This window comes from Dipteris shenzhenensis, chromosome 29 (genome assembly GCF_047967505.1).
Source record: "Dipteris shenzhenensis isolate YYH24624 ecotype China chromosome 29, Dip_SZ_1.0, whole genome shotgun sequence".
Classification (NCBI taxonomy): Eukaryota; Viridiplantae; Streptophyta; class Polypodiopsida; order Gleicheniales; family Dipteridaceae; genus Dipteris; species Dipteris shenzhenensis.
The window spans coordinates 37,753,845-37,898,023 of NC_141624.1; the positions used below are offsets into that span (position 1 = coordinate 37,753,845).

The window sequence follows — 144,179 nt, forward strand, 5'->3', positions numbered from 1 at the left end:
CAGATTTATCTTTACAGCATTTTCTCTATTTTGGATAGTGATACTATCGGTGCCCCAATCATGGAGTACCGATGATTCTCGAAGCCATGGTCTTCCCAATAATATCTGGTATGTTGTGGAGCCCTTGGGAAGATCCAAGATAGTAAACTAGAGTGTGAATCTTACTCCAGCAATTTTTTTTGACACATTGTCAATGATACCTAATGGCTTCATTTTCATGTGGTCAGCTAGGCGGATGTTAAATGTGGCCTTCTGCATTGGAGGTAGACCCCATTCTTCATATAGCTCTCTTGCTAGAATGTTTACTCCGGATACGCCATCCACTATTACTGGGTATTTACCAAAGGCTTTATGCTCCAGCGGGATGGTTACATTTTTTATGTCATCTCAAGCACCGAATTTTACTGAAATTGTCTTTTCCTCTTCTTCAAGTGGGGGGAAGTATTGTGAAGATTCGATCCATCCCTTGAAACTTTCCCACATTGTAGGGCAATTTCTTAGTAAGGTCCCAATTGGCATCGTGAATGGGCATCTTATCAAGCTTGCTAGTGCGGTGCCATCCAATTGGGGATGTTTTGCATGTTGTTCTATTACCTCTTGGAAGTTGTTGGGATCAATCACTATGTCAATGCTAGGTGCTCTGTCCTCTGCTGCTGCCATCCTGTCTACCTCAAATTTTTCTTGTTCTTGTTGAAACCATTGCTTCAAGGCTTGGTAGCGCGTCTTTTCAGTTTCAACATTGGAGTATGCTTCCTTGGCTCCTTGGGTGGCACTTTCCGTGGATGTTCTAGGCACGGTCTCACTGTGTTGTGGGATTGGCATGGCTTGTTTTGCCAGAGGGCTCTTTGCCTTTTGAGCAGAAAGGAGTTTTTGCCATGCCGCTTCTTTCTATTGTCTTGTTATGATCAAGATCGGCTGTGATGCCACACTATGATTTTCCACACTTATCATCCCCAAGGGTACTTTAGGTTTTATTTCCGTGGTTGGCTGAGGCTTTGTTCTTAGTGAGCAATCCATGCAAGCATGCCCAACTCTGCATTCCCTGCACACAGGTTGGAATGAAGTTGGGTTACCCTTGTGTGGGCATTCTGCTATGCGGTGGTTTTCTCCACAACCAAAACCCTTAATGGGTGTTCGATATGTGGTGGGTCTTACTTGATTTGCATACACCGAGATGAGTCCTTCAGTACCATCCATGTAGTACATAGGGTATTCTGTTTCATGCTCATAGTGAGGTTCCTGCTCTTCAATTTGGAGTTGTTGCACCGGAACTACTAGAGCAAGATTGGGAGCCCGTGGATATTGCGGGAAATTGGGATTCCTCATTAGTTGAGGCACTTGTGTGCTCACCGGGAGTGGGTTGAGACGTGGCACTTGTGCATTAGGTACCAGTCTCGGTTGTCTGTACACTGGGATTTGTGATGGCTGTTGGTATTGTTGGGGCTGGGGTTGTGCTACCCTCATATTGCAGAAGCAAGTATTTACATCATGCCCTGCAGCATTGCAAATGGGGCACCATAAGCATGGGGGTTGAGCCACTTCTGGTGGGTTGAGTCTGTTCCTCAAGATCGGGCATTCATTGGCTGTATGGTTTGCCATACAATGTGGGCACCAAATATTTTCTCTCCGTGGGTACTGTGGTGGTTGAGAGACATGCAACTTTTGCTCGATGGCCTGCATCATTTCTTCTTTTACTCTTAGGGCCATGGCTTCCACTCTGTCTTTGGTGGTGCGATCTTTGTGGGAAGTGCTTCCCTTCTTTGAAGATTTCTTGTCGTGATGACTTGATTTATAGCCATCACTGTCGCTGTCAGAATCGGTCATGCCATCCTCAATGTCAATTGCAGCTTCATGAGCATTGCTAAAATGTGCATGGCTGCTAACTTTTTTCATATCCTTGTGAATGTATTTTTTCAAGCAAGATATGAACCATGCTATGAGGAACTTGTCGTCCGGACAAGGTTCACATTTTTTGTTATTAATCTTTTCATTCTTCCCAGGTATGTTCTGACCTTTTCTTTCTTGCACATGTCTATATTGCCGAGTTGCAATTGCACGGGGTCATCTTGCAGTCTTTCTGTTTGGAATCTTCTTCTGAGCTGGTTAGATAGCAGTGCCCATGTGGCTCTCTCCTCTACAAGAAGGTCGAGGTACCATTTCGAAGCCTCATCGGTTAGGGCCATTGGGAACCAAGCGGCTTTGGTTTCATTTGACTAGTTGCCTCCAACACAACATGCTGCATCGAAGAGTTGAAGGAACCTGGTGGGGTCCCCTCGTCCATTGTACTTTGGCATTTCCAATTTACCAAAGTGTCGTCTGCCATTGTTATTGTTGTTGCGGTTGTGTCGTTTGTTAAGGTGTTCTGAAGGACTTTGATCATTGCCGCTACTTATTGCTTCTTCAATTGTAATTTCCTCCATGCTACTTGTCGATGGTGAGAGGTTGAATTCTTGAAGAGCGGCGAGGGTCGAAGAAAGCTCCTAGAAGTAGACAGGTTCTAGTCTTTTTCTTGATCTTAGGTGCATAAACAAGTCCTATTTGTGATTTTTAGGTGGGTGTATATGACTGCAGAGTTCAATCATGATTTTGACCTTCATGGACCCAAAAATGGTAAAAAATAAGCAAGCGGCAGGTCAAAATCAGTGCCTACAAGAGGCGACTACCGAAGCCCAAAATTGATGGTTGAACACATTGAAACACTTTATTTACAATTGATCTTTACATGCATGAAATCTGGGTCCAATCCGAGTGCAATTTGTTCTTTTAAGTGGCCGTGATACAAGTTCCCAAAAAAAGGAGTCAAAATTATTAGTGGTTAGATATGCATTAGTGTCGTAGGGACCGTCTTGTTAAAAGCATGCCTAGGATTATTCCACATGAGTGGGAAAATGTGCTGGTACAGACAGATTGTCAATCGGAGGTCTCGGCAAAATTTTATGAGTGAATTAGTGCGAAAAAGTCACCCACACGGGGGTGCAAATTAACGTGTTTTATGGATGTCTAAATGGTGTGGGATGGGCTGGAAAAATGCCCGTAGCATGGTGTTTTTATGTGTGAAATTCTGGTTCAAACGGGGTCCAGTTTGGATCCCAAACGGGCAAGATATGGACCTTCAAAGTTAGGGGATTTTAGGGACCCTTGTGTTTTTTGGGCCAAGTCTGAATGGTCCTAGACCTTTGTCCTAACTAGGGTTGTACACTAACTACTAGTTAGTTTGGACTCAGTTACTATAAGTGGTCCTTAGCCTAACCTAATTTATGTAACTATATCAGTTAGTCCGACTGTAGTTAGTTCAACTAATTAAAGTTAATTTCTAATTTATCCATAGTTAAGTTAATCTAATCCTCTAACCTAACCAAAGGTCAACTAACCTAACCTAATGTCTACTAACCTAACTACGATTAGTCTGTTTAAAGTTAGTTTAACCCTCTTCTTTTTTTTTCTTTTTTTTTTGAGAGGGGTTGGGCGGTGGCTTCGGTGGTGGTTTTCTTTTTTTTTTTTAAGGGGGGAGGGGGAGGGAGACCTAAAGCCTTAGCCTTAAGGGGCTAGGGCTTGGTGATGCTGCGCCACCACTACGTGGCACACGGGCAGGTGCCGTCGCATGGTGCAACCACAATCGACACGGGCGGGCTCTGCCACATGGCACATGGGCGGGCTCCGCCGCCTTAGGCGGGTGCTGCTGCCGCTAGCGCAAGTGAGCTTCGCCTCTGTGCGGGCACCGCCTTTGCGCGGGCACCGTCGCCGCTGTTACGAGCGGGCTCCGCCTCTGTGCGGGCACCGCCTTGGCTAGCAGGGGGGAGTGAGAGAGGGGGGAGGGCTAGGGAGGGGGGGAGGGAAAAGAAAGGGGGAGAGAGAGAGAGAGAGAGAGAGAGAGAGAGAGAAAGGGGGGGGAAGAAAGAGAGAAAAGAAAGGGGGTGGAGGAAAGAGAGAGGGGGGTGAGGGGGATGGAGGGAGGGGTGGAGAGGGTGAAGGGGGGGGTGGAGGGGGTAAAAAGGGGGGGTGGAGGTGGAGATGGGGGGGGAAGATGGAAAGGGGGGGGGTGGAGGTGGGGGGTGGAGATGGAGATGGAGATGGAGATGGATGGGAAAGAGGGAAGGGGGGGTGGAGGTGGAGATGGAGATGGAGATGGGGGGAAAGAGGGAAGGGGAGATGGAGATGGAGATGGGGGGAAAAGAGGGAAGGGGAGGTGGAGGGGGGGTGGAGGTGGAGGTGGAGGTGGAGATGGAGATGGGGGGGAGAGAGGGAAGAAGGGGGGGGGGGGTGGGAGGTGGAGAGGGAGATTGGGGGGGCAAGAGGGAAGAAGGGGGGAAGGAGGTGGGGGTGGAGGGGGGTGGAAGTGGAGGTGGAGGGGGAGGGGGATAGAGAGAGGTAGAGAGATAATGGAGTGTAGGAGTGGGGAATAGAGAGAGGTAGAGAGATGGTGGAGTGGAGGGAGTTGGAGATGGGGTAAGGAGGAGGAGATGGGAGATGGAGGGGGAGGGAAAAAACGGGAGATGGGATGTAGAGAGAGATAGAGAGTGGAGGGAGTTGGAGATGGGGGGTGGAGGAGGAGATGGGAGATGGAGGGGGAGGGGAAAAACGGGAGATGGGATGTAGAGAGAGGTAGAGTGATAGTGGAGTGGAGGGTGGTGGAGGAGATGGGAGATAGATGGGGAGGGGAAAAAGGGGAGATGGGATGTAGAGAGAGGTAGAGAGATGGTGGAGGAGAAAAGGATGGTTACCTTGGGTGGGGGAGATGGGGGATGGACGGAAAAAGTGGAGGTGGTGGGGAGGAAGATGATGGGAGGTTGAGATGGAGATGGAAGGGGGGGTGACAGAAAAAGTGGTGGTGGAGGGGGGGTTGACGAAAAAGGTGGTGGTGGTGGTGGTGGTGGTGGACAAAAAATAGAGAAAGATGGAAATTATGGCGGCTCAACAGAATTTGGAGAAGGAAGTGGCTAGCAAAAGGGTGGGGAAAGAAATGAGGGGGGTTGGTGTTGCTTTTATAGGATATGGGGGGGATTAAGGGTTAATTTTGGGTGTTTAGTGTATTAATGTGATTAAGTCAATATTATCCTTTTGCATTATTTGGAAGCATTTTTTCACTCCTTTGCCTTGAGGGATGTATCTTGTATGGTTTTTCGTAGGGGGTTCTTTTTTTCATACACGCAAGCACGTGCTTTGCTTTCACTTCAGGCGCTAACCTCCTCGGCAGTGATGCCAAATTTCTTCACACTGTAGATCATTGCCAAGGCTTCTCTTTCTATTGTGGTGTAATTCACCTCTGCATCATTTAGCTATCTACTTGCAAAGTATGCTGGGTAGTCTTTGTTGTGTTTGCCAGGTTGACATAACACACTCCCTACTGCATAATTGGAACCGTCAATATGTACATGAAAGTCTATGTCCCAATTTGGTGCCATTAGAACAGGGGCTGCGATCAATCTCCACTTGAGGGTTTCGAATGCTTGTTTGCATTCATCTGTCCAAATGAATTTGACTAGGAGCTTGTATAGAGGCCTTGCAATCATGGCATACCTCACTATGAATCATAGTATCCAGCATGTCCCATGAAGACTTGAATTCCCTTGGCATTTAGTGAGGGGTGAAGTTCCATGATGATCTTTATTTTGTCCATGTCAGTTGCAATCCCATGTCGAGAGATTCAATGTTGTCTCTTTTTTACCCAATTGCAGGTTTCGAGGGTGTTGACCAGTCACCTACAGTCATGTCGTTGCTCTTTGTAGCATAAGTGTTCACAAGTGTAGCATAGGTCCTCGGGTCGTGTTTCGTTGAGAGGTGTACGTTGAAGCATGGAAAGCAGATCTTATGCATACATGAATGAGAAAGAGGACTTGATTATAACGATTAATGGAGGCTCTCGCCTCCACAGGAGTTCTAGGGTTTAGAGTGGCTTGCAAGGTTTAGGAGTCGTCCAAGGTTGAGGAGTGGAGAGCTAGTCTCCTTCGCGGATTCGAGGGGTAAGGGTTGAGGAGAAGGGAGGGAGGAGGGAGGAGGAGGAGAAGGGAGGGAGGAGGGAGGAGGAGGATAAGGGAGGAGGAGGAGGAAGGAGAAGAAGGAGGAGACGGGAGGAGGAGGAGGGAGTTCAAAGGAGGGAGGGAGGAGGAGGAGGAGGGAGTTCAAGGGAGGGAGGAAGGAGGAGAAGGAGAAAGTTCAAGGAAAGGAGGAAGGAGGAGGAGAAGGGAGTTCAAGGTAGGGAGGGAGGAGGGAGGCAGGAGGAGAAGGGAGGGAGGAGGAGGAGGAGGAGAAGGGAGGAAGGAGGAGAAGGGAGGAGGAGGAGGGAGTTCAAGGGAGGGAGAAAGGAGGAGAAGGGAGAAGGAGGAGGAGGGAGTTCAAGGGAGGGAGGAAGAAGGAGAAGGAGGGAGTTCAAGAGAGTGCAAGGGTAAGGGCATGCTAGAACAATATAGTGTAAAAGAGCATAGATGCAATGGAAATCAATCGCATGAACACAATAGTAAGCTTGAACACTGAATCCCAAAGAGTCGAAGCTTCATTCCATTTAAGAGATATTTATACATGTTGGTCTCTCCACCTTTGGGGGGGACCTTTTGGGTCTCTACACAAAGTGGAGGGACCTTTTGGGTCTCTACCAAGTGGGGGGACCTCCAAAAGTATAGGCTTTTAGTCTTTCTCTCTCTAGATCCTGATTTTGCAAGTATGATTGGATCTTTTCTAGAGAGGATGTTGGCTATCCTCATCCTTTAAGATTTATCATACTATCTTTCAGGATCAAGATATTACAAGCGGAGCTTCGCCGCTACTCTACACACACAATGCTCTCATAGTTGTTGTCCTAGACTACACTTTTGGCCCTTGTTGCCACAGGGTTAACACAGCAAGAAACCATAGAAGGTAGCAAATTGGCTATACAATAAATCTTCTGCTAGCTAAGAAAATCATACATTCTTATTACACACATTGAGGCTTTCAAGACTTGATCCATTGTTATGAAGAAGTCTGCATACCTAGTTTTATTTGGTTTTGACATAGCAAACTATGCAACTATCAACATGCCTTTTGGACGAAAGATCATGTTGGGTGGTGAGAATCTGACATGTTTGTTTATGATTTTCTTTCAATGGTAGAAATTTTGAATGCACCGAGAATACGTGTTTGTCGTTGATGCTGCTTGAAAGCTTGTTCAGGTAGTCAGTTTGGTGAATGCTTGGCTGTGGCTTGAGTTTTGTATGTTACTAAAACAAGATGACTAATTTACAAATGATCACTCGTACACTATCGCCCAACTTGTTACAACAACAACTAATGCAAACAATAGGGGCCAATCTCAACAATCAGTCATGCGGTCACGGATAGGAATTTTCTTCCATTCGATTGTCAACAATTTCATGCAGCATCAATCCATCCATGGAAAATTTTGTTGGACTGAGAATGTAGATGGGAAGGAAGTGGAGTGTTCAGAAATATTCTCTACGAACATGGAGACTCTTCTTATTGCTGCACCTCCTCACAAAAATTCTTGTTATTCTTCTTTGCTTATGCATCTTAGGATCAAAGTTGAAACATTTATATAATAGAATCAAAGCTCAAACATTTATATAGGTTTTTGATGTAAAGAGTATATATGATTTTTGGGTTTCAAAATCCAGGATATGCTTTTATCCAATAGTTTTTACGCTTTTTGGATAAAACCTTGAGAATATATCCAATCTTACAAATTATAGTAGAACAAGCAAAATAACAAAATATTCCAAAAGGCTAGTAGAATATTATAGAGAGTTCGAATTTTTTAGACATAGACACGTGTGCATGCAGACACACATTAAATCTTGTTTGGAAACATTGATACAAAAGTTCACCATTGTTTTATAATATTATACATGATGTCCATGACATTGTGAAATTTATACATCAAAGTGATATTTAGAGATAAAGGTCACCTCAAGAGATGAGTCCACCATTTTGTAGCTAGCTGCTGCAAGCAACCACATCTGCAACATAATTCTAGACGTTGCACTCATTGATAAAGAACATGAGCTTCCTTATTGATGTGATGCAAAAATAGGTACTTGAATTGACACACAAGGTGAAAGGATGAATTCATGCTATAAAAGAAAACATAGCATAACCTATATTATGGAACTTATAGTATGGTGATGTAAACATAGTGAAATCCATCTTGAGTGTACCCAAAGCTCTTGATTCAGCTTAGTCCAAATACTAATCATGCTTGGATGCATTTCTAGATCATTAAACACAACCTCATTGAAAGAGAATAAGAGAAGGCCATCAAAATGCTACATTTGTCCAAGGCAAGAGAATAACAGAAAGCCATCAAAATTTGCTACATTTGTCCAAGGCAAGAGAATAAGAGGACATAAAATGCTACATTTAAGGCCACAAAAACCTACATGAGGCAAGGCAAGAGAATAAGGAGGTCATTAAATGCTACATGATGCAAGGAGTTTGACATATTTTTAGAGATGATGAAAGAAAGCTGACAATTCTTTTATGGTGACACTGTTGGCTATCTCCTTAACTCTAAATGGTGAAATCAATTAGTTAAATGTGTATGTAAGGAGGAATTACTAACATCTAGCCATATTTAAGCTTTAACAAAAAACACCTTAAAAATGGTCCCATGGCCATGAGGGTTCTACAACTACGCTCAAACTTGGGCTTTAAAAGAAAATGGAATCACTACAAGTACATCCATAGTACTTTACAAAATGGACTGCCATAAGATTTAGCTGAGAAGATTGTGTACATTTATGCAACTATAGGGAATGAGGATTATGAGAAGCAAGCTCTAATTTAGTGGGCGTATGATGTTCTATCTAATTCCACCAAATCTATTAAATTGCCTCCACTTCAAATCGCAAATGCCCAAGAGAGAGGACAAAGATAAGACATTTAGTGAGGATCATGATGAAAGAGAAGATGGTCTTTTAGTCAAAATTTATATTCAATTCTTGAACCTCAATGATTTAAAAATGCTAAGGATTACAATGACTGCATTGGTGATGCTAAAACTTTATGTGATGATAGTGATAGTGATGATCTTGATGATGACAATCATTGCAAGAAATGGACTCCTAGAAGATTTAGCTAGGAAGCTTGTATACATTTATACTATGCACACAATGGTAGCAACTATAGGGAATGAGGATGAAGAGGAACAAGCTCTAATTTAGTGGATGTATGATGTCTTACCTAATTCCTTCCAATGTAGTGAAGTGCGTCTAATTTAGTGGATGTATGATGTCCTGCCTAATTCTTTCCAATGTAATGAAGTGTCCACATTATGAAAAAGAAGATGGTCTTTTACACAAGATTCATTTAAATTTTAACCTCAATGAGGAAAAAGCACTAATGAGAATGATTGCATTGGTGATGCTTGATCTTCATGTGATGATCATGATAATGATGGTATGGATGATGACATTGATGGCAATTATAATTTCCTTTTACAAAATATAGATTGTGCTTGTTTGAGCACTATGTTGAGAATATGCTTGCATGGAAGTACCTTGTTGAACACAAGTAGCTATTATTCCATGATGTTGCTTGCATTCCTTGGTTCTTTTGTTGAAATATTGACATTGATTATTTGATGCATTGATTCTTGTAATTACTTGACTTTCATTGACTCCATTCTATAGAGGGGGCCTATAGGCACTCTCTATCTTGTCTTCATATTTGATGGAGTTGGAAGCAAGTCAAGGCCATAGAGCCTAGTGTTGATTCAAATTATGTGCCCTTCCTTCAGGGAGAGTCAAGGTTTGGAATAAAAATGGCGGTGTTATTGTTGTTGAGCTATCTTGATCCTTCTCATGCATGACGACCTCAATCTAGGAGAAAGAACATCGTTTAACCACTCCCCATTGCTTTCTTCCTAGAATATTTGTGCAAATTTCTTCAAGAAATACCATAGCACAAATTGAAATTTCCTCTACACATTGATTCCTATCGCGATTGTCTATGAGTCTATAAAAAAACATAGCATAATGAGGAAAACATTTCAACATCATTATAAATCCATGTCAATATCGATTGTAATAGATTCATTATGCCCGCATTGAGTGGTGGTGGCATGATTAGTGGAACTATCAAACAAGCACCTAAAAAATCTTACACAAACAATTGCCTAGGCTCTTTGAGATAAGAGACTCAATAGCATAAGGATGTATTGAAGGGTGGCCACACATTTCTACGAAACATCTTGACTGAAGCTCCCAACTACATTAAGGTACTCCTATTGTAGTCGTATCTTTGTTGGTGTGCTCCTCATGTGTGATGATCATACTCATGGCATCAACATCAATGACCCTATACCTTGCAAGCACATATGTCCGCATAATGTAGGCACCAAGGGCAGGCCCCTCTATATTGTGGGGTCCAGCCCCCTTAGTCCAACCTTGTAGCCAACCTGGTAGGCTGGCTATGACCAGCCCTACCTGCCCTCCACCTGGCTGACTTTATTGCATAGCTTTCCCGCCATCTGTTGCGCCAGCTTGCAGGTCCTGTTGCAGACCATGAACCTGCCCATACTCTCTGCCACGTGTGTCGCTATCACGGCGCCTATGCTCCTGGATTACCACGCCATGCTGCTGCTCCAGATCTGCCTCCTGCCAAGCCAGATCTAGGGTTTGTTGTCCCTGCCGTCTGATCCTTCTACAAGCGCTTTCTGTTGCAGTCGTGCTGATCCCTCTAGGTACTTTTCTCTCCTCTCTTTGATTCCTGCCCACATGGCAGTCAATACCCTGCCTATGTGTCAGTCTCTCAAGACCCAGGTCCACCTCCCCATGCTCTCCTCATATGAGGGCTTACAGATGGGGAGGTGACCTTTGCAATACCCCCTCTCACCGGCACATCTCAGCCCTATGCCAACACGTCGATGATGTTGCTCCAGTAACTACCTAATCGTAGTCCTCTGAAACAATTCGATGTGGAGATCTTTTCCTAGCTTTTCATCCAGTGGCTCCTGCTCCGCCAAGTCCAGTTGCGCTTCCGCACACCATCCTAGTACACAGGTCCATCTCTGGTAGCACTGCTGGCAACACCACCTTCAGTCATGTTCCCGCCTTCGAGCTCGAGCAATCCAAACACCACAGTCTTCCAGTTGTCCCCCTCATAATGAGTAAACAACTTGGAGTCTTCCAGGCACCATGCTCAGAGGGTCTGTCTCAACACGTCCTTCCTTTGGCAAGGTCCACAACAAAAGAACCATCTCGAAAAATGAAATCCCAAGAATCTCTCCGGATAACCTGGACCACGAACTCTCACTGAGCTCTCAAGCAGGTGCTCTTTTGGCTTCAGTATACCTTCTCCATCACCTTCCAACAATCTGTGTCCGAGATTTGAAGAAGCACCCTCACTTCCCCTTTTGCCTTTAAAGAAGGCCCATTCTTTCCAATCTCGAATTACCTGAGACATATGAAGAGCATATTCTCTCCACACAATGCTATGAAGGCTCAAATTAAGAACATCAAGTACATAAAAGATCGTCGTATTGCCTGTGCGCTTGGCACATACCAATAACATGCACAATCCTATACTGTCCCCTTTTGAATTGCAGCAACCATCTGAACATGAAACCCTAGGGCACTCCATGGAATCCACCCTCGTGTTAGTATCAACAGCCACGCACTTGGCAGATTCCAAGCACTCCATGTTGTCCTTCACCATCACAAAGGTTTCTGACTCCCCGTCGGCCCACATCTCAATGGCAGACATCTTCACTATGGCTTCTAGGTCAGCATATCTTATCTCAGTAACCCATGGAGATGTCACCCAGAACAGTTCTTCGATTACCACAGTAGCTTTGGCGGTTGTGTTACCCTCTCAATCTGAGTCGGACTCCTTGTTTTTTTGATCCGCCACCTTCTTTCTGCAATCCTTCGCAAAATGGCATGACGTGTCACAATAGAAGCACTTCTTTTGCTGCTACTTCTTGGAAGTGTCCTCGTCATCGAGTCAACCTTCTTGGACTTGCCACCATTAGGCTTGCCCTTTCCTTCGCCAGCAATGCCTTGTCATCTTTGTCATTGTTGTAGAGCTTCTCCCTAGCTTCTTCTTGTAGCAATAATGGACCCAACTCCTCAAAAGTCAGAGGTTTGGTTCTTTGTCCTGTTGCCACATACGTAGCGAAGCTTTTGAAACTCTAAGATAGCCTCCTCAGTACCATCAAGGTCAAGTGGCACAAGTCCACCATTTGAACAATCGATTCTAGTTGATCCCTTACCACCTTGACCTTCGTCAAGTGGCCAGGTTCTGAATCTCCTTCAACCATATCCAAATTGTAGAGCTGATGCTGAAGAAGCAAGATCCAAGGTGTTACAGATCCTTTAGAATGGCCCACGTCTCTACTGACGTGTCGGTCATCTGGATGTGAGGAAGCACAGAGTCCGCATAGTCCCTATGATCAATGCCAGGGCGTGGGCATCTCTATCTTCCCAAGCTTCGAGCTCCTCTCCATCTACTAGTATGAGTATCCCCCCCTTCTTGTCCACCATATCCTCCGGCTTCACCTCCATTCCCGTTGTCAGTTCCACAATTTCTAAGCCACTAAATGACCCTCGATCTTCACCTTCCAAATAGGATAATTTGTCCCATCCAAATTTCCTAGACTCTCCAAAGTTAGTGATGGTGAAAGAAAGAAATATGGGGGAGGAGGAAGGGAGAGAAGGGCTAAAGAGGCTTTTGAAATCGACATCTCTCCTGCTAAACCACACAGGAAAGTTGAACAACCTTCTGTAGACCAACTCCTTACGCACCTGACTGAACCTGAGTCACCCTCCTTCACGCAAGGGCATTGTTCTCCAGTCGTGGAAGTCAATTCCCAAGAGCTTCTGAATCAGGGTCGTCCTTCAGCAAGGTCCCTACCTTTAGGCTCCCACACTTATGAGCCTCCTACTTGGCTTTGATACCATGTTAGAAATCGACCAAAAGAGGGTACGCACAGCAGAAGACTGATAGACTAGCCTAGAAGCTCACACAATGTGTGTGGGGAGTGGAATCACAAACTTCATGTTAGAAATCGACCAAAAGAGGGTACGCACAGCAGAAGACTGATAGACTAGCCTAGAAGCTCACACAATGTGTGTGGGGAGTGGAATCACAAACTTATGTGCATCATATAGATGTGCACACTCATCAATAGACAATAATCCAGCCAGATATAGAAGCTACCAAAACAATATATTTCCGTCCAAAACTATCGACACAACAAAAGAAAGATAGATCCAAAGTCCCACTAGAGCGCGGTCCTTTGATCTTACCACCACAAGGTACTTCTGCTATCTACCCGATATGTCTAGACTAGAGCCCACGTGCTCCACCTCGAGCATATGTAGACTCTTCATGCCGATCCTTCCACCTTGCTGTCCAGAAGCCAGCCTAGGTGGGCAGCACCTTGCTGAGAGCTGGGTCTGCAGCTCTACAGCCCACTTGTCTTCTCCTTGATAGAGGCCCACAGGTGGCTGGTCTGCTGCTCCTGCTCCCTGAAGTGCTGCTCCAAGTGAATGATTTGTGAGGGCTGAATGGCCCCCTTATATAGGCACCAAGGGCAGGCAAAGCTACCGACCCAGCAGGCCTGCTGGTTGGTAATCCTGCCCCCCTTTGCACCATTAAATGGGCCCCTTTGGGCCACAAAACTAGGGCAGTTGCCCTCTGTATATTGCAGGGTTCAGCCTCCTTAGTCCAGCCTTGTAGACTACTTGGTAGGCTGTCTATGACCAGCCCTACCTGCCCTCCACCTGGCCGACTTTGCTGCAGGGCTTTCCCGCCCTCTGTTGTGCCACCTTGCAGGTCCTGTTGCAGGCCATGAACCTACCCATACTCTCTGCCAAGTGTGTCGCCATCAAGGCACCTATGCTCCTGGATTACCACGCCATGCTGCTGCTCCAGATCTGCCTCCTGCCAAGCCAGATCTAGGGTTTTCTGTCCCTGCCATCTGATCCTTCTACAGGTGGTTTCTATTGCAGCCATGCTGATCCCTCTAGGTACCCTTCTCTCCTCTCTTTGATTCCTGCCCACATGGCAGTCAATACCCTGCCCATGTGTCAGTCTCTCAAGACCCAGGTCCACCCCCCCATGCTCTCCTCATATGGGGGCTTACAGATTGGGAAGTGACCTTTCCAACAACCACTGGCTGCAATAATACGAGTAAATCTTCCTGACTACTTCCTTATGTTCCCAAAGAATCATAGGGCATTGTTCTGTTTGGTTAAGTTTGAGGATGAGGTGACACCCACATCTTAAATTTTTTTTGTATATAATTTGCCAAGGCTAGTGGCTAGATGAAAAAACCAAAGGTGACAGATGAAAGAGAGAGAGAGAGAGAGAGAGTCTGTGTGTGTGCGCGCGCACCTGTGTGTGTAATGAGTAATACCTACAATACTGCCTCTTGGTACAAAATATCAAAGAAAGTCATTAAGGACACATATTCACCCACTTACGTGCACAGACCCACACATGCACACGTGAGCATGCATGCACGTCCGCCTCGATAGTAAAGAATCACTAAAAATACAATTTTATGCTGAAAGCAATGAAAGCAATGGATCTGACAAACTTTTGTGGAGGCTACCGTATGCCTTGTCAAACAAGAATTTATCTCTTGGAAAGGACCCAGAAAATACGCTTTGACATTAGCATCTGAGTTAGAGCCTTGCTTGTTGGGGTAGCGTCAGCACTGGCTCTGCAAATAATAAAGATGCTCTGTGATGTATCTTGTCAACTTGCCAAAATGTGTTTAGCCTGCAACTTGTAAGCTTGGTCATACAGTCCAAAACTCTTATCCTGCATATTATGGGAGCCTCAGTTGGCAGCCTCTGCACTTGAACCTACATGCCATATCAAGGTTCTGCAAAATACCTGTGTCCCAAACAAGGAGATGCAGAGGACCTAGCTTAAAACAGTTTCCGAAGCTCTGTTGCCTCAGCGATCATCTCCTCTCTACTCCTATCTTTCCTCTCCTCATCAAGATGCAGCTTCTTTGCCAATTCTTTCTCTTTTGCATCCATCTGCAGACAAACATTTTGCAGAATTTGATTTGATGAAAACACTGTACTTAGAACATGAAGATGCAACAAAATGGATTAATGCACGTCTTCTGTCACTGTTAGTATCAACTGCGAGGCACAAACAATGCATGATCTTGAGTCTTGCCCAAAGGGGATGATACCTCATCATATACATCATCCATCTTTTCAAAGTCACCAGCCTTTCGCGGCAGAATATGTATATGAACATGTGGTACAGTTTGGCCTGCATAAGGACCATCCTGCAAAACAGAGTTTAAAGATTATGAAGGAAAAGGTGGCGGGGGTTGAAGAGAGGAAGGGGAAGGGGGGGGGGACTGTTTGACTTTCAAGACTCGTCTGTTACCAAGCCCACCAAACACTACAAGTACGAAAGCATCAATATTAAGATTTCCTTTTCTGTTCTTGGTTTTCACCAGTCAGAGGAGAAAGGGGGGAAATAAAAATGGATGAAAAATGGTTGATCCAGCTTATGAAGCACTAGTTGCCCTGACACATGTTTCGAGAGTATGAAGACAATTTGTGTCCACTAAAAATTACCCTCCTTGCAAATTGGAGCTTTATGAAAACTTAGATCCTGACCCCCAACACTCTATGTCTCCTGATAGCCCAGCTCAAAGAAACCTCATGGTTGGAGAGGATGCTTGTTGGTTGACTTGGTAGTAAAATCAGAGATTCTTCCAATTTTCCTCTTCATCTGCTCTTTGTGTTATAATACAATTATATCCTGCAGTATTATCCCAGTGGAGTCTTTGAAATTTGTTGTAATCTGGCATACCACTTATAACTGATCAATGTGTTTTCTTTTATAAATTTCTGACCACTGGTCTTGAAATTTTCATAAGTTTTACGTCTGTAAAAAATTAAATATGATACTGCCACAAAAGGTCTGCACACCCACATAACTCCAATAAGTTTTCAAACACCTTGAAATGTATTTGGGACTCGAAATGTTCACAGACTGTCATTCTAAACATCTATAAAGCCTGGGATGCCACCCAGATTGGATTCTCTGCTTCCGTCAACTGCTATTTGGGGCCTCCGCCGTTTAACCCCTAATGACCTGGAGAGCTGGTTGATGACAGGCATCAAAGGCCTTGACATTTTGCAGCTCAGTCACAAGCTTTATCCCTGGCACCCAGCCTGAGGGATGGCCAGGACACTCTTCCTCCTAAACCCAGCCACACAAAATTCCTAGGTCATTAAGGCTCGGAAACAACTCATTGAGCAATTCAACGGCAACAGACATGCCAGTAGCAATAACCAATATTTTTTCCTTTTACTTCACAGATCATAACATGTCGTATTGATCCTCCATAGACGTTGATATGATGATCATCTCTCTCTCTCTCTCTCTCTCTCTCTCTCTCTCTCTGCTCGCCTTCCCCGCTTGCTGCTCCTCATCTGCACCTCACCCTCCCCACCTATTGCTGCACCACCCCGGCCTCTGACGGCCCCGCCTGCAGCTGTCCATTGCGCCAGCCTGCACGCTAGTCCATTGTGGGTCAGCTCAGGTTCTACCTCTCTCTTCGAGAAACCTCAAAGTAGTCTTCACTTGGATGCTTAGTGTACACAAATGGCACGTTTGTTTCCCAAGGAATTTTGAGGGCTTTTTCCACGCTCTAGGCGACCTTTATGGGCTTTAGATGGTTGATGAAAACATCCTAGGTGAAATCAGTGTGAGAAGAGGACAGTTTTCATGATTATTTGACCCCCTGTTTGTATAATTCTCATACTTCCTGCTTGGTGGGCCAATTTCAGTGAACTTTATATTATTGTGAAACTGTTTTTTGTAGGATCGTTAGAGGATAGAGAGAGAGCAAGGTGCAAAGAGTCGATAGAGTCTTAGCCGTCACGTCAACTAGAGTGTTGTTAAAAAATGAAAGAGTACAAAGTACTTGTACCTAGACCTAGGACTAAGTGTCCTAGGTGTCACATAGGACTAAGTGTCCTATGTGGCCTAAAAGGCACTAACACTATAAGTGCCTATATTTATGCCTACAAGGCACATACGATGGCCTATAGGGCATCACTAGAACCACTAGAAGATGGCCTACAAACCCTCCTCCATGGGATGGGCTTAACGTCTCAGAATACCTGGTATTTTCTGGTCATGGTGGCACATGTTCATCCAAAAGGATATAGCCACCTATGAATGTACAAGGGATGTCAGATCATGTAACAAAGGGAACCAAGTGTAAAGCATGTCGGAAGACTTCGAACTTGGGACGAGGAAGTGCCTTTGTAAACAAATCTGCTATGTTGTCCTCTGTGGGAAGTTAGGACAACTCTGTCTCCTACTGACAACCGCTCCCGAACATAATGATAGTGAACTTCAATATGCTTGGTACGCGCATGAAACACTGGGTTACGGCAATAGTCAAAGCACTCTGGTTGTTAGTGTAGACCATAGTGGAGGATGTCTGGCGAATATCAAGATCTATAAGTAACTGTCGAAGCCAAACACACTCTACTGTAGCGGTGAAAGCTGCCCTGTACTCAGCCTCACAGCTAGATGTGGCAACTGTTGGTTGCTTCTTGCTGAGCCAAGAGATACATGAATTGCCAAGCAAAAAATAATTGCCAGTATGTGACACTCTGGTGTCAGAACAACCTGCCCAGTTACTATCCGTGGAGCCAAGAGATACATGAATTGCCAAGCAAAAAATAATTGCCAGTATGTGACACTCTGGTGTCAGAACAACCTGCCCAGTTACTATCCGTGTAAGCATGCATGGTAAGTGAACCCTGATCACCATAGAAGAGGGCTAAATTCTAAGTGCCTTTGAGATATCTAAAAACTCTCTTCACTGCCTGCCAATGTTGTGAACTGGGCATGTGCATGAATGTGCTGAGCTGAGATACTGCATACTGTAAGTCAGGTCTGGTGTGACATAAATAAATAAGGCATCCAACAACTTGCTGATAAAGAGTGATATCACATGGTGGGCTCCCATCATGAGCTGAGAATTTAAAGCCAGGGTCCACTGGAGTAGAAATTGGCTTGCAATCCTCGAATTGAAAACGATCAAGGAGCTGTCCAATATACTTGGACTGTGACATCATGATACCCCCCTCAACATGAGCAAACTGAATGCCCAAATAATAGTGGAGCTGTCCCATGTCTCACATTTTAAAAATCTGCTCCAAATCAGCCTTCAAAGCTGCAATATGCTCAGTATATGGACCCGTGATGAGCATATCATCCACATATAAAATCAGCACTAAAAAATCAGATCCACTCCCACGGACATAAAGAGTGGGTTCTGTGGGACTATTCTGAAAACCAAGGGATAGTAAGTGTGCACGAATTTTGGCATACCATGCCCTAGGTGCCTACTTCAGACCATAAAGGGCTTTTCTAAGCCGGCATACCTTGTTTTCAGAATTAACAACCTTAAAGCCAAGAGGTTATGTGACAGACTTCTTCCTGCAGATCCCCATGAAGAAAAGCAGTCTTGATGTCAAGTTGGTGCACTTGCCAATGATGATGGGCTGCAATGGCAATGACACATCTAATGGTAGTAATCCTTGATGTGGAAGCAAAGGTCTCCTCAAAGTCAATGCCTTGTTGTTGGGCATACCCTTTTGCAACAAGATGGGCTTTGTATCGATCTATACTACCATCAGATTTCCTTTTTAATTTGTAGACCCACCGAGTACCAATGGCATGCTTGCCGCAAGGGAGATCTACTAATTCCCATGTGTCATTTTTGGCAATGGATTGTAACTCAGCTCTCATTGCATCCATCCACTCTTTGCTGTCAAAAGCATCTTTATGGCACAAAGGCTCTTCATTGCAAGCTGTAGCAAGGAGTGCAGACTCAAGAAAGTGACCGTGCATCTATCTATTCCCTGATCTTGTCCGGGCAGCCAAAGGCTGATCTTGTTTGATGTCCCTTAATGTATCAAGAAGCCATCTGGGAACTTGCCTTTGCTGTCTATTGACAGCTCTTTCTTCAATCACTGCATCATGAATAGTGGGATCATTTTGTGCTGGAAGAGAAACCTGCAAATCAGCATGGGGTAGTGGCTGATCATTGTTTGTTGGAGGGCCTGCAGGAGGCTCATGTTGCTGGTCAAAGTCTTCCTCTGATGAAGGCAGAGGTAACCAAGAGTCGAAGGCATCAAACATGTCAACATCTGGCTTAGCTTGGCAGTCCACAAGAGGAGAAGCGGAATGTTCAGCAAAGATTACAACTCTACTGACAATAATCTTCCCAATATTTGGTTGATATAACCGATACCCTCTGCTCTCCTGGCTGTAACCAATAAATATGCATTTGATTGCCTTGTCATCAAGCTTATGTCTCAGCTGAGATGGTACATGAACATATGCAAGAGACCCAAAAACTCTCATGTGTGAAAGTGAAGGCTTTCTGCCTTTCCATCCTTCATAAGGTGTAACAGTCCTCAATGCCCTTGTAGGTGATCTATTCAGCACATAGTTGGCACACATCGCTACATCAAGCCAAAATTTATTGGGCAAAGACTTGGCCTTAAGCATGCATCTGGCCATCTCCATTGTGGACCTGTTTTTCCTTTCAGAAACAGTATTCTGTTGAGGAGTGCAAGTGCATGAGTGAACAATGCCCCGTGAAGACAGGGATGCATCAAACTCCTTTGACATATACTCTCCCCCCCTATTTGTGTTGAGGGTGACAAGCTTGCATCCTGATTCATTCTCAATCATATTCAGCCACCTCTAAAAGCATGAGAAAACTTCAGATTTGGCTTTTAAAGGATATGCCCAGCAATATCTTGTGAAATCATCAATGAGAGTCATAAAATATTTGTATCCTCCAATGGCATTTGTCCTCATTGGGCCACAGACATCACTGTGTACTAGCTGCAATTTCCTTTGTGAGAGTTTTGGACAATTCTTTTGAAAAGGAAACCGATGCATCTTACCCAAAAGACAACCCTCACATGTTTGGAAACTGTGTGAGTTTGAGGTACATCATTTGCCATCTGCTGTGAATGTAGCTTTGCAAGACCTCTATGATTGAGATGACCCATGCTCTCATGCCAAAGATAAGTTTCAGCAAGCTATGAATCTGAAATAGCAAATGCTTCGATAGAAAGTGCAGCTGAGTGATGATCAAGGTGATAAAGCCCCTTTTGCAAAGTGCCAGTGAGAACTATGGCATTGTCATCCGGAAGATCATAAACTAGGCATCTGTAGCCATCAAAAGTCACTCTGAAACCTGAAGTGGCAATTGCTGAAATTCAAATCAAGTTGACTTCAATTCCAGGCACAAAGAGAACATTTGTTAAAGTGAAAGGATGGCCTGAAATGGATGTGAGCTGCACATCTCCAATTCCTTTTACAGCATAGGAAGCATTATTAGCACATGTGACAGTCCCCCCTCGAGGTGCATCTGCTAAAGAATGAAACAACTGTCTGCAAGATGTGACGTGCTTGGAGACACCACTATCAAAATACCAAGACTGAGCGTCATTAGCAGTAAAGAGTGCATCAGCTTTGGAGGGATCAAATGAGCAATGGACAGCCCATGCCCAATCATCCTGAAGAGCTTGTGCATGTGAAGCATCTGCTGGCTCATGGGATTCAATAGCATGTGAGGTATTAACTGTCAATCCTGCTTTCTTTTTCTCCGAAGCAATGCGCTTCCTGCATTCTGAAATGTCATGTCTAGGCTTGCGACAACAGTTGCATCTTTTCTTCTTTAACTTATCTGCTGTATTTTTAGATGCATGGGAGGAATTACAGCTGCTATGCGCAGATTTAGGCTTGCCCATAGGCTTGGAAGCCTTGCCTTTTCCTGTCTGCTGTGAAGCAAATGCATGATCAGGAATAATGGCTTGTCTATTAGCTCGACTTTGCTCTTCCTGCAAAAGCAAAGTAAGTAGCTGATCAAAAGAATAGTGGTCTAGATTACCCATGGCCACTAATCGAAGGGTTGTAGCAAACCCTTAATATGTATCTGGCAGTCCATTCAGTTGGTACTGACAAGCTGTGAATTTGGCACCACCTCATCAATGTTGGCAAGTTGTTCCATGAGGTCCTTGACCTTTGTCAGGTATGCATCCATAGAGTCACCTTCATTCATACTGACTTCCTGTAATTGCCTTCTCAAATATGCAACACGTGCCTCATTGCGAATTTGATAGAGAGAAGCCAATTTTTCCCAAGCATCCTTTGCAGTTCTGCAAGATCGGATGTGTGGAATAATGATTCTCTTGCATTATAAAGCAATACATGAATGTGCATTTGCATCTCTTGCATCCCATCTTGATTGTTCCTGAGTTGGAAGAGCAACAGCAGGAGTGCTAGAAGATGAGGCATCAGGAGGAGTACCCCCTGCAGAGGGACCAGCAGTAGAGGCAACCATCGTAGCATTGGCTGGCCTCAGATCAACCCCAAAAACAATATTCCACAAATGCTTTGCAACAAGAATATGTTAATTTAAGACCACATCTGATAGTTGGTGCAATCCAACTTATCATATTCACGAAGAACGCCAAATAGATCTTGATTGTTCCCAGCCATAGCAAATGTGAAATGGTCAATTTCTCAATTTATGTGATGTGCTATGAGTCATATAATATGTAATATATCATCTCTTAATTGTATTTAGATTTGTAAGTTGTAATCTGTAGTGAGTGTTAAACTTCTTTGGCCATCGCTCAAGGCAATTCAAATTTCCATAATACAGGCTGATCAATGACGTCCATGTTTCCTAAGAGTATATATACATGTGTTGTGGATCTATGGTAGCTTTGAAGGCTCCCCCCCCCCCCCCCCTTGTTGGAAAATAAATAAAATATAATATAACTAATGCTTCTTATGCCTCTAAAGTCTAAGAGTCTTTAGAGTGTAATACCTTATGTGCCTCTTACAGCACACTTGTTATGCCTCTTAGCATATGAGTCTACGTTCAATTGTCTTTCAAGCTCACGTACCTGAGCTGAACGGGTCACCTTCAAGCATGTGCCCTTACCGCCCTTCCTTTCTTTGAGCCTGATATGCAAACTTGAGACAAAATATCATTTGCGGGAAAAATGCCATCAAATTCGTTGAGTCTTTGATAGGCCTAAGAATCAATTCAGACTTGAGGTTAGGTTCAGTATTATATTAATTTCTATGAACTTTCGACATCTCATGAACTAACTAACAGAGAATGCAAGATTTGCAAAAACCAACTTGAGGTTGTCATTTTTGTGTGCCATTTGACATTTGATGTTGTTCGAGGAACCAACTAAATCTGCTTTAGCATAAGGCTTTCCATATGAAGACGAAATCTCGTCTATTGAAAACTCCAGGATATAAGATACGATGGTATCTTGATAACCTTTGAAACTGCAAGTGGTTGGCTCTGGTGTGCAGAGCGCAATTGCCTCAGAGCATTTTAGACGTTCTACAGACATGGCCTTCACAAGGTATGTTGTTTATTGGAAGAATTTGAGAAGAGTTCACCTATTTTAGCGATGCAAAAGAGGCTTCCATTCCTTTCTTAGCATGGAGGACGATGGTACAACATAGGTACTAGGGAAAGATGTGACCTTGGGGGGATTTGTAAGAGAGAGAGGATGTGGTGGTGCTATCCGCCTGATTCCCACTGCTGGGAATGAACCTTTTATTGAATTGATCCTTGGTAATATCCAAACCTGCACCTTTTCCCTTGTCCGTGTCCTCGTCCTTCTTGTCTTTAGGTTTCCCCGAGCTTCTAGGCATTGATATCACCATATCGATATACACAGAGAGCAGAGAGAAACTGTGTAGGAGAATGCAGCTGTATGGGACAAAGTTCCCAGGTAGTGTAGAGGCACAGCCAGAAGCAGCAATCACAGCAGTGGAAAAACAGAGGCAAGGGCAACGTGAGAGGCAACAGCAGACAATGCTGATGCATAGGTGCAGGCAGCAGGCAACGTGAGGCCATGTGGAGGGACATCAGCAGGCAATGCGGAAGGGACAGCAGCAGGTAATGTGGAGGGGCAACGTGAGGCTGGGGCAGTGGATGGATGCACAGCACAGCAGAAAGTGGTGGGGATTGGAGCAGTAGCAGCAGCTGCTGCAATGGAGGAGACAGGGCCAGCAAGGCCCTCGAAGGAGAGGAGGGAAGAAGCCTGAAGAGGCAAGGAAGGCACGATGGACAGGCTGATGAAGGGGCAGGGAGTGGTGCAATGGAGAGGCGCAGGAGAGGGGAAAGAGATGGGAGACTCAAGAGACAATATGAAGTAGCCTCTATTGACAAATAAGATGAGACTCCACTCAAATACAACTCAATATGCTGAAAATACAATGCTAGAGAAGAGTTTTCACATGCTAAAGGAAAAGAGAGAGAGAAAGAGAAAGAAAGAAAGTTTAAGAAAGTCTTTGAAAGACCTGAGTGTCAATGAGACTGAAGAAAACCCAGATACAATGAGCTGAACTGGTCGAGCCAATAAGCGGGCGTACGCACCCAAGACAGATACAAATACAAATACTATCTATCTGAACTCATGGGGGAAAGGATAGATCTACAAGTGGTATCACTTTGACTGCCCCTTGTATGTTGTATGAGGAACCAAGTCCATTGGTGGCTTAAGAAAGGATAGGAGCGTCTCAACAGGTTAAGATTCCAACCAGGGGGGGATAAATCCCGTGATAGAACAATGATGTTGATCAACCTGCGTGGTCCGCTTTGGTCTGTTGCAGTAACGCTTCGTGGTTTCTTTCGACACAAAATCCATGAAATGCATTTAGGAGAAATCATTAACAGAAGTACAAATTGCATTTTTTTTCTTTTATCCCTCGAATTGATTAGATCAGGAGAAGTGACAGTTGACCACCCAGAAAGGTTCAAACCATTAACTCCATCATGCATACAAAATGCATCTTCTAGCATCATGTACTAGTACAGAAGCAGACATGCCATTGCAAGGTAGTAATATGTGTTTATGGTAATCATGAAGGCATTGACCTCTTTTATGTTTTGTGGTTTCCCAAACTTCATGTCACAAAGCTTGTACAAAAATGCCTCGTTTCACATTGTGGTATACTTACTTATCTTACATGCACAAATGGATTTCATGTATGTAAGATTGAACATGGCATGCACATGCATGTGTGCATGCACACACACACGTTTTAACACATTAAAAATAGACAAAAACACTGTTTAAACGTTTTTCTACCATCTACATGGTAAGCCAGCATTAGTTCACTTACAATTTATCATGCAGACTTTCTTCCAACAACTCATCAACACCATCAACAATTGATTGCCAGCAAAGACAGTATAACTGACCTCTTCATCCATCCTGTCAATCTTTGCATTCATCAATCACAATAGCCACAATAGAGCACACATTCTATGGCCATGTAAGAAGGATTACGGACAAGCCTCAAGGCCAAGTGATGGCCTTCCAGTCGATTCACTTGCACAACTATACAACTGCCCATATTTCGTCTATCTAGATTTGAAACACGCATTCCAGCTTATCTCAGTAAACAATAAAATGAATGTGCATGTGCACAGTGCACATTGATGTATAACCGCAATAAGCCCCACTGGTTCTTTTGAAGACTCCTACATCTGCTTTATGTTTTATCATACCTGGATGCCAAAGGTCAATGAGTTGGCACCATAATGAGGCTCCAACTTAGCTCCAATGCGCTTTGCAGTAAGCCATAAATCTGTCGCCTCCTCATCAGACAATTCTGTGAATCGTGGCACCACTCTTTTGGAGCTCACAAGCACATGTACTTCTGGTCAAGGATATGTAAAAGATAAATTCTGATAAAGACAATAACTAAACATATCAGATAGTGGAGTCGAAGAAGTTAAGGACAGATGGACTTCGAATTGGACAGCAAAAATCAATCCACAGTTGACTAATTGGATGAACAATCTGATATAAATCACAAATCACCTAGCAACCTATGGGAAAATTAAAAATGTCATTTTTACTACCACCTTGAGTAGTGAGATCTCTCATCCCTAAGCTTGCACATTTCTCCCTACAAAGGGTTCTGGTGAAAATATCCGCCACATTTTCCATAGATGACAATAGATAAGGTTTACGAATCATCTAGCCTTGACCATAGGCTAGATTATTTTTGTTTCTATAACTTAGACCTAGTTAATCTAGGTTACGCATGTTAGCAGATGCACAATTTGCTTTAGACTAGCTATTTTTTATGCTCGCAAGTTTCTGCTTTCTGATTTTTGCTAATTCTAACCCCACTCTGTGTTCAACCACTATTACACATCCTTGCATGCCAGCACGCTCCTTCAAGATGTTCTTGCAGTTCTGCTTCCTTGAAGTGGAATTTCAAATTCGCCAAGAGCATATCCTTCAATGTATGTACCCATGCGCTTATCTCAATCCACTAATATCAAAGTCAGCCATATAGGCACCTACAAAATTGCCTATTCCTCCACCACTAGTCCTTATATGATAGATATAATTCCATGCTACTTCACACCTACCTCCAGTAGGAGAGCACATGTATATCAGCATAGGGGAAGCTTTCACATGTGGTTTTAGTGCACATTCAGCCAGGTTCTTGCTCGTGTATGGAGCCTTTAAAAATCTGCCTTGATGCTCCAGCATATGCTTGCACTTGTATCTTCATGGTTTCTCACATAGGAAATATAAGAATGTGTACACTGTACATCATACCTCCCCCTTGCAAAGCTTGACTATGAATTTCCTAGTTTCACCATTAGATATTGCTTTGGGGTAGGGAATAAAGCACAAGTATGTGGCATTGTTAGATAGAAAACCTTGTGACTTTATGATGGTTTATAACCCACTTTCTTTATGATGACTTATAGCCCACTTTCTTTTCAAATTTTCCACCTCCCATCTCCTTATTATTTTGCAGGCCTAGATTCCATACGAAGCTGTGAACATGCTGCTCTCTTAGTTACACTCCATTCAACATGATGGACCAGTAACATGCTGAATTTAACTGCTTCATCCTGCCTGTTAAACCATGTCCCATATATTCCCTTAGTTCCTTTTACCAAACACGAACAACTTATCCCTTTGTCATACATTTCAACAATGTAGAAACCATCCATCACAGAAGATTCTACATGCTTTTTGGAATGATAAATAAAGCCAGAAGATCCATAGATAAGCAACGCTTGTTAGAGAACAACATCACCAATATTGACCAAGATACAAAGGAACCACAGGTGGCTGGTTGGACAGAAAACACAGTCTTACTGAAATAATAAGCAAGATGCGTTCGTTGCTTTGGTAGCATTTTGGATGAACTTTGGGAGCATACGTTATTCTAGAAAAGTCTGCCCAAGACTAAGAAACTTATCCTCAAACTTTCACAAGCAAAGTTGCCTGAATGTAGATGCATTTGTCTTGTGTGACCAGTTTCATCTACTCACACACACACAACCAGATTTATCAAAAGCATTAATTTTATCATTTAAAAAAATTTGTAGCTATCACCTCCCAAAGCTAAAATCACATGGTGCATAAGGATATGACCTGCAACACACACAAAAATCCAAGTGGTCACAAAAAAAGTTAGCATTGTCAAGATTAAAATGCTAAGCATACACTCTGATGTAGAGAATTAAGTAACATCAACACAAGTCCAAATCAAAACAAAACAAATAAAGAGAAAGTCTGGAACTTGCAATTACTACACAGTTATTTCCCCATACATCTAGTTGTAATCTGTTTTTATAAGAATAAAGTCTCCCCCCTCCCTCCCTTCATCCACTTGTCATTTCAGTATAGCCTTGAGGCTTCATCCATTCCACTCACCTACCATGAGGTGACCAGGCCATCAGAGAAAATCCATAGCAGCTCCATGTGTACAGGACTTGGTTAGCACTATTGAGCTTTCGGTTAAACTCAGCTTCGACAAAGATCACTACTTGCGGATCTTAGAGGAGGGGTTTATCAAACCGCTGGGCTACACCCAGATTCATCCCCCACATGCATTGAGGATCTCGATTGGACAATTCCCCATCTTCACACAAGCTACGGGTTGAGACAAGCAGGCATCCCATGTGAGAGACGGGTCTGCAGGTTATGTAATATGCAGGAGACTGAGAAAAAGGTTATGTACTACGAGACGGCATCAACGTCTTTTCAGCAGCGGTTTTTGCCCACTTAGAGAGTTTCTGTTTTCCTCTCTAGGCCCAAAGACATAGTTATCATCCCATACAAGCACAAAGGAGAGCACACAAGGACCCGCAAAGTCTAGTCAGAGGATGATCACAGGTTTTTTCTCCAACTACCCGAGTTAGTGGGCACTGAGAAGGGACTTGATAGACTCGATCTCGGGTGGGCCCTCACATGAAGACCCGGGACATATCCTCTCTACTCTTTGACATGGGAAGGTAGACAATGGAAGTGGCAGCAGCACTTGCAGGCGACGAGTTTCTTTCCGGAGGCTACAAAGGAGGAGTGAGGGACCCAGACAGTCTATGCATGCTGATTAGCACCAGCAATCCATCACTGATTTTCTTTCTCGGCGATGCCAGCCCTCACCAAATTTAGAGCCACAGTCAAATGAGCTCATCTTGTCTATCCTCAACCAATGGTGGAGTTTCTCCCACAAACAGATTACACAGCTGATTTGGTTGGCCCCCCCAATCTCCCACCCCCGTCCCCCTCAGCTCTCTTACCATCCCCCTCTCACCTCCCATCTCCCCCACTTGCCTGCTCTCCCTTATGCCTCTCCCTCCTGCTCTCCCTAGTCAACCCCTCTCTTCTGTCAGCACCTCTACCCCTCCCATCTACCCTCCCCTTCTCTCCACCTTCGCAAAGGAGCACAGCACGCATGTTTCTCTTCTCCTCCCCTTCCTCCATCTCTCAGCCTTCCCCAGGCAGCGTCAGCACAAGCTTTCTGTTAGGTTACGTTACGTTACATTACGTTAGGTTAGATGAGGATAGGATAGGTTAGGTTAGGTTAGGTTACGCTAGTTTAGGTTAGGCTAGGTATGTTGGATTCGGTTAGGCTAGGCTAGATTAGCAAATCTTGCACTAGGCTTGAAAATTCTCTACTAGATTTTATGGGCTTGGAATCATGTTCATAGCCATTATGTAGCATTAGATAAAGATTTTGGAAGAAAGCAAAGCCATTATGTATTTATGTGATTTCTGAAATAATGTAAACCTACGAATATATATTTTCAGTATTGAGACCTGAAAATTTAGACAAAGCTTAGGATGCCCAACTGTGTGAACTCACCCTAAAGCAACCTAGAGACTCACCCTAAAGCAACCTAGAATTCAAAAAACAGAAACCTTTTCTTCCTCTTGCGAAACAATGGCGGTGTGAAGGTGGTGGTCGTGTGGCCTTGATGGTGGTGGAGGTTTGCAATTGCGGTGGCCGCGTCAACTTTGCTCTTTCACTGCAGCAATGGCACCCTCTTTGTCTTGCCTGTATTTGCCTCTTCAACCTTCTGGTTTGCCATGTTACTTAGCTTCTCCATCCTACTTGCTATGAATGAAGGAAAACGTTATCTCAAAATATCGTGCCTTTGCAAGGAGCCATGGACATTCGAATGCACCCTTTTCATGTTTTTGCTACGTCACCTGCATGGCTCTCTTGTTGTACAACTGCCAAGAGACATCTATTGCAAGAAGCTTGGTCTAGACCGTCGACCATTCTCGTTGCCATCGCAGATTCTGTTCTTTATGTTAGACGTGTTGTAATCAATAGTTCTTGGTAGCTCCTACACATACAAGTGTTGCTGCTGTTATATAGCCACACTCAAGCACATCTATGGCCGCTTCTTTGTCTTGGACTTGGGCATGTTCTGACTATACCATATAAGCTTCTTTTCAATACTAATGAGTCCCACTTGAATGTAACTTAATGTAATGTAGGGAGCTTAAAACTAAATCAAAACAATTAAAATTCTATGTAAGCTAGCTATTGTGAATGAAGTAAAATCTAGATGAGTTTGGAAGGGGGTGCACCTTAGGCACCCATAAATTTCCTAAGAGCAAACCTAGTCTCACACCAGTTGAGAGACATGACGAGAGAGATAAAGTATGATAACCCGATTTGATTGATCAAATAGTAGGTACAATTGGTCTATATAGGATTAATTGATAAGGATAGGATAGTGGGTACAATGGTTTATACATGCTTAAGTGATAAGGATGTTGACACAGACGCTTCGATCACAAACATGCATCTCTAGCTAAGAAGTGATTCACATGAAGTTGGGAGCCACAATTCCAGCAAGAGGCGTGCGTGTATGTGAGAGGTGGTCAAGGGGATGTATGTGACAGGAGGAATATGAAAAGTGCTCCCTTCTCACCCCAATATGATCCTCAAATCTCCAACGCTGCAATCTCCTCATGGCTCTTCTCCACTATGGAGGTGGTGAAGAAAGTAGAAGTGGTGGGGCGAGGCTCTGGTGGGTGAGGTAGTGGGGACTGATGTGATACATTATAGAGTGACTCTTCATAAATATGCCAAACATGAGGGCTAGTGATCTGTGCATCTATTTTGGACCTGTTATTTCTTAAATTCTTATTATAGTATTGCAATCGTGTACATACAGTCTTTATTATAGCGTCTAGGTAGTGGGTCACTACTCGCTAGGTAGTCCATTTTCCAATTAAGTTCTTATTATAGTATTGCAATCGTGTACATAATAGCGTCTAGGTAGTGGGTCACTACTCGCTAGGTAGTCCATTTTCCCTTACTACTCTTTTAATTGTATCTATCCGATATGAGCGCGCGCACACGAGAGAGAGAGAGAGAGAGATGTATTACAGTCTTTAGAAGGCCTTGAGGGCCTATGAGAAAAATTACAATCCAAATGTAACTCATACAAGCCATTGTTGGCTGAAGTAGAGGGCTTGTTACAGCCATTTGCTGAGTACTATGCTAAACTAAACTCAAAGCTCAAAACTCAAAACTAGTCTACGAACCACGCTGCCCCCCTCCCTTCCCCTCCTCGCCGCCTAGCCTCTTCTCCTTCCTCCTCACCTCATGGTCTCTCGAGGGGGAGCAACAGTGGGTTGAGCAGGACGTCCCTCAAGAGGTTGTTACCCACTTCTAGCCTTGTCTTTGGACCAGACTAAACCATGGAAGATTTCTTATTTCTTCTGGATGATGGCTCGTAGGAGCTTGCCCATCGGCCCTAGCCAGAGCAGATGAGGGTGGATGGCAGATGTCATTGTTATGCAAAATAAGTGCTAGACGATCCCTCACTATCTATGGGGATGTCCAACAGTCCAGAGGATCTGGATAGCAGCCCTCAGGATTGTGGCTAGCATGCAGGGGATGCAGTGAGACTTCACTTGGGATGGTGGCGTGGCTCACAGAGGGGGGGGGGGGCATACCTACTTTATCGATCTAGTCTCGTCAGCTTATACGATTCATGGCCAAGAGGTCTCTCAGATTAAGATTTATGATGCAACACCTCCATCCTGTGCACGACCGATGTTGCCGCCAGAGGATAGTGTTCGGGAGACGATGTCCAGAATCACTGCTTGGAACATCTGGGTCGCCTCGTGTAGCAACGTGATGGGAGGCCATTAGGTCCCACCAACGACTACCCTAGTTGCCATTTGGTAGGGCATCATCTTCACGATGCGTTGCATCCTGTGTTCTCGAGCAACAGTCAAAAGGTGGGAGCGTTTTTGCAACGCTTGGCCTACAGGCATCTTTTGCGCTCATTCTGCGAGTGATATTCGTTGGATGTACAAATCGCCACCCTGGTTGTTAGCCCCTGTTCCAAAGAGCACCTAGGCAGTGAGTTGGGCTTTCCGGAAACAAGTCTGGTTGATAGCATGTCCTCTTGCTTTCATTGTATTTGCTCCGGCTGGTTGATAGCATGTCCTCTTGCTTTCATTGTATTTGCTCTGACTTGTATGGTGCTTTCAAGCATTAATAGAAGGTTCTTTTCTGTGGAAAAAAAATAATCAAAACTAGTACTCAATCTCAAAATCAAATTATAAACACATAGCCTGGAGCCATGGTGGCTCTCTAGATATCCTGTATATGTGTCTATTGGGTCGTCTCTCACCGTGTCCAGGGGCGCAGCCTCTGTGATCTCTGTATGCAATGGGTCATATTGAGATTGATGCCTCTGCTTGGGTGGTCACCTCTGAGCCTCCATCGTGCATGCTCTGATCCGCCTCTGCATCCTCAACTCCGCTATGTCCAGGGGCAGACTCGAATACGTAGAAATCTATGACACATCGTTGAGCTCAATCCATCTCTGTTGCTCGTGCACTATGCCCTTCTTGTGTCTGATCTAATGCAATAGGGTCTCTTTGTGTCATTGCATCACCATTAGATAGAGGCCAACACAAACCTAGTCATGAAAGTGAATCAGCTCCCGGGAGGGAGGCCCAAAACTATGCTCCTTCTAAAGAGATAGTGTAACCCATAGTTACTAGGGAACGTGAATGGCAACAGAACGTCGACCCCCTGGGGAACGGGAACGCCCAAATCCTAGGGAACGTAAACAAGAAGGGAACGCCACGTCACCATACCCATAAACAAACATACTATTCTATACATTAGAAAGCTTAAACTTAGAATCCAAGACTCAAAAACATTGCACTTGCTTTTGAAGTAAGCCTTAAGGACTCAAGACTCAGGACAGTTCACAAATAATCATTGATAATAGAATCTAGATTAATCATTATAACTTGCCAATGGCATACAAAAGCAAAGTCCATCAGAGACAAGGCACAAACATATGAGATTATCTTGAGTCTTGGAATCTTGAATCTGGATACAAGAAAAGGAGAGTGACACCTCCTACTACTAAGGCTCCTAGAACTTTAAAAACTAGCTACTACATGCATGATCCACTCAACACTATCAACATCAATGATCAATCTAAATCTGCAGCATTGTGGTTGCTGCCCTCTTCCTCCTCTTCATCATCTCCATCTTCTTGGTCATCTCCAACATCATCCATGGATGCACCCACCACAAGAACAATTTGTTGGCATGTTGCCTTACCATTCTTCTCCTGCCATCCAATGAATTCCTCACGGCTGTACCCAGCATTCATCTTCTGAAGCAAGCGTAAGTTTGCATGCACAAACACAAGGTCACTTGCCTTTTGTGTCCCAAGTCTGTTCCTCTTCTTTGATGCAATGTGCCCAAAGCTACTCCACAAGCGCTCACAATGAGAGGAACTTGCTCCTTGACTCAAAATGCGGATAGCCAAGTTCTGCAACAAAGGTGTATCAGCCCCATAATCCTCCCACCATAGAGCAAATCCCACAATATACCTGTCCCTTTGTGCATCCTCAAAGCCACACATTCCATATTTCTTCGTATAAAAATCCAACTCATCCTTTACTTGCCTTCACTCTTGTGCATCTGGTACCATTTGCTTCAGTATCTTCTCCCATCCTCGCATCACCTCCTTATCCGAATCACCTTGAAATTCAGGATCCAAGACATAAGCTGTAGCATGCAAGGGTGAATGATAGGAGTTCCACCGCTCCATTGCCAAGTCTACTAATTCTTGCTTCCTATCAGGAATAGTAGTCACCACCTCCTTCACATTTTCAATCATTTTGTCCATTCCCTCATAAACTTTGCCAATGCATGGCTCGTCACTATCCATAAGCCTCATCAAAAGGATGATGGGCTTCACTATTTTCACCATATGATTGACATCCTCCCAATAGGCATCATATAAGCATAAAGACTTGCATTCCAAGGCATTTGCACTCTTTGATTCCTTCCACGCCTCCCATTCATTACACACAACAAGCTGCCTTAGAGCATTTTTTACCTCTAGAAGACGCTCCAACATGATGAAGTTGTATGCAAAACGTGTCTCTGAATACTTCAAGAGGTCTTTGGAGGCAAGCTTACGATACACTGCAAGAATGTAGTGGTGTCCTGTGATAAAACCAATAATATCCTTTGCAAAATCAATTATTGGATGCACCCAAGCAAGCTTCCCTATGTCCTTCAGCAAGTTCTTCAAGCAATGTGCCATGCAAGCACTAAAAGTGAGCTTAGGAAAACGTGCCTCCAAAATGCGACCTGCTGCCCTGTTGGAATTCTCCCCATCTGCTATGAATTGAATGACATAATCAGCCCCCACCTCATTAATAGATTCGCTCCACAAATCAGCCAACCTCTCTGCTGTCTTTCCGCCCTCTGAGTTATCAATGGACTTCAAGAAGCATGACTTACCCCTGCAATATGCAACTATGCCCTGAATAGATTGACTACGTGTATCACTCCATCCATCACCCATCAAGGTACTAAATGTCTTCCATTCCTCTTTAACAAGCTTCAAAGCCCGCACTATGCTGTGCTTCTCTCCTTCTAAAATCTTGGTTCTCAAGGCTTCATAAAGCCCGCTCTATGCTGTGCTTCTCTCCTTCTAAAATCTTGGTGGTGTGTAAGAGGGACCAAAAGCTGCAATAGCCCTCACCATATCCACAAAATAAGGATTGTGGGCTTGATTCAAGGCAATATCACCACTATTAAAAAAACGCCCCACTGCATCATCTACCTCTGCCTTCCTGCCAGGGTGCCAAGTGGCAGCTAAGGAAGCTTGTTTCTTGCCCTTCCCAAGACTGGAAGTGGCGACTGAAATAGAAGGCATTGCTGAGACTGGAATACTTGTACACACTGCACTTCCAACAGGCATAAAAGCTCGAGCATCATGCTTAAATGCATTTGCCAATGCTTTTAAGAGTAAAAGAACATTTTCTAGCACTGAAGGACATATGCTAATGCCTTTGTTCTGCTCTCCTAACAAGTGAGCTTTCACTCTCACTGAACTGCCAGTCTTTAGCTGGCCACAATAGCGGCATGTCCATTTTCGTGAACCTCCTGCAAGCAACTCCTCAGGATTTAGAAGGTCCACTTCCTTCCACCAAGGGGATTGCATCAGGGCGTGGAGGAGCCATGAGAATTCAAACTTCAAAGTTGATTGTTGTAACTTGTTTGCTGCTCTCACAGTTCACTGTTAAAGAAACAAATTGAAGTCCATCAATATCAACTTGGTACATTGCACAATAGGCAAATATATGATGCATTGATACATTATACATGCAATTAATTATGACCAAACTGTGCTACTTGCACACAGCATTGGCACTGTGCATATGTATATAATTTTTGTAGTAATGTACCTCCAGGCTGCTTCACTGAGGCTTGAGCACCTCCTGAGTCTTAACTCTCACTCCTCTGCTCAGCTTCTGGAATCTGAATGTAGAGTCGACGTAGAGTCTCAACGTAGAGTCCACAGTCAATGCTTCAGCCTTCTGTAGCTCAAGCCTCAACGCCAAGTTCTAATTGGTCATTGAGCGCAACAGCCTATTGCCAACAGTTCGTAGAAGCTAGTGTAGCTGCCAAGGCCCAGCCTCTAGCGTCAAGCTAGAACTCTTCTTTTGTGTAGCCTTCACCTATGTATGCAGTCGGAAGATGGACGTTAGGCGTTAGCATAGCTATCTGTCTTGTGCCGTCACCTGTGTGTATTGGAACGCTTGCATGCAGTAGGCTAGCGTAGGCTAGCTGTAGCGTAGGCTAGCATAGCTTGATAGGCTATAGCGTTAGCAAGCTGCTAGGCATAGGCTAGGCATTGCATGCAGCCTTGCAGGTCAAAGCAAGCTTGCAAGCGGCGAACACGCAGAGCATGGAGGTCGACTGCAAGCGGGGAACACACAAAGCGGCGAATCACACCGATTAGATTAGGATTAGATAATTTGCCCCAAATCATTACCTGCATGAAGGGAACGGCTTAGGGAACGTTCCCTAGACGTTCCACAAGGGATATGGAACATTCCATAGCCGTTCCAAAGGCCATACGTTCTCTTCAAGCTGAGTGAAGAGAACGCCGTTCCAACGTTCCATAGCTATGGAACGGCGTTCCCTGGCAAATATGGTGCAACCGTCCTCAGAACTCATTGTAAACTGGACAGGTACACAAGAAATGCTTCTCTATCTCCACCTCCGCCAACGTGCTTAACCTGTAGATCCGCTGGTCTCTAGGCATATATGTGGCTCTCCTTGCCTCGATCCTTAACTGATGGGTCAAGAATTGTATCTATCCAATGGCAATCCTCAAGGCGTGTGGGACTCGCCTATCCTCAAGATATTGAGGCTTGATAACCACTCCATCCTCAATTACTCTCAAGAAGTGGTCACCATAGAGTTGGATCTTTGTGGGGAACTCTTGATCGCCCCCCCAAGTCCGTGATGTTATTGAAAGGGAGAGAGACGGTCCATCCGTATACCCTAGCTGTCAAAACCATCTGGATATGAGTGCATATGATGCTATGCTAACCACGCTCTCAGCTAGTCATATAGAGGACTCTAGTGCCAACCTCGGTAGTCTCCATCTAGGCAAGCCCAAACCATACGAAGATAAGTGACTATCTAGAAGGTGGCATCAACCTCGAGCGGTGTCATGGCGAACTCTACCTACACGATCTGGTGGGGATTAAGGGATTATTGCGAATCATCTTGGATCCCATAATCACCTGCAGCCTCTCAAATCGCCGCAGCTCGGTCACTAATAGGTGACTCCCCTAGAAGGGTGTTGCGTACATGACTATCGGTCTCACAAGTGTGTCAAATAGCCATCCCTTTGTATGTGTGTGTTGTGGAGGGGGGAAGGGGGGGCTTGGAGGTGTGCCTGAAAGCATTGTCGCTCTAGCTGGGCTAGAGTTCCCTGTCCTCGTGTAAGTCATTCATTGGCTACATGGGTCATCGTGAAGACTGGTCTCGCAAATATTATTCCCAGAGAGGTGTATGACTGCACAATCTCCAGTGGCTTCCCTTGATAAGTGAAGCTATCTCGATGAAGTACTGTCTATGTGATCTTTTACACCGGGCTGTGTTCCTTCGTAGTGATTGCGTGTGCATAAGGAGATGTATCTGGGGAAAAGTAGCACACTGCCATGTAGATTGGTCAGGCATCAGGTATCTGGACACGGACCCACATACGTCGCACGTGCTTCTCTCTCCGAACCACTCAAATGAGGGGTCTCAAATGTGATCTGAAGAGGATGGCCACACCTCCGGAGCCACGCACTCCACTGTCCTCCCTCATTTCCTTCCAATGGGCTGACTGCCATGTATATCCTGCCATAGTGGGCAGTCCTCTCTCTAGACTCTCATGTGTCTTATATGCGACGACACATGATGATCTCATTGAGTTCTCCAGACTAGGAGACAGCCTCCTTCTTGGTGACTTCAATGCATGCACAAGTGACACGCAAGTGGGCCTACTTGACTTTACATTAGACTCTCTCATAGTACCAGAACTAGACACTACAGAGCTTGGGATAGTGAGACACTCAACGGATGCACCACACATGAAGGGATACGGTCGGCACCTACTTGACCTAGGGGCTATCCATGACCTAATCATATATAATGGCCTACAAAGATGGCCATTATCTGGTGGGTTCACTTGTTTCCCGCATGACGGAAGTACTAGTACAGTGGATTACCTACTCGAACCCCTATCCTTCACCTCACGGGTACAAGACTTAGTTGTGCCTCCTCCCCCGCTAGGTGCTGACCACTCATACCTATCCTTCAATATCTCCACCACTACGCCTGTCACATGGAGAGGCCCCCCCACTCCCACTTGTGTACAGGTCCACTTTGACCGGACCCTTGACTTTGTTTACGTGAGCCATTTGGCACAGGAGCTCTAGGTTTACTACTTGGTGATGAGGTAGACCTCACCCATGCATCAGACACCCTTGCCACAGTGGTCACAGACGCAGGTATCAGATCTTTCCCTACCACTCGACCTGGGCGCGTTTCAGTGGGAAAGATGCCTCAGAACCCTTGGTATGATGATGAGTGCAAAGAGATGAGAGCTCACCTCACACGTGAGCAAACCCTTGGCCACTTCACACCACTTGAGGCACAAAGGATCTCACGACGGCTGACACGCTGCAAGCGGCGAGCTTTCCTCACCCATAGAATGGACGAGGTGATTAGTTCGTTCAGAGGAGGGGATCCTACTATCGGATGGGGGCTCCTATTGGAGAGCAAGCCGCCTATCCCCATCACAGACCCAGGTGTTTGGCACATATACACATGCTCTCTCTATGATGTTCCGATGCAGGCACCACCTGATATGTCTGCTATGCCTTGACCCGCCACTTGTCACTTGTTCACTGCACAGAATGTGCGGGCGGCACTCTATCGACTACATAACCGGAGAGCACAGGATCATGAGGGGCTACGGACGGAGCATTTCGCACACGAGCACGAGGTTTTGGCCCCAATCCTAGCACAGATGTTCAACCACGCAATATGCCACATCTTTCCACCCTCGTGGAGGACTACCACCATCGTCCCAATACACAAGGCAGGTGACCCCATGGACACTGGGAACTACCGCACTCTCATGTGATTGACCACACTCTAGCCAAGATCTATGGATCTGTACTACAGAGAGAGATCAACATTCACACAGAGGCACATGGGCAGCGTGCTCTAGGACAGGCAGGATTTCGGAGACAGCATTCCACCCTAGACCACATCTTCACACTGAGGGCTATCATTGAGGAGGCGAGGTCGAGGCATCAGAAAGTCTATGCCTGCTTTGTAGACTTTCGGAAGGGTCATGAGCCTATATGAGTCCGTCAAGTTTGTGCCCAAGGAGGCCTATCGGGCTGGGTGGAGAGCATGATTGGGGTGAAGCAGGGATGCCCCCTCTCACCGACTCTCTTCGGCCTCTACATTGATGAGATCACATCCTTCGTAGACCGCCTGGGAGGCGAGCGGCGGTCACCGCTGGCTGATTTGTTGGTTACCAATACTACTATATGCAGATGACATAGTCCTCATGTTGTCCTTAGCAGAGGGATTACAGAGACATCTGGAGGCCCTCGAGGTGTTCTGCACAGAGAGAGATCTGACAGTTAACCTTGGGAAGACCAAGGTTATGATATATTGAGGTTTGATGATGAGGCCATCCTCCGATACTCTCAAGAAATGCTCATAGTAGAGCTGGGTCTTGGTGGGGAACTCCTAGTTCCCCCCCCCCAAGTCCGAAGTGTGTGAAGCTGGAGGAGGTCTAACCGTATGATGCAATTAATCTCATCTCGCGGAATCAGCTCGGGGGGTGCATCCATGTTGTACTGAAAAGGGGGGAGCTTGTCCATCTGAATGCCATGACTGGTGAACCAAGCAGAGACGTGTGCATACCATGCTGTATCAAACCCACTCTTTGCCAGTCGGATAGAGGATTCCAATGCCAGTCTCGGTAGCCTCTCACGAGGTAGGTCCCAGACTCTATGAAGGAAGGTCATTGTCTGAAAGGTGGCATCGATCTAAAGGGGGGTCATAGCAAACTATGCCTGTACTATCTGATGGGGGACTGAGGGCTTACTACGAATCGTCTTGGATCCCATGATTATCTGTAGCCGCTCAAATCTCTTCCACTTTGCTGCTGAAATATCACACCCCCAGAATGGTGCTTCATACATGGCAGTTGGTCTCACTAGGGTGTCGAAAAGCCAGCACTTCATCAGTGGGTCCTGCAAGTGCGTCTGGATACACTGTCGCTCTAGCCGGGCCAAAGCACCATATCCTCGTGTGAGGTGTGCTCGAGCTACATGGATCATCATGAAAACTGGCCCAGTGAAAACTGCACCCAAGTATGTGTAGGACTGCACAATCTCTACTGGTTGACCTCGATAAGTGAAGCTATGTCGATGGAGCACTGGGTATGAGGACAGAGGAGTCTCACATGCACTGAGGATTGCCATTGGATAGATGCGAGTCTCCTCCCATCAGCTAAGGATTGAGGCATGGAGAGCTACAGGCATACCCAGAGAGCAGTGCACTTGTATGCTATGCACGATGGGTCATGTCGAGACCGAGGAGCACTTTCTTTGTATGTGTTCCGCCTACTATGAGATCCGAGGGCGCTACCATTGCCTTTTTCAGAAGGGGGACGGGTTTGGACCACTCTCACGACTGATCCACTTCCAGGATCAGGTCTGTATTGGGCTCTACCTGATGGAGATGCGGAGACACAGAGAGACACTATTGCGACGGATCAGAGAGCAGCAGGATGCAACCACCACGTCACAGGACACTGAGGTGGATCGAGCACAGAGGTAGGTCATTGACTTCTATGCATTTGAGTCAGCTCCAGGGCACTCGGGAGTAGAGGAGGAGCTAACTGACATGAGAGATAGATGGGTCAGTAGAGGGAGTCGACACGACACCACTACTAGACGAGGGACACGGGGATCTCACATGCGACAGGAGACCAGAGGACACACTATTGAGGTTCGACCTATCTCAGCTCTCCTCAGAGGCGACCGACCGAGACGTGGCATTACACTTGACATAGCCCATCAAATCCAGAGATCGAGGAGACCACACCCCCCACCACAACGCCAGACAGTTCTACAGAGGCATATACGTGAGCTCTTTGCATCACACCAGAGAGCTATCATGGAGCCTGGATACATGGAGCCAGATCATGTTCTTGGAGCATTAGCCCTGAGCGCCTGACATGCCTCACTCATGTTACACACTATTTGGCTTTTCTAGCCTGACTTGATATGATGTACTACATTAGTATTTCAGTTTATGTGTTTTCTAGTACTCAGGGAGGGCCTTAGCGAGCCCTTCGCTCCAGCCCACAGTGGCTTGTATGAGTTTACATTGTTTCCGCACTTTTGTCCCATAGGCCCGCGAGGCCTCCCGCGGACGTTAATCTCTCTCTCTCCACTACCCCTTGCTCTCCCCTGCTCTACCCCTGCGCTACCCCCTCCGCTACCCCTCGCTACCCCCTGCTCTCTCTCTCTCCCGCTACCCCCTGCTCTCCCCCCTACGCTACCCCTGCTCTCTCCCTACGCTACCCCTTGCTCTCTCTCTCCCGCTACCTCCTACTCTCTCTGCTCCCCCCTCGCTACCCCTTTGTACCCCCTCCACTACCCCTCGCTACCCCCTGCTCTCTCTCTCCCACTACCCCCTGCTCTCTCTGCTACCCCCTCGCTACCACTCCGTACCCCCTCGCTACCCCCTCCGCTACCCCTCTCTCTCCCCCGCTACCCCCTCGCTACCCCCCCCCCCCGCTACCCCTCTGCTACCCCCTCCGCTACCCCCACTACCCCCCCCCCCCTGCTACCTCCGCTACCCCTCCGTTACCCCTCGCTCAGCAAACCCCCCCCCCCTCTCCCTTTTTTTTTTTAAAAAAAAAAAATAAAAAGGTCGGAGCTGCGAGCGGGGGTTCTCCAACAGCTCCAACATACTGCAATCCCTTCTTTGCCCGCTGCTGCCTCCCCCATAATGAAGGGAACAGGGGGATGAGGATAGGAGACTAGGCAGGAGACCCTTCGGTCCAAATTTGCATACGCGTGGAGATGGGGAAGGGGAACGGTAACAAGGCGAAAACACAAAAGCAACTCAATCTAGAGGACTTCAACAAACGCAGCAACCGGAGCGGTTTGACAGTAGACAGCACCGCGGCCAAGAAGAAAGGGGCCCACCCAAAGTCCATGCCGCTCACCACATCCTCGACCTCTATGGTTACAACCATCATCCGCCTCATCATCTACGCCACCTCTCTCCTCCCCCTCTCCTGCATCATCATCACAGGTCTCCTCTCCAATAGCCTCACCACTGGGCCCACCGGCCACGGCTCCACAATTCATCACCTCGTCCGGCCTCGCTACTCCTACATACCACTCCCTCGCCCAGATCATGCTGTCCCCACCCTCAGTACAACCTCAACAACCCACCTTCATTCCAACCCCTCTCGAGATCCAGTTCCCACCTGGACCAGGACATCTTAGGCTCCCACCAGATGCTTGGGACTCCCTATTGGCTGAGATACATAGCATCCGGGCCCGTCAGGCAGAGCTGACACATTACACCCATGAGCGGGCCCGATACACCCAGGAGCAAGCCCGCATTATACACGAGCAAGGCACCCTTATCCAAGGACTTAGGCACGACATCACACAGCTTCGAGAGGAGCTCGGGACCCTCAGAGCAGCGCCTGGAGGGACCCAGTCACAGAGATGGAGGCACAGATAGCCGCGATACAGTCGGCTATAGTAGAGACGACTAGATGGGTGGACGTGGCGAAACGGGAGCTCGCAAAGGCAACCGTTTCAGCCGCCATACAGGAGCAGCAGCAGAGGGCTTCGAAGGCCCTCAACATCCGGATACGAGGGATCACGCGAGACAGCACCAGCACCACTACGACGCCCATGGAGGAGGCGATCACCTTTGTGACCACTACCATGGGGGTCCCCAACCATGGCATAGAGGGAGCATGGCATGTTGGGAGAGATCCCAACCGAGAGCAGCCCCTAGTCATTCGCTTCAAAGATTCACTTGCTCGACTAGCGACACTCCGACGCCGAGCCGCTCTACGAGAGAATCCCACCCTATCCATGGATGAGGATTTGACACCACTACAGATTGAGGAGCGACGAGTTCTTCTACAGTAGCGCGATGTTGCCCGCAAGGAGGGGAAATGGGCCGTGGTCCGAGATGGTAGGTTGTTGACCGACACCCATCGGGCTCCCACCCGTACCCCCCAGGGGGACGGGGCCTATGAGACTCAGGTTTCCGAGACCCTAGATTGCACCATTTGGAACTGTAATGGTACCTTATGGTCAAACCCAGGGAACTTCTCGAAGTCTTATACAAGACGAGACATAGTCTTTTACACGGAGACACACCAAAGCCCAGAGCGTCCACTACCGATAGTCAGTGGCTACACATGGGAGTCAGCCTTCAGGGGTGAGACGAGGGATACAAGAGTAGTTCGAGGATCACACAGGGTCGTAGTATTGTACAGGTCTTCCCTCGCTGGAGCCATCTCCATTGAGAGGAAGGACTCACACTCCCGATTCTATGGATCCGGATCCGACGCATAGACACCCATGACCTTTTCATAGCAATATGCTACTTCCCGCCAAACACATCTCACTTCGCCAAAGTGGCACGAGAGGAGGGTGAGACATCGCCATATGCACCCTTACATCAGGATATCCCAGACATTTCAGCCCGCGGGGAAGTTCTCCTTGTTGGGGACTTCAACGCCAGGACGAGCACGTGCCAAGCACCACTCCTGGACTTCCGTGACGACTCTATCATGCTACCAAACATGGACCTAGATGGAGCAGGTATGACTAGGACCTTATCGGACTGACACGGGCCTGTTACACCATATGGACACGCGCTCCTTGATCAGGGTAGGATGCATGATCTCATCATCTACAACGGGCTTGACCTATGGCCCTCCTCAGGTGGCTTTACTTGCTTCCCACACGGGGGGGGCACTAGTGTACTAGATTACATCATGGGATCCCCTACCTTCACTTCATGTATCACCAACTTCACCGTAGCACCACTCCCTTCAGGAGCTGATATTCTTCACTATCGCCACCCCATGCTTAGCAACACCACACACACCACATAGGAAGCACGACACCTACCACGACGTACACTTTGATTACAGCCTCTCACCGGCCTACTCTGGACGCCTAAACAGATTCCTAACCTACATCGATCACATACCACTCATAGAGGACCGTGCTGCCCTAATTAGTCGCACACTCCACAAGGCTGCCCTCCAAATCTTTCCCCACACCACACGGTCCACTAGACCACCACCTCTTGGTTCTGTACCCTACAACAATTGGTACGATGCGGAGTGCAAGGCTTATTGCCAACAGCTCCGACTTGAAACCAAATGTCACCTCCCGAACACACCAGACACGGTACGCAAGTACCGACGTCTCCTACGTCGGAAGAAGCATGCATTTCTTCGTCCAAATGAGGAGGAGCTGCTGCATATCTTGTACAGCAGCAACTCTAAGGATTTTTGGCGAAGATTTCTTGAGTGTAGGTCTCCATCATCCCTCACCGACACGAGAGTCTGGCACACGTATGCACACCATCTTTATGATGTCCCACACCAGCCCACTCCAGATCTCATACACACACGTCGCCCCACCCTAGCAAAGCTATTCAATAACGCTGTTTGCCTTGGCTTCCCCCGCACCTAGGACACTCAACACCATCACCCCCATCCACAAGGCAGGGAATCCCATGGACCCGAGTAACTACAGGACTATCATGATTGGACATGTGATGTCCAAGATCTATGCAACTGTATTGGATGCATCAGTTAGCCTATTCGCGAAGATGAGGGCTCAGAGCAGAGGATCAGGCCGGTTTCAGGCGAGACCATGGGACTATGGATCACATACTCACACTCAGGAGTGTCATTGAGGAGGCCAGATCACGGAAGGGGAGGGTATATTGCTGCTTTGTGGATTTCCGCAAAGCCTTTGACACAGTTGCTTTGTGGATTTCCACAAAGCCTTTGACACAGTACCTCAAGCTCGTCTCATCACACGCCTACAGACACTGGGATTTGATCAGGAGATCATCTGGGCAATCATGGCACTGTATGAGAGAGTTTGGACAGGTGCAAACAGGGTTGTCCCTTATCACCTACCCTGTTTGGCCTCTACATCGATGAGCTTGAGACTTTCATGGGGGCGTTCGGAGGGATCGGTTGCTCACTTGCCGGGATCATCATCAGGATTCTTCTTTATGCAAATGATGTGGCACTCTTGTCGTCCACACCTGAGGGGCTCCAGCAACACCTAGATGCACTGCAGGCTTTTTGTTTATCCCATGATTTGGAGGTCAACCTTGGCAAGACCAAGGTCATGATCTTTAACACCTCTCGAGCAAACATGCAACGGAAGCAATTTACTTTTACTTTCGGTGGCTCACCAGTTGAGATCGTATCCTCATACACTTACTTGGGGGTCATCTTCTCCGGCCCGATCTTCACGATGAGACCAGCGATGCAGGCCAGAATGAGCAGGGGATACGCCTCACTAGCTCGGCTAGAGAGACAATGCTTCCACTCCCACTTCCAGGACCCTCGGACCAAGGCTCTTCTCTTCGACTCCTTGGTCCGACCAGCCAATATGTATGGCAGCCCTTGTTGGGAGCCTAACATGTCAGAGATAGAGTGGACACGGGTGGAGCGCATGCAGATCCTCATGCTCTCACGGATGATCCGAGGGAAACCGTCTATACCACATCACATCATTAAGGCCAAGTTTGGTGCTTCTCCACTCCAGCTAGATGCAACCTTTCAGACCATTATATATCTACACCAGGTTAGATCATATGGGGACTGCACATCAGGGAGACAGAGGTTGCCATGGTTGGCTCTCGATTCCTCCATGAGGTTGACAGCAGAGGGAGACGAGCGATGCTGGTATTATGCACGGACTCACAGATGGTTTGTGAGACTAGGGTTCCACATCGATAGGATACCTCCTTTTCAGTACAGTTTAGATGCCCCTCCGATACTCCCACCCACCATCCCGATCGGGCCACACACCAACTAGGTCATTCGTGAGGATATCCTGCAACTACACACCTTTAGGACCTGGTTGGAGCCGAGGGAGCTTCCAGTGAAGCTGAGTTTCTACAGAGATTACTGTCTACCAAGGCCTCCCAACAGCAGCGCCACCTGCACAACAGGCACCAGGGCTGTCAGGCCCCCCCCCCCCCGCAACTTGCAACAGGGCTCAGGGCCCCTGTGGGCTGCTTCTCTGTCCAAACCCCACCCCAACCCCAACCTCACCCCCACCCCCCCTTCCCCCCGATTGCTCCTTGGACTGCTCAAAGACTGTCATGGACAGCCTTTAAGGTGCAGGCACACCCACAGGGCCACACAGGAGGACCTGCAAACAAGAATAGAATATTCAGCCTCCCTTCATTCAAGGAAAAAGGGACAGATTGAGATGATATCTTTCTTCATTTCAGAACAATAGACAGTGAGAATCTCACGCACTGTTAGATCATCATGACGACACAGAACTATGTAAAAGCTCTTGAAAGTGCAATGACAGTCTACATGGCTGGCTCATAGATTGGACCACCACATGGATAAAAAGTTCCTTCCACTGTGGACCGGTCCATACACAGTCATCAAGGAACGTAGCAATGGGTCTGTACAAGTACAGGAGCTGCATGAGCCATATGGCAAGAAGGTGATCAACAAGCGTTATCTCAAGCCCTTCTTTGTGTGTGATGGTCCTAGGCATGGAAATGCTGTGCATTCCCTGACTGGGAGGGGAACTGTTATGGATAAATTTGACCAAAGTAAAAGGCATAAATATGTGTGTGTGTTTATATGTGTGGCAATAGTATAATAAAATATGGTGTGCATAAGGCCCAGGGTTGAGGTGGCAAGGCATGACCATGTGCCACCCTTCCACGTAAGAGCACCCATGTGGCATTGATGGCAGAAAAAACACACCTTCACAAAACATTGAATGAAATCAAGAAACAGGGAGGGCATATGCAAGAGGAATGAAGGAGAAGAGCAAGAGAGATGAATGGGAGAAGGAAAAAGAAACATGGGAAATTGAAAAAACCAGCCTCACTAACAAAGTACAAGCGATGGGGACAGAATTACAGCAACTGAGGGACATGTAAGGGACGCCATATGGGATGTGCAAGGCAATGGAAGATTTGAAATCTGAAGATGAGAAGCTCAAGAAGGAGATGGCAGCCTTACAGACTACCATACAGGGGAAGCATGCTGAGTTCACAACAGCAAATCACTAAGGGGAATGCAGATATGCTAGAATGGAAGAATGTGGTTAAGAAGGGTACAGCAGCCCCTAAGAAAGAGATCATCTCTGAAGCTCTGGAAGAAGAGAAAAGAAGGAACAGCAAAGCCTTAAATGTCTTGGTCAGAGGCTTAATAGTTGTAGATACCCCTATGTCAGATTCCAAGATTTCGTTTACCAAAATGGGAGTCAACCTCACATGCGAGACAGCATGGAGGGTTGGTAAAGCTGAGACCCCAACAAGAGCCGTTGTAATGAAACTCCGAACAGCTATGGACAAGTCTACCCTCATAAGCATGAGGGCAACCTTGAAGGGGGCCAGAATATACTTGGATGATGACCTCACATTGCTGCAGCAGGAGCATCAGAGAGAGGGAATGGTACGGGTTACGGCAGCAAAGAGATGCAGGTAAATGGGCTGCCTATAGGAATGGCAAAGTGATTATCAGAGAGAGCAGACACAGGAGAAAGGGAAGGAAGAGAAGAGGGAGAAATAGAAGCACATGATGGTGTCAGACCCAGGAGACGAGAGCACCAAGAGGACTGAAAATGGCAGTTTGAAACTGCAATGGCACCCTCTAGTCTGACCCAGGAGGTTTCCTGGAGACATACATTGACAGGGACAGTTTTCTATACCGAGACACACAAGAGCCCAGAGAGAGGACTACCCACCGTGATAGGATACACATGGGAATCTGCCCACAGAAGGAACTGAGAACAGACAGTGGAGTACAAGGCTCTGGGGGTGTGGCTGTCCTCTTCAAGTCATCCCTCAGGCCACTCCTTTCAGTGGCTAGGAAAGAGGAACATACACAGCTCATATGGATTAGAGTCCAGGTACCAGAGGCACGACCGCGGTGTGCTACTTTCCTCCGGATACATCATCCTATGCACGTGAGGTTGCCACAGAAGGGAACAGCCCGTATGAGAGTATACACGATGATATCACAGAGTTCTCTAGACAGGGTGACACCCTCCTCCTTGGTGACTTCAATGCACGCACAAGGGACAACCAGGTGGGACTACTTTACTTTGCATCCGATTCCCTCATAGTACCAGAGTTAGATGCAATTGAGCTCGGGATAGTGAGACACTCAGCAAATGCTCCACACGTGACAGGGTATGGGCGGCACCTACTTGCTATGGGAGCAGTATATGATCTGATCATATACAACAACCTTCATAGATGGCCATCATCTGGTGGACTCACTTGTTTCCCACATGGAGGGGGGACAAGCACAGTGGACTATCTGATGGGATCCCTTGCCTTCGCATCTCAGATTCACGACTTTGTAGTACCTCCTCCCCCACTCGGGGCTGATCACTCATACCTGACATTCTGTATTTCCGCTACCAGGCCAATCACAGAGAGAGTCCTTCATGCGCCCACCAGGACCCATGTTCACTTTGACCGGACCCTCGATCCAGTTTACGTGAGTCACTTAGCTCAAGAGCTTCCGACCCTACACGGAGCGGAGGTAGACCTTGCTCAGGTTTCAGCCACTTTGGCTTCAATGGTGCACAAGGCTGCCATCATATCTTTCCCTACGACTCGACCCACACATGCCCCGGTTGGGAAGATGCCTCGGAACCCTTGGTACGATGATGAGTGTAAGGAAATGAGAGCTCACCTCACACGCAAGCAGGCCCTGGGACACCTAACATCATCTGAGACGCATCACATCTCACATCGGATGACACGACGTAAGAAGCGGACTTTTCTCACTCGTAGGGTTGATGAGGTGGTCGGATATTTTCGAGGGGGAGACCCGACTATTGGCTGGGGACTCCTATCAAAGGGGAAACGGCCCATTCCCATCACGGACCTATAGATTTGGCACAGATATGCATGCTCCTTAAACGACATCCTAGGTCAGATGCCACCAGATATGTCCTCTATGCCTAGACCCACTACTTGTCACTTGTTCACTACACAGAACGTGAGGAATGCCCTCCTTCGTCTGCACAACCGGAGAGAACTAGACCATGAAGGGCTACGTACCGAGCACTTCGCACATGGACAGGAGGTCTTGGCCCCGGCTCTAGTGCAACTGTTCAACCATGCAGCCATCTACTTGGAGCACTACCAGCACCGATACATAAGGTAGGGGACCCTATGGATACTAGGAACTACCGCACTCTCATGATTGGTCACACTTTGGCTAAGATTTATGGATCAATACTAGAGAGGCCGATCAGTGGTTATACAGAGGATCATGGACAACGGGCTCTTGGGCAGGCAAACTTCCGGAGACAACACTCCACACTGGACCATATTTTTACCCTAAGAGCCATCATCAAGGAGGCGAAGTCGAGATGCCAAAAGGTCTACACTTGCTTTGTGGACTTTCGGAAGGCTTTTCACACAATCCCTCGCTCTCGCCTGATCAAGCGACTACAGAAGCTGCATCTCCTAGAGGTCATGATCTGGGGAGTGATGAGTCTATACGAGTCTGTCAGAGGGCGAGTCCGCATTCCTAGGAGGCTATTAGATTGGGTTGAGAACACCATAGGAGTGAAGCAGGGTTGCCCCCTCTCACCGACTCTCTTCGGGCTATACATTGATGAGATCACATCCTTTGTTGATCGCCTAGGAGGAGAGGGCTCCCTATTGCTTGATTTGATGGTGTAGATACTACTATATGCACATGACATAGTCCTCATTTCATCCTCAGCCGAGGGTTTGTAGAAACCCTTGGAGGCCTTGGAGATGTTCTATAGAGAGAGGGACCTGACAATCAACCTTGGGAAAACCAAGGTTATGATCTTCAACACATCCCAAGCAGTGCTTCATCAACATCAGCATCAACATAGTTTCACTTACCGTGGAGAGCCAGTGGAGATAGTGCAATCTTACACGTACCTAGGGGTGGTAGTCACAGGACCAGGCTTCACAATGACCCATGCCGCCAAAGTGCGACTCATACGAGGGAAGGGGGCCCTGGCCCATTTAGAGAGACAATGCTTCCAAGTGCATTTCCAAGATCCACCGTCGAAGGGCTGGCTCTTTGACACTCGTGAGACCAACCACCATGTATGTAGCACTTTTTGGGGGAGTGACCTTTCAACTACTGACTAGAAGGGATTTGAGAGGCTACAGGTGATCATAGGATCCAAGATGATTCGGCGTAAGCCTTCAGTTCCGCATCAGATCATACAGGCAGAGTTCGCCATGACACCGCTCCAGGTGGATGCCCTCTTCCAAACTGTGACGTTTCTCCACAGAGTTTAGGCCCGACCTCAGTGGAGATTACTGAGATTGGCACTCGAGTGTCCACATGGTATGATAGCTTTGATACAACATGGTATGCACGAGTGTCCACATGGTTTGATAGCCACGGTATCCAAATGGATAGGCTCCCCCCCTTTTAGTACAGCATGGATGCACCACCGAAGCTCCTTCCACATGATGAGATTAACCGTATCATACAATTAGACCTTCTCCAGCTTCACACATCTCAAGCTTGGGGGGGGGGATCACGAGTTCCCCACCAAGACCCAGTTCTATCATGACCACTTTCTGAGGATATCAAAGCATGGTCTCATCATTAGGCCCCAGTACCTCGAGGATAGGAGTGTTTCACACACCTTGCGGATTGCTATTGGACAGATATGAGTCTCGTCCCATCAGCCGTGGATTGAGGCTGGGAGAGCGGCCGGCATACCTAGAGAGCAGCGCGTCTGTAGACTGCACGATGGAGGAGGTCGAGGATAAGGAGCATTTTCTATGTGTTTGTTCGGCGTCTATGAGATCTGAGGGCGATACCACTGCCTCTTTCAGGAGGAGCTCGGCTTCGGACCACTCACACGGTTGATACATTTCCCTGACTAGATCTGCATTGGGCTCTACCTGATTGAGATACGGAGGCACAGAGATTCCCTTGTGTAGCAGGACAGAGATCAGCTACAATCGATATGCCTTAGGACACCGAACTACACCGAGCACAAAAACACGTCACTGATTTTTACGCATCCGAGCTAGCACCAGATGAGATCGAGGGGGAGGAGCTCGAGGAGACGAGGGCACTATGGATCAAGAGTGAGACCCGTCATCACCACGATATGGCTGGACGAGAGATGCGGAGACCACACACGACATGTGGGGCGGCTAGAGCATGCACGATTGAGGTTCGACCTATCTCAGCACTCCTCAGAGGGGACCGACAGAGACATGGCATTACTCTCGATGTAGCCCATCAGATACAGAGATCCAGGAGAGAGCGCCCCCTGCCACCACGGGAGCCAGCCTGACAGACACAAATACGGGAGATTGCCCCCTGCCACCACGGGAGACAGCCTGACAGACACAAATATGTGAGCTCTTTACATCACATCAGAGGGCCATCAGGGAGCCAGGCTATATAAAGCCTCCACATGTACTTGGAGCTCTGGTTCTGAGTAGTTGATTGCCCTCTTTTTCCTACTATGTTTTATACTAGTTGTACTAGGGTTTTTTTTTTTGCATTCTTCTCATTTAGCACTCAGCAAGGGCCTTAGTGTGCCCTTTGCTTCAGCCCACAGTGGCTTGTATGGGTTACATATATCTTGTATCTTGTCTCATAGACCCGCAGGGTCTCCTAAAGATGTTTATACAACTCTCTCTCTCTCTCTCTATATATATATATATATAAACATCTCTAGGGCCTCTAGATGTCTATATAAGCCTGCTGCTGACGAGGATAGAAGGACTATGTCATTTGCATATAACAGTATCTATATCATCAAATCAGCCAACAATGATCCCTCACCTCCTAAGCGGTCAATGAAAGTCGTGATCTCATCAATTTAGAGCTCAAATAGTATCAGCGAGAGGGGGCATCCATGCTTCACTCCTATCGTGCTTTCAATAGGCCTCCAGGGGCACATGCTCTCCCTCTGATTGACTTGTACAAACTCATCACCCCCCAATCGTGTCTCCTGGGATCTGCATCTCCTAAAGTTGCCTAATCATGCGGGATCGTGGGACTGTGTCAAAGGCCTTCTGAAAGTCTATGAAGCAAAGATAAACTTTCTAGGATCGCGATCTTGCCTACTCAATGACAGCCCACAAAGTGACGATATGACCAAGAGTGAAATGTTGTCTCGAAACCCAGTCTGTCCCAAATCCCACTATATATATCTAGATGAATCCAGGAACATGCCCAAACTCATCCTCTAGAAACACAACATAGTGTAGTTTCCATCTCATGATAGTCACTCATAAGGATGAAACCATAAACTCCATCACACATAGCAAGGACTAGCTACTATGACATCCCCACTAACATCATCAGCACCCAATAGTGGAATGCTGCCTTCGAAACCCAGCTTGTCCCAAAGCCCACTGCCCATGTATCTCAATGTAGGAGCCGATTTCGCTCTCTAGTATTGACCCATAAATCTTGGCTAGTGTATGACTAATCATGAGAGGACGGTAGTTTTCAATGTCCATGGGATCCCCGGCTTTGTGTATCAGCACAATGGTGGTGGTACTCCAAGTGGGGGGGCAGCCGTACATACCGCATGATTGAATATATGTGCTAGGATCGAGGCCAAGACCTCCTATCCATGTGAAAGTGCTCAATCCGTAGCCCCTCATGGTCCTGGACTCTCCAGTTGTGAAGCCAACGTAGTGCAGCTTGCATATTCTGTGCGGTGAACAAAACGTACATAGTGGACATGGGAAGGGATGACATATCAGGTAGTACCTGAATCGGGACGTTGCACCATAAGTGTGCCGCACACATGGGTCTATGATGGAAATAGGTGGCATCCCCTCAGCTATGAGTCCCCATGCAATGGTGGGGTCACCTCCTTGAAAGGATCAAATCACCTCATCCATCTTGTGTGAGAGGAATGCCCACAAAATACTTAATCAAAGTTCCACCCAAGCAGTTAAGGAAAGGCCTCCGCATGAAGCTTTCTCAAATTCAAAGTATTGTATTAAGCATTTAAAGGTTTTCAATTCCAAGTGCTATATATATACATATACAATGAGAGGTGATCCGAGAGCACAACATTCAAGATAGCGAAGAATTTTCAACTCGCTCGAGCAGAATTTCAAAGAAAAGGAACTCGGGGGGTAGAGCCACAACAATAGCGCAAAGCTCTAGCAAAGCTCTAGCAAAGAAAGATATGAGACGATGAAAACTACAAACACCAACTCCTTTCTCTTGATCAAGGGCGATGGCACTGAGATAAACCTCCCATCCTATCTCCGTGTCAACAAGCTCACAAGAATTCACACACGTTCAGGCTCTTGCATGCTAATCCACAAAGCCCACAAACCCCTCGATGGATCTAGTTTGCCACATGTCATCATTCTAGAGTACCTCTCAAATGCATCATTTACCCCTCTCTTGGGATCACATTTAATTCATTTGTCCCTAGGCACATTTACACATTTAATGCATTTAAGACCCATAGCCTTAGACCCATCTAGTCCGTGCCATGTCACCCTCATCAAGGACCTTGACATTGATTCCTTTGACCATTTGCATGAAACGCTAATGCGACAATTGGTCCTCTAAAGGAAAATGTCCACTGATCCCTCCGAGGTCATGTTATCTCAGCTTGAGCATAGCATTCCTTCCCTCTTCAAGCATCAGCGGCCTCGATGATAAAATCTGGGAATGCTCTCCGCATCTGATACACGGATTCCCAAGTAGCCTCAGATAGAGGTAAACCATGCCATGCAACCAACATCGATGTGTCTTCCGATTGCGTACTTGCATTGTTCCTCGGTCTAGGATTCTTGTTGGTTTGTGCCTTGCATTATCCTCTATCTCCTGAAATAAAACAACACCCTCGATTAGTGAGTCACCTGCGTGCAAAAACTTCTTTAAACGAGAAACATGAAACACTGGGTGCACCTTATAACCCTATGGTAATTCTAATTTATAGGCCACCTTGCCTATACTTTTTAGAATCAACCACGGCCCACAATATCAGGTTTCTTTTTTACTCCTTGGTCCGTCCAACAGGGATGTATGGCAGTCCATGCTGGGGGCCAGACTTGTCGGATACAAAGTGGGCCAGGGTGGAGCGGCTACAGGTTCTCGTGTTATCACGGATGATCCGTGGTAAGCCATCAGTTCCTCACTCGATCATTCAGGCGGAGTTTGGATCACCCCCATTACAGCTAGATGCTGCATTTCAGGTCATCACATATCTGTACCGAGTCAGGGAGTATGGGGATTACACCTCTGGGCGTAGCAGGCTACCTTGGCTAGCATTGTCCTCTTCTATGGCACTTGCAACAAGAGGAGACCAGATGTGCTGGTTCGCACACACAGAGAGATGGTTCGAGGGGCTGGGGCTCCACATGGTCAGACTACCCCCATTCCAGTACAGCATGGATGCTATGTTTTCTCCCCTCCTATCACACGAGGTCAACCAAGTTATCCATGAGGATCTATTACAGCTACACACATTCTGGACCTGGCTAGGCCCAAGTGATCTTCCAGTGAAGCTGGGCTTTGTCATGTGCACGGATTGGTATCTGACGTGTACTAGGTACACAGAACTAGCTCAGGTTAGCCTGGGGAGGCTTAGAGCTAGGCAGGCTTGATTCTCGGGTTGAGTGGCAAGGGTACGAACTATTTATAGGCCTTCGCTATTTTTGGCGCCAGGGCCCGAGTCTATAAAAGAGGCCCAGGGGGTTCAGTTCTCAGTGTGCAGTTGGGAGCAAGTCTCGTTTCCAGGTGCAAGGTCTGATCCTGGATTGAGTCGCGGACGTGCGCCTGCATCTTAGCGTAGCCCAAGGCCCAGTGACAGATCCAGGGCTTCACAGCGCCACCTGGTGGTATGGGACACCAGGCTGGTTTGGATCTGATTGGGAGTTCGTGCCAGTAGCTCAACTCGTGGCTCGGAGGGGACATCTTCTGATTCGGGATCACATCCCGTAGATGTCACGGTTGGGTGGTGAGCAGCCTGCTCAGTTCTGATGTTGTGTGTGGTTGTTTTGCAGATCAGGGGTTTCAGGAGTGCTGGGGCGTGTCAGTTGGTATCAGAGCCAACTCCTGAGGTAGGAACTTCTAATGCGAGAATTTTTGATGGATTTCTCTTCCAGGTATGCCCTAAATTTCGAAATTTCCTGCTGCGTTTTCGCTGGCTACCTGGGATAGAAGGGGTGGAGAGATATCTGGAAAAGAAAGAAGAATAGGAGAGAGAGAAAATCGAGATCTCTGAAGGCCTGTGAGAGAAGTCTAGAGGAAGGAGAAATAGAGCAGAAAAGCAGGAGAGATGGGCGGGAAAAAGGCAGCAAGGGAGGCGGGGATGCAGCGCTTAGGAAGGTACGGAGTAGGCGGGGCAAGTAGAGGCTTGACAGCCTGCGCAACAGGCTGTCAACAGCCTGCGCAATAGGCTGAGTACAGCCTGCGCAACAGGCTGCGAACAGCCTGCGCATAGGGCTGCGTGCAGCCTGCGCAGGGGGGTGCTTTTTCCGAAAAAGCACCCCTCCAAAGCTGGAGGGGCTTGACCTTTTTTGGAAGCCCAGCTTCCAAATAAGGCTGCCCTGCAGCCTATATAGGTAGGGGCAGGGTGCTAGTCTACCCACAAGCAGCCTCAAGCTTCGAGCCTTCACCTCGAATTCTGCGCCAGCCAGTCAGCCTCGTCCGTACCCTGCCTGCGTCAGCATCGCCCTGCCTCGTGCAAACCCCTGCATCCGACCTCTGCTTGCGTCAGCCTGCGCAGCCATCGAAGGCCCTGCATCAGTCCGTACAGCCTGTGCGGACTACTTTCGCCAGCCCCTGCACCTGCTGCTACATCAAATCTCGACTGCGCCCTGTACCTGCAGCACTGTACGGACGCCGTACAGTTACGTCAGCACTGTACGGCCTCCGTCAGCCTTTGTACGGCCTGCGTCAGCAGCCGTACAGCCATGTCAGCGACCGTACGGCCTGCGTCAGCAGACCGTACAGCTACTACAGCAGCACGTGCATCCGGGTTGCGGGTTCGGGGAGGCCTCGGGATTCGTGGGCTTCCGATTCGCCAGATTTCAGCATCTCTTTCCGTCAGCATCTTTCGGGACGGTTTTCTTCTGCTCCATCCTCCTCTGTGCTTCGTTTCAGTCAGTTATTTCTCTCCGTTTGTATTCAAATCAGATTTCAGCCATGTCTGATGCTCAAAATCCCGAGTTCACCATGGGAGAGCAGGACTTGGATTACACTCCTGTGGGAGAGGACGATCAGGGTCTCTATGACGACCTGATAACTAAAAAAGCCTTCAGTGAATTTACGACTGCTCTTGATGGCAAATTCGAGCAGGTCAATGCTAATCAATCGGGGTTGACACAGCAACTCCAGGGGATACAAGCAACTCTCACTCTTCTGGCTAGCAGTGTACAGGCACTCACGCATGTGGATGCCATGGCTTCAGTGCTAGGCCCGAATATAACTCCAGATCCTTTTCCGGGTGACCAAAAGTCAAGAACAAAGGAGGTAGTTGACACTTGGTTGCACAAGTGGCAGGTACACTTCCAATTCCACCCCTATCCAGATGAGAAAAAGATTCAGCTTGCAGCAGGGTTTATGTCAGGTAAAGCCTTGCTATGGTGGAAAGAACTCCAGCCTAAGCCTGATACTTGGACAGATTTTGAGGGCATCTTCAGGAAGGAGGGCATGAAGAAGGAGGATGACTACGATATCGTTGGCAAGCTCAAGGCCCTCGATATGTCAAAATTGAACTTGACCTTTGAAGTTTATCTTCAAAGATTTAGGGATCTGCAAACCAGGGCCACTAAAATGGATCCAGTAACCTTGTTAGGTTTCTTCGTGGATGGTTTGCCAGACTCCTACAAGTTGCAGATAAAGAACAACAAGTGCACAACGTTGCAGGAGGCCATGACATATGCGCGCATATATGATGATACCATGGCCGGTACCAAGGCAACCACAGTTACCGATACGAGTGGAAAGAGCAAACGTAAGTTCTTTCAGCATACGACTGGTATTGCGGAGACGAAGTCTACGGACAACGCCTCCAGGAAAAGCTTAACTCCAGCAAAGAATGGTAAGGCCCGTTTCCTTCGCACTCTCAGGCTCAAGAAAGAAGGCCGATGTTTTTATTGCGAGGAGCGGGGCCACACAAAGAATGAGTGTCCTAAGCGGAAGAACCAAAAGTTGGTGCTAGGACCGAAGCTCCAGGCGGGTCCACGTACCGCAGCCAAGGGAGCAAACCAAGTCACGATGACAGGTATTTCAGTAAATGTCATTACTTGCCCCCTTTCTTGTAATTGTACTTTCAATACTTCGTTGTTTGGTTCCCATGATCTTTTCCGAGTTTATGGAGAAGTTAGGGACCAACAGGTTCACATTCTCTTTGATCCGGGCAGCTCTCACAATTTTGTTAATTACAAATTTGTGCAGAAGATGGGGCTGTCCACAGTACCTAGCGACCACACCTATGAGGTTCAGCTTTCACCTGGGAAGCAGTTTTGGGATCGCAAGGTTGAAGCGCTTCCTATCCGGATTCAGGCCTACACGGGAGCTCTCACATGTTATGTTATGCATCTAGAGCATGTAGACTTGTTGATCGGGATAGAGTGGTTTAAAACCCACAATATTCAAATTGGATGGACGGAGCATACGCTTTCTTTTGTAGATAAGGACACCCAATTTTGTATTCAGTGTGATCAAATCCCCCCTTCTCAGGGACCTATTGTATCTGCGATGCAGCTTCGGAATATATTAAACAATTCTCATTATGATGTCTATCAGTGTGTTTTGATTCCACTTTCTTCATTTGTTGTTTCGGTAATTAACAAGAATGAATTAAGTGTGTTTGAACACCGGGAATTGAGAATGTTGTTAGATAATTTTAAGGACGTATTCCCAGCTCAACTGCCGGAAGGTTTACCTCCAGAACGGGCAGTAGATCATCGCATAGACTTAGTCCCAGGGGCTCAATCTATCAGTGTACCACCTTATAGGATGAGCCAGGTAGAGGAGGATGAGTTAGCTATCCAGCTTCAGGATTACCTTAATATGGGCTATATCCGCCCGAGTAAATCACCTTGGGGTGCACCTGTCCTCTTAAGAAAGAAGAAAGATTCTTCCTGGAGAATGTGTATAGATTATAAACGATTAAATAAAGTCACAATTAAGAACCGCTATCCTTTACCTCGTTCTGATGATTTGATAGACCGTTTGGCCGGAGCGAAGTATTTCACTAAGATTGATTTGCGTACGGGTTATCATCAAATCCGTATCTATGCTAAACACATAGATAGGACCGCATTCCGGACTAGGTATGGTCATTACGAGTTCCTCGTATTGCCTTTTGGTTTGACCAATGCTCCTGCTACTTTTCAGCAGATGATGAACGATTTGTTCAGAGACTATCTGGGCAAATTTGTTGTAGTGTTCTTAGATGATATCTTGGTATATAGTAAAACGCTTGCGGATCATATAGGACACCTCCGGGTTGTCTTAGTTGTTCTAAGACAGCATAAGCTTTATGCCAAGACGAGTAAATGCGACTTCTTTATGAAGGAGATCATTTACTTAGGACACAAGATTTCTTCTGAAGGTATTAGCATTGATCTGGATCGTATCCAGAAGGTTTTAGAATGGCCTATCCCTCAGACTGTGAAACAACTTCGTTCTTTCCTAGGATTTACGGTATTTCTTCGGAAGTCAGTGCGTGATTATTCACATATCACGGCACCCTTGACCAACATATTGAAAGGTCGTGGACGCAGGTCTACCCAGCCGATCTCTGGGAATGATGCAATGAACAAGGCTTTTGAGACCTTGAAGTTTTCTATCAAGGAAGCACCCGTTCTTGCATTACCCGATCCTACCCGGCCTTATGTTTTAGAGGCCGATGCGAGTGATTATGCGATTGGGACAGCTCTATTCCAAGAGGGCAGACCTGTAGCTTTCGAGAGTAAGAAGCTAGACGACACTCAGTATCGTTGGCCCACACTTGAGAAGGAACTTTATGCTATAGTGTATGCTCTCAAGGTTTGGAGACACTACTTGTATGGTTCAAAGTTCCTTGTATTGACTGATCACCAGTCAATTAAGTATGTGTGTGATGGCTCAGAATTGAGAGGAAGGAAAGCTAGATGGGCAGAGCTAATGCAGGATTTTGATTTCGAAATACGTTATCGTAAGGGTTCGTTGAATAGTGTGGCGGATGCCTTAAGTCGAGTTAAGTTTGTAAATGCTTTGTCATTTACGAAAATATCCTCAGACCTATTTCAATCCTTGAGAGGGCTATACGCAACTGATAGTCATTTCAGTTCTTATTGGCAGAGAGTCCAGGATGGGAGCTCCATGGTTGACCAGGACTCAGGGATTGTGCCACCTAGGATACAGGCGGAAAAGATTTGTGTGCCTGATGTTCTGGACCTTAAATCCAAGATTCTCTGGGAGTGTCATGATGCTCCTAGTGCGGGACATCCAGGTATACATAGGACTCTGTCTCTTGTGAAGCATACCTTTTATTGGCCTAAGATGCGTGCATTTATAGAGAACTATGTAGTAGGTTGCCGGGTTTGTCAAGTTACTAAGGCTGAACGCCTTAGAAGCGCGGGCTTATTACAGCCTTTACAGATTCCAGGTAATAAATGGGAAAGTATTTCCATGGATTTTATTACTGGTTTGTCTCGAACGCGCAAGGGTCATGACTCTATTTGGGTCATAGTGGACCGTTTGACAAAAATGGCTAGATTCTTACCTACAAGAACAACTATTTCAGCTGTTCAGTTGGCTCACGAGTTTGTGGACCACTTGTTCAAGCTGTATGGTTTGCCATCTGACATAGTCAGTGACAGGGACTCAAAGTTTACAAGTAACTTTTGGACACTTGTATTTGAGAAGTTGGAAACTACTCTAAGTATGAGTTCCTCGGATCATGCACAATCCGATGGCAGTACAGAAAAGGTCAACCAGTTGGTTGAAGACATGCTTCGGGCATATGTATCTAAGAGACAGTCTTCATGGGAAGATTATCTACCTATGATTGAATTTGCTTACAACAGTGCAAAGCATTCTAGTACAGGTTACAGTCCTTTTATGCTTATGTACGGGTTTCAACCTAAGTCACCAGTTATGGTTGGATTAAAAGGGATTCAAAATGATGCTGCTAAGAACTTCTTGCTAGATATGCAGGAAATGTTGCAGTTTGCCAAGGAGTCTATTAGAAGTGCCCAAGATCGGGACAGATTTTATGCTAATAGACATCGTTCACCCAGAGAGTTCTCTGAAGGAACGATGGTATATTTGAGAATTCCTAAGGAATCCAAGAGCCTAAGTACTGGTTTGGTTCCGAAATTATCCCCCAGATACTGTGGCCCATTCAAGGTCATTAAAAGAATTGAACCAGTTGTATATCGACTAGAATTGCCTCCTGATGTTAAAGTACATCCAGTCTTTCATGTCAAAAGACTGAAAGAAGTATTGGGTGCAGATGATCAACTTGTTTCTCCTCATGAGATTATAGAAGTTACAGATTTGACTTTTATTCCTCACGAACCTGAATCTATTATTGAATTTCGTGAAAGACAGATTCGAAATCGTACTATCACGGAATACAAGATTAAGTGGAAGGATCGTGTTGAGGAGGATGCAACATGGGAGACATTACAAAACCTCCAAAGAACATTTCCATATTTCTTAGCGAACTCAGGAGTGAGTTCTTAGAGGAGGGGGAGTATGTCATGTGCACGGATTGGTATCTGACGTGTACTAGGTACACAGAACTAGCTCAGGTTAGCCTGGGGAGGCTTAGAGCTAGGCAGGCTTGATTCTCGGGTTGAGTGGCAAGGGTACGAACTATTTATAGGTCTTCGCTATTTTTGGCGCCAGGGCCCGATTCTATAAAAGAGGCCCACGGGGTTCAGTTCTCAGTGTGCAGTTGGGAGCAAGTCTCGTTCCCAGGTGCAAGGTCTGATCCTGGATTGAGTCGCGGACGTGCGCCTGCATCTTAGCGTAGCCCAAGGCCCAGTGACAGATCCAGGGCTTCACAACGCCACCTGGTGGTATGGGACACCAGGCTGGTTTGGATCTGATTGGGAGTTCGTGCCAGTAGCTCAGCTCGTGGCTCGGAGGGGACATCTTCTGATTCGGGATCACATCCCGTAGATGTCACGGTTGGGTGGTGAGCAGCCTGCTCAGTTCTGATGTTGTGTGTGGTTGTTTTGCAGATCAGGGGTTTCAGGAGTGCTGGGGCGTGTCAGGCTTCTACAGAGATCACTTCTTACATATCATAGTGAAGAGTTTCATTGACCCACCAAGGTATCTCTCTTGGGAAGTTCCAGGTCTCTTCACATAGACTTCGTATTGAGACCGGCAGAGCAGAGCAACTACCCAGGGAGAGGCGCTTCTACACTTTATGTGACATACAAGACGCACAGACAGAGGAGCACTTCATCCTCAGGTGTCCTCTTTACTATGAGATCCGTGGGCGTTTCTACTGCCTCTTCAGAGACAGTTATGGGGATTTTTCCCGATTCATCTCCTACCCAGACCAGCGATGTTTGGCAGGTTTCGTTCATGAGGCACTCAGACTCCGTGAGAGGGTACTTCGAGCACGGAGACAGGATTCAATAAAATTTGACAAATCGCAAGAATGATCACAAAGCGGTCAAACTCTGAGGGATAGGCCAAGTCAATATCACGGCCGCTTTCTTTGGATCCATTTCCACCCCCTCTCTGGAGTAATAAAGAATCCTAGATATTCAAGTCTCACCATGCACAGCACAATTTTCTTTTAACTTACATACAGACTGGCTTTCCTCAAAGTACTGAACACTATTCTCAAGTGTTCGTGATGCTCAACACTACTTTTGCTAAAAACAAGAATGTCGTCAATAAAATGTACTAAAATGTAGTCAAACTTCTTGTTAGAGGTTTGACTCCACGAGATCAGCCGTGGAAGCAGTTCCTACTGCATGGGATTCACCAGTGCACCCCCAGAGCGGCAGGCCAATGGGCAGGTAGAGTCAGTTGGATCTTCCTGACGGACCAGCATTCTCAGCCTTCCTCACCACTTGTGAAAAGGCTTATTCAGATATGGGATCATTTTCGACAGCACCTCATCAGAGCAGTTCCCTCCTCCAGAGAGGAAATTGCCCGACAGCCACTTTACCATAACCCCCTGGTTCGGTATCAGGGATCTTCCACTGGTACAGAACTTAGGACTCCCTTGGCCATATGGCATGCTCAGGGGGTTGTGGCAGTCGGAAATTGGTTCAGGGGAGGTGTGGAGATGTCAGAGCAGGTGATCAGAAATAGACACTGGCCACTTGGACAGATTGTTGCCACTAGATTACTGATCATGAGAGCTATTCCTCAGGAATGGAGGGATATACTTACAGATCCAGCCTATGTTCATCCAATCTCTACTTGGTCAGGTTGTTTTAGTGAGGCCGGGCTATGCATTGGAGTTCCTTTAGAACCGGCACCGTTTATTTATTTTGAGATGAACTCCTCTCACAGATTGTATCCCACTCAACCCCTGGATCGACAGGAGCTCCTTTGGCAGAGAGTCAGGGTCATTGGTTGCCTGGGTAAGGAATGGGCCACAAATCCTTCCAGGTTGACCATTGCAGAGGATACTAGATGGAGACTTTGGATTTTTCAGGGTCGACCTCTTGCGGAGCTTGACTGTGACCCAGGTGAGTGGGCATGGCTTGCTCCGGTGGCAGGCGATCGTCCTCTTTCCTTTTTCTAGTACTCGACGAGGGCAAGTTACAGGCTTCAGCAGAGAGACTCTCATCACCTACCATCTGCCTCCCAGCATTGGCACGCATAAGGACTTACTGCAGAGCTCTTGCTGATCTACTGGACTCACTTTTGGGGCATCAGTAGAGCCAGGAAAGTCTCCTACTTTCTTTGGCTCACTATACATAGGGGCATACCTGTGGGTACTTGGCTTCAGCAGATGGGTAGACCCTCCTTGTGTATGCGTTGTCAGCTTGCAGAGGAATCTAGCAAGCATTGTTTATGCAGCTGCCCCAGCTCTAGAGTGGTATGGACAGGTATCTTCAGGTTGTTCTCACATGTTACATACGAGTCCTTTCTGATGACATGGGGCGCTACCCTTTGGGGGAGAGGATATGGAGCCTTTACTCTCTTTGAGTCAGAGCCAGGAGACCACGGTTTCTTCATGCAACGTCGCCAAAGACGGGGTCCCACAGAGGCCAGCATCATGGAGCCGCAGGATTTACTTTTGGTACCTGTACCAGCTCAGGATTCCATGCCTACTTCAGCTGCAGGGTCAGCCTGGGAGGTGATTTCCAGCATTACTCTATGGCGGATATGGTGTTCGCGATGTTCTTTTGTCCTTGGGGGCCATTTATGCACGGAGGCTGACACTCTCGCTTCCATTTGGGCGGAGATTATCTTCACTCTCAGGAGTCAGTGGGAGTGGTGTACAGGCACCTCTTTGGCAGCTCGTGGGAGACTTTTATCCTTCATGAGGACATGGGACTGCTCATTATTTTTTCATTTGATCCCTTTTGGGATGTCGTGGCATTTTAGACCACCACCATGGCTTTTTTGCCACATTGTTGAGGCTAGGGATAGAGTACTTTCTCTCCCACCTATTGTATGATTCGTTTTGAATGGAATATATCACTCTTTTATTTTTAAAAAAACTTCCCAATATACGGGCGAGTAAATCGTTCATAAGCATGACGAATGTAGCTGAAACATTGGTAAGTCCAAACGGCATTACCAAAAACTCATAATGTCCAAACCTGCTTCTAAAAGAGGTCTTATGCACATCCTCGGCTCTAATGCGAATCTGATGGTAGCCACAGTTAAGATGTATCTTACTGAAAATTATGGCTCCATGTAATGCATCTAGCAAATCATCGATCCAAGCCATCGGATACCTGTGCTTAACAGTGATATTATTCAGTGCTCTGTAATCTATACAGAGGCAAAAAGTATCGTCTTTATTTTTCTTCAATATCACCGGTGAAGCAAAAGGTGAGAAACTGGGCTGAATCTGCCCCAGCTTGAGGTATTCTTCCAGTTGTCTTCGCATCTCCGCTTCTTTGGTAAAACTTAATCTATAGGGAGGTCTATTTACAGGTTCTGCCCTCGGGATCACTTCAATTTGATGCTGAACATTCCGCTCCGGAGGTAACCCATAAGGCGACTCATCCCTAAAATATTCAGAGAACTCTGTTGCGCTTCTTTGGTAAAACTTAATCTATAGGGAGGTCTATTTACAGGTTCTGCCCTCGGGATCACTTCAATTTTATGCTGAACATTCCGCTCCGGAGGTAACCCATAAGGCGACTCATCCCTAAAATATTCAGAGAACTCTGTTGCTACTTGATTAGCCAACTTGGCCATCTCCCCATCTTGGGTAATATCAGTGCCAGCCGAAGGACCATCGATCGGCTCTACCGATGCTGTACAAAGAAACAAAAACTCTTCTTGAGTTTTTCAAACTTCCATTATGGAAACCAATGGTCCCTGAGGCAAATCCCTTTTACCTCGTAATACATACGGCACATCATTCATCTTGAACTATAAATGTGCTTTTTCCAATCTATGGCTGGATTCTTCCTAGAATGCCAAGCCTTACCCAGGGCTATATCTGCGTGAGCTAGCCTGGTCATTTCGAAATCCAGCTTCTCTGCATGGTCCTAAATTTTGCATAGTCCTGAATTTGAAGTTCTAACTGGGTAACCCTTTGGTCCCATACTTCAGTTGAACTTCCATCTGCCATCCTGACTGTATATGCATAGTCGTATGAACTAGTTTTTTATTTCAGCCTCTTTACGAGCTTTAATTACATTATGTGTTAACGCTGAGTCAAACAACACAATGACATCATGATTGGTCGCTTGCCCCTTCATCTTAATTAAACTCCGTATCGCTAAAGTCTGTATACCCCGTTGCTGGGGGCTTTCATAGAATATTATCAGGTGCACTGTTTACTAGCTTAGCAATAGGCACACATAACAAAATAGGTGAGAAGATCCCGCTAGCTGAATATGCATCTGTTCTGCTCTGGGACTTCTCTCCATCTCCACGTCGCATTCTGAGATCACCATCTCAGCCATCCAACGATCCTTGTTTCGTGGACAATCTTTCCATTGATGAGGCTGAAGGCATCCAAAACACAAGCCTTCTATCCTTGCTTTCTCTTTTTGCTCTATGGTCAAAGAAGATTTTGGCCAAGCCCGGGTTGCTATTGGTGTTACTTTTCTTTTCACTCCAATGGTGGTACTTAGTTTAGAAGGAGTCTCAAGTAGCTTCGCCTGCTTGGCTTGGCTATTAGGCTGTGAGACACTCCCTTTGCTAACCCATTTCTTCTTAAACCCAATTTTCTTCGGGTACTCATACCAAGTCCTAACCTGCACAAACCCACTTGGTATGTTTCCTTTGGCATCTCATAGTTCAAGGCTAAGGCAATTCCTTCATCTAGCATGTTCGCGTACTTAGCCCAAACTTCCATCTTTATCCGATCGTTCAGTCCAAAAATAAAATCTTTTACCTGGTACCGACTAAGGTAGAGGTTCATAAACTTTCCTTACACTTTCTCTAAATTTATCAGTGTATTCAACCACCGATAAATTTCTCTTACAAAGGTTTCTATACTGATCCCAAGCTCAGGATGCTTTGTCAGGAGGCAAGAAGTGTTTTCTAAATTCTTTCTTGAACCCCTCTAAGTAGTGGATGCCACTCCATCCTTCTGCTGTTTTATCCACCATCTATCCACTGCCTCATTATACATGTGGATGGCCTCGCGAATTTTCTTCATATCATTCCTGATTTCCCAAATTGCAAAAGCCTCATCCCATTTGTGTAACCAGGTCTCTCTGATATCGGAACTACGGTCACACATCCGACCAGAATACTTTTCTGGCATATAATTGGCAATATTAAGCACCTTAGCCCTCCTAGGCTCGACCATGTGAACACTTTTCTCCTCAAAAGATGGTCTAGTAGACATACTGTGAACCATTTTCCTAAGCTCGGATTTGCCCTACATTTGCTTGCACTTTTGCTGAGCCAGAATCTGTTGCAAGGCATCCTCCAATAATGCAATTCTACCAGACAGTGCTAGGCGCAACACCTGCGGGGTCGGCCGGACTCCCAATTCTAAGGGATCCACCCTAGAAGCTTCTTCTTCCACTTCCATTTCTATTGCTTTGCCTCTATCCATAAAGTAGGGGGCGGGGGGGGGGGGGGGGGGGTTATACCGCCTTAAAATGTATTTACAATTGGAAATCCCAACCTCCAAATACTCAAAGGAACAACTGTGTAGGCATAACCCAAAAGATTCACAACCAAATCTAATACTCTTTTTCCTATACTAGGGAAGTTCCTGGAACTTTAAGCAGCGGGAAATAACCAAACCCACACCTCAAACGCACAATAAAATTTTAAACTTCAAACGACTCAAAGGTATAAAGAAATAGCAAGCTTCCTGGTCCAAACTTATGTGTTCAGGTCCCTAATCGCCTCAATTGGACACCACGCCACTTCGACATATCAAAATCCACTCAAAAGCGCCTCCAAACTGATTTTCCGTCATGTTCCGTCCAGTTCCATCAATATATGGACGTAAAAAAACGGGATTTCGTCAATGATCAACGGAGATTTCCAAATCAACTTTATTTTTTTTTTAACTCTCTTGGGTAAATCTGTCTTCTCATATATGATGCAGTCATCTGTCAGAGAGCCGGTGACAGAGGTCTCCTCTCCTGTTTCAATGAGCTCTGGCCTTTGCACCATCCATAGAGATACAATACCAAGCTACTTGCGAAGCAATGTGTTTGGGATGGATCTTGGATGGCATGGGTTCATTTCATGATGATAATTTTCCATAATAACAAAGCACAGTGAGGTTAAAGCAACACAGGCAGCAACCCATAGTAGCTCTACCGTCCATAGAGACAGAATGCCAAGCTACTTGCATTGTGACATGCAAAGCAATTTGGCTGATTTGGATTCTGGATGACATTGGTTCTTTTCATGATGATAACAAAGCACGTTGAGGATACAGCACCTGCAGCAATGCAGGCAGGCACATTGTCCCTTTGCATGTCTCGGCCTGCCAAGTGCCACAGGGCAGGTCAGCCAGGGACAGAGATCAGCCAACCAGCTGTCGACCTCATTGCTCTCTACTCGGCCCATATGTGGGCTACATAAGCAGGGGGCACACCCCCCTCTTCATTGTCAAATGCTCATCTCCTTCCTATCTTTTGGAAGGAGCTTTGAAGGCTGCTGAGCTTCAGTAGAAGAGTGTGGCCTCAGAGATCACTTTCTTCTTCAGCCTGATAATTTGAGGCAGCTTCCTGATAAGATCTCCTTTGTTCCCCTTCTTCATCCTCACATTTGTAAATCAGTATTCAGCATTCTTGCTTCCCTTTTATGCATATGTGCAAAGTAAATCCCTAAGAGCTACAACCATTATCTATGACAACCAGAGTTGCATTGCTTAGCAAAGAATCTAGTAACTCGTACAAACCAAACACCATAAGGTGGGGTATCACTTTTGCACGGAAAAGCTCCACAAGGGGGAATTCACATTATCTATTGCCCTGGATATCAAACAATGTGACCGATAACGTCATCAAAGAAAACCTACCACATATAAACTTGTTGGGAAAAAAGGCAAATACAACACTATAGAAATTCCATTACAAATATACCATAGGACATAATTACAGGTCTTTGGTATTGGTACTAAATAATCTTCGACTTCAATTTTCTCTTACTGTTATTTCCAAATTTTAAGGGACTACTAGATGGACCCGTTTCAATTTATTTGTTTTCCCTGATTTTCCCACCCTGTGCTGAGTGCTTACATCTTGGAGTGCCTGTTCTACCATAAAAGCGACATCCCATACACAAATAGAGCTATTCACCAAGAAGTAGCTGTGTAAAACTCACCAGGAACTACTGGCCTCAGGTTTACAAAAGCAAAGGAATGTTCTGTTGTCATGAACACCTCGCCTGTACCAATTTTGTATGGTCCAAACATGAAAAAATCTTTGCCTGCCTGCACAAAAACACAGAACACCTCCAAATCAGTCCTAGAATAGAACAAGAAGCTAAGAACGAGGCTCTTTGTCAAGGGGAAACTCAGCATGTTCCCATTCAAGGATGCAAAACTCAATGTGACGTTGGATATCTTGGCAAACTCAAACCTTTAACAACATAGAACGGGCATTAAGGCCTAGAAACAGATATCACATGCAGAGAATTGTATCATAGCTGGTTTTGACTACTAAATACTTGACAGAAAAGCACAAACAGACAGATGTTGCAAGCAGCACAAAAGACAAACTTGAAAAGCTAGATACAGCCAACCATGGAGATTTTGGTTGGCATAATGGGAGACAAGATTTGGGAAAAGTCTCACACTAACTACACCATACCTAAGCTGGTCAGCCTTATCTAGGCCTCAAGAGACCACAAGATGCCGAGCCTAGTAATGACACTCTTCCCCCTTTTCAATTGAGACAGATTCTATTCACAAAATACTTGAATGGTTGGAGCTGTGGGAGCACCTGAGAGTGCTATGAAAATACCTTCCAGTTTTGTAAAGCATAAACTTGATGGCACAAGGATCAAATTCAAGGATGCTTTATGTTGGAGGTCATTGCCCCATCTGTGAGCTCCCATATGTGGAGGACATGGGGAGGGTGCAATGCAAGAAGCAAGCAAGAAAGAAAGAAAGTTTATTAAAGTCTCCAAAAGACAGAAGAGTCTATGAGACTGAAACAACCAGATACAATGAGCTGAATGAGTGGACCAAGTCAATGTGGCAGCTGAGAACAGATAAGAGGGTCTCGGCAAAGAGAGGCTCTAGTGGGCGGCAGAAAACCGCTGGCATCAGTCATCATGCATGGTCCGCTGTGGTCTCCTAGTCGTGGCACTGCGTTGGACCAAATACTATCACACCTATCAAGTCGTGCCTTTGGTCTAGTGAACATGGAGGGAAGATACCCACGTCTGATCTCTGAGTCGACACGCTGACGGGTCTATCATACCTCTTGCTCCAAGCCGCGGCTATGCCGTCTCCTTAGGGCCTATTGGTCCATGCTATCCAGCTGGAAAAACTCAGTGATCACACTCTGAGTGGGGTGTCTCTCAGTACCTTATCTCTATGTGCTTTGAGTAGATGGTCTCTGTGTCGTGTCCCTCATGAATGAAAGTCGCCAAACACCTCTAATCCAAGCAGGAGCTGGAGAGGGGTCTGAATTCATCCATGACAAGGCAATGGTAAACGACCTCGGATCTCATAGTAGACAAGGCATCTGAAAGCAAAATGCTCCTCTAACTCAATCTCATGTAGATCATATAGAGTGCAAATGCAACCTTCTCCAAGTATGCCCTCAATGCCTCCACTCCTAATGCGTAATCGGTGTGATGAAGCACGAAACTGCAGAATCGACATCCTCAAAGAGTGGGGGAGGTGGATTAGCATGTAGCTTAGCAGATCGATGAGGCCTCCTTTGATATCCATAAGCTGTGATCTCTATGAAAGTTGCATTTCACAAGAATGTCACTAGAGGCTAACCAGGCCCTAAATCTATGTATCTGTTATGAGATCCTCCCGAATAGCTCAATTAGCCTTGTGGTAGGTGCGCAAAACAGAGGGGGCCTCATGGATATACTAAAAGGGGGTAGTCCGTCCATATGAAGTCTCAGGCTCTCAAACATTGCTAATGTCATGGATGCGGACACGACAAGCCATGGTAACATGTGTCAGCCTCAAGTATGGAGTGCATCCAAGTGTTGCTGAAGGCCCTTAATTGAAGAAAAGAGTAAGACCACATCATCTACATAAAGGAAAATCTAGATCACAGATCCGGCAAGAGAGGAGCCTAAATCTTCTATAATCTCAATGAAGGTCTCAAGCTTGTCGATATAGAGGCCAAGTAGAGTCAGTGATAATAGACAACCCTGATTGAACCCAACAGTGCTCGTGATCTTCTCGATCCTTCCTGTCACCATCTGAACCCTAGCTGAGACCTCTCGTAGAGTGCTATAGCTGCCAAAATGAGCTCTTGACTTTACCCCAGATCCTGCAAGCATCTGATGAGGCGAGTTATTAGCATTATGTCAAAATCCTTGCGAAAATCCACAAAGCGGCAATAAACCCTCTGCCTCCGTGCTCTAGCCTCCTCAAAGTGCAAGGATGTGATCTAGAGTCGCATGATCGGCCCGAGTGAAGCCTTCCTCTCCATCAGCTCTGAGTCTCTAGAGCTCTACCAACCAGCTAACATGTGTGTCAAGCATTGATGCCTAGATGTTGAACATGACATGTCCAACCATAATGTTCTTATAGCTTTTTGGGCTCATGGGATTCCATGCCTTGTGAATGGGGGTGATGGTGTTGAGAGTCTAGGTGTGGGAAAAAATGGTACAAACTGATTCTTTTGAAAGCTTGGCCAAGATCAAGGCCATAGTACTTACTCCATATGCAATGTATTCAACATGTAGTCTCTCATGATCTTTGGCTCGACTATTATGTTGCTTCATAGCTGCATGTTTGCGATCACCAATGGTGGGCAGTGCATAAGAGGTTGGGCAAGGTAGTTGTGAGAGGTCATGTTGCGGCTAGTGAGAAATGGTGTATAGTGTCATAAGAGTGCCAAGGTATATTGTCTATGAGAAGAGAGAGTTGGCTCAATGCTCAAGAAAATTTTGCCAGAAGTCTGAACGAATAGTTCTAGTGAACAAAAGCCTACTTCTTTCGCCACAGGAGTCGGTAATAGTCATGTATCATCTTTGCCTCACTCGAAAGGTGATGCTTAGTCCCAAATCTGAGTTAACGATGCAAAGCCGCACACTTAAGATCGTACCAACTATTGCAGAGTACTAAGCCAATGGGCGGCAGGCAAGTGAAACGAGTGGTGTGTATGAAAGTGTGCAGTGTGGCCTCATGACGGGAGCGAGTGATCAAGGCAACTCGATCTTCTAGGAGCTGAATGTCTTTGATATATGTGTGTAGATTGGAAAGACGTGCGAAGTACTCAAGGGAGTGGATGTCATGATATGTAGTGCGTGTGAACAGTATCATGATGTGCATCATGTGGTGAGGGATGGATATACTAAAGAAAAGGTACGTGTGGTCAGCTCGTGGTGGTGGGGAGACAGAGAAGTTAGTGATATGCAAGGCGAAGGAAAGGGATCCCATGAGGTAGTCAACTACACTTGAGGCCCCCCACAAGAGAAACCACCCGAGAATGCCCCATCGGTCTAGAACATTGTAAATGACAAGGTCACGTATCCTATGTATGATTGCTTGGATCGAGCATAAGGTACCATTACAGTTCAACTCTATGGTGTTAGTCAGTCTTACGGGATCAGCCATCGACCTCCATAGATGAGGATCTCACCCCCCCACAGATTGAGGAGGGGTGCAATCTGCTACAGCAACGGGATCAGGCCCGCAAGGAACACATGCATCACAAGTTACAGCAAAGGGTTTTGCAAGATCTGGCAAGATAATAATGGGTCCAAAACACAACTTTTGCTTCAGCTCTTCAAAAGCTGCATTTTCCTTTGGTCCCCACCGAAACGATACAGCTTTCTTCTGTAAAGCATGCAAAGGAGAAGCAAATTCTGCAAAGTACTTTATAAGCCTCCGATAGTATGAACACAACCCAAGGAAGCTTTTGACTTCATGCAGATTTTTCAGAATTGGCCAACTTTTGCAGGATCCACCTTGACTCCATCCTTTGACACTATATGACCGAGAAAATGAATCTCATGCATAAAGAACTCACTTTTCTTGGTGTTTATTAACAGCTTGTGTCTTTTCAACTCTTGAAACACAATAGTGAGGTGTTTCCTGTGCTCCTACTCATCTTTAGAGAACAAAATGATGTCATCAAAGAAAGTGCCCACAAACTTTCTATGTGCTCTAAAAATTCTGTCCATCATTCTATTGAAAGTGGCAGGTGCATTAGTCAAACCAAAAGGCATCACAAGGAACTCATATAAGCCAAATGAAGTGCGGAAGGCAGTCTTGTAGACATCTTCAAGCCGTATTCTTATCTGATGGTATCCACTTTTAAGGTCAATACGACTGAACATTGAGGAACCTTCCAACCGATCCAATATATCATCAATGCGTGGAATTGGAAAACAGTTCTTAACTGTGACTTTATTCAAAGCCCTATAATCAATACGCATTCTCCAACTGCCATCCTTCTTTTGCACAAGCAACACAGGGGAACAGTAAGGAGAATTACTTGGCTGTATTAATTCCTTTTCCAAAAATTCTTTCACTTGTGACATTATCTCTTCCTGTTGTGCCTTACTGACACGATAGGGAGGTATATTAGGCGGTGAGCTTCCTAGAATTATATCAATTTAATGATCCTCGGGCCTCTTGGGAGGTAATTCTTGAGGAAGTGCATCTGAGAAACAATCCTGAAAAATCTGAAATAAAAGCAGCCCTTTCTCTATCTAAAGCAAAAGGAGTAGAGCCTTCATGAACTGGTTGGCTGTCCTCTTTGACAAAAATCAAGTACGCTGAAATATGACGCTTTATTACATTGGAAATACAAGAAGCTGAAACTACAGGGATGGACTCCCCTTTCAACTTTACATCAAGTACATGATTTTTGCCTCTATGAGTTAAAGAAATCTTCTTGTTTCTCATCTACACATCAGCCCCCACCCTGTACATCCAAGGCATCCCAAGCAAAGCATCACACTCTGGCAAAGGCATAATGTAGAAGTCCTCTGCATCCTGATATCCCTGGATATGCATTCTCAACTTGCCAATGATAGGAGTGACAGGTGTGTTGAGTTCAGGGTTGGCCATATCACACATGCCAGATGGCCCCATTTCCTCAGCCTTGATGCCAAGCCTTCCTGCCATATCAAGAGTTATGAAATTCGCCTTTGCCCCAGAATCAAAGAAAAACAAACAATTCTGATTTCTGATTTTTTCCCATGCTCTGCACATCTCAGTCTTTTTCGTTTCCTCTTCATCATGTGCATGTGGCAAACTCCCAATCACATCTAGAAGAAGTCCTGCGAAAGGTTTAGGCCTTTTGCACTTTCGATCAGCCTATTTATCACCATTCTTATCATCATCTGACCTATCTCTTTTCTTGGATGGACATTCATAAGAGCGGTGTCCCTCTTCTTTGCATATAAAACATTTGTTTTGCTCCATGAGTGACTTTTTCTCTTCATCAGATAACTTGGTACGGGGCTTTTTATTAGGCTGTCCATGCCTTTGACCAGCTTTGAATTGGGCTTTTCCTCCCTTTTGAAACGGTCGTTTGCCATAATTTTTATTTTCAGATTTGATGTCCTTATCCTGATGTTTGGTAGCCCGTTTGCTGTCTTCTTTCTTGCTGTCCATAAAGCCCAAATTCTTCTCCTGCATCCATACATATTCTATCCTTGCATTCTCAATTAATTGAGTCATAGAACCCACCTTGGTTTTGATGCAATAATCACGTAGCTCACTAGGCAATCCACAACAGTACCTCTCTATTTGCTCTTTCAAAGAAACATGCCTGTAAGAGCTCAATGGCAGCAGAACATCCCAAAACCTCTAAGTGTGATCATCAAGATTCTTGCAAAGTTTGTATGACAAGTCATGCTAGTGTGAAAGTACTTCAACTTCAAAAGTTGGAGTAAGCTAAGTAGAAGAGAACACTTGCTTAAATTCCAGCCAAGTAGCAGGTGCATCTCCATGAAGCATAAGGTTGATGTACCACTTAAGTGCATTGCCATTCAAAAATGTGGCAACCTTCCTCATCTTGGATGCTTCTGTAAACAAACCCCCAAGAAATGCAGCATCAAACTGTTGAAGGAATGTGAGGGCTTTGTACCTATCTTGTACTCCATTATATGTCTCAAATTTGACGTGAGAACCACCATCCTTAAATTCTTTATATACATTTCATATTGGCTGTCCCAAAGATAGTTGTATTTTTGCAGCAATCCCTTCACTAGGGAGAGCCATGCTTGGCTGAACATTAGGCATGGGAGCATATGCTATGGCTTGCATGCCTGGCTACATTCCCACATTGTCATACATGTTTTGCTTTCTATGCCCAGTTGGCGGTGAAATCAACATAGTATCAAAGATAGACTCTGTATGGGACTTCCATATTGCTTTTTGTAAAGGATCGCAAAGTTTTTCTATGTTATTTGCATACTCGGGTCAATCTTAACCAAAATATTCAGGTTGTTGCCTCAAATATGGCTGAGGTGGCTGAGCCACATTTATGGACTGCACAATATTATTTTGAGTAGTAGAAGTACCCAAACCCAGGCCTTGTGCTGGCTGCTCATACTGTTGCACTGGCTGTACTTTTTGTACCTCTTTCTCAAGTGCTCTTTTGGGGGATTCCTCTCTTTGAAGTCACTTTCTGAGTCATTTTTGATGGCTGTCCCTCATGGGAAATTGATGCATGAGTGTGCGGTCCACCATGAGAAGCTGATGCATGTGTGTACTCACTCTTTCCGTGCTTATGCTTTCTTAATTTCTTCTTCTTCTTGGCATTTGTTTGCACAATCTGAGCCAAATTTTGAGTCAGCTAAGTCAAAGCAGTCACTGCACTTGCAAGCTATGCGTTCAACATAGTAGCATCATATGCCTCATTGCTAGAACTAGTATCACCGTTGAGCTCAGTTGTAGCTTCATGTGTGGCCTGCTCAAAAGGCATTTGTTGTGCTCCCTGCAGCTGTACACTAGCTGGATCATTATGGCTTTCCTGCCTTCTCCTTTGAGAAGTTGTGGAGCTCTCTTGCTCATGGGTACTCACCATGTTTATGGTTGTAATATTCAGCTGTCAAAAAGTGCAGCAAAGATATCCTTCCACCAAACTACCGACGCCCACCTCTTGAGGAAGAGTGTGTGGTATCCCGGCAATGGAACCAATGAAACTGGCCTCTAATCACTCAGAGGGCAGTGGAAATAAACCTTTAATCACTTCAGCACTTATTTACAGCTCACAAAGCATATATCACAACCATTGCATGATCACCATTTGGCATTTACCCATTTGTTCACAAACAAAACCACTAAAAAAGGGATGGAGGCTAGAATGCCCCTGCTCAACAAACATAGACAAATGCACCTGATTGGCCCCAAAAACCGTGGCGCCCCTTTCGGTATTTCTTTATATTTCACAGTGAAATGATTACAAGTTGCATCTAGGAGACCTTCCCTGCAACTGCGCACACAGCCCTAATTCACTAAGCCTTCGCAAGGCTTTCAAGCATAGAACACCATCACATAAGTGCACTCACATAAGTGCACTTAACCCATAGGCTCAATCCAAAGGCGTTCTCTTTTTCGAGTGCAATTCCATTGGCTGTCCAGATGCAATCACACCGCACCCCAGCTGCACTCTCTTTGAGTGGTTTCCAGATGGCATTCACAAATCTTTTCAAAGCTCCAAAATAAAATCAGCAGAGTACCCAACCAAAGAATGACTCATGTAGCACTGCCTGGGCACCTGTGAACCAAGAAAGAGGCAGCACACGAGGCCAACCAATAGCTTATGGCAAAAAGAAATTGCAGCAGCAAAATCATAACTCACCAAGCCCTGAAAACTCGAACCAAGTCCTCAATCGCCAAGAGGACATAGTAGCCAATGCCCAATTGCATTCTCAGCCAAAGAGGAGTGCAAACGCATGAAGAAAGAACATTTACAAGAGCCGACCAGCAAAAATTCCACTGAAAAATGTGAAAAGAAGCACTTCCGTCGCGAAGAAGTGGGAGTTCTTGGACTCAAAAGAAGTGTGCTTCAGAGAGGAATGCATTGAGAAGGTTTTGGAGAAGTTTCATTGCCAGAAAGTCCTCCAAAACTAAGAAAAACCAGTCAACCAGCGTGTGGGACCACTCGAAATTCAACAGAAAGCTGTAGCTTTGCAAGAGGAGAGGCCCAAGAGGCTGTAGAAGCAAAAAGGTCCAGAAAAAGCCACTTTTGCAAATTCAACCAGCAAAAGAAGTGCTCAAATCTGCCTATTCTACCAAACGCACGGAGGAAAAAGCATATCACTGCGAAGGAGAGGCAAAGGGGAAGCCGTCGAGGAATCCAAACGGAAGTCGAGGAGTTATGAAGAAAAACGAAATTCAGCTGAAGGAGGCTGAAAAACCAGTCCAAAATCTCAACAAAGGGAGAACATGAGAAAACCACACATATGAAGTTTAGAAGGCCCAGGAAGGTCCAGGAATGGCAAAGGAGCATGTAGAAGGCACTAGAGCCACTTGGAACTCTAGGGGGGCCACTGAAGGTACATGGCTTTCTAGGGGGCCCATTAAAAATGCCACATCATCATTTCCCAACAACCACTCTTTTAATTCCTTGGAATGCCTTTGGGCCTAGGGATTAATTACGCTTATGTCCTAGGCACCATGCCGTGTTTAATTACACATTATTGAGCCCACGCTTGGACTTTTATAACCAAAGTTGTCACGGTATTGTAGAACATTAAAGTACTTAGAATTTCACGCCCCCGTGACACCTCGACTTCAAGGACGACACCATTCTACTGCCAGACATTGACCTTGAGGGAGCAGGTATGCTGTGTGTTTTGGCTGACAGGCGAGCCCCGGTCACATCTTATGGACAAGCGTTATTACATCTAGGCAAGATGCATGATCTCATTATCTATAATGGTCTTGATAGATGGCCCGCCTCAGGTGGTCTCACATGTTTTCCACATGGGGGGGGGATCTAGCAATGTTGATTGCATCATGGGATCCCCTACCATCACATCTCGTATCACGGATTTTATTGTCGCCCCAGGGGCTGATCATACATACCTCTTCTTTAGTATCTCTACACCCCGCCTCATAGCATCTCCCAGTCCACAGATCATCTACACCACCTATCATGACATACGTTTTAACCGCAATCTTTCATCTATATACTCAGCCCACCCTTACATACTTCACATATATTGACTTCATACCCCTACTAGAGGACCGTGCTTCCCTAATGACCCGCTCACTACACGAGGCTGCCCTTCACGCTTTCCCTCACACCACTCACTCCACCCGTCCACCACAACCTGGGACCGTACCTTGTAATAGCTGGTACGATGATGAGTGCAAGGCTTTACCCCTTAGCTCAGATTCGAAACCAAAAACAACCTTCCGAACGAACCGGAGACGCTACGCGAGTATCATCGATTGGTACGTAGGAAGAAGCTGGATTTCGTTCGCCAAAACGAGGAGGAACTACTAAACATTTTGTTTAGTAACAACTCTAAGGACTTTTGGCGGAGATTTCTAGAGGGGCAGTCCCCCTCACCACTCACAGACACTTAGATATGGTGTAACTATGCACGCACACTCTACGATATCCCAAATCAGCCAGTTCCTGACCTCTCACATACCCCGCCCTACATCCTACACACTCTTCACTAAAGGGGGAGTGAAGGATGCTGTAAATGAAACTTCATAATGGCCGAGCGAAAGATCATGAGGGCCTATGCACTGAATTCATTGCATATGGGATTAATCTCCTAGCCCTGATCTTAGCAAAGCTCTTTGATGAAGCTGTTTGTTTGGGTTTTCCACACAACTCGACTGTTAACACTATCTCACCCATCCACAAGGCAGGGGATCCCATGAGCCCGGAGAACTACAAGACTATTATGATCGGACATGTCATGTCCAAGATTTATGCATCAATGCTTGATTCTACGAGGCTTAGAGCAGCCGGATAGGCTGGATTCCGATACGATCATGAGACCATGGACCACATTCTCACACTCAAGTGTATCATCGAGGAAGCGAGGGCATGGAAGCAGAGGATATATTATTGCTTTGTGGATTTCCGCAAAGCCTTTGATACGGTTCCGAGAGCCCACCTCCTCCGATGCCTACAAGATTTGAGGTATGACCAGGGGATCATCTAGGCCGTGGCACTTTCCGAGACACTCTCAGGCAAAGTCCGGGCAAGGTTGGGATGGACAGAGAAGATTATGAGCACTATTGGGGTCAAACAAGGGTGTCCTTTACCACCCACCCTGTTTGGCCTCTACATTGACGAGCTTGAGACAGTTATGCAGACACTGGGAGGAGATGGAGTGCTCTCTAGCTGGCACGCTAATCCGAATATTGCTATATGCAGATGACGTGGCACTTTTGTCTTCATCAACATTGGGCCTCCAAAGAAACCTTGATGCACTATCGTCCTTTAGTGAGTCCCATGATTTGAAGGTCAACCTTGGTAAAACCAAGGTCATGATTTTCAATACATCTCAAGCCATTATGCACTGGGAGTAGTCCATGTTTAATGGGTCGCCTGTTGAGATTGTTTCGTCATGTACATATCTTGGGGTTATCTTCTCTGGACCTATCTTCACTATGAGACTTGCGATGCAGGCCCGCCTGAGCAGGGGATACACTTCAATGGCTAGATTAGAGAGGCAGTGCTTCCGCTCACACTTTTAGGATCCGCGGACCAAGGAATTGTTGTTTGACTCCTTGTTGAGGCCGGATCTGTCAGATATAGAGTGGACTCGTGTGGAGCGGCTACAGGTTCTCCTGCTATCATGGATGATCCACGGTAAGCCGTCTGTCCCTCACCAGATTATTCACGCTGAGTTTGGGTCATCCCCACTATAGCTGGATGCAGTATTTCAGGTTGTCACCTACCTTTACCAGGTCAAGGGGTACGGGGATTGCACTTCTCGGCGCAACAAATTAGCATGGCTAGCATTGTCCTCTTCTATGGCACTATAAGCAGTAGGTGACCAAAGATGCTAGTATGCACACACACAGAGATGGTTTGAGCGACTGGGGATCCACATGGATAGACTCCCTCCCTTCTAGTAGCATTGGCTGTTCTCTCCTCTCTTGTCACACGAGATCAACCAGGTCATCCGCGAGGATCTTTTACAACTACACACATTCCGAACATGGATGGGACCGAGGAGCTTCCAAAGAAGCTCAGCTTCTACAAAGATCATTGTTTACATATCACAAAGAAGGGTTTCACTGACCCACCAAGATATACACAGATTCACTTACCCCACTCACTGAGGATCTCTATTGGGCAGTTTCGGGTCTCTTCACATAGACTGCGCATTGAGAGTGGCAGGGCAATTCTTTTTTTTTTTTTTTTTTAAAGAGTGGCAGGGCAAAGGGTCTACCCCAGGAGAGGCTTATATGCACATTATGTGACATACAAGAGGTCGAGTCGGAGGAGCATTTCATTTTCAGGTGCCCAATTTACTATGAGATCCGAGGACGCTTCTATTGCCTCTTCAGAGACAGTTCCGAGGTGTTGTCCCGATTTCTCTCCTATCCAAACCAAAGATGCTTGGTGGCTTTCATCCATGAGGCAGTCAAGCACTACGAGCGTCTACTTTGATCACGGAGACAAGAGCAGACCTCCTCCTTGGTAGACCCTTCTTAGCAGCTCGATCACGAAGTTCTTCCAGCCAAAGCATGTGGACCTCCATATTACGAGGCCCAAACATGATCCGGATCCAGAGCCAACGACATGACAGCTCAAACAGAGGGTTGACGCAAAGATTACACTCGGGGATATCCCCTCTCTGTTCAGAGTCGGGGCTCGACCGGCAGGGGTCACTGTAGCCCTTGTTAGGCGCAGAGCTATGACCAGGAAACGACACAAGACCATGCTTGCGAGCAGCCAACAGCACTCTATTGCTGACTTCATGCTTCCACTATCTCATCCACCTGGATGACCTAATGATGATGATGATGATGATGATGATGATACTAATGTGTAGTCGATCACTCTGACATAGCTATGTAGTACTTAGCACTAGCTTTTTGCATTCTGCATTGGTGCGGATGCTCGTTTAGTAGCTCCACCCTCAGAGTTTGTTTGTATTAGGATTCTCATAGTCTCATAGACCCATCGGTCTTCCGAAGACTTTAATAAACTTTCTTTCTTTCTTTCTTTCTTTTTTTCTTTCTCCTTCTCAGTGTGGTGTGTGTGAGGCTTGCTCTCTCTCTCTCTCTCTCTCTCTCTCTCTCTCTCTTATGTTCATTTCCCCTGTACTTTTCACCGCGACACCCTTGTTCAATAATCCCACATACAATTAGGTGCCTCTTCAATTATCCCACATACAATTAGGTGCTGTCCTGCTTCCCTAGGTCTATAAAAGGAGCTTCAGCTGTACTTGCAGGATCATTCAAGTCCAGTACACTTTTTGAATCCATAACCGTTGGTACTTTGAAACATTAACAAAGGGAGCAGCTATAGATGAAAGAAACGTGCCTAAGGATTCAATGCAAAGAAAAATATAAGAAAATATAACTATTGGAAGCAGAGGCTATCGAGCAATGCAAAAAATCCAAACACAAGGCACTCAACGTCGAGCATAGTGCACTCATTGAGGATATCACCCAATACTAGCCAAAGGGGGATGAGTAGGTGAGGGACCTCAACTAGATCTAAGTCTTGGTGTGAGCCCTTAGAGTTCTCGATGAACATTCCTCCAAGATACCAAGGCGATGGGACCAGATGATCTTGATGACTACACATGATCTCGGCCTAATCCTTGATTCATCACATCCAAGTTGGTCACTCCATTTCTCTTTATCCCTCTCCTAAGTGATGATGTAAGACAAAGGGAATCCCACTGATGTAGGGATTGATTCCCACTGATGTAGGGGCTGATTGCCACTATGTAGGGAAGGTATTACCTTCTCCCCCTTTCTATAAAAGAGAGTCTTTTCTCTCACAATCATAATAGAGATTTCATTGTGTTCTCACACCTCTTGCAAGATGCATCTATTCTATCCTACGGGATCTTACATTTGGTATCAGAGCTATAGGTTCTAGATCTAGCCTAGCCTAGCATTAGATGCTATCTCAAGCATAAACTACAAGTTTCTTCATCTTCTCCATTTTCCTCCTCCTTCCCAAAATCTTTGAGAGCTCTGTTCTCTGCCTACAAACAACCATTGCCCAAACCCTCTGAGCTACAAACTCCTCTTGTATGGGCGAACTTCCAGCTGCAAGCTTTTGGTGAAATTTCGACTGTACGTGAGACGCCAACACTTACACTCTCTGACGAAATTTCACGCAATGCCGCCTCTGTGCTTATCCTTCTGTCAATTCCTCTCAGCCCGAGCTGCACGACACTGAAGGGAACCTGCTATTGAAATCTGAGCTCATTTGGACAAGGAACGGAGGCGCAACAGACAAAAAACCAATCAGTCTTCTCAAGCTTGGCTATGGCGACCTGACACAACATTGTGCCTCTCCTTGCTGGTAGCCCTTCTCTGGTATAAGGCCTTTCTTCCTGCATAAAAATCCCCTTGAATAGAGCTATGAGCTGTGAGAATTGCACCCTCCAAGTTCAGGTCTCTGTTTTGGACAGTTTTGACAATGTTGTGAGTTTGATGCTACATTAGATGCTACTTTAGCATTTCTGATGTTTTAAAGTGTTGAATAGCTTCAATACAACTATGGCTACAGCTTTGCTTTAAGTTGCTACAGCTGGATTTGCTTGGAATGCTTTCATTTAGCCACCTCTATGAAGCATGCAAGTGAAAACATCATTTCCATTATGTTTTGTAGTATGGAATTTGGTTGCAAGCCTTTGCTACTCTAAATGCTTGTATTATGAAGCTCTTCAATTTTTTCTAGCCTTGTAAGAGAGTAGACACTGCCCATTCTGGGTTAGACCCTCTCATGGCTACCATCTTGATAAGTTCAATGGTAAAGGCTTTCACACATGGCAGATGAAGGTTAAGGTTGCATTGATGAGGAAAAACCTCTGGGGGCTTGTCAAACCGGCTTCAACTTCTTCTTCAACAGCCTCTAATGCTAGAGAATCCTCAGCTCCGACACACCCGGCAAAAGATCCTGCTAGAGAGGAGAAAGCCTATGGCATCATTGCTCTTGCCTTAGGAGATGACTATATTCATCACATCTCTGACTTAGAGTCTCCTTCAGAAGCTTGGCAGAAGCTTGACATTATTTTTGGTGCTAGCTCTCACATCTCAAAATTGTCACTTAAGACTGCTTTCTTTGAATTGAAGATGGTTAGTGGCACTCCTTTGGCTGCCCATGTCAATCATATGCGGAGTCTCATGACTCAACTTGCTTCTATCAACTCTCCAGTCACTACAAATGATGCAATGGCAGTGTTGCTCAAAAGTATGCCTGAAGATTATAAACATGTTGTTACCACTTTGAAAAATCTTCCTAATCCTAATCTTGAAGGTCTTATTTCTGCTCTTCAAGAAGAAGAGAGGCACATGGAACTCCGGAGAGGCAATGACACAGCCTACCAGTGAGGCAATGACACAGCCTATGCCATAAAAATTCAAAAGGGCAAGTTTTCACCTTGCAAACATTGTCGGAAGACAAATCACCTCTCAAAAGATTGCTTCAAGATCAATCCATGCAAACATTGTGGCAAAAACAATCACCATGAAAAGTATTGTAGAGCCAAAAAGGAAGAAGCTACAAAGTCAAAAACTGCCAATCTACTTTCATTTGATGAGTCTCCACATGATGAAGACTATGCTTTTTAGGCACTTTTGTCTTTTCTGTTTATCATCACTTGGTCAAAATTTTGAGGTTCTCTGCCTGGAGTAGTACTCCAAAAAGAATATGTAAAACACCTCTGGTCACCATATGATATAGACCATGTGATATGTGTTTTGACTATCCCATTTCTGTAAAACTCACACCCTTGGGAACCCTTGCTAGCATGAGATCCTAGCCATAGATTAATCCTTGACCACCATGAGATGGCATGAGAAACTATGAGACTAGATGAATCCTTGACACTGCAAGAGGCAATCCCTTGAGGGGGGTTTGTTGGGGTAAGTATGATCAAGGGCTTGCTCTATGGTGCATGTGTGCATCTAAGGGAGTCACATGTGTGTTTATGTGTGTTGTAAAGGCACATCAAGTGCTATGATGTGTCTAGTGTGTGACCTAAGTGATGATGTAAGACAAAGGGAATCCCACTGATGTAGGGATTGATTCCCACTGATGTAGGGGCTGATTGCCACTATGTAGGGAAGGTATTACCTTCTCCCCCTTTCTATAAAAGAGAGTCTTTTCTCTCACAATCATAATAGAGATTTCATTGTGTTCTCACACCTCTTGCAAGATGCATCTATTCTATCCTACGGATCTTACAGTAGTTTTGGTAGAAATCCTAATACAGATGATGGGAGTAGTGATACAGATAAGAGTACATTGCTTAGAGATGGGAGGAGAAAGGAAGGTCTCTGTTTCAAATGTGCTGAAAAATGGGGTGTGGATCATAATAAAGTATGCAAGGCCAAATCAACTCATGGCAAATTGTATGATTTTGGAGATTTCAATTCTTATGGTGAATCTTTCTTAGTAGAAACTGCAGAGAAGCTCGATGATTTTGGTCAGGATGTCTCAAGGGATGATGAGATGGATGATGAGAATTATGTGTTCCATCCAGGTGGCAATAACCATTGCGAATTGAGAGATATGAGTGTCTCTAGGGCTTGGAATTTATTATCTTGTCTCTTCATAGCTTGTACACAATTTACCTTACAACTTGGAAAACTCTTTTGACTGTTATGACCCCTGAAGAGAGGCTTACGGCAATGGCATTGTTATTGACGAAGAGATAAAATGGGACACTCAATAAGAGTTATATAGGATATGTGCAAACGCTTTTAATGGTGTAAGCAGTTCCACCACCTTCAGGAGCAAGGGGGAGGTCATGGGCAGTTGCCTACATTCTTGTGGACAGTGGTGGAACCCATAGCTTCGTTAAATCTAAGTTGTCTACTCACGAAAGGTGCATGTGGTTGACCTCATAGTTCAAAGGCTGACGTGGCTAATGGAGCTTTCATTACTAGCAAAAAGATTTGCACCAATGCTTTAATCAAGCTTTCTTCAGACTACTTTGGCATTATTGATTTATTTGCTTTGGAGCTTGGTCCCACAGATGTCATACTTGGCTTTGATTGACTCTGAACATTGGGTAACTTCATATGAATTTACAGAACATGACAATGACTTTCAATAACAAGGGTAAGAAAGTGGGTTTATCTGGAATTCACTCTCTAAAGTTGCAGTTAGTAACAGCCAAACAAATGAGAAGAATCCTCAAGAAAGATGCCGATCTTTATGCCTTAAAACTTGAGGCTGGTATAAACAGAAACCAAGTAAGGGCTTCAATGTGGAAGATATTGACATCCTAAGGATTCTACAGTAGTATCAGGATATTTTCTAGGGACTCCCTCATGGTCTCCCACCCAAAAGGGAAGTTGATCGTGCCATAGCATCAAAGCCCATGAACAAGGCTCCTTATAGGTTATCAAAGGTGGAGAAAGATGAAGTTGCCAAGCAGATCAAGAAGCTGTTGGACAAAGGTTTTATCACTCATAGTCAATCTCCATTCGCTTCTTGTGTTTTGTTCCTGAAGAAGACGGATATTACTTTCAGATTATGCACTGATATAGGAAGTTAAATAAGATGACATAAAAAATAAATTCTCCATCCCTAGGGTGGATGATTTGTTGGAGAGACACAGTGTAATAAGTGTTGTAGGGGTGGACACTTGGAAGAATGTAAAACTAAGTCTTGCAATACTTGTACCAAGTTTGGGCATGATAACTCGAACTGTTGGTTCAATGGTTAAAATTGCCTAGTGTTAGAGAATGAGGTTGCTTGGCCACCAAATGGTAAGCTGCCATGTCTCGAGTAGAAGGAAAAGAGTAAGAATGGTAAGGAGAAAATAGACCCATCCAAGATCAAGTGTTTTTGTTGTGGATAAAATCATCTACGTTCTTTGTCCAATTTGAACCGAACATTTGAAAATTTTACAATACTTGATAAACCTGATTCTTGGGCCCTACCTTTTCAAGTTTGTATTGCTTTTTCAAAAATATAACCTTAATATATAGCAAAAGTAAGGAGGAGCATTTACAACATGGTGCCTGGAGATTCTCAAAATAAACCAACTTAATGCCAAGTCTTCTAGGTGTGCATTTATGGGGCAAAAGGTGAAATACCTTGGTCACATTATTACTTCCGAGTGCATGTCAGTGGATCCTTCTAAGGTAGAAGTGATTAAGTTGTGGCCAATCCCCCTAAGACTTACTCAGTTGAGAGGATTCTTGGTTTAACATCATTTTACAGAAGTTTTATCAACCACTATGCCAAACAAACAGTTGCTTTCACTGCTTTGCTTTAGAAAGGGGCTTTTGTATGGGACTCCTGCTCAGTCAGTCTTCGATGATCTCAAGAATGCCCTTATGACAGCTCCAATCTTGGTATGCCCAAAATTTTCAAGGCCATTTCTAATAGAGGCGGATGCAAGTAGTGAAGGCATATGAGCTGTTCTCAAACAGGGTCATGGGGTCATTGCCTCTGTGAGAGCAGGAAATTGAGTGACAAAGAGTATATCTTTCCAACTCATGACAAAGAGATGCTTGCTATCATCCATTCCATCAAGAAATGGCACAATGTTTTATATGGTAGTCATTTCAAGGTAAGTACAGACCATAGATCATTAAGGCATTTCTTATCCCAAAGTACCTTTACTACTAAGCAAAGAAGATGGCTGGAGTTTGTACAAGGGTATGACTTTGATATTGAATCTAAAAGAGGGAAATAAAATTTAGTAGTTAATCTTTGTCTAGATTATAGTCTTGTCAATACTATGTGGTTTCCAACATTTACAAAGACTGGATTCACGACATTCAAGGAGAGTATATGGTGTTGAAAATGGGGAGAGGGTGAGAGACACTCATCACATGATTGGAGACAAGAGCTGAGGCACAATAGCTGATGTTGATAGATTGTTAAATCATAGCAAGTACATGGCCTCATTTATAGGCTGAGCAAGCCTTATCTTCCCACACTGGCACCTCATAGATGAGGTCACACACAAGAGAATCTAGATCCTATAATCTAGGGGAGGAGTCACACCTACCACATGAGGTGGCACAAGTGGCCTCAAGACTCTTCACACTCACACAACTGTAGGACACTCCTAGGACTCTAGGACCACACACACTAGGACTCCGATAGTTCCAACAAACCCCCCTTCGGAGCTAGGGTGAGAAACTATGACATCATCCAGACTGTGCATCCCAGGCAATCTCAGAGGCTAACAGCTCAGCATAATTCAAAGGTCGAACCAAGCACTCTCATGACTTAGGTGTCAACGTGATCAGAGACTCAAATCTGAGCATGGATGCATGACCAACTCATAGGTCTAGGGAGTACGCCAACATCCTAGAACTCGGCCAAGCCTGATAAAGGAAAGACATAACAACCCCCCTGTCTCCTAACTGGATACATGGAAATAAGTGGAGCCTTTTATAGGACAAGGCACACAAAATGACAAATTATTACATCATTTTAGGGGGACTACCCAAGGCAGAGTACCTAACACACACATGACTCTAGAAAGCCCACTCTTCATCTATCACCTCATGGAGGGATAGACCAGAAACAGCAACAGTGCAGGCTTGTTCCTCAGGTCCAGAAGGCGTAGCTTCATCGTCTTCGTCCTTGCTCTGCTCCGCAACCAGATTGGCATGTTCTTTGGCTTGTACCTTTGCCATCTTCTTGAAGCAACGATCCTCTGTATGGCCAAGCTTCTGCAGTAGTTACATTTAAGAGGTTTTCCTTTCTTCTTTGGCTTATTCTTGAGAAAGAATGCTTTGTCAGGTTCAAAGGAAGATTCTGCTTTCTCTATAAGCCTACGGTCCTCATCAATGAGATGAGCTACCATATCCTTAAAGCTCATATTGCGGCTAATTCTTAGGACAGCAAGGATCTCACTGTACTTGGAAATGTCTTCAATACTTGAGAGAAGTACAGCAACTTGATCATCATCTTCAACAATGGCTCGGATGGCAGATAATTATTGGAGAATTGACCCAAGATTGCTCAAGGGTTCATTGAGGGTTTCAATTTCCTTCATCTTGAGCTTGAAGAGTTTTTGTTTGAGAAAGACTTTGGAATTATTGATCTTATTTCCAAACAAATTCTCTAATTTTTCCCAAACGTCATTTGCAGTCTTATCAAAATCCACATGGTGGATAAGGTTGTCAGCTAAAGCTAGGCCAATGATAGCCATTGCTTTATCATTTTGGTTCTCCCACCAACTGATTCTAGCATCATCACTTTGGGGTTTTGGCTCCTTGCCATTGGTGATATTCCATATGCCTTCTCGCATAAGAAGAAGCCCGAGTTTCGTCTGCCAAGTTGGGAAATTGCTCCCTAAGAACTTCTCAATGAACGAGGAGATTTTTATGCTATCCATTGGTGGGAAGGTCTTAGCTGTTATTACAGCCAGTGTCTAAATCCCTTACAATGTTTACTCCAAAAAAAAAAAAGGCACAGAGGAGACCTCAGATTATCAAGAAAGAATGCTGATTTCAGCCTTCAGAAGCATAGCTTCAGGAATGGATTTGAAAGACATGGAGCTATACTATATACATGCTTCGACAGTAGCTTAAAAACAGCACCTTCTTCAGTTCACGGTCAGCACTTCATTGGTCGATCCAGCAAGAGCGGCATTAAGAGGAGAAGATGCCTGTGTAGGTGATGCTATAGCTGGGCTAATCGTGGCTGAAAAAATGCAGACTTGGATAGCGTCTTCAGAAAGCATGGCATGGCGTAGGTATATAGCAACGTGAGAGAGTTGCCCGTCGTAAGAGCTTCAGCGTGGCGCAAACATCATAGTAGAGAATCGGGTCAACAAGTAAATTCAGAGGTGGAACCTTGTGAAAGTCAATACCTCGTGCAGGAAATGAGCAGCAACCAATGAAGCAGGGAGCCACGAACTAAATCCACGGGCAGCCATGAATTGGAGCAAGATAATTCGTGAACTGATCAAGAGACCAGGGGCAGATTGCTGGAGCAAATCGTGGGCATGAAGCTGGAGCAGACATTTGATCACGAACAACAGCAGCAGTAAAACGGCCTGACTTCAGCTCGAGCAGTCAGGGCAGCAAATCGTAGCAAAGAATGGCAGGCTGTTTGCAGGGCATTGGGGCAGAATGCTGCTGCTGGAGATTGCGCAGATCAGGGGCGGAAGGAGGAGATCCCAAGAGACTGCGGGCAGAACTGGAACGGCCTGCTGGACAGCAACGTGGAGATGGTGGGCAGAATTCCTGGCCAAGATGGATGCGTGAGCAGATTGCGAGGGAGGCCGACTGCTTCAATGTGGCTTCATCTCCACAAGACGCAGTTGCAGGATCAGGCGACAAACTGAGCGGGGGAGCGTGTAGAAATGCGCAGGGGCTTTCTCCATGGCAAAAGAAGAAATCGTGACAGCCTGTTGCTCCTCCAGAATCGTGGTGCAGGATACTCTCAAGGGCTGAGCGATGGCGGACAGAAATAGTACGTGGAGCCAACCTGGCTCTGATAGCATTTGTTGAAAATGGGGAGAGGGTGAGAGACACTCATCACATGATTGAAGACAAGAGCTGAGGCACAATAGCTGATGTTGATAGATTGTTAAATCGTAGCAAGTACATGGCCTCATTTATAGGCTGGGCAAGCCTTATCTTCCCACACTGACACCTCATAGATGAGGTCACACACAAGAGAATCTAGATCCTATAATCTAGGGGAGGAATCACACCTACCACATGAGGTGGCACAAGTGGCCTCAAGACTCTTCACACTCACACAACTGTAGGACACTCCTAGGACTCTAGGACCACACACACTAGGACTCCGATAGTTCCAACATATGGAGCATCCTGAGACTATTGTGTAGAAAAGTGCAAGCAATGGAAGCAATGAAAGATGGAAGCAAACATGCTGAAACCGAACTGCCGAATGAATAAAAGAAGGTATGAAGTACACAAAATAAAGGAACCCTAGGACAGGGTGTATATACCTAGATGAATCCAGGAACATTCCCAAACTCATCCTCTAAAAACACAACATAGTGCAGTTTCAATCTCACGAGAGTCACTCATAAGATTGGAAACCAATAAACTCCATCACGCATAGAAGGGACTAGCTACTATGACATCCCCACTGACGTCATCAACGCCCTAGGACAGGGTGTCCTAGAAGTACCTAGTGTACTATGTGGCACATGTCATAAGTGCCTAACTGTCCTAACTGCGTATATCTAGGCCAAAAAGGCTCATACCAAGGAATGAATGGCACCTATGGATAGCCCATAGAGTGGCCTACAAACCCCCCTCCATGGTATGGGGCTGAAGTATCTTGGACACATCTTAGAATACCCGAAACTAATGTCATGGTTGCACATGTTCATCTTGTATGGATATAGCAACCTATGACTGTACAGAGCATAACAGATCAAGTTCCAAAAGGTACTAAGTTCAAAGCTTGCCGGAAAGCTTCAAACTTAGTCGAGGAAGAGCTTTCATAAAGAGATCTGCCAGGTTGTCTTCAGTGGGAACATAAGATAACTGTATATTACCTGCTGACAATCTCTCTTTCACATAGTGATAATGAACCTCAATATGCTTTGTGCGGGCATGGAACACTAGATTCCATGTAGCAGCCAAAGCACTCTAACTGTCAATGAAGATAACGGGTAGGAGCTGTCTAACATACATGAAGATCTGCAAGTAACTTCCGAAGCCAAACACACTCAACTGTAGCTGTAAAAGCTACCAAACACACTCAACTGTAGCTGTTAAAGCTGCTCTATACTCAGCCTCACAGCTGGAAGTAGCAATTGTAGTTTGCTTCTTGCTCAACCAAGCGATGCATGAAGTACCAAGCATGAAACAGTTGCCACTATGTGACACGGGTGTCGGAACAGCCAGCCCAATCACTATCAATGAATCCATGCATGACAAGTGAAGAATTAGCCTTGTAGAGAAGGCCCAAATGCTGAGTGCCTTTGAGGTACCTAAAGACACGCTTCACAGTGTGTAGAGGGGCTGTGCATGTATCTACTCAACTGTCAAACAACATACTAAAGATTAGGCCTAGTATGGCATAAATATATCAAACAACCAACTGCCTACTGATTTAGAGTGATATCACATGCACCATTGTCATCATCAAATGAGAATTGAAAACCAGGCTCTAATGGTGTGCATATTGGCTTGCAATCCTCAAACTGTAAACGTTGCGAAATCTGTCCAATGTACTTGGATTGGGACATCAAAATACCCCCCTCACTGCTAGCAAATTGAATGCACACATAATAATGCAAAGGACCAAGATCTGACATAGCAAATGACTTCTGCAAGTCAAGCTTAAATGCTGCAATTTGCTCAGCATGTGTCCCGATAACAAGCATGTAATCCACATCGAGTATTAAAATCAGCAAATCTGTCCCACTCGTGCGGATGTAAAGTGTAGCCTCTGTAGGGCTGTTCTGAAAGCCAAGACTTAGTATATGAGCATGTAAAGTGTAGCCTCTGTGGGGCTGTTCTGAAAGCCAAGACTTAGTAAATGAGCATGTATCCTTGCACACCGAGCCCGGGGTACCTACTTCAATCCATAAAGGACTTTCTTCAACTGGCATACCTTCCCGTCAAAACCTTCAACCTCAAAGCCAAGAGGTTGGGTAACATAGACTTCCTCTTGCAAGTGCCCGTGAAGAAATGTTGTCTTAATGTCAAGCTAATGTACCTCCCAATGAAAGTAGGCAGCAACGGCAATACCACTCCTTATAGTGGTGATCCTGGAAGTGGGGGGAAAAGTTTCTTCAAAGTCAATGTCCTGTTGCTGCGCATAACCCTTTGCAACAAAATGGGCTATGTAACGGTCCACTGAACCATCAGCTTTCCCTTTGACCTTGTATACCCACTTAGTTCCACTAGCATTCTTGCCAGGAGGCAAGTCACACAACTCCCAAGTGTCATTCTAATGGATTGAATCCAATTCAGCTTGCATGGCCTGCAACCAACAATCATTTTCAAAGGCATCCTTATGGCATAGTGGCTCTTCATTGCATGCTATAGCAACCAATGCAGAAGCAACCAAATGACCATGTTCTTTTTTGACAACTGCTCTAGTATGGCTGGCAGAAGAGCATCTTGTTTGCTATCTTTGAGATTGTCAAACAGCCAACGGGGATGTCTTTTGGGCTCCTGAATTTCAGCTCTCTCTTGTTCAATTGCCCTATGCATAACACCATGATCAATCTGAGGCATATCAAGATGTAAATTTCGCTGATTTTCAGACTGCACAACTGGCTGTAAATGACCATTAGAAGGAGGAAGAGGAACCTCAGATGTAGCATCATCATGTGGGTCTGACTCAGACAAAGGAATCAAGCTGTCAAAAATATTGATGCATCAACTGTGGGCTGTTTTTGGCAGTCCAGCAAAGGCATGGATGATGACTCATCTAACAAAAACTTTGCCCGTGCGGGGCTGGTAGAGCTTGTAGCCCTTGCTTTCTGAGCTGTACCCAATAAAAATGCATTTGACAACTTTGTCATCCGATTGTGTCCGAGTCTATGAGGGCACATGTGCATATGCCAAGCAACCAAAAGTGCTCATGTGAGAAATCCTGGGCTGATGGCCTGTCCAAGCCTCATTAAGGTGTGATGGTTTTCAATGCCTTGGTTGGGCATATTCAAAATATAATTTGCACACATAACTGCATCCAACCACAATTTATTAGGCAAGTGCTTCCCTTTGATCATACACCTGGCCATCTCCATGATTGATCTATTTTTCCTTTCAGCTACGGGATTCTGCTAAGGAGTGTAAGGCACAATACATTGATGATGTATGCCACGTGATGCCAAACAATCAAAAATTCATTTAACATGTATTCACCCCCCTAATACATATTTATGTTGGCAATTTTCAGCCCACTTTCATCCCATCTAGGCAATAAAATGCTTAAAGCATGTGAAGACTTGAGATTTGGATTTTAGAGAAAAAATCCAAGTTTACCTGGTGAAGTCATCAATGAAAGTCACAAAATAGTTAAATCCACTTTTGACTGCGATTCTCATGGGGTCACAAACATCACTGTGAACCAAGTACAATTTCCGGGGTGCACCAACTCTTCATCCTTAAAACGGTGCATCTTTCCAAGTAAACATGCTTCACAGACACGCTTTGAAGGCATATGCATATTAGGAAGATCAACAACCAATGCCTGCTTATGTAACTTCACAAGTGCTCCATAATTGAGGTGTCCAAACCTCTCATGCCATAAATGTGTGTCTGCCACGGTAGAATCATCAACAGCATCCTCCAAACATCTGTCATAAGCATCATGCCTGTAAAGTCCTAAGCAATGTGCCAATCAACGCCATGGTAAAGGCATGTGTAACGTCATAGACTGCACACCTAACTCCATAAAAAAGAACCTAATATCTACAAGTAGCTATAGCTGAAATACATATGAGGTTTTTGCAGATACCTGGTATATATATTGCATTGTCTAGAGTGACTAGACCACCAGATACTAAAGTAATGGCAACTTGCCCAATGCCTTTTACTGAATAAGATGCATTTTTTGCACATGTAACTAATCCCCCCTTTGCTGCATCTGCAAGTGCCTTGAATAACTTCCTTCAGGAAGTGATGTGCTTGCTAGCACCACTATCAAAGAACCATGCATCATAACCATCAGAAACTGTCATGCAGGCATCATGAATAGAAGGATTGTACTGACAAGTAATGAGAAAAGCCCAATGCTGATCATGTGCAAAATTGGCACTCATGCCTGTCATCTACACTAGGAGTACCAGAAACTGCAAGACTTGACTCCTTTTCAAATGCAATTCTCTTCCTGCACTCAATGATATCATGCCCAGGTTTTCCTGCAATAGTTACATCTCTTTTTCTTTTTCTTTTCACTAGAAGAAGAGGCATCAGACGAATCCCAGCATGTACATTAATTGGCTTAGCAGCTGAAACTTTTGCCTTGCCCTTATTTCTATTTGTGAGTGGCAAAAGCTTGGCCACTAGCCATAGAAGCATTTCCATTCACACGGCTTGGTTCTTCCTGTAACAAAAGGGCAACCAGCTGGTCAAAATTGTAGTAGTTGGCATTGCCATGGCAACCAACCGCAAAGTAGTGGCAAAGCTTTGTTATGAGTCCTTTTCTTTCTTTTTTTGCAAAGAAAAGAACCTTCTATTAATGCTTGAAAAACTTCATACAAAACAGCAGCCCCGGAGGTGCTGATTATGGAAAAAACCAAGGGCTGAAAGAAAAAATCAGCCTGTTCCAGAGAAACCCAGCTCAATGCCTAGGGTTGCTTGTTGGAAAGGTCACCCCCCCATCTTTAAGCCCCCATATGAGGAGAGCATGGGGAGGGTGAACCTAGTGTCTGAGAGATGGCCACATGGGCAGCATCATGGCTGCTATGAGGGCAGGGATCAGATGGAGGAAAGAGAGAAGAAGTGGTTGCCACATGGACAGCAGCAAGGCTGTCATGTGGGCAGCACTGTTCAAAGCAAGCCAAAGAAAAGAACCTGGCTGTCAGGAGCAGATCCATGGAGGACTGTCTTGCTGGAGCAGGTCACGGATGACATCAGCAGTAGTACGGAACAGTACAGAGCTGAGGCGCACACGTGTGAGCAAAACAAGGTGTCAGCAAGGGGCGCAATAGGATGGGGCAGACCAGCAGAGGGAGTCGGCTATATGAAGAGGCTGGTTGGGCTGGTTGGAGCCAGCCAAGCAGGCCTTATGTAGGCAGACCAAGGGGGGCTGGGACCCTGCCTTGAAGTGAGGGCTAAAACCTTAGAAATGTGGGCCAAAGGCCCTAGTTAGTTATGAGAGCCCTTTAGGGCGGTTTTGCAGCAGCCTGTTCGGCCTGTTTGGGTCGGCCAGATTGAGGCTGCTGGTCGGTTTTTTGGAGCAGGCCTTGGGCCTATATAAGGAGGCCATTGTGCCTCATTCATTTATCCAACAGGTCAGCTATCAGACGAGCAGCAAGAGCAGCTGTAGTCACACCCTCAGGCCAACATCGAGGAGGCAAAGGAGACTAGGAGTTGCTGCAGACAGTTCATCAAGGGCTGGACCTTGGCTGTCTTCTAGGGCAGCAAAGTGTTGTGATCTGGACAGAGAGTCTACATACGCTTGAGGTGGAGCACGCAAGCTCAAGTCTAGAGATATCCGGCAGATAGTAGAAGTACCTTGTGGTAAGATCAAAGGACCACGCTCTGGTGGGACTTTGGATCGTATTGTGTCCATAGCTTTGGACGGAAATATATATTCTTTTGGTAGCTTCTATATCTGGCTGGTTCATTGTCCACCGATGAGTCTACACATCTATGTGATGCACATAAGTTTAAGAAGTTTGTGATAACACTCCACACATTGTGTGAGCTCCTGGACTATTCTATCAGTCTTCCGCTATGCGTACCCTCTGCTGGTCAATTTCTAACAAATCTTTGGTACAGGGCCTAACAACCAAGTGGAGGGACTATACAACCAATGAATCCCTCGCGAAGTGAATATGTAGAACACTCTTGCAAGCCAAGCCTTGCAGAAACATGGGCGCCTCGCGACAATCGCCCTAGAGCCCGGAGTCCCACGCTCCCAAGTGGAGCGTAGGGTGTAGATGATATCCTGCCAGATGATGACCAAGGTAGCCGAGGGTGGAACCGAATGCTCACCCATCACCTGACTACAACAAGCAACCCAAATATTCAACGCCATGACACTGGCTACTACCTCCCACACACTATCCTCCATAGGGGAATGAGGATCCGCGCTATCAAGAGGGACCACCTCTTGGAGCTTTATCCTCTGAATACTCTGACCCTGTATCCAATAAGCTGGAGAGACCTCAATCTGGAGCGCGTGACCTCCCTCAATCAACCAGGCCATCATCCCCCAGGTGTAGTCCCTCTGAAGGCTCTGCATGCGGGTCATCATCCTAGGGCACCCATCCAGATCCTCACTATGCTACAATAGCTCCAAAAGCAGTGAGAGATCGTCTCTAGAACTCTAGCAGAGCGCATTCGTACCAACCACGGGACTATGGGTAAGCCTCCGTGAGCAACCAACCAAAAAAAGTAGGAGATCTTCCTCCGCCGCAAACTAGACCATAGTCGGGTCCAAAACCTAGAACGAACCTCCTGGGGCACCCTCTAGGCCACCCAATGCCTCTCCCTCGAAGGGGTCCATGTCGGAGAGTCCATCTGAAGCCTCCTACCAATCCGAGTGGTATAGGAAAAATAGGGCACCTCGTCCACCTACTCGGTGAGGCCGATCCTGGAAGGCCATAACCACCCTCTCGAATCCCACTGGACCTCTCTCAGGGGCCTACCTTCCTAGAGCCAGAGGCGCCATCTTGGGGCATCTTGCTCTAGAATGTTGGGAGGATCAATGTGCCACTCCTTCCCTAATCGGCCCACAACTCTGATCATCTACCAATGAATCACATCCAGACTCCCGTCCATCTCTGGGTCTCTCTCAATGAGTGTCTGAAGTAGGCCTCCAGGCCCTACACAGAAGAAACCAGGCTGCTTGCTGCCTCGCTGAATCATCATCCTCAAGGAGAACCTAGTCTGAGAAAACTGCCATCTACTGTCCATCCAAATGCAAAGTCCCTCCCACCAAAGACTCAGGGATGGCTAGGTCAATCTCCCTCATCCGCTAACCCACCCCTTGCATATGCTATATTGCTCCAAGCCTCGCCTCTACCTCCATGGGTAATCTGCTCCATCTTCCAAAGAAGCAAGCCCGTCCATTGTCCCATTGTGCCCATCCAATGTGAGTCCATTGTCCGAGCATACGTCCATCCTAATCCCTGATCTCCGGGTGCCAAATGAGGGGCTTACGCTCGAACTCCTCTCTGCAACAGGATTGAGCACGAATAAGGCCCCCTGCTAATCTCTGCTAGACTCTATGGGGCCTCTAGGAAGATCCATCTGTGTGAGTGCTCCTACTCTCCCCCAATGCACGGAGTGTTCCTAAGAAGCCTTTGCTATAAGAGGAGCTTCCAGGGCTTTGCACTCCCAAGAGGGCTCTGCGCTATATCTCCGGATCAATGATGCCCAAGCCTCCGAAGGCCTGTGGCATGATCACCGTCTACCAAGTGACCCGGGTCTTGAAGTTCCTCATGCTGTCTGATCTTGACCAAAGGAAATTCCGAACCAAACATTGGAGCTGTCCAATGCACCCTCGGTGAAAGTACCAACTGGAGGCAATGTACCAGGCCGTGGCAAGAAGGACCTGGTTTGCTACTAAGGCATGGCCCGCTAGGGAGAGTTTGGCCGATCTCCAATAGAGAAGCATGCGCCGAACACTCTCAAGAACTACATCTGGCACCCGATCTCGCTGTCTAGCCCCGCAGTATCCAGCGGAAGCCAAAGGCACTCCCCCACTCTCGAATGTCCTATGTCTCCTCATAGCCTGTGAAGAAAATGATGGATTTTGTCAAGTTGATCCGTGCACCCAAGGCCTCACAATAAATAGCCAGGGCTCCACCGACTCTCTCCAAGCTCACTATGGTGCCCTCTACATACAAGGCTGTGTCATCTACAAACTCAAAATCCGACAGCTCCTCCTGTCTAATTGGGAGCCTCAGCCTTGTAAGGCCCGCCACCTGCGATCTCAAGTAGTAGCCCAATGCCTCCGCCACAAAACGAAAAAGAAAGGGAGCTAGGAGACAACCTTGACGAACCGAGCAAGAGAGAGAAAAGGCCTCGCCTGTGTGTCCACCTATAAGCATCTGACTAGAGCTCACCGCATAGAGCACCGAGACTCCTCTAATGCATCACTCTAAGAAACCCAACCTCTGCATAGTGCCCTCCAGAAAAGACCACTCCACCCTGTCGTAAGCCTTCTCAAAATTCAAGAGAAGGATGGCCAAAGGCTGTGACTCCTCCTTGGCCCAACCCATTGCCTCTCAGAACGTAAAAATTGTTGGAATATGGAAGCAAGAACTAGAACTAGAAACTGGAAATGAAATAACAAGACTGAAAGACTAGAAATACCTTGAGAAGAGTGTAGACAAGACACAAGCTAGACTGATTGATTAGAATGATGTGACCCATTGAATATATGGGCCAAAGTACAAGACATAAAGCAAGAGTGCTTATGGGATAATTGTAGAAGTGCCACATGGCACACACTCAAGACATAAAGACTAGACTTAGACTTAGACAAATGTAGACTAGGAAATAGTACACTTAGTGTGCACTTATCTCCAACACCCTCCTTAAGTGGACACTAGGAGTAAGACACAAAGACAAGACTAGAAGACAGACATAAAGACTGATGGACTGAGAGACAAGATAGAAAACATGACAGACAAAAGATCCTGAGACACCCCTCCTCAAGTGATATCCTCATATGGGTCCACAAGGGTAGGGACAAGATGGATCTAAAACACAGTCAGATTGATAGACAAATAGACAGACAGACAAGACTAGATAGACAGAAGACTGACTGTAGACAAATAGAAAGACCAAGACACTAGAACCCCTTGACCTACATCATCGGTGGTCAAGGTGGTAGACAAAACATAGAAGTAATCAGAAAGCCCACTTCTCATCATGTGAGGAAGGAACAGCAGGATCAGCTGATGGAGATGTTGCAGCAACATGGGCTGAGGTGGATACAGGAGCTGATGTAGAGGTTTTGGAGTAGCAGTCCCTCTCCCGGTGATTATCACGGCCACAAATGGTGCATGGATGAGCCTTGAAACAGTCCTTCTCCACATGATTAGTTTTGCCACAATGGGTGCAAGGCTTTCTTACCTTAGAACTTCCTTTCTTTGCTAAAAATGCAGTGTCAGTTACCTTTCGTTGTTGAGTTCTTTCTTCCTCTTGGAGAGCATTGATGATACCCTCAAGAGAAGGATTATTATGATACTTGAAGGTAGTGACAAGAGTAGCATAGGAGTCAGGTAAGCTTTTGAGAAGCACAGCAATAGCAATATCTTCGGAGATGGGAGACTTGACTGACGCAAGCTGAACCATAAGACTGCGAAGATAATTGACATGAGAGGCTATAGTAGCTCCTTCCTGCATATGTAGATCAAAGAATGAGATCATAAGTGCAATCTTAGAGTTTTTAGATCGGGCTCCAAAAAGAGTGTCCAAAGTGATCCATGCTTGAGGAGCAGACTGTATGTCGGAGATGTGATGAATGTAATCATCTCCAAGGCCGAGCAATATGATAGCATAGGCTTTGTCGTTCTTGGCAGCAACAACTTGCTCAGATGGACCTTCGGGAGCATCACGGTGAACAATGTCCCAAAGGCCTTCTTTCATAAGATGGCACTTGATTTTGATCTGCCAAGTATGAAAGTTGGACCCATTGAATTTGTCGATAGATATGAGAGAATGAGAGGAAGATGCCATGTGGGAAGGTCTTACCTCTTGCTAGGATGCAAGGGCAGTGTCTATTCCCTTACAATATTGCAGAAAATAAATGAGAGGAAGAGATCCCAGAAGCCGGTTCTCTCACCACTTTGTCAGGGCCATAGCATATGACAGCCCATCGAAGTAGGAGGAACCAGCAGTTTGCAGATATGAGGATTAAAAAGGACTACTCAGCAAACTGAAAGAGACAATGTACAGTACCTTAGCAAGAACTGAATGCAGAACTGAATGCAGGTTGGGCAGAGATAAAAAAAAGCTTCAGCTCCTCCTTTATTTCGAACAGAAAAGGTACGGGCAGCAGCTTCAGAAAGTCGTGGGCAGCTCCTTCAGCTCACGAAATCAGGACAGAAATGGCAGGCAGATCTGCAGCAGTAGAGGCCACCTGAACTGGTACAACGGGTGCAGGTACGTACGGACGACGTCGAAGTACAGACGGCGTACGGTCACAACGGAGTACGGACGCCTGTACGGACGGCGCTGATCTGTCAGGAGCGGGAGCTACAGCAGCGCCAGATCTGCGCAGATCTGACGTGCAGATCTGGTAGAGAGTGGAACTGCGCAGCAGATCTGGCAGCGCAATGGCGTGCAGATCTGGCGCGCAGATCTGGAAGAGAGATGGCGGGCAGATCTACAGCGGCAGCAGGAACGGCAGCAGCGTGGAGAAGACGGGCAGAAGATGAAGATGGCGACCAGCTGAGCGGGGGAGAAATCTGAGAAGAGGCAGCTATGGCTACAGCAGACTGAGGAGAGAGAAGAGGGATCAATCTAGCTCTGATACCATGTTGGAATATGGAAGCAAGAACTAGAACTAGAAACTGGAAATGAAATAACAAGACTGAAAGACTAGAAATACCTTGAGAAGAGTGTAGACAAGACACAAGCTAGACTGATTGATTAGAATGATGTGACCCATTGAATATATGGGCCAAAGTACAAGACATAAAGCAAGAGTGCTTATGGGATAATTGTAGAAGTGCCACATGGCACACACTCAAGACATAAAGACTAGACTTAGACTTAGACAAATGTAGACTAGGAAATAGTACACTTAGTGTGCACTTATCTCCAACAAAAATGTTGTCTAAGATGCTACGCTCCTGTACAAAGCCAGTGTATGTATCCTGGATGATGTCGGTGAGATGAGGCTGCAACCGCAAACTCAAGACCTTAGCAAGGATCTTGTATGCGGTGTCCAGCAAGGTAATCGGTCTCCACTACTAGATGTTTGACCTATCTCCCCCTTTCGGGATCAAGCAAATCCACCCCTGCTCATGGACTAAGGAAGGAAGGAAACTCGTGTCAAAGATATCCTGGGAGATCATTGCCAACTCTTTCTGCTCAGCCTGCTAGAAGTTACGTGTGAGGAGGAAGAGAGAAGGAAGGGAGCAAGAGAGTGAGAGTCAGAGAGAGACACACTAGTGTGGGTGTGAAGTGAAGAGTGAGCCACACCACAAACTCACTTATGTTTTATTAGGATTAGGTTTACCCTATGACTGTCTTAAGACAGTCATAGGTGTCCTGTCTTTAATTCTTTTAATTAAGGGTAGGCAATGTGCCTTTACCCCAACAACCTCCCACCTAAAGGCCAATGTGCCTAAAGGGGAGAAAAGAATAAAAATTACAGCAATATACAGTTACTGTATACTAGACCATAAAGTAAGAATGGTCTCATCCTAATCCCATGATGTGGCGGCAATGTGCAAACCGCTCTGTAGGCAAGCTCTTAGTGAGCAAATCTGCAGGGTTATCATCAGTATGTACTTCCACAAGCTCAAGACGCTTGTCTTCCAGTACCTCCCTGATGAAATGATATTTCACTTCTATGTGCTTGGTCTTCTGATGAAAGACCGGATTCTTTGCCAACATGATAGCACTCTGACTATCACAATGCAAAACTGGCATGTCACCTGTAATGCCCAAATCTCCCACCAGCCGAGTAAGCCATATTGCTTCCTTGCAAGCCTCAGTGGCTGCAACATATTCAGCTTCTGTGGTTGACAGTGCAACGCATTTCTGCAACCGAGACACCCATGATATAGCACCTCCTGCAAATATGAAAATATAACCGGTAGTAGACTTTCGGTTATCTGCATTCCCTGCATAGTCTGAATCTGTAAAACCATGCACCAATGCATCCTTCCTACCATAGCATATGCACAAGTCTTTGGTACCTTTGAGATACCTCAAGACACCTTTCACTGCTTCCCAATGCCGCTTGCCTGGATTTGCCATATACCTGCTGATGACTCCCACCGCAAAGGCAATATCTGGACGAGTGGCAACCATGGCATACATCAAAGATCCAACTGCAGATGCATACGGAACCTTGGCCATTTCAGCCTTATCATCATCTGATCTGGGGCTGTCCTTACTGCTGAGTTTTAAATATGGAGGCAACGGGGTACTAATGGACTTCCCCCCCTCCATTTTAAACCTCTGCAGTACTTTGTCAATATACTCTTTCTGTGACAGAAACAAAAGTTTCTTGGACCTGTCACGAGTAATACGCATGCCAAGAATATGATTTGCATCACCCAAGTCTTTCATGTCAAAAGACTTATGCAGTTGTTTCTTCAAAGCACTAATCTCTTGCTGAGATTTACTGGCAATAAGCATGTCATCCACATATAGAATGAGTAGCATCAAACTGCCATCCTTTGCCCGTTTGGTGTATAAGCAATGATCGGTCTCACACCGATGATACCCTTGGGACTGCATGAAGGCATCAAACTTTTTGTACCATTCTCTTGGTGCCTGCTTGAGTCCATACAAGCTCCTTTTGAGCTTACACACAAGCTGCTCTTTCCCTTTAACAGCATATCCCTCTGGCTGACTCATATAGATCTCATCATGAAGATCTCCGTGAAGAAAAGCTGTCTTCACATCCATCTGACATAAATCCATGTCATCATGAGCAACAAGAGCTAACACTGCCCTCAAAGTAGTCATCTTGACTACAGGGGAAAAAATCTCATCAAAATCAATGCCCTTCTCCTGCTTAAATCCCTTGGCAACTAATCTGGCCTTATACCGAGGTAAAGCATTTGAATCCACTTTGACTTTGTAAACCCACTTGCATGGCAAAACCTTTCTGCCTGCAGGTAACTGCACCAAGTCCCATGTATCATTCTGAAGTAGGGAGTCCATTTCTGACTGCATGGCTTTCTCCCACTTCTTTTTCTCTGTTCTTCCCATAGCTTCCTTGAAGCTGGAAGGCTCACCACAATCTGTCAGCATAATAAAATCAGTCACATTATTGGCTCCTGGAACAAACCTGGCAGGAGGCCGTTGTGCACGGGTGCTCCTCCTCACAAAATGTTTTGGATTAGGCTGCTGTCCAGCCTGTTCTTCATGCATGACGGGTGGCTGTACCACCATATCTGGCTGTTCTACAGCCCCATCTGTTGGCATATCCAGTGGTACATCATTGGCAAAATTATTTGGCTGATTTCCAGCCTGTATACCCTCTTGAACAGGGTGATCTGCAGCAGGCTGCTGCTGCATATAAATGGGCATTCTTTGCTGTCCAACATCATCATAAATAACCCTCCTGTATTCCACAGGTTGCACGGGTTCCTTGTGTACACTATCTTCTTTAAAGATGACATCATTGCTGCGTATAATCTTCCGTTTAACGGGATCCCATAACCTGTACCCCATTTCACCTTCGTCACCATATCCCATAAAGATGCATCTGATAGACTTTGGATCCAGTTTGGTGCGTAGATCTTTGCGTACATGAGCAAAGCACTCGCAGCCAAATACCCGTAAGTGCTTATATGAGGGTGGCTTGCCAGACCACACCTCCTCTGGCACTTTCAACTCCAAAGCCTTATTTGGTGACCTGTTAATAATGTGAACTGCTGTTTGCACGGCTTCTGCCCAAAAGCCATGGGGTAATGCAGCAAAAGACAACATACATCGAACCTTCTCCTGAATAGTTCGATTCATCCGCTCACTTGCACCATTTTGAGATGCATTATGAGGGGCTGTGAGTTCCTGTTTGATGCCCTTAGCTTGGCAAAACTGCACAAAAGCATGTGACACATACTCACCCCCATTATCGGATCTGAGGCATTTCAGCCTACGACCTGTCCGATTTTCAACCTGAGCGACAAACCTCTTGAAAGCATCTAGGGCATCTCCCTTATGCTTCAAGAAATAGACCCACACCTTACGTGTGGCATCATCAATAAAAGTAATAAAATATTTGGCACCCCCTAGTGATAACTGTGGCATCTCACACAAATCAGTGTGCACTAGATCAAGTGGTGCTCTATTCTGGGGAGATCTCCTCTTATGAGGAGTCACAGAATGCTTGCCAAAAATACAATGATCACAAGTAGGCAAATCTGAAAAAGAGAGAGGCGGCAGATAACCCAAACGTGACAGTTCTTGCATTCCTTTAACAGACATGTGTCCCAACCGGCTATGCCACAATGAAACCTTTGGCAGCTCGGTTATGGCAACAACATGATTACCCACACTGGAAACATAAAGAGGGTACAAGGTATCACTCTTAAAACCCTCAGCCACTACAGTCTGGCCATCAGTAATCACCCATTTGGAATCCCCAAATGTGGTGTGGTAACCACTGTCATCTAATAAGCCAGTGCTAATCAGATTTTTCTTGATTTGCGGCACATGGCGAACACCATCAAGCATAAATGACTGTCCATCAGGAAATACTATCTGTATACTGCCAATCCCTGCAATCTGACATGCATAGTTGTTCCCAAGATGAACAACTCCATGAGTACCTGTGTAGGAAGTAAACCACTCCCTATGAGGTGTAACATGAAAAGAAGCACCTGAATCCAAGAGCCAGGTGTGCATGTCATGGCCATCAATAACCAAAGCATGTGCTATTACAGCAGAAGAGCATAAAACATCATGTATGTCACTGTCACTGTCCTCTGCTGCAACATTCACTGCATCCAAATCATCTGCCTTGGCCTTGCCTTTGCCTTTGCTTGCATTTCCTGCATCCTTTGTTTCAGCCTTCTTGGCTTTCTGATCCCGTATGAACTTGAAGCACTTCGACTTCACATGTCCCTTCTTGCCACAATAAAAGCATTCAATGTCCTTCTTGCCACGGGACTGACTACGGGATTTGGACTTACTAGCAGATCTCCCCTTCTGCTGAGTCCTGCCTCTGTCCTGTACCTGCAAAGCACTTGAAGACTTGCTGCCCGCATTATTCTTCCTGCTCATCTCCTCCATAAGAAGAGAGCTCTCTACATCAGCATAAATAAGAGTGGCATTTGAGTTTGACAGGGTGGTCTTGAAAGTGTCCCAACTCTCAGGAAGAGTACACAACAAGAAAGTAGCCTTGAACTCCTCATCAAGGTTCAACCCCTGTGCAATCAGCTGTGTAAAGATAGCATTGAACTCACTCAAGTGTGAGGTCATAGCTGTACCTTCCTTCATGCGAAGATCAACCAGCTTCTTCAGCCAATAAACCTTACTGGCTGAGCTCTTTTGGGCATATAATTCCTCTAGTCTTTGCCATAGACCATAAGAGGTCTTTTCAGCCTGTACATTGAACACAAGAGTGTCTGAAATAGTAAGCATGATAGCTGCCCTCGCGGACAAATCAAGGTCTTCCCAGTCATCAGCTGCCATATCAGATGGCTTGACACCCTTTACCCTTATGGGCTTAGCAATCTTCTTTAACAGAAGAACATTCAAGCACTGTTCTGCCCATAATGCATAGTTATGTGCTCCTTCCAGTTTCTTTATGTTCAGAATTGAAGAATCACCTCCTCCTGATGCCATATCAGATGAGGAAAGTACCTGACTCCCTGGAAGTAAAAAGGCTGAATAAAAGTTCTGATTTCTCAGAAAAGCCTGCTCTATTCAAGAGCCAGAAGCACTCTCAAAGGTGCTGTTTTTACTGTCAGTAAAATCTGCAGCAAAACAGTAAATGTCCCTGCAAATACTGTACCTTCTGACAAACTGTTCTGAGCTCAAAGAGGCATAAAAACAGTAATTTCAGACTGCTGCTGCTGCTCAACAAGAGCTTAACAGTGCATAATTATCTGACAAAACCACCAACACTGCTGTAAACACTGCTGTACTGACTGTACTGATCACTTCTCCCACCTCAGATGAGGTATGTCACTGACTCAAATTGCAGAAACCACTTGACAAACACCCCAAAAACAGGAAATGACCCTTCAGCCTGTCACAAAACCTGCAACAGTAAATGGGATAAATCCCAAGCAATCACCCTTATACCAAGGGGAGAAAATGCATCTGAAGATCTCTGTCGGTCACCCAAGTGCTATCAAACAAAGTTTGGGCAAAAGCCCCTTGATCTGACACCTGAATCAAGTGGAGAACACCTCAACACTGAGGTAGCATGCAAAATGAAATCTCTCTGACACTTGTACCTGACAATGTGTAATGCATAGACTGCCCCTGTGTACTCGGTAACAACACAACTCACAACGTATAGACACCAAGAAGAAAATCTTTTGAGCACTGTCAACGATGGGCAGTTAGGGACCGAGTAAACTCGATGCGCCCTGACCAAGCGTGGCTCAACTGAGATTTTCAAAGTGCGTACAAAGAATGTGACCTGCAACAAATGTCACCAAATGCACTGCGGAAATAAAGCAAATGTGTGCTCCCTGGCTACACACTGCCTCAAGGCATATACTGCAAACACATCCAGGCAAAAGCCCTTTGATAAGATCACCCAAAACTGAGAATTTCACTCAGTAAATGCATAGAAACTCCTGCTGTACTGCTGTCCTTCTTGCAGCACGCGCTTCCCCCCAAAAAAAAGAGACTTTGCAGCAAAAAAAAACACCAAGTCCTGCTGTGTCTGTACCCTGCTGGTTCGACGCCAACCCCTGTGTATCTGCAGACGGACTGTCGTCCGTACCTGGGACAGTCTGTCGTCCGTACCTGTGTACGGCTGTCCATACGGCTGTACGGACAGTCCGTACAGATGATGTAGGAGCTGCTGTAAAACACAGCAGCTATGCTGCTGTACTGCAGCAGGCTGGCGAAAAACCCACGCCCTCGTCAAAGACCTGCAAAAGGTGCAGTATGCGCCGAAATGCGCCCGCGACCACGCCTTGCTGCTGTTGTCCAAAATCGCCCGCGACAAAAAAAAAAAAAAAAACCGCCTGCGATGCACACACCCGCGACCACCGTACCCTTTTCAAAAACGCCGCCGTACGGCTCTGCGCCCTGGTCCGTACAGTCGTACGGACGACGTACAGCAGTACGGAACTGTCCGTACGTCCGTACGGTATGGGTGAGGTTGAGGGAGAGTGAGAGACAGCTCGATGGCTCTGATACCAGTTGTGAGGAGGAAGAGAGAAGGAAGGGAGCAAGAGAGTGAGAGTCAGAGAGAGACACACTAGTGTGGGTGTGAAGTGAAGAGTGAGCCACACCACAAACTCACTTATGTTTTATTAGGATTAGGTTTACCCTATGACTGTCTTAAGACAGTCATAGGTGTCCTGTCTTTAATTCTTTTAATTAAGGGTAGGCAATGTGCCTTTACCCCAACATTACGAAAGAAGGCCGGAGTAAAGCCATCTTCGCCAGGACACTTCTGAGTCAAAAGGGCCTTGAGGGCTTCCCAAAGCTCCTCATCCGTGAAAGGCTCCTCCAATCTCCTGCACAACTCCCTCGAGACTACTGTTGGAACATGGTCCCAAACTAACTCACGGACCACAAGCCAAGCTGGAGTCACCCTCTCTACCTGAAAGAGTTGGCTAAAGAAATCCGTGGTCAGCTCTAGAATCTCCTGTGGATCAATGTGCAAGATGCCCTGCGGATCTCGTAATCGCGATAGATGCGTGCATGCCGATCGGGGTCCAATGTTCTAAAAAAACTGCTTCGTCATCCTATCCCCATGCTGAACCCAGTGGGCCCAGGTGGAGTGGTAGGAAAACTCAGCCCGCCGAACCTACGTGTCATGGAGCTCAAGGTGCGCACTCTCATATCTATCACTAAACCACTGGGATCCTGGGTCATGTTCCCTGAGCCTCTCTATGGAGGCGAGGTCCCATCGCAGTGCACGCTCGCGCTCCTGAAGAGCCCTCCTCTGTTTAAGGGCATGAGACTGGAACTCCTCATCCCTACTCCTCTGAATGCATCTGCCACCCACGAAGCCCTGCCCTCACACGTTGCTGACTCTAGCTGCTGCCAAATCTCTGCAATAACTAGCTGAATCTCCTCATCATGCAGTTGGTCCTCTGTAATGCGAACCCCCTTTTGGGGAAGACCACAGCAAGGCCGCTCTAGGTATAATATTGTTGGAGAGTGGTCTGCCATCGTGGTGCATGCTAGAATCCCTGTAAAGCCACCTCTGTGGAGTGCCCAGTCCCAACGTAGAAGCGATCCAGCCTCAAGAAATCCATCAAGTCGCCTCTGGCCGAACGAGAAGAGAAGGCTGCCAGGGATCCTACTGAACTCTGGCTCTCTCCACGAGTTTCTACCACTGATCGTAAAGGTGAACTGCTCCCATGTGCTCTGCTATGCTGCTGGCATCTAGGAAAAGTGGCACCCCCCTGCTTGTCCTCCCCAAACTCTAGGTTATTGAAGTCTTCTCCAACGATCTAGGAGTCAACATCTAGCAAACACTCTATCAGCCTCCTCCAAAAGGTCAAACGGTGTTGTCTGCACGCCGGGGCATACACATTCAGAATCCCAATCCTAGACTCTCTCCTCCCGACTCCCATCCAAACTGCCCGCCCTAGGATAAGCTCACCCTGATCGTAGACCTCTGGGGCCACCACCTGGGAGACCGAGATGCAAACCCCTCTTCTCCATCCTACGGCAGGAGATCACACCTCCGGGCCTCTCCCAAGAAGAAGGTGATGACGCCGTCGGATGTCTGATGCTGAGAACATGTGCTTCTGTAACAAAAGGAAGTCCACTGCTCTCTGCAACTCCTACCGAATGATCAAATACTACGGCTGATTACGTGCATGGTCGTGGAGCCCGTGCACGTTCCAACTCACTATGGTCCAACTCATGAGGACGAGGAAGTAGGAAACAAGGCTCTCCTGTGGGTGGGTGCTTGTTCCCAAAAAACTACCTTTTCTGACTTTGAGGGGGGGTCTCGATGGCGTACCAAGATGGACACCAACTCTATGCCAATCTTCCGTGCCCACTGCAACATGAAGGAGACGTCCACTCCAAACATCTCAGCACACTTTTGGAGTGGCCAATAGTGTTACCAGACAGTCACATGCCTGCCCTGCTGATCAGGCACACAAGGGCTCTAGATCTCCTTCCCCCGAACCGCTACAGGGCTACCCTCTGGAGCTTCCGCTATCACAACGTCATGAGCTCTTAAGGTGCACCGCTGACGCAAGGGTGACTGTGGTCGCTGGACCCCCACTGAGGGAGGATCACATGGTTGAACCGTGACTCTGCCGCCGCTAGGAGGGAGGGGTCTCCAACCAAGGGCTCCTGCACCTGCTCGTCCGCGGGTGCCTCTCGACTTGCTCTCTCTCCCTGCGTCTAGCCCTTTGCCTGCTGCGATTTTGAGCCAATTTGCTTCTTTTCTTATTCTTTTTGCCCACCTAGGTCCACACTCCCTCTGAAGGTGTCACCCAGGGGGTCTAAGACTCCTGCTGCTCCAGCCCTGGCCTGCTGACTCTGCCTATCCTGTGGGGGGGGAGGAGTCCATCCTTGACCCCGAGGGCAATTTCAGGCTAAATGACCCATCTGCCTGCAACGAAGACAATGGCTTGGTAGACCAGAGATCTTCACTCTCTGATGAAGTGTACCCACCTTGAAGGTCTCAAGGAGAATCAAATCTAGGAGGGACTCCCAGCTCTCACCCACCAATCTGATATTGGGGACCCTGTCTTCTGCTACGACTCATGCTGGCGAATCTAACGGAGACTCCAGCACTGTGCCAAATGCTCTACCAATGGAGGGAAGGATGGCTCTGTATTCCTTTGAAAGCCCCGGGAAGAAGCGGAGCGTCATCGGGAATCGGGGAACATGGTATGTCGTGTCCATGTTCTCCACTGTAAAGCCATGGTACCAAGGGAAAAGGTACACCTGATGCGGGCCAAGAAGGATGACGATCTGCTTCACAAGTGTCAAGGCGGTAGCAGGAGAGCTCAACTGGATGAGGAAGACACCTCTTCCGTAAATGGTGAGCTTCAGGATGTGGTCTCCTTTTAGCGCCAAGCTCGCCTAGGTCCACTCTCTCACCTGTCTCCTTGTGGGAGTGAGGCTCACAATTCTACCCACAACTGCCTTGTCCTGAAGTGACTAGATTGCATGTTGCACGTGTTGCTTGTCAGCTGGAGAAACGATAAACTTCACGGCTGTGGGATTCGAGGGTGCTGCCATAGAGCTCCTCTGGCCAGACCAAGGGTCACCACCAAGATTCTCTCTCTCCGAACAAGCACAAAAATTCTCACTGCGAGGAAGGAAAAAAAGAACAAAGAGCCACCCGGACGGTGGGCAGGGAAGCTGCCTCACCCCAAGAAAGGCTAGGGAGAGCCCTTAAAGAAAGAGGCGCTTCAAAGAAGCCCATGTTACCCAAACCCGAACACCCCTAAGGCCCGATGGTGAGACGAGAAAGGGATGAAGGGCTACAAAGAGGCCTTTGAAAAGGAAAAGGGAGTAGAGAGGAGGGAACAAAAGAGAGGAGGGTGGGGTGGGAGCCGGAGTAGGAGGGCGAGATGGAGGCGAAGGGAGACAAGGAAGAAGGCGGAGGGAGAGGTGGAGAAGGAGGCAGAGAAAGGGGACGGAGAAGGAGGCGGTAGCGGGGATTAATTGGAAGGGAAGGAGGCGGAAGGGGAGAAGGTAAGGAGGCAGAGAAGGGGGAGAGCTGAGGGAGAGGGGGAGGCGGGAAAGGAGGGGGATGGGGAGGCGGAGATGGAGGTTGGGAGGGAGGCGGAGGGGGAGGCAGGAAGGAAGGCAGAGGAGGCGGCAGGATGGAGACAGGAGGGGGCAGAATAGAGGCGGAGTGGAGGAGGGGCTGGAACCGGCCTCTAATCACTCAGAGGGCAGTGGAACTAAACCTTTAATCACTTCAGCACTTATTTACAGCTCACAAAGCATATATCACAACCATTAACCATTGCATGATCACCATTTGGCATTTACCCATTTATTCACAAACAAAACCACTGAAAAAGGGATGGAGGCTAGAATGCCCCTGCTCAACAGACATAGACAAGTGCACCCGATTGGCCCCAAACACCGTGGCGCCCCTTTCGGTATTTCTTTATATTTCACAGTGAAATGATTACAAGTTGCATCTGGGAGACCTTCCCTGCAACTGAGCACGCAGCCCCAATTCACTAAGCCTTCGCAAGGCTTTCAAGCATATAACACCATCACATAAGTGCACTTAACCCGTAGGCTCAACCCAAAGGCATTCTCTTTTTCGAGTGCAATTCCATTGGCTGTCCAGATGCAATCACACTGCACCCCAGCTGCACTCTCTTTGAGTGGTTTCCAGATGGCATTCACAAAGCTTTTCAAAGCTCCAAAATAAAATCAGCAAAGTACCCAACCAAAGAATGACTCATGTAGCTCTGCCTGGGCACCTGCGAGCCAAGAAAGAGGCGGCACACGAGGCCAACCAATAGCTTATGGCAAAAAGAAATTGCAGTAGCAAATTCACAACTCACCAAGCCCTGAAAACTCGAACCAAGTCCTCAATCACCAAGAGGACATAGTAGCCAATGCCCAATTGCATTCTCAGCCAAAGAGGAGTGCAAAGGCATGAAGAAAGAGCATTTACAAGAGCCGACCAGCAAGAATTCCACTGAAAAATGCGAAAAGAAGCACTTTTGTCGCGAAGAAGTGGGAGTTCTTGGGCTCAAAAGAAGCGTGCTTCAGAGAGGAATGCATTGAGAAGGTTTTGGAGAAGTTTCATCGCCGGAAAGTCCTCCAAAACTGAGAAAAACCAGTCAACCAGCGCGTCGAACCACTCGAAATTCAACAGAAAGCTGTAGCTTTGCAAGAGGAGAGGCCCAGGAGGCGGTAGAAGCAAAAAGGTCCAGAAAAAGCCACTTTTGCAAATTCGTCCAGCAAAAGAAGTGCTCAGCTCTGCCCATTCTACCAAACGCACGGAGGGAAAAGCATATCACTACGAAGGGGAGGCAGAGGGGAAGCCATCGGGCCAAACGGAAGTCGAGGAATCCAAATGGGTGAGGAGTTATGAAGAAAAACGGAATTCAGCTGGAGGAGGCTGAAAAACCAGTCCAAAATCTCAACAAAGGAAGAAGATGAGAGAGAAAACCACACATGTGAAGTTTAGAAGGCCCAGGAAGGTCCAGGAATGGCAAAGGAGCATGTAGAAGGCACTAGAGCCACCTGGAACTCTAGGGGGGCCACTGAAGGTACATGGCCCTCTAGGGGGCCCATTAAAAATGCCACGTCATCATTTCCCAACAACCACTCTTTTAATTCCTTGGAATGCCTTTGGGCCTAGGGATTAATTACGCTTATGTGCTAGGCACCATGCTGCATTTAATTACACATTATTAAGCCCACGCTTGGACTTTAAAAACCAAAGTTGTCACGGTCTTGTAGTACATTAAAGTACCTAGAATTTCACGCCCCCGTGACATACCCCTCTCTTGAAACAGCAAACCACAGTTTGCTGCCCCAAAACACAGGAGCGAGCATGAAATATAGCATAAAAGAGTATACAAGAAAGCCGCAGCTATAGTATACAGAGACAGTGAAAATATGGCTAGGAGAGGCATGCATCCATCCATATATACTGCTCAAAATCTATGTGATCCTCGGCGATCAATAGTCAAGATGCATCAATATCATGAAGTCTCACAGCAGAAATATTGTCAGCTCAGTATCTCGGATGAAACATACAGTGTCATCAAGCGACCTCATGAAATCACAGTGAGCCCGTCTGTACTGAGGGAGTGGAGGTGCTACCCCCCTCTCGAACATCAGGTAATGCTCCAGACGCTCGCTCTGCTGAACTACCTGTAGGAGCCCGGACCGCAGTCGGCTCTAATTGGAAAGCATCAAGGTAAAGCTGCAATATCCCAGGTGAATCTGCCAGTTCACCTTCCTCCATCCATTTCGCATCAAGTGATGGGTAATTTTGAAATTTTACCAAGTAGCGACGGATAACTTTACCCTTGAGCTTTCTATCTCTGTGTGCCAGAATCTGCTCTGGGACCAGAAGTTCATCCTGTTCTTCCACTTCAGGCTGCACCTCATCAGATACATCCTCGGGAATATCTCCATGATATTGCTTTAGTAAGCTCACATGAAAGGCATTATGTATCTTCCAATGCAGAGGCAACTTCAGCCTATAAGCTACCTCGTTTATCTTTTCAGAAACTTGGAAAGGACCATAGTAACGCATGTTCAGCTTTGTGTACAACCTTTCCTTGCCTTTCTTATTTTTCAGCCTTGCCTTCTGAAAACGCAGCAAAACCCAATCACCTTCTGTGAATACCAATTCCCTGCGGTGCTTATCTACTGCTCTTTTCTGCTTGTCTTGACTTCTTTGCAAGGCATATTTGATCTTCTTGTAAGCCTCTTCAAGGCTTCCCACAAAACGATCAGCTTCGAAGATTTTCTCTTTTGTATGCAAAATGGGAGGTATTTTCCTGGCGCCTTCCACTATTTCAAAAGGTGCTTTACCTGTGGATGTGTGCACCGTATTATTGTAAGCATATTCCAGCAAAGGCAAATAATGCTCCCATTTGCTTTTGTGGTCTGAGACATAGCATTTAAACATATCCAAGATGGTAGAGTTTTCCTGCTCCGATTGTCCATCAGACTGAGGGTGAAAAGATGACGAAAAATTCAGCGTAGTGCCCATATTTTCAAACAGTCCTCTCCAAAAGAGGCTGGTCATCCTCGGATCTCTATCACTGATTATGGATTCAGGCATCCCATGATACTTGAAGACATGCTGCAAAAACAATTTGGCCATTTGATCTGCTGTAATTTTCTTTCTTACTGGCACAAAGTGGGCTTGTTTGCTAAACCTGCAAATTATTGTCCACAATCCATCATGTCCAGTAGGAGTACGTGGAAGATCAAACACAAAATCCATAGCTATGCTTTGCCATGGTCTATCCGGAATTGGCAAAGGGTGTAACAACCCAGGTGCCTTCTGCCTGTCAAACTTTACTTTCTGACAAACCATGCATGTTCTCACATATTCTTCCACATCTTTCCTCAAAGATGGCCAATAAAAGTATTGCTCCACTGCTGTAATTCCCCTATGTCCTGCATATGGAGGAGCATGACTTTCCATTATGACTTTCTGTCGCATTTGATCAGTGACACAGAGTCGTCCATGCATCAAAATGAAACCCTCTTTCAACATATAGTGATCATGCCTTTGACCATCAGAAAGCTGTTCATAAATAGTTGAAAAATCAGCATCATTAACATACTGATCTTTCATCACATCTAACACATTGTTATAAGCAATGCTCACTGCTGAAACACTGGGTTTCTTGGAGACTGCTTCAGGCTGTGGTTTCCTGGAAAGTGCATCAGCCACGACATTTTTGTTACCCGGCACATGTACAATTTGAAAATGAAACATTGAAAGGAAGTTAGCCCATCTCATGTGCTTTTCAGATAATTTTCTCTGCGTGAGAAAATATCTAAGTGACTGATGATCTGTCTGCACATAAAAATCAGCTCCAAGAAGGTAATGTTTCCATGTGGTCAAAGCATGTATCACTACTAACATTTCCTTCTCGTATATCTGCAAGTACAATTCAGCATCTTTGAGAACTCTACTCTCATATGCAACCACTCTGCCATCCTGCATCAAAGTGCCTCCTATGCTGTTCCCACATGCATCACAAGTTACAGCGAAGGGTTTTGCAAGATCTGGCAAGATAATAACGGGTTCAGAACACAATTTTTGCTTCAGCTCTTCAAAAGCTGCATTTTCCTTTGGTCCTTCAAAAGCTGCATTTTCCTTTGGTCCCCACCGAAACGGTACAGCTTTCTTTTGTAAAGCATGCAAGGGAGAAGCAATTTCTGCAAAGTACTTTATAAACCTCCGATAGTATGAACACAACCCAAGAAAGCTTCTGACTTCATGCAGATTTTTCAAAATTGGCCAACTCCTTATGGCCTCAACTTTTGCAGGATCCATCTTGACTCCATCCTTTGACACTATATGACCGAGAAAATGAATCTCATGCATAAAGAACTCACTTTTCTTGGTGTTTATTAATAGCTTGTGTCTTTTCAACTCTTGAAACACAATAGTGAGGTGTTTCCTGTGCTCCTGCTCATTTTTAGAGAACACAATGATGTCATCGAAGAAAGTGCCCACAAACTTTCTGTGTGCTCTAAAAATTCTGTCCATCATTCTATTGAAAGTGGCAGGTGCATTAGTCAAACCAAAAGGCATCACAAGGAACTCATATAAGCCAAATGAAGTGCGGAAGGCAGTCTTGTAGACATCTTCAGGCCGTATCCTTATCTGATGGTATCCACTTTTAAGGTCAATACGACTGAACATTGAGGAACCTTCCAACCGATCCAATATATCATCAATGCGTGGAATTGAAAAACGGTTCTTAATTGTGACTTTATTCAAAGCCCTATAATCAATACACATTCTCCAACTGCCATCCTTCTTTTGCACAAGCAACACAGGGGAACAGTAAGGAGAATTACTTGGCTGTATTAATTCCTTTTCCAAGAGTTCCTTCACTTGTGACATTATCTCTTCCTGTTGTGCCTTACTGACACGATAGGGAGGTATATTAGGCGGTGAGCTTCCTGGAATTATATCAATTTGATGATCCTCGGGCCTCTTGGGAGGTAATTCTTGAGGAAGTGCATCTGAGAAACAATCCTGAAAATCTGAAATAAAAGCAGCCCTTTCTCTATCTAAAGCAGAAAGAGTAGAGCCTTCCTGAACTGGTTGGCTGTCCTCTTTGACAAAAATCAAGTACGCTGAAATATGACGCTTTATTACATTGGAAATACAAGAAGCTGAAACTATAGGGATGGACTCCCCTTTCAACTTTACATCAAGTACATGATTTTTGCCTCTATGAGTTAAAGAAATCTTCTTGTTTCTCATCTGCACATCAGCCCCCACCCTGTACATCCAAGGCATCCCAAGCAAAGCATCACACTCTGGCAAAGGCATAATGTAGAAGTCCTCTGCATCCTGATATCCCTGGATATGCATCCTCAACTTGCCAATGATAGGAGTGACAAGTGTGTTGAGTTCAGGGTTGGCCATATCACACATGCCGGATGGCCCCATTTCCTCAAGCTCGATGCCAAGCCTTCCTGCCATATCAGGAGTTATGAAATTTGCCTTTGCCCCAGAATCAAAGAAAAACAAACAATTCTGATTTCTGATTTTTCCCCATGCTCTGCACATCTCAGTCTTTTTCATTTCCTCTTCATCATGTGCATGTGGCAAACTCCCAATCACATCTGGCAGAAGTCCTGCAGAAGGTTTAGGCTTTTTGCCCTTCCGATCAGCCTGTTTATCACCATTCTTATCATCATCTGACCTGTCTCTTTTCTTGAATGGGCAATCATAAGAGCGGTGTCCCCCTCCTTTGCATATAAAACATTTGTTTTGCTCCATGAGTGACTTTTTCTCTTCATCAGATAACTTGGTACGGGGCTGTTTATTAGGCTGTCCATGCCTTTGACCAGCTTTGAATTGGGCTTTTCCTCCCTTTTGAAACGGTCGTTTGCCATAATTTTTATTTTCAGATTTGATGTCCTTATCCTGGTGTTTGGCAGCCCGTTTGTTGTCTTCTTTCTTGCTGTCCATAAAGCCCAAATTCTTCTCTTGCATCCATGCATATGCTGTCCTTGCATTCTCAATTAATTGAGTCATAGAACCCACCTTGGTTTTGATGCAATAATCACGTAGCTCACTAGGCAATCCACAACAGTACCTCTCTATTTGCTCTTTCAAAGAAACATGCCTGTAAGAGCTCAATGGCAGCAAAACATCCCAAAACCTCTGGGTGTAATCATCAAGATTCTTGCAAAGTTTGTATGACAAGTCATGCCAGTGTGAAAGTACTTCAACTTCAAAAGTTGGAGTAAGCCAAGTAGAAGAGAACACTTGCTTAAATTCCAGCCAAGTAGTAGGTGCATCTCCATGAAGCATAAGGTTGGTGTACCACTTAAGTGCATTGCCTTTCAAAAATGTGGCAACCTTCCTCATCTTGGATGCTTCTGTAAACAAACCCCCAAGAAATGCAGCATCAAACTGTTGAAGGAATGTGAGGGCTTTGTACCTGTCCTGTACTCCATTATATGTATCAAACTTGACATGAGAACCACCATCCTTAAATTCTTTATATACATTTGATATTGGCTGTCCCAAAGATGGCTGTATATTTGCAGCTTTCCCGTCACTAGGGAGAGCCATGCTTGGCTGAACATTAGGCATGGGAGCATATGCTGTGGCTTGCATGCCTGGCTGCATTCCCACATTGTCATACATGACTTGTTTTCTATGCCCAATTGGCGGTGAAATCAACATAGCATCAAAGATCGAATCTGTACCAAAATATTCAGGTTGCTGCCTCAAATATGGCTGAGGTGGTTGAGCCACATTTATGGACTGCACATTATTATTTTGAGGAGTAGAAATACCCAAACCAAGGCCTTGTGCTGGCTGCTCATACTGTTGCACTGGCTGTACTTTTTGTACCTCTTTCTCAAGTGCTCTTTTGGGCGATTCCTCTCTCTTGGAAGTCACTTTCTGAGTCATTTTTTATGGCTGTCCCTCATGGGAAACTGATGCATGAGTGTGCGGTCCGCCATGAGAAGCTGATGCATGTGTGTACTCACTCTTTCCGTGCTTGTGCTTTCTTGATTTCTTCTTCTTCTTGGCATTTGTTTGCACAATCTGAGCCAAATTTTGAGCCAGCTGAGTCAAAGCTGTCACTGCACTTGCAAGCTGTGCATTCAACATAGTAGCATCATCTGACTCACTGCTAGAACTAGTATCACCGTTGAGCTCAGTTGTAGCTTCATGTGTGGCCTGCTCAAAAGGCATTTGTTGTGCTCCCTGCAGCTGTACACTAGCTGGATCATTAAGGCTTTCCTGCCTTCTCCTTTGAGGAGTTGTGGAGCTCTCTTGCTCATGGGTACTCACCATGTTTATGGTTGTAATATTCAGCTGTCAAAAAGTGCAGCAAAGATATCCTTCCACCAAACTACCGAGGCCCACCTCTTGAGAAACAGTGTGTGGTGTCCCGGCAATGGAACCAATGGAACCGGCCTCTAATCACTCAGAGGGCAGTGGAACTAAACCTTTAATCACTTCAGCACTTATTTACAGCTCACAAAGCATATATCACAACCATTAACCATTGCATGATCACCATTTGGCATTTACCCATTTATTCACAAACAAAACCACTGAAAAAGGGATGGAGGCTAGAATGCCCCTGCTCAACAGACATAGACAAGTGCACCCGATTGGCCCCAAACACCGTGGCGCCCCTTTCGGTATTTCTTTATATTTCACAGTGAAATGATTACAAGTTGCATCTGGGAGACCTTCCCTGCAACTGAGCACGCAGCCCCAATTCACTAAGCCTTCGCAAGGCTTTCAAGCATATAACACCATCACATAAGTGCACTTAACCCGTAGGCTCAACCCAAAGGCATTCTCTTTTTCGAGTGCAATTCCATTGGCTGTCCAGATGCAATCACACTGCACCCCAGCTGCACTCTCTTTGAGTGGTTTCCAGATGGCATTCACAAAGCTTTTCAAAGCTCCAAAATAAAATCAGCAAAGTACCCAACCAAAGAATGACTCATGTAGCTCTGCCTGGGCACCTGCGAGCCAAGAAAGAGGCGGCACACGAGGCCAACCAATAGCTTATGGCAAAAAGAAATTGCAGTAGCAAATTCACAACTCACCAAGCCCTGAAAACTCGAACCAAGTCCTCAATCACCAAGAGGACATAGTAGCCAATGCCCAATTGCATTCTCAGCCAAAGAGGAGTGCAAAGGCATGAAGAAAGAGCATTTACAAGAGCCGACCAGCAAGAATTCCACTGAAAAATGCGAAAAGAAGCACTTCTGTCGCGAAGAAGTGGGAGTTCTTGGGCTCAAAAGAAGCGTGCTTCAGAGAGGAATGCATTGAGAAGGTTTTGGAGAAGTTTCATCGCCGGAAAGTCCTCCAAAACTGAGAAAAACCAGTCAACCAGCGCGTCGAACCACTCGAAATTCAACAGAAAGCTGTAGCTTTGCAAGAGGAGAGGCCCAGGAGGCGGTAGAAGCAAAAAGGTCCAGAAAAAGCCACTTTTGCAAATTCGTCCAGCAAAAGAAGTGCTCAGCTCTGCCCATTCTACCAAACGCACGGAGGGAAAAGCATATCACTACGAAGGGGAGGCAGAGGGGAAGGCATCGGGCCAAACGGAAGTCGAGGAATCCAAACGGGTGAGGAGTTATGAAGAAAAACGGAATTCAGCTGGAGGAGGCTGAAAAACCAGTCCAAAATCTCAACAAAGGAAGAAGATGAGAGAGAAAACCACACATGTGAAGTTTAGAAGGCCCAGGAAGGTCCAGGAATGGCAAAGGAGCATGTAGAAGGCACTAGAGCCACCTGGAACTCTAGGGGGGCCACTGAAGGTACATGGCCCTCTAGGGGGCCCATTAAAAATGCCACGTCATCATTTCCCAACAACCACTCTTTTAATTCCTTGGAATGCCTTTGGGCCTAGGGATTAATTACGCTTATGTGCTAGGCACCATGCTGCATTTAATTACACATTATTAAGCCCACGCTTGGACTTTTAAAACCAAAGTTGTCACGGTCTTGTAGTACATTAAAGTACCTAGAATTTCACGCCCCCGTGACAGGGGCTGGAGATGGCGGGAGGAGGAGGAGTGGAGGCAGGGGAAGGAGGAGAAATGGAGGCGGAGGAGAAGGCAGAGTGGAGGCGTGGATGGAGGCAAGAGATGGCAGGGGAAGGGGACGGCGGAAGGACGACGAAGGGAGGACGATGGCGAGAGCAGCCAGGGAGCAATCGAGTCGTTTGATCTCCTAGGCTTTAGTTAGCCCTGTTATAAGTCAGGTAATCCATCAAGTTTCATCGATACCAGCTGAGAATCAGACACCACTTCATCAGTATTTACTGACTGCTCTTTCAAATAACCCTGGTAAGATATGCATCCATGTTACCACCCTCTTCAAGCTTTAAGTCCACTGCTTGTGGGGATAGACCAATCCAGCCTCATTCCGCACCTGATATAAGGAGGTAAGCTGATCCTATGCTTGTTTAGCTGTCTTATATGAACGGAGATGAGTGATAGTAACCTTTTTTACTGGCAGATCAATCAAGGCATGTGCTTTTGCATCACGTCCACCCCACTGAATTTGCTCCTGAGTAGGAGGCAAAGCTGCTATTGTGGAAGAAGCAGCTGTAGTGGAAGAGGCAGAAGAAGCATCACCAGATGAACCAAAGGCATTAGGTCTAGTGGGTTTGACCTCACTACCTGCAACAATGTTCCAAAGATTCTTGGCAGCCAATACATGCCCCATCATATAAGACCACATGGGGTAATTTGTGCCATCAGGTTTGTCCTCAGATCCAAGCATCTGATCTGACCGAAGGATATGGGAGAAGTTATGGCAAGAGGAACGAAGGAGCATGGGCTGTACAAAATCACGGCATTAATGGCCCACGTGGATACAGGTAGTTCCAAGTTGTGGCATGAAAGGTTTGGGCATGTCAGCAAGATCTTCCAAACAAATAGAGGGGAAGAGTTCACTTCAGAGGCTTTCGAAGCCTACTGCAAGAAATAAGGGATCAAGAGACACTTGACTACTGCACATGCATCCCATAGCTATAGAAAAGGGGGTTGTGGCAGATTTAGAGAAGGGGGCTGAACTAACAGAGGAGAGAGAAGAGGAAAGAAAGATGCAGTCCACTCTTTATTTTCTCTGTTCTCTCTCTCCTAGCGTTCCCCTTTCAGTTCCATAACTTGCCCATGGTGTTATGCTGATATTGTTTCAAGAATGGAGGCCGGCATGTGTTATGCTGATGTCTCATGGTTGCAATTACAAAGGCTATGAATATGCCAAGTGTGAGCAGGATGCGCACACAAGGCATTCTGGGGCTTGGGGAGTAGAAGCTCCTGAATTGAGACAAATACGCTCCACTCAAGTTCTAGTGGGTTTGTGAGAAAGGCTACAAAGAGCTATGAAAATGGACGTGCAACATCTAAGAAGAATGCATGTATGCTTAAAATGGTGATGAATATATACCTTTGTAATACTAGAAAATATCCAATCGTGCAAATTCAGATTTTGGTTGTTCTAAAGTCCAATTGTGATGAAGCCCAGTTCAACTATGCTCTCACATGGGGGTTCTTTGCCAGAAGCACCTTCATTTTGCTGTTGCATTAAGTAGTCATTTACCACCATGGCAAGAGCAAACAATTCTCTAATTATCCATTTGAAAAAATTGAGTATGGCTGAGATAAATACTAGCTGGATTCAGATGGTAGCAGGAAACAGATAGTTTACATTACTCATAAGCATTATAGAAGGAACACACACTCAAAGATATAAAAACGCCGTTTTCTTTACCGTGGAAAGCAACCCTCCTGAACTACTTTGGAAAACCTCGAAGTATTAATTTTGCCCCGTACTTGGTTCTACGCTGCTATTTATGATGTCAAAAGCACATTCATTCTCGCTGTCTCTTACTACGAGAATTTGGAGAAACCTGGGTTTGTCGTTCTCATAAAAGCAGAACTTCCAATCTATCACAATACAACTAATTGTACACTCCGCTTAGTACTAAAACTAAGCCACCACAAGCAGACGCTAGTCTAAGCCATCAGCAACGAGGGAAAAAAGTACAAAACGCTAGCTGCAGCTTACAGAAAGTGACCTGGGAAGGCTGGTTGGGGGATGACATTCTGGCAGACGAGCAGGTGATGCTGGAAGCAGGAAGGGGAGGCTGTTTGGTATTGGAAATGAAAGCAGGAGAGGAAATGGGCAGAAGGTTCCTCCACAATGGTTGAAATGGGCGAGTGATGATGAATTGAGGAACCTGCTGCAGCAACAACAACATGCTGGCGAGCTTTTCTACTACTACGGTTGGGCCCTTCGGCCATCCTCCAAAAGTTGGTGTGAAGAGGAGTCGTCGTTAGGCGGACACTGACACGTGGACTTTACACCTTGGGTAGCCTGGGGAGGCTGCCCATCCGAAAATCCCCTGCATGCTCTGTGGAATCTAGCCATGTGCAAGTACGCCCATGTTCGGGTCGATGGAAACACACAACCCCCCCCCCCCCCCACACACACACACACACCCACCTGACCACACATGCTAGGACACTTGGCCCAAGCTGGGGATTGGAAGCCCAATGCCCAAACCATTAGACTAACATGTGCAAGTACGCCCATGTTCAGGTCGATGGAAATGCACAACCCCCCCTCCCCCACACACACCCCCCTAACCACACATGCTAGGACACTTGGCCCAAGCTCGGGATTGGAAGCCTAATGTCCAAACCACTAGACTAATGCCTTGGAGGCATGAATCCTACCCTAAGGCAAGAAGTGGGTAACCTCCTTAAAAAGAACCGGAATTTGTAAAATGAATGGGACTTGATTAAGTTAGGGTGGGTTCAGACAACCCGGGGGCGGTGGTTCACACCAGATGGTGGTCATCAGGGTGCTAATTTATGTCAACGTCATGTGATTGGTGTAGGGGTTGGAGGAAATGGAATGGGTCAATCATGGAGGAGTTGGGCGACCATCATGGACCGGTCCAATAAGATTTTGCCCTGAATTTTGCCACCACGGATGTTTGTGAATTCTCTTTCTAGGCTTGGTTGAGTCTAGTGTTGTTTAAATTTGTGTTATTAGAATAATTTTTTAGTTGTATGTTTAATCCTTTTAATTTGCTTTTTCGAAATTATCTTAATTGTAAAATATGAATTTTCAAATGTGGCAACGTTGTGGATGGTAGGTAAGGTAATAAAGTCTCTACCACGAATTAATGGGTGACTGTTGGACGTGGCTCCTCCCCTATTTAGTTGTGTGCGATTAGCTCGATGGCAACTTGTGTATGCTCATAGCTCTTGGCTAGAGCTTCCAACGCCCTTGAGTCCCTTGTTATGTATCTCTGTGTTAGAATTCATTGATGGGAACTGATCTTCCTTCCTTTGTTGTGCAAAGTCTTATGGGTCATAGTGATCTTCTCCCATTGTTGCTGAGCTCCTCTTGTGCAGATGTTGGGCTTGTAGTTGACGCTTCTCGACTGGAATGTCTTCTCCTATTCTTTGGGTTCTGTGTAGACGAGTTTGTAAGCTCTATGTCCTTGAATTCTAGCTTCTCAGAGTGATTATCAATGATTTTACTCGTAGTGGTTTGTTTGGTGAGCAATAATCCTCCATCTTCTCCTTTGGGTGGTCGTCTGCGCTAGGGAGTGGAGGGTCACAAAGTGGTTCACCCATTACGATTTAAATCTTTGGTTGAAGGTGCTGGCCCGTTTTTTCAAAGTTCTTGTGGCTTTATTTTCCGAGGCTCAACTTGCCTCTAGTCTGGCACTACTCTTTCTTCTAGTGCACAAGTAGTTACGTACCTAACCTGCCTAACGTTAAGTTCAGCTTAGCAAGTTTCTTTTCTCTAGCTAGTGTTACATCAAGGATAGTGAGGACTTTGAGGCAAGGCAAAAAGGTGTGTGAGTCTCTTTTGGACATTTGCATCTAACGGGCACGTATTGTTTGTGGCAGTCTACTATCCATTTGCAATTTGGAGTCCGGCATTACAAGCAAGAAATTCGTAGAGGAGATGGTTCACGATTGAGGTCTCTAGCTTTGATTCACATTGAGGCATTGGTGGGCCTTAGATTTATCTCTCTCGTCTCTCTCTAGAGCATTAGATTGGTGGATTTGTGCTCTTGATTGCTCTCTCGAGTTCGGCATTTGCTTTCCTTGTTAGCCCTTGGGTCAAGCTAACAGGAGGTTTGCCAAATGGAGGTTTTGATGAGGCTCAAATTCCCTCCTACCATTCTTAATATGCTGGCAACTTGGGTCAGGCTAACACAGTGGGGTTTGAAGTGCAGTCACCAAGTGTCGACTTACTCGAAAGCGGTGGAGAGAGCAATGTGGCGAGTTCTCTTCATCTCACTTGAGCTTGCTAGAATAGGAAGCTACTGAGTGTTCATTACAAGCTGAGGCAACTTGGTTATTAGTAAATCAATACAAGTTCATTCCGTTTGTCTATATACTTGTCTTTTATGGTGAATTGCACTCAGTAATCTTTTTAAGTGTGTATAACTCAGTATTCTCCCATCACCATCCTGTAAACAACTAACCCAAAACTCTGAGTGTTAATGTTGTCATCTGTTCTATCACCCAAGCACGTTATACTTAATATTACAAGAGTGAACATCTTCATTGAACTCTGCACAGGGTTGGGTTAACACCACACACCTTTCTGAAGTTAGTCACGGGTGAGTGAATCGAAGCATCAAAATTTTGGCGATCTTGCTTGGGAAGGGTCAGTTGAATTGCGAGTTGATGAGTTTGCCAGTTCAAAAGATTTAGAAAACCGAGGTAGTAAGATTAGTATTGAGGTTAGGGAGGTTCATGTTGACCAATGACAAAGTGAAACACTTGTTGGGAATTGTAGGCTACTACAAGAAATTTCTCCAAGTAACTCCAGACGAGTGGCGTAGTCTGGTGGTGTGCTTGCAGACTGGCATGTGGGGTACACAAAGTATTCGAGCTGCTACTCAAATACTTTCTACCTTAGTCAAAGGGTGACACACACGTGGAAACAAGAAGAAGATACACAGCTAGGTGCAAAGAGTTCTTGAGCCAAAGGAATTGGTTGCATCCTACCATGAGAATAGGAAAAACTGAGTTCAACGCCCAAAGAAGACTGGTAGAAGCATCAACTGTCCAACAGGAGCAACGAGTGTGACAAGAGAGACTCAGCCATGCTACATCAGGGGTGGAAGTTCATAACTATGCAGAGTTAGAAGGACGGAACATTGGTCTTGGGCTGAGGCATCCAGGAGATTGGCAGATGAAGGTCCGTCAAGGCAAGTGGAGTTTGATCATTCATCTATGGAGAGCTTGGATTTCGAGCGGATGGACACTATGGAACATCAAAATGAACGTGAAGATGAACTCAAAGAATGACTTCTACATGACTCGACTATTATTCCAGAGGAATTACATCGCGAAAATATGAAGGAAGAAGGCAAGCTACAGCAGATGGTCGAAGAATCAATCAAACAGAAAGAGCGGCATGCTTCTCATGGAGAGAGATGCCATTGAAGACCTGAAGTGGACGTGGAGCAACTTAGGCAATTTTCTCGAGTTCTTCTCTGAGTGGTCAGAAGTTCTACTCGGCTTACAGGCGTACACCAATCTATACCTCTAAGACCTGAAGATAGTACCAACTGACTAAAGCGACCTCATACACTTGAAGGTAGGTATTGAATCGGTCCTTTTGAGTGGAAGACCTATCTACTCGGGCTATGGAGCGGAAAAGTCTAAGTCCAGCACCATTATTAAGGTAAAATTTCAAATTTTCAAAGACACTAATGTGTCACTTGCATGGTTTCTTGCGAGTATGCCACATCAATGGTGCCAACAGATGAGAAGTACATGAACTATTCCCTGTGTACCTTAATAAAAAATACATAGAGGTGGTTCAGTCAATTCCCAATTAGATATTTCCCCGATTGTGGTATGCAATGTTTGAAGCCTTCCTGCAAAGGTTTAGGTAAGAAATCAATGAAGAAGATGTTCGAACAAAGCTAAGTGAGCTGAAGCAAAACAAAGGAGACTCCATCCAAGACTTTGTGTTGAGAGTTGTGGTGCCATGAGCACATAGATTAAAGGCTAAGGTATGGTATAGGAAAGAATTAAAGTAGCCACCCTAGGATGTGGATTACATGATGTGGAGATGTGGATTGAGGATATCCACAAGGAGAGATGTGGATCAGAGAATCCCACAATGTTGACTATTCAAAGGGCACTCTTTATATAAGAGGCCTATCATGTATTGTTGAGTACAAGAGAAGAAATGCACATTCACTCAAGATTTTGTTTATGAGTCCAAGCTAATCTATCTTGGAACCTAATTGACTTGAGGTACATGTCATGAGCATTCTCTTCATCATGTTTCCACACAGGTTCCATCCACCTTAGAGCGCTCCATAGATCCTGAGGCACACATGTTTTCTCATGGTATCAGAGCTTAGGTCTAGTCTCCTAGATTAGTTGTAGGCTTGCCATAGGAGCACATGTTTTCTCCTAGGTTAGTTTTAGTTTTAGTTTTAGATTGAGAGAATTCCATCCATTGAATGAAATTTCTGTTCATTGCTATGAGATCTTTCCGTCATTCTTGATGAGAGAGAGAGAGAGAGTTCATTCCTTTTAGAGAACTATTTTGTGAGATAGATCTGTGAGAACTTCTTCTTCTTCTTCTTCTTCTTCTTCTTAGAGAGAGCTTGTGAGAAAGAGAGTCTCTGATTGTTCAGTTTGTTGAGAGCTTTGAGAAAAGTCTACTACATCGACCAAAGTCTTCACCCACCAATAAAACAATAGTGCTTCTCTGACTTCTGCTCCTCAGTGAGCCTCAACAGCTCACCAATAGCCACAAGCTTCAATCAGCCTACAAAAGCCTCCAAACGAGTCTCCTCTATAACAGGATGAACAACTCTCCCAACTCCACCTACCAACTCGGCTACTCTACTCTTGTGATGCTCGTCGTCGCTGCGAACTAAGGCAGCAACTAAAGGCCCTCCTTCTATACTTCTACAACCATAGCCAGCCCGAGCAAGCACCAAGTGGCACCTACGACCACAGACGACTACGGCAGGTGACACAGCAAAAAAAAAAAGCACATAGTAGCAGTACACAGTAGCTAGACTTGCAACGCAACTACAGTGCCTACCATCAACCATAGCGCCCTCATTTCCATACACCATCTACTGGAGCGCCAGTTTGTCAACGTCCTCTACATAGCAAACTCGTCCCACAGTAGCACAACAGCACGGGCAAGGTGGCTCTAAGCTCACGGGCTTCTCCACTGTCAACATACTTGAGCGCAGTAGCTCCATTAGTCCTTGTGCAACCTTGCAGCACGCACAAGCGCTCAACTCCAACTGCATCTCTCCAACACAAGCCAGTAGCTCTAGCCTCGCCATCTACTAGCCTCTCCAAAGCAAGAGATAGCCACCTCTAAAGGGAAGAACCTGGCTACATCAACCTCCTCTGTAGCCACCCACAGGTAATCGTGAACGAGCGCTCAGCCAACTCAGCGGCGTAGTCACTGACGAAGATGGAAATATCCATAAGAAATTCCCAAGGTTTTCTTGCTAAAGTCACCATTGAGTGACACATGGCAGATAGGAACCTACCTAGGTTAGGTCCAACTAATCTTGGGTTCATTGGGTGGTCTGTGTTTTGACATGTGGCACCTTAGGTAAAGGTAACCCAGGCAAGTAACCTTGGGTCAGTGAAGCTTGGTCAATAGCTTGCCATGTGGCACACATGACCAACTCCACAATAACCATGGTTAGGTTATGGGGTTAGTTAAAAGTGCCACATCACCAAGTGCCACCTAAGCAAACAGCTTCTTACTAAGCAACATGTGAATCCCTGTGCCACATCATCAAGGCCCCCTCTTCTTCACAAAAACTTCGACAAGCCGTAACTTGCAACCCAGGAAGAATTTGAACACGCTCCAGAAAGGAAAAGTGATCGTCTTTTTGAGCTCCATGTGTCTGTTAGATCAGAATCATTATTAGCAATTAGACACTGCCAATATTGACAGAAATCAATTGGTAAGAGCTTTGCAACAAATGATAAATGAAAGCATGAATGCACACATCATAAGCATGCCAAAAGCTCAAGTGCATGAGATGACCATAGCAAAAAGCATGGCATCCACACAAAAAGCATCAAGGCACATGGTAGAACAAAGCATCATGCATCAAGCTACGTCAAGCAAAGAAGACAACGACATCAATGGAATGTATTGAGAAACAAAAACCTTGCCACCTTCAGCTCATATGTTTTGTAAATCAAGCCTGACCACCTGAGAGTAGCTATGAAAGCACCTAGGGGAGGTATTGACATGTAGAAACCACACTTGACCACCTTAAGTAGCAATGTATGCACTAAGGGGAGGTGATGGATTCGTAACTCACATCTGACCACCTTGCAGTAGCCAAAGGATCATGGCACCAAGGGGAGGTGTCAACAGTTGTGGTGCCATGAGCACATAGATTAAAGGCTAAGGTATGGTATAGGAAAGAATTGAAGTAGCCACCCTAGGATGTGGACTACATGATATGGAGATGTGGATTGAGGATATCCACAAGGAGAGATGTGGATTAGAGGATCCCACAAATGTTGACTATTCAAAGGGCACTCTCTATATAAGAGGTCTATCATGTATTGTTGAGTACAAGAGAAGAAATGCACATTCACTCAAGATTCTATTTATGAGTCCAAGCTAATCTATCTGGGAACCTAATTGACTTGAGGTACATGTCACTTCATCATGTTTCCACACAGGTTCCATCCACCTTAGAGCGCTCCATAGATCCTGAGGCACACATGTTTTCTCACTTTGTACTTAGGATGTGAGCTCTTATGAATCCATCGAGCACTGTTCTAGATGACAAGTCTATGCGAGCCTGGTTCGTCATAGGTTGTGCTTAGGTAAATTTGCACAAGCCAGAAATAGTCAATCTGACTAGGACTTATGAAGAACTGCTAGACCAAGCTATTGCTTTAGAGAAGAGTGAAGGATTGAAGAATAAGGCAACAAAGAAAGATGGTAAGAGTGACACCAAGGAGACGCCAGTAAAGAAAGAGAAGCTCAAAACTAAGTTGAAGAAGGCCTTAAAAGAATTGGGCATTCGAGGGAAACCAGGCAACAATGAGAAATGGTGTAATAAGTGTTCTAAAGGTGGACACTTAGAAAAGGAATACAAAACTAAGTATTGCAATACTTGTACCAAGTTTGGGCACGATGAATCAGAATGTTGGTGAGATGTTGGCTCAAAGGTAAAAATCGTCATGTCAGTGAACCAAGTGATGATGACTAATGCTTGGCCACCAAATGGTAAGCCATCACATCTTGAGTAGAAGGAAAAAGGTAAAAATGGTAAGGAGAAAACAAACCCATCCAAGATTAAGTGTTTTTGTTGTGGAGAAAATCATCTACGTTCTGACTATCCAATATGGGCTGCACATGTTAGGTTTCTCAAAACCACCATGGAAAGAAAAGAAGTGGATCTAGCTGAGCTGCCAGATGCAGTTGAGGCCCAAGTGTTACTCGATCAAAAGGATCAGTTGCAACCATTGATGACACAAATTCTTCAAGTAAGACATCAATTGGAAGGCTCAAAAGGAGTTAGCTCCTAAAATTGCAAGGGAGTTAAAAGGAAAAGCTACATTAGTGGAAATGCCCGCAAAGATTCAGTAGTCCATTCTCAAGCAGGGGGAATCCTCAAAATCTAAGGCAAATGTATCAAAATCAAGTGCTTCAATAGAACCTAGCGCGGCGCTAGCCCAAGCATGGGAAATATTCAAGAACATGCAAGTTAGTTTGACATTGACTGCGTTAATTCGGATAGCTCCATATTGTCGAGATTTCTCTACCCAACAGATCAAAGAGTAGAGTTATCCAAGCAACCAAAAAGTTTATATTCTTTAGCCACTATATTTGTAATTGACACTCTGGTAGTTGATGACGAAGTGGTAGGGATCATCGTCAAGGTTAAGAAACAAACTATCTCAGGGATGATAGTAGATGGTGGTTCGGGAGTGAGGATCATTTTTGAAGAAATTGCTAAGAGGCTGAAGTTTAACTCCTACAAGCCATCACCTTTCTGAGTACCTATGGCCGATCAACAACCACTTGACCCAAAACATATGTAATAGGATGTTGTCATCTCTAGGTGGAATCTATTATACAATTAGTTTTATTATGATTGCCATGGAGCAACATGCCCATTGCCTATTTAATACTATTGGGATGACCTTGGCTTAAGAGTGCAAAAGTACTCCTTGATTGGGGTAAGCATACCTAATTGATTGAATTTTGGTCACTAGTCTTTGCTACATTAAATGCTTATATTTGGAAGCCTTTCAGTTGTTATTCTAGCCTTGTAAGAGAGAAAAGACTGCCCAATACCTAGGTTAGACCCTCTCATGGCTATCATATTGAATATAGATAAGTTCAATGGAAAGGGCTTCCACACATGGCAGATGAAGGTGAAATTTGCATTGATGAGGCAAAGCCTCTGGGGACTTGTCAAACCGACCTCAACCTCTTCTTCTATAGCCTCCAATGCTGGAGAATCCTCAGCTCTGACACTCCCTACAAGGGATCTCACTAGAGAGGAGAAAGCATATGGTATCATTGCTCTTGCTTTAGGAGATGATTATATTCATCACATCTCTGACTTAGAGTCTCCTTCAGAAGCTTGGTAGAAGCTTGACATGATTTTTGGTGCTAGCTCTCACATCTCTAAATTATCACTTAAAATCTCTTTCTTTGAATTGAAGATGGTGAATTGAAGATGGTTAGTGGCACTGCTTTGGCAGCCCATGTCAATTACATGCGGAGTCTTATGACTCAACTTGCTTCTATCAACTCTCCTATCACTACAGATGATGCTATGGCAGTGTTGCTTAAGAGTATGCCTGAAGATTATGATCATATTGTTACCACTTTGAAAAATCTTCCTAATCCTAATCTTGAAGGTATTATCTCTGCTTTCCAAGAAGAAGAAAGGCACATGGAGTTCAGGAAAGGCAATGACACAGCTTATGCTGTAAAAATCCAGAAGGGCAAGTTTACACCTTGCAATCATTGTGGAAAGTCAAATCACCTTTCAAAGGACTGCTTCAAAATCAATCCATGCAAACACTGTGGCAAAAACAATCATCATGAGAAGTTTTGCAGAGCCAAAGCAAGGACAGAAAATGCCAATCTACTTTCAGTTGATGTGCCTCCACAAGATGAGGCATCCTTTGAAGATTATGCATTTTAAATCATCTCTATGTATGCTCCATATCTCTTTTTTTATGTTGAGTCAAGGTACTCAGCCTGGATAGTCCTCCAAAATGAATGAAATAAACTATTGTGTTTTGTGAGTTTTGTAAACACCTCTGGTCACCTTATGATGTAGGCCATGTGTATGTGTTTTTCTCCATGGTACCTCCTACAAACATTGTGTGCATGTACATGCAGGGGAGATAACCATTGGAAGGTCTTTTTGTATCCCTTTTGTTTACCTTACACCCATGGGAACCCTTGCTAGCTTGAGATCCTAGCCATTGATAGATCCATGACCACCATGAGATGGCATGAGACACTTTGTGCTAGCTATATCCTTGACATAGCCTGAGGCATTCCCTTGAGGGGGGGTTTGTTGGGATATCTCAAGGTGTATGCCTCAGGCACACCTTGGTTTCTATGTGTGAGTGCTAGAGGCACAGTTAGGTGCCCATAAGCACAGTTAGGTGGTGGAAAGCCACATAGGATGATTGAGAGAATCTAGGAGCAGATTGAGGAGATGATTGTGGAGCTTTGAAGTCATCAGTGATGTCAGTGAGCATGTAAGAGGTGCCTACATAAGGACCTCACTCTTCTTCATTCCATAATGCAAGTATTCTGAATTTGTGTCCACTCTACTCTTTCCTTTCAGTTTACCAACACTTCTAGATGCTTGGATGCTTGAGATGCAAAGATACTAATGGCAAAAAGGAACCTAACAGTCTCCATTCTCTTAAATTCATTTCATCAAAAGATGTATTCCTTTCATTAAAAAGACTATACGATTCCTATCAAGTGCATTCCAAAAACTATACAATCCCCAATTCCGCCGGCGGAATAGGGTGAGAGTGACATTAAGAGGTTGCTTAATAAGGGGGATAGATTCAATGAAAAGTTTTTTCAACCCAAAATGGCAGACTCTCTATCTCCTCTTCTAGTGCTACATACCTTCAATGGCAGACTCTCTATCTCCTCTCCAGTGCTGCATACCTTCAAGGCCAGATTCCCTATGAAAAGCATGCTAGAGCTACTAAATCTTCAAGAAAGGCGCATCCATAAAAGGCTCTAGTGGCTTCAACAAATGAAGGCCCAAACAACATCCAAGGCTCCAACACAAACAATAAACGAAGGCCCAAACAACATCCAGCATGGTTCTTCCAATGTGCATGCACCAATTGACCTTCAATGTCCTTGAAGGAGGTAAGTGGTGCTAATGCAAATCCCTATTCTACTGGCAGAATAGGGGGGAGAGAGACTCACAAGAACAGCACTCTGCAGGGCTAAACTTGTGACAGACGATATGGCCAATCGAGAAAGACAAAGAAATAAGTACTTCAATCGACCTTCAACGTCCTTGAAGGAGGTAAGTGGCGCTAATGCAAATCCCCTATTCCACTAGCGGAATAGGGGGAGAGAGACTCATACAAATACAAGCACACTGTCATCACTCCAACGTATTATCCTCTTTTAATGCAAAAGTCAAGATGAAGAGTCCTCAATGTCTATCTCCCCCTATTCCTCCAGCGGAATAGGGGAGATAGAAGCTATTTCTTCCTACCATTCTATGGCCACATCATCACCTCTTTTTTGCAAAAACCATTGCAATGCATATAAATGTAATGGACAGCAAAAACTATAATGATGCATATATATCAATATCTCGTAGGACTATAAGCTGTAGCGCCTATCTCTTAACGTATATCGAGTCCTCTTAACTTCTATCTCCCCCTATTCCGCCAGATAGAAGCTACAAGAGTGCCAAAGAGTGTCAAGGTGCTGCTTACCAGCATTATTCCGAGAAGCTCTACGAATCCAAAAACCGGGATAGATTGCCTTCAACAGAAAGAGATAAAGATAAGCCATTCCACAGTGTCATTGACTTGTTATGTAAATTGCCACCTTCTAATTCTCTTTTTAGTTCTTTTCAAATGGTCTCTTCAATTAAATTTGTCAAGGAGCTACCCAAGTCATATGATGGAAATATTCTATTCAAGCTGCCTCCAACATTCCAGGAGCAAAAGACAGTAGGATTGGAAAACAAGTTTGATGGTCATGTCTGGAGTGAGGATGTTACAACAAATATTTCTAGCTTCAATGGGATAGTTTGATTGAGGAAATGTGCAGGTCGATTGCAATGTGATAGTAAGTTGTGTCCTTTCTTTTTGAGATCAGGTGTGAGAAATGAGAGTCATTGGAAGGGATGATTAATAAAGATTCCAGAGATCCATCAAGTCACAGGTGGTACTCTCAAATGCTATCATTGCAAGACTAGTCCACTTTGCATTGCCAGCTGTCCTTGCAAATTGTACATATGTCTTCCAAGAGACACCATGGAGCATCTAGTGAGTAGATGTGCGATTCACGTTGGTTTTCATATGCATTTGGTGGCAGAGTGATCATCTAGGAATGAGTTGGATGAGTTGAAAGGAAAGGTTTCTAAAATGGTGGAAAGTAAGCATCCTTCTAGGCCTAAGGCTTTGCAAAAGATGGTGGCTGAAGAGATGGTGTTGGAAGCTATCATTCCAAACAATGATCAACCCAATCCCTTGACTGACACTGAGCTAGATTTGTTGCTAAAAAAGATGGAGCCTTTGCTTGACAATAAGAGGTGAGGTGTTCAGTACTTTTTCATTACTCTTCTTCTTAAATGCACAATTCCTACCTTTGATTTTAATAAGTTCACTTTTGTGCCTATGTGTAGGGTGTCTAGATGGAAGAAGGATGTGGATGAACAAAAGGGTGGAGGTGAACAAAGCCTTGATAGTATTTTGGAATTGAAGTCAAGGAGTAGATACGAATACATCCTGACAGTGACACTAGGGAGACACCAATAAAGAAAGACAAGCTCAAAACCAAGTTGAAGAAGGCCTTAAAACAATTGGGCATTAGAGGGAAGCCAAGGAACAATGAGAAATGGTGTAGCAAGTGTTCTAGGAGTGGACACGCAGAAGAGGACTGCAAGATGAAATATTGCAACACTTGCACCAAGTTTGGGCATGATGAATGAGATTGTTGGTTCAATGGTTAAAATCGCCAAGTGTCGACAAACTAGGTGACAAGACTGATGCTCGACCACCAAGCGGTAGGCGACCATGTCTTGACGAGCAGAACTAAAAAGATAAGGAGAAATAGACCCATCTAAGATTAAGTGCTTTTGTTGTGGAGAAAATCATATGCATTCTGATTGTCCAATGGGCTGAAGATTTGAAGTTTCTCAAGACTAACCTAGAAAGGATCTCCTCAATCCATGCACCCTGTGGCAATTAATGTTGCCAGTGTTCTTCTTGTGTAGCTAGTTGCTGGATTACCATAGGCTCATATGAAGGGGGATCAGGCAACCCAGGAAAAGAAATGTACTGATGATTATAAAATTTTTCCAAAAACTGATCCGCTTCATTCCACCAAGGAGGGCGAGGAGATAAAGACATACTGAAGGAATGGCCACACAACTCTAACCAAAAACAAAGAGAACGACTTTGCCACTTCAAAATATGAACTCTTCTGCCTGAGCGAGAAAGACCTTCTACAATGTCTTGAGTCAACTCTTCATATTTTGCATGCCAATCTTTCCCAGTGGGTGCTGACTCCACAACCACTCCTTTACCCTTATCTGCACTACTGCTCCCATCTATGGAAATACTAGATCCCATTGGCTTAGAAACCTCTGTGTCTAAGGACCACTTTGCAGCCTTGAATGCCCACTAGCACCCGTATCACCATCAGTCTCTGGTTGGCGTTAATGCGGAACTACAACCTGACATGTTTGTGAAACCATTAAATTGCGCCAACATGCGAGCTACCTATTCCACTCCACATGGACATCCCCTTGGAGAGTATCAAGGAGCAAACCCATCTGCTCCATATTGACACTGATTATGGAAGGAAAAGCCCGCAAGTACTCAACCAACCCATTGGTAGTACGTCGACATAAGAATTCCTCCTAAATGTCGGAAACATACTCCAAATGCAACTATTGGGTAGCCTCTAAATGTGCTTCAGCCAACTGAACTTATGCTTCTAGGACTACAACCCACTCTTCCAGTTGTTGCATCTATGCATTTTGATTCCGTAGGGCTTCATTCTCACTTTGTAACAACTGAAGACTTCAGATTCCAAGCTCGCAACCTTAGAGGAACCGATCCCTGCAAAACATTATGTCGCAAGTCGGGCTAGCAACTACGCACACAACTGAAGCTTAACATGCATTGGTTGCAATCATAATGAAAATCCAACTGAGGGTGTTGGAGAGACCACCCCAGGCTCAGAGACCCAGGCTCAGAGACCACCGCAAGAACTTCTCCAATTGACACCCAAACTACCTCTTGCACTGCTACCACCACAATGGAGGTTGTCACTGTGGTGGCTATTGTGCATTCAAGCTGCTCCAGCCATATCTATGTAAGTGACCCACCAACCAATGGACTTCCTCCAAAAACACCCATCTTGGTAGACATAGGTGCTACTGACAGGGGGAAGTGGGTGCATCACACTAAGCTATGTTGAGGACACCCCACTCCGGGATAAGCTCTCCGTCACTCCTATTGATGGTGTGAATGCATGGGAAGGAGTAAGGGGAGCAAGAGAGGAAACTACTCCCTGTGTGATACAAGGGCCTTGTAATCTCTGCTTCTTAGGCTCTTGGCCAAGACGAGCCTTCAGCCTCATCTTGCAGAGGTCCTTCGGGCTCAAGAGTGAGAATCAATGCCATATTCCATCGAAGCTGCAAAGGAAATGGAACCTTCAAAATCTGACCGATCTTTGAATTAAGAGCTTGCTTCTTATCCATGGCCATTGCCACCCTTTGTGCCTCTACATGGATGTGCTCCTTCAAAATGCATGCCCAAGGCACTGGTTGTTGTTCTGCTACCACGATCATCCCTTGAGACTTGGGACTGATAGTGTAGGTCTTTGCTTGCAAACAAATAGATTCCAATATTGAGCGATATAGATCTCAAATTTGAACATCTTTACATGCATCGAGCTTGTACTCACCTCGAGAAGGATTACCAAACTTGGCCACAGATCCTAAATTTGAACATCTTTACATGCACCGAGCTTGTACTCACCTCAAGTAGGATTACCAAACTCGGCCATTGTCACTTCCGTTGAACACATTGGTGGCACAAATAGCCCTCCATCCATTGCTAGCATTCTTCTTGTGTAGCTCGCCCCACTGGATTACCATAGGCTAATACGAAGGGGGATTAGGACACCCAAGAAAGGGATTGTGCTTATTATAAAAATTTTCCAAAAACTGATCCACTTCATTCCATCAAGAAGGGTGAGAAGGTAAAGACATATTGAAGGAATGGGCACACAACTCTAACCAAAAACAAATAGAACACCTTGCCGCTTCAAAATTTAAACTCTTCTGCCTGAGCGAGAAACAACTTTTACAATGTCCTGAGACAACTCTTCATATTTTGTGTGCCAATCTTCCCCAGAAAGTGCTGACTCCGCAACCACTCCTTTACTCTTATCTGCACTACCACTCCCATCTACGGGATATACTCGATCCCATCAGCCCAGAAACCGTTTGTGTCTGAGGACCACTTCGCGGCCCTGACCCCACAGTAGCACCGGCATCACCATCAGTCTCAGGTCGGCATTGATGCAGAACTACAACCTGACATGTTTGTGAAACCATTGCATTGCGCTAGCGTGCGAGCTGCCTATCCCACTCTGCACGGACATCCCCTTGGAGAGCATCAAGAAGTGAACCCATCTGGTCCATATTGACACTGAATGTGCTAGGAAAAGCCCGCAAGTACTCAGCCAGCCCATTGGTAGTATGCCGGCGTAACAATTCCTCCTGAATGCCATAAACATACTCTGAATGCAACTGTTGGGTAGCCTCTAAATGTGCTTCAACCACCTGAACATATGCTTCTAGGACCGCAACCCGCTCTTCCAATTGTTGCATCGATGCATTTTGATTCTGCAGGGCTTCATTCTAACTTCCTTGAGAGTGCTCTCAAAGGAAGCAAGAACGGAAGATGGAAAGAGAGAAACAGACAGCCACACAAGTTTTTGGTGGGTGCAGAACACCCTTATCTTCTTTTTTCATTCATTTATATATGTGTTTGAGTATTGTACATAACCGGGGTAAAGGCACAGTGACCTTTAACCCCCACAACCTCCCACCTAAAGGACAATGTGCCTTCAAGGGAGAACAACTAGGGAGCATACTATCCAATGCCCATCAATACATGACAATACTCAAACCGCTGACTAGGTAGACTCTTCGTCAACATATCTGCAGGGTTATCATTTGTATGAACCTTGACAAGCTCTATGCGCTTGTGCTCAAGTACCTCCCTGATGAAATGGTACCTAACCTCAATGTGTTTGGTCTTTGCATGAAAGACTAGATTTCATGCTAGCTGAATAGCACTCATAGAATCACTATGCAATGTCGGTACACCTGTATGAATCCCTAAATCTCCCACTAGCCGATCAAGCCATATAGCCTCCTTGCAACCCTCTATGGCTGCAACATACTCAGCCTCTATGGTAGACAAAGCAATGCACTTTTGTGCATGAGACATCCACAGCACTGCACCACCTGCAAAGGTGAACACATAACCAGAAGTGGATCTCCTACTATCCACATGCCCTACATAGTCTGAATCTGTGTACCCAAGTACACACACTCTCCTCTACCAAAGTAGATGCACATCTCCTTAGTACCCTTCATGTACCTCATGATGCACTTAACTGCCTCCCAATGCCTCTTTCCTAGATTAGCCATATACTGGCTAACAACTCCCACTGCAAATGCAATGTCTGGTCTAGTAGCTATCATAGCATACATAAGACTCCCAACCGCTGATGCATAAGGAACCTTGGCCATCATGGCCCTCTCCTCATCTGATTTGGGACTATCTGTATGACTAAGTTTCACATAAGGAGGCAATGGAGTACTCACTGCCTTCTCCCCCTCCATATTGAAATGCTGCAATACTTTTGTAACATACTCCTTCTGTGAAAGCCAATGGAGTTTCCTACTCCAATCATGCGTGATGTGCATACCAAGAATATGACCTGCAAGTCCCAAATCCTTCATATCAAAGGCCTCATGTAGTTTGGCCTTTAATGCATCTAGCTCATAAGTATTCTTGCTAGCCAATAGCATATCATCCACATATAGTGCCAGGATTATCAGGCTATTATCCTTAGCCCTTTTAGTGTAGAGGTAGTGATCAATTTCACTCCTTCTAAAACCTTGGGACTGAATGAAAGCATCAAACTTCTGATACCATTCTCTAGGCGCTTGCTTAAGACCATAGAGACTCTTCTTCAGCTTGTAAACTAAATGCTCTTTGCCCTTTTCTTCAAAGCCTTCTGGCTGCACCATGTAAATTTCCTCATGTAGATCCCCATGCAAGAAAGCTGTCTTGACATCCATTTGCATAAGCTCCATATCCTCTGTTGCCACTAGTCCAAGCATGCATCTAAGTGTGGTCATCTTCACAACTGGAGAGAATATCTCATCAAAGTCTACACCCTTCTCTTGCTTGAACCCTTTAGCGACCAAGCGGGCTTTGTACCTAGGCACATCATCACCTATGACCTTGATCTTGTAGACACATTTACATGGCAATGCTTTCTTTCCATGTGGCAAAGAAACCAAGTCCCAAGTCTTATTCTTCATAAGTGAACTCATCTCTGATTGCATAGCATACTCCCACTTGCATTGATCCTCATGCATCATAGCCTCTCTGTAGTAAGAAAGCTCCCCACAATTAGTAAGCATCACATAGTCTACCCCTGGAACAAACCTATCAAGCAGTCTAGACAGTCTAGATGATCTTCTGAAGGGCATTTCAGCTTGCTGTCCCACTTGCATATCAGCCACATTTGGCTCATCATTTCCACCAATAGATGATCCATCATATACCCTTGATTGTATACTTGTGGGAGTACTTGGTGGTACCATTTCTTGCACATTTGGTGCATGGACAGCTTGCTATCTATCAACATATGCAGGTGGATTCACATCCTGGAAAGTGATTCTCCTCATTTCCACATCCCTCATGGGTGCCTTATGCATCTTCTTCTCATTGAAGACTACATCATGGCTGTGTATGATCTTCTTTGCTTCTGGATCCTAGAGACAATAGCCCATCTCTCCACTTTCACCATAACCCAGAAAGATGCATTTCCTAGACTTAGGATCTAGCTTCTTTCGAAGCTCTTTTGGCACATGTGCATATGCCTCGCACCCAAATATATGCAAATGAGAGTAAGAGGGCTTCTTGCCACTCCATGCCTCTTCAAGAATAACACCATCCAAACTCTTACCAGGTGATCTATTGATCACATGCAATGTAGTCTTCATTGCCTCGGCCCAAAAACCACCAGAAAGACTTGCATTGGAAAGCATGCATTGCAACCTTTCTTGAATGGTACGGTTCATCTTTTCTGCAACTAGATTTTTCTTTGGAGTATGAGGGGATGTGAGCTCCCTCTTAATGCCACGTGTATCACAGAAATGCTGAAAGTCATGAGAGAGATACTCTCCACCATTGTCAGTCTGTAGGCATTTAAGCGTTCTACCTGACTGATTCTCAACCAAGGCCAGCCATTTCTGAAATACCAGGAACACATCACTCTTCCGAGCTATAGCATAAGCCCACCTTTTCCTAGTTGCATCATCAATGAATGTCACATAGTATTCAGCCCCGCCTAATGACCGTGTAGGCATGGGACCACATACGTCTAAATGCACCAAATCAAGCTTTTCAAACTCTTTCTTTCCCCTTCTTTTATGGGCTGATTTAGTCTACTTCCCATAGAGATAGTGCTCACAAAATTCAAAATCAAAGAAACTCAAATGCGGTACATAACCCAAACGGCATAAGAGTTTCATTCCATTTTGGCTCATGTGCCCCAACCTGCAATGCCACAAAGAAGTACTTGGTTGCTCGATTATTGCAACAACATGATCAAACTCCCCTGATACATGTAAGGGATACAAAGTCCCACACTTGGCACCCCTGGCCAAAAGCATAGAGCCCTTCTGAATTTTCTAATTCCCAAAACCAAAAATGGTTTGAAAACGAGCATCATCTAGCTGACCCATTGAAATGCAATTCTTGGTCAGCTTAGGCACATGTCTCACATTTTTCAAAATAAATGCAGACCCATTTGCAAAAGAAAACTTTATGTCACCTACTCCCACTATGTCACATGCATAGTCATTTCCAAGATGCACATAACCTGTCTTTCCACTGTCATAAGTGGAGAACCATTCCCTATGGGGAGTAACATGGAATGAAGCACCAGAATCCAAAATCCAATCGTGGGAATATGCATCATCTGAAGTGGTAAGCATCTCTGTAGATAAACTAGACATGAAGAGAATGTCATTGTCACTATCATGTGTGACTGCATTGATCTCCTCGATCTTCACTTTTCCTTTGTCCTCCCTTGGACTCTCTTCCTTCTTATTTGCACCCCAATTTGCATTCTTTTTCTTATCCTTTTGCTCTCTTTTTAGCTTGTAGCAATCCATTTTCATATGGCCCTTCTTGCCACAGTGGTAACACTCAATGTTCTGTGCCCTAGATTTGCTATGAGACTTCTCTCTTTCTTGGGACTTCCCCTTGAACTGTGATCTGCCCCTTTTCACATTTAAGGCTGCATCTTGCTTGTTGCTATCCATGGACTTCCGTCTAATCTCCTTGGCCAACAAGATATCCACAACATCATCAAAATTCAGTACTTCACTAGGTGTAGAGTTACTAACAGCTGTACAGAAGGTATCCCATGAGGATGGCAATGAACATAAGAGAAATATTGCCTTAGCCTCTGCATAAAAATTGATCTTTTGAGCCTAAAGCTGGCCGAAAATAATATTGAATTCATTCAAGTGAGAAGCAATGGAGACCCCTTCCTTCATCTATAGCTCAAACAACCTCTTCATGAGGTAAACTTTATTAGAGGGAGTTTCCTTCTCATAAGTGGCACACAGTTTCTTCCACAAATCTTCCGTAGTCTGCTCATTTACTACTGTGAAATAAACTAACTTTGCAGGATGAAGTCTAATAGTAGACTTTGCTAATGCATCCAACTCATTCCAATCATCCTCAGACATATCCATAGGCTTAGCTTCAATACCTACCAAGGGTTTAATCTGCTTCTTTTGAATAAGCACATCCCTTATCTATTCTTTCTACGAAGAAAAGTTTGTCCCATAAAACTTTTTAATGCTAAAAAACTCCTTTTCAGACATTGAAGAGGATGCCATGATGCAAATGAAGAAAAATCCCAAATGCTAGTGCTTGCAAGAGAGAATCACACTAAATACAAGATGCACCCAAATGTGTATGCCACAATAGAGTGAAATATCACCAAAACTCAAAGCTCAAAGCATCAAAAGATGCAGCTAACTCATGTGCATGTACTATGCATCCATATGTACAAATCTGGCCCAAAAGAAAATGCCAACTGCAATGGCAATCCAAAATGCCAATAAGTGCCAAATGGCTCAAGCATAAACACCATCCATGGGCATATGCATCAACAATATCTCATCCAAGAGAGCATAACACTATCACTGCATCACCTGCAATGTGTCAAAGCTGTCTCTCAGCATAAAATAGCATCCATGTGCAAAGCGTCCATAAAAAATAGCATCCCACAAGCAATCTAGGCCTATCAGCGCATCCAATAAGGATCACAATGCATCCAAATGGCCTATAAATCATCCATTGCAACCCAATGCACACCATGAATGAGCACACATGGCTCAAACTGCAACCAGAGTGATATGCATAAGGTATGCTCAAGAAATCATGGTCTCACGACAATGATTGCTACCGAAAATAGAACCTAAGATGCCTCAAAACATGGGGGCCATTGCATAATCGGACTCAGCAAGACAATTTGCAAATATATCTCTTCTACTAGAACTCCAAAATCCAAACCGATGAGTGAGAAATGGGAGTCAACACTTATCCACTACCATGTGGCATAAATCTAAGGTTTCAAAACCTTAGAATGAAAAATGCATAACAGAGAGACGAAATCAAATATAAATTATTATTCATCATGCATGCAACATTTGAATGGAAGTAAATTACAATCAATCCTCAAGTGAATGCCACAATAAAATGCATGCAAATTTTGACATAAACATTCAATCTCATATTTATGCATGTCTATACCAAAATAAAATAAATCGATTCAAACATTCATGCATTCACCATCCATGCAACTCTCTCCCTTGTTTCATAACCTCTTCTTATCATGGATTATACTCTCAACCCTAAAACATGCTACGTGCTATGCAATACATGCTATGCAATTGTCTCACCTCTCACATGCCCCCAACCTTATGTATGGAGGGACCATTGTAATGAATTTTGATTTCATAGAAAGAGCATCATTGCTTTAACTTTCCCTTCACCTACTCCCTAAAAGACAAAGCTACTATGAATTATATGTTTCTCTCTCTTTGCTCTTGAGAACAGGGAGAGAAGCAACTTTGCAACATGCTTCTACCATTTTGAATTTGAATACAAAAACATTAGAAGTGCAATCATGATGCCTTTTGTGGAGCTTTTGTGTCCCACCCGATTTCAAGATTAGACAAAGCAATGGCGCCATAGTTATACCTCTAAACAATTAAGACACATACATATCAACATTTAAGAGGCCGCTATAATGAGGCTTTCCCATTGCACCTAATCTAATGATTATATAAAGCATCCACACCATTATGGAAGCGGGAGACTGGATAGACAAACTCCCTAAGTAAGCTCTCCATAGATGAAAATATCGATGAGATTTTGCTGCCTATATATAAAATAATGTCGTCGGTGGTGTAAACCCATGAGAAACCCAAATACCCTCAATATATTAAGTTATACAATAGATATATGGGCTTATGTTGGTGATATAAAAAATATTGTTGGTATATGGGCTTATGCACGTAGTATAATTCTCAATTAACAAGTCAATGCCAAACACGTTGTTATTTCTCATTGCTAACATGATTACATGAATTATACTACATGCAGGTAGTATAATTCTCAATTAACAAGTCAATGCCAAACACGTTGTTATTTCTCATTGCTAAAATTTTACGAATCAAGTTAGTCAATAATGTAAAATTTTACATAATTACATGATTTCCCAATGTGCTACACCCAATGTAACACCTACATATATCCATTAATGTACAACCATCAATATATTCGATGTAGTTCTATTTTTAACAAATGCAAAAAACATCCATGTACTCCCAATGAACTAGGAGATAGGGTGCACATGCACGTGTGTTCCCTTGTTATAAATAAATATTGCACATTACTGAAATCTTACATTTATATAGGACTTTTGAGACCAATTTATTACCACCTTTAAGGGCATGGCATTCTAAGAACATAAGGATTCTCATTAATGGCAATGACTAAATTGCAAATGGAGAAGGTGAAATTTCATGGGATTCAAGAAGTCTTACATTAGAAAAAAGGTTTAAAGTATTATATATGATTTCTCCAAACATAATGGAGAAGTAAATCATTAATAGCCTTTATTCTAAAATGCTCCTTTTATACTTTTGTACATGTAAGTATACGTGTCCTATGCCCACCTTTGATGTAAAGGAGGCCACATCTTGTTCATTGCTTCTTAAAGTATGTACATGAAAGCAATTAATTGATTGAACATTAATCTATGAAGGAGCTAAATACTCGTACATTAGTCCTTAAAAGTGAGAATATGCGTGAACACTTATTATACATTAGTCCTTTAAAGTGAGGAGGCGTGAGCCAAGCATCACTCCAATACACACACAATATATTGGCCCTAGTGGCTCAAGGTTGATATTTACAAGCCGATAAGTATGGTTGGGGATGAGCTTACATTACGTATGAGCCACTTTCACTTCTTTTTATGCATTGCTATCTTCACGTACGATTCTATTACACAGGCTCAGGATGAACATGTTGATTGAGCAGACAACAATCAACGTTTGGTCGAAATGCAGCGAGCTTTGGTAGGCAATTGCCAAATTATCCCTTTCTATGGAACATGTGCAATGCCTTTCTGCAGAAAAGAGAAGAATAAGGCTAGAACTCGAGGGAATTCATTCCTTTTCTTTTAACGTAAGGCACTTGCAAGACTAGTGTTGATTGTCCCTGTCCATGATGTGAAGTTCAAGTGATCTAAGTCACACGAGGAGAATGCGGAGAGCCAAAGAACCAGATTAAAGACTAGCCCCGGGAGAGGATTTGGACGAATGTCAGTTCCAAGGCGTAGGCCTTTGACGAGAATATGGTCCACCGCTACTAAAATGGGAGATACAAAGAAAAAGAAACAAACACGAGCATCTTGTCGATCGTGGGAGATGAGGGCGACAGACGAGTAGGATAGAAAAGCTGGGCATATGCGGGGGAAGGGCTCTGAAAAGGCTAGGCGAGTGTTTCGGAGGGGAGAGCAAAGGCTGGTAGGCAGGATTTTAGAGGTACCGGAAAAGAGTGATTTGGGTGAGTGGTGCGATTAGATGGGCGAGTTGCAAGGGGGACGATGATTAGGGGCGGGAAGGTGATTGAGGGTTGTGTGGATGAATGGTGGCAAGCAAAGGGTTGTTGTTGTTATAGTTGCTGCTGGGGAAAGGCCGGATAGTGGGATGATGGGAGGAGGACCAGCAATGGTGACGGAGAAGCAAGAATCCGAAAAGCAAGAGGAGAGAGAAGGTGAGAGAGAGATGCGGGAGCGAGAGAGAGGGAGACTCTGATGATCATCTGCGAATGCCACGAAGAAGGGTGTGGGTTTTGCAGAGAGGATTGCGTGGAGTGGATAGCACTGGCAAAGCGAAGAAGCATTAAAGCAAAGCAGACACAAGGGAGCACAAGAGAGATGATTTCTGGGTTTTTGGGGTAATGTGCTTGCTCAGCGGTGCTGTAGCGTGCATCGTGTTGTAGCCTTGTAGTGGATGATGTACTACAGTTTTTGGGTCCCTTTCGTGCGAACTTCTCAACCGCTTCCCTTACAACGGACCGCGTTCCCTTTAATTGCCCATGCATCAACGCGTTGTACGCTCCAGAAACGCAACTCAACCTTATATATATATTTATATGTATGTATGTGTGTGTATATGTACATGCTGTATATTGTTGATTTACAGCGAGCCTGTAGCGTGTTGTGCTTTGTCTACACAAGCAGAATTTCATAGAATTTCATAGATTATATGACAGAGATGTAAGATTTGGAGCAGAAAAGGAGTGGAAAAGGTCGATGAGATATGTGGGGTGTTTAATTTCCCTCGTCTTAGGTTAAGGTACTTGGGTGTTGAGATTAGACATGATTTGGAGTCAACAGGCAATGGATAATAAGTAATAGAAGTGTTCATTAAAAATGAGGTCTAATGTCATGTGAATGGCCAATTTGGAAAGTAAGCTTTAAATTTTAAAAAATGGAAAAGAAGGTTTTAATAAAGAGACAATGGATAAAAGGTATGGGATCAAGAGAATGGCAAAAGTAACCTTTAAATTTAAAGAAGGACCTTGCAAATTCTAATGGCGAAATTTGGAAATTAACTTCTAAATTTGTGAATGAAAGGTTTTAAAATTTGCAAATTCAAGGCATTTTAGAATATTTTTGCTTAAAACCTCCAAATTTTAATAAAAATCTTTACAATTTTCAACTCAAAGGTTTTGATTGCAAGATAGAAGCCTTAGTCTTAGTGTTGACAAAAGAAAAACCTTTAAATTTTGCAAAGGTTTTAATTGCAAAATAGAAACCTTAATTTTATTGTATTGCTGTTTAGTTGTGAAGAGTGAATTGTTTAGTTTTATTTTAAGCTTCGCTCTCGATGGCAGATTAGAATTTGGCATGGATCACGGATGAGAGTCGTGGGTTTCATGATTTGCCGCTGTTTAATCAAAAGGCAATAGATCAATGTTTTACTAAGAAATTTGCATGCATGACACCCAAAAATTGATTCCTTGTCTTTTACTCTCGCGGTCGTTGTTTTTGACAGAGACGATATTCAACTTTCTCTCTTTATTCAATCCGCCGCACAAGCTGTCTCCAGCTGCCTTGCATGGCATTGCAGATGCCATGAGGTCAGACCTTCATTCCAAATGTTTATATGAAATTGAACCGACCTGTTCAGCTTCTGCTCGATGACAACAATCGCGCAGCCAGCTGCAGCAAAGCTTTTGAATCGCCAAAGTCAAGCCAACGAACACTGTCACAACAACGCAGCCACAGTCATACTGTGACAACGCAGCCACAGTCATACTGTGAGACTCTTGTTGTATGTACCCACAGATGGTTGCGGGCACAACCGCGTTGCCCTCCCAGTTGGAAATAGCTGGATTTGATCGGACTCGCCGACGTTGAGAGCCCTCGTAGGACCATCTCTCCCTCACGTACGTCCCCTGGACAGTTCCCCGTCTGCGCATCCTTTCAGCTGCAGCCTGGAATAAGCTCCCTTGTTTTGCACCCCCTAATCCTTTATCTTGCTTCCTGCCCATCGAATCGCGTTGAAGCAATGTGCATTGCGAACTTATTGCTGCCCAAGATGCCTCCCCCACGAGTCCTTGACGATCCGTGGCAGCGAATATGCATATCTTGTCGCTGCAAATTGAGTCCGGAAACCCCATCGTGCCTGCAAAATCCAAGTTGCTGCGGGGTTTGCGAGACAATTCAATGATTAGAGCTTCTGCGGAAGGATGCTGCTACATGATGCAAACCTATCTATCGATCTATCCATCTTTCTATCACTCTATGCGTCACGTTAGCAACAGTGGAGACACTGTGGTGAGGTTGTTGGAAGCCGGCGAGCCTCCAGGAGTTGGTGTTAACCAGCAACAGCTGCTGTGGCCAGCCAGCCAGCCAGCCATGAAAAAGCCGCTGCAGAAGGACGTGCAGTGTGTCCTTCAGATTTAGATCACCAGCTACGAACCGATCGTACTCTCTCACATTACTGTATATGCGCTCCTCCAGAGTCCATAGCGAGAAAGAGAAAAGACAGAGAGAGGTAGTGTGTGGTGTGCTCGCGAGAGAGACAGCCTGAGCGGTGCACGAATCCGCGTTTGTGCAGCATTCCTAGGCCACCCTCTTCTTCTCTCGTCGCTGTCCGAAGCAAACTCCCTCTCTGATCCCACTGCATGATCCGCTCTTCGCTTATAAAGCTGCGACCACAACCTTGTTTTGGCTTGCAACCCGCAACCATCTTTCGCCCTCATAGCCTCGGCCCTCATCCACAATCCACTGCAGCATCATCCTCCACGGTCCACACTCCCATTTACATCTCGCTCATCTCTTCCACAGGGCTTGAATCAAAGCAACCGTTTTACCCACTCCTAAAAATCCCATCGCCTTTGCGCGCCTCCCGTTCCCTTACCTCTTCCCTCTCTTGAATGGGCTTCGTCTCATCCACCCCCACCATTGGCGAGAGGTTTGACGACGATATTGCTTCCCCTCTCCACAGC

General features: G+C 45.3%; 2 protein-coding genes across 3 annotated transcripts in view; one reads left to right on the plus strand and one right to left on the minus strand.

Moving 5' to 3' along the window:
- Positions 1-14,376: 14,376 nt before the first annotated feature.
- Positions 14,377-118,794, minus strand: FHIT (FRAGILE HISTIDINE TRIAD). Of its 2 annotated transcripts, XM_087401002.1 has the most exons (6): positions 118,574-118,794; positions 66,407-66,515; positions 24,566-24,714; positions 15,146-15,244; positions 14,836-14,984; positions 14,377-14,659 (listed from the first exon to the last, which is right to left on the minus strand). In XM_087401002.1, exons 1-5 carry the CDS (start codon positions 118,754-118,756, stop codon positions 14,871-14,873), a joined length of 654 nt encoding a protein of 217 aa, XP_087257128.1. In that variant the 5' UTR covers positions 118,757-118,794; the 3' UTR covers positions 14,377-14,659; positions 14,836-14,870. The 2 variants fall into 2 exon arrangements, with proteins under 2 accessions (XP_087257128.1, XP_087257127.1); XM_087401001.1 differs by having other exon boundaries at positions 14,377-14,984; positions 118,574-118,793.
- Positions 118,795-144,107: 25,313 nt separating this feature from the next.
- LOC147882797 (uncharacterized) overlaps positions 144,108-144,179 on the plus strand; it is a 1,314-nt gene continuing 1,242 nt past the window's right edge. The window contains exon 1 of the mRNA XM_087400505.1: positions 144,108-144,179. This exon is cut by the window's right edge and continues 1,242 nt beyond it. Within this exon, the coding sequence (XP_087256631.1) occupies positions 144,108-144,179 (72 nt within the window).

What these genes read in the sequence shown, in the direction of transcription:
- FHIT (XM_087401002.1), bottom strand. Translation starts at nt 118,756, where the DNA reads ATGTTGTTGTTGCTGCAGCAGGTTCCTCAATTCATCATCACTCGCCCA. An exon ending in CCCCCAACCAGCCTTCCCAG is followed by an intron (nt 66,516 to 118,573) that starts GTCACTTTCTGT and finishes GTTTTTGTGCAG; the next exon opens with GCAGGCAAAGATTTTTTCAT. An exon ending in TGGATGATGTATATGATGAG is followed by an intron (nt 14,985 to 15,145) that starts GTATCATCCCCT and finishes GTTTGTCTGCAG; the next exon opens with ATGGATGCAAAAGAGAAAGA.